This window comes from Stegodyphus dumicola, chromosome 3, assembly GCF_044657685.1.
Source record: "Stegodyphus dumicola isolate Sdum_Otavi_A_Nest chromosome 3, ASM4465768v1".
Taxonomy (NCBI): Eukaryota; Metazoa; Arthropoda; class Arachnida; order Araneae; family Eresidae; genus Stegodyphus; species Stegodyphus dumicola.
This window is the reverse complement of record NC_140770.1, coordinates 49,907,418-50,048,103: the sequence shown is the minus strand read 5'-3', so window position 1 is coordinate 50,048,103 and position 140,686 is coordinate 49,907,418. Positions and strand designations below refer to the sequence as shown.

The window sequence follows — 140,686 nt, the reverse complement described above, 5'->3', positions numbered from 1 at the left end:
AAAATGTTAAACTTCGTTTCTGTATCAATAACAGTACATCACTTTTATAGGCATCTTTTCTATACAGGTCTCAAAGCTCGTATGGAGCAACCCATTTATTATGCGTAAAACAACAGCATTTTTTTTTTTTTTAGTCCAAAGGGGCTTTGTCTCTGAAAGACTATTGTTTTCGTTCTGCGATTTTGCGTTGAATCACTATAAATGTCCGTTTCCCTTTTCAAACTGTTGCCACCAAATGTTAGAGTCCTGCATTATATTTGAAAAAATTAAATAATGAAAAATCTGCATAAATGTATGTCTATTTCTCGCATTGTGATAAAACAACGGTACATATAGCTATCGAATTTTGAATGACGTAATCCTACTGCGAATATGGGCATGTGGAAGACCAAATTTTAAATTTGGAATTTATTTTATTATCGATATTATATTTTATTAAACTTTAACGAGTTTTTGATTAACAAACTCAAGGATTTGAAGATAGCAATGGCAACGTTGTACAGAAAAAACATTTTTCTCTCCAGCGCGCGAGACTCTGTATCGGAAATTCTAAAGATATGCTGAAAACTATTTTGCGATATTGCTCTTGAACTGAATTTTATGGTTTAAGTGCGAAGAACGTAATATTTAATAAATAAAGGTAACAGACAAAAATTATAAAAAAAAAAAAAAAAAAAAAAAAAACTCTCCTTTGGACGTAATTTAAAATCTAAAATTTTTCAGATTTTTTTTTTTCTAATTTTAGTGGTTTTTTTATTTTTATTAGTCCAAAGGGATTTCAGTCCCGAAGGACTATTGCTTTCGTTTTGGCATTTTGCGTCGGACTCATAAACGTCGGTTCACTTTTCAAACTGTTGCCACAAAATGTTAGAGTCCTGCATTATATTTGAAGAAATTAAATAATGAAAAATCTGCATAAATGATTGTCTATTTCTCGCATTGTGATAAAGCAATGGTACATAGAGCCATCGAATTTTGAATGACAAAATCCTACTGCGAATATGGGCATCTGAAATCCCAAATTTGGAATTTATTTATTTATTTATTTGAATACTTCTTTAGTTAGGAAACTTACTATATCAGGCAAAGAAAGTATGTAAAAAGTTCTATAAAAACGAACTCAAATATAAAAATTAAAATTTTAATACATTTGTTGGAAAAATGCACGCACCTTAGTTAATACCTTATGGGAAAAGAAGTTTTGAGCATTAATAAAATTTGATAATTCTAATGAAAATGATGGCGTCCAGAAAATCAGATTTCAGATTGCTAGAAATTATATCGGTAAAAGAATGCTTTTTTACTTTCTTGTACAAAGTAAAGGAGGTATTGTAATCGCAAAAAACTCCGGGTATCATATTTCAACGAAAATATCCATTTTAACCGCTATCGAATGTAATTTAACGATTCTTTTGTGTGATATCTGTACGTAAGGACAGAATAAAGGACTGTTTTTTCCACAAATGGATTATCAACTTGATTAAAATAGATTCAGAAGATAGTTTTTTGTGACGTCTGTACGTATGTATCTCGCATAACCCCAAAACGAGTACCCCCCAACGTTGAAATTTTGTATATAGGACTGCTATAACATGTTTTGTATATAATACTGCTATAACCTACCTTTTTGGTTGCCAGTCGGGGCATCAAAAGTATGTATATACCCACTCTGTTACTCGGCTGGGGTGAGCTCAGTTATTTTTATTCTTGTATGTTCGTAAACTGTGCATATTTTGCATTAAAAGTTTTTGAATTATGGTGTTCTTATCTTCCGGCTAAGGTTTATATGCCTTTGGGTATTCTGCATGCAATAGTTGTAGAATTATCATAAATTTAAAAGTTGTTTAAGTGCGGCTAAGCTTAATTTCGTATACCATAGTAGCCATATTTGTTTACGTTTGAAACTTACCAGAATAGTGAATTCAGTCAGTTTTTTATGCTTTTATGTATTTTTCAATTTTTAACGAAGATAGTTTAAGGTTTTATGTATTTTTGCCATGCCGCGAAGTGAGAACTGATTTGAATGAGAAATCTGTCTCTAATGAATCTCGAGGAAACTTCCGTAGAAGAGCTCAGAAGTTTTCATTAACTCTTAGGATTTATGTCGAATGTGGCTCGACATCGTATTTCTTACACCAACTTCTTTGTCGAGCTAGACTCGACATTATACATTTTATTTTCTAAAATAATTTTAAATGTTTAAATATATTTTTTTTATTTCAGATATTTTGTAATATGTAAATAGATTAAATTTATTATGCTTGACCAGGTTAGATAATTTAAAATTCTTTTTAGTATTATTTTAACATATGTCGAGTGTCGCTCGACATCATGTTTCTTACAACAACTCCTTTGTATTCTTACAACTCCTTTGTTGAGCTAGACTCGACATTATACATGGTAATTTCTAAAATAATTGAAAATGTTTAAAACTGTTTTTTTTTTTTTCCTTTAAAATTTTTTGTACTATGTAAATAAAGACTTAATTTATCATATTTGACCAATTTATATTATTTTAAATTCCTTTTAGTATTAATTTTACATTAGAATCAAAAGAGTCATTTGTAGTGCGATGTAGTGTTCGAACATGCTATCCAAAGCATCTGCTGTATTTCAGGGTTGAAATAACTCCAAACTCAAGTTATAAAACAATAGCAATACAGTTATAAAACAATTTCAATAAAAATATAAAGATATATAAAAATATATAAGAAGATAAGATTATATCAATCTGGTATGTGAATAACGCTTAATCCAATAGTACTTCTAAACGGTTACGTATTGTCCTAAAACTACAGCATATTCGGAAAGATTAGTCCGAGCTTAATCTCCTAGCACAGCAAAATACTCCAAACAGAACAATGCTACCTCCATTATTCCCGGTGGACATACGGTAGCATTATTCTAGCTTGGAAATGTCGGCTCGTTGAACGTGCAGACGATAATTTCGAACTTCCGTACACTCTCACTGAGCTATTCGGCTACACTCTTGAAACAACCTCCCTTCACCATATCCATAGCGAGAATATCCCCTCGGGAAAGAAACAGGTACAGTTGCAGTCTCCAAACCGCATATCAAGCCCCTTGCAAGAGTCCCTTTGTCTGGGAACGAACTATATCCTTGAAGGGCAAGATAAGAAACATGACCTTGTCACAGTAGTGCTGTCTTCAGGAAAGCAAGTTCCCGACGCTTTAGAGAAAAATCGTGTTTTTTATCGTCTTTGATATTTTGTTTACATAAAAACGTATGTTTTAACTAAAATAATAATAATTGAATATTTATTTATTTTATGTGCTAATAAGTATAAAAATATAGGTCTTGAATCAAGAGGAAACAATCATTCACCAGTGAATATGAAAGAAGTGGTGACGAATGTATGACTCAAATAGATAATGAACTTGAATTATTGAAAGAGGATATAAATTTTCCAAATTGTCTGAGATATTGTTTTCGGTTCCTTTTCGAACCGAGACCGATTCTGACGAAGAAATTATTGTAAGAAGAAGAAGACTTATAAACGATAAATGAGGATAGTAATGAGCAACCATCTACTTGTACATATAATAGGCAGTTTGTTGGAAATACTGAAACACTATGGACAAATGTCACTGAAGAAGACAATTATCATCATAACATAAAATTCTGAGTTGGTGAAAATATTGTTGGACCCCAAGTTCCATCCGGCTGCACATCAGCTTGTTTCGAATTTTTTGAGTTGTTTTTGGCTCCTACTCTACTAAAAAGTAGTGAGTGAAACTAATGCATACGCTGCAAAAATAATATAAGAAAAAACTCAGAGTAAATACTCCATTTGGTAAAATTAGAAAGATGTAACTGAGAGTGAAATTGGAGACTTTTTTAGTGTCATCATAAATATGGCTCTTGTTGTTTCACCAGCTTTAGAATCATACTGGTCTCAAGCATTTCATTTGAAAATATCATTTTTAGAAACATTTTTTTCACACAAACATTTTCTCCAAATATTTTGGTCACTAAATTTGGAAATAATTTCACCAAACACTCAAAAGACGAGGGCAAGGATAGAAAGAGTGAGCAACTTTCTGGATTACCTAAACCAAAATTTTATGGAAAATTATATATCCCTTGAAAATTTGGCAGTTGACGAATCTACAATCTCGTTCAAGGGAAAAATAATCTTTCTCATGTCAAACCCTAAACAACCAACAAAATGAGGACTTCAAGTTTATGTTTCAGCAGCTTCTAAGACAAGTTATTTATATACATTTGTTCCATATTATGGTAAAATTACAACAGATGGCTTAATTAGACCAGATGTTAATCTCACTAGCAGAATTGTGATGCAACTCTATCGAAATTTACGATATTCGATTCCTGAAGCTAAAGCGTATCATATTTTTACTGATAGGTTTTATACGAACCCCACTCTAGTTGTCGAACTTTTAAAATCCAATTGCGTTCTTACTGGAACAATTATGACCAATTGAAAAGGATTGGTCATAATTGTTTCAGTATTGTTGCAGTAGAAAAAAAATACATAAAAAATTTAATTGTTGGACATAAATCGCTTATAGAAAAGGAAAAACGTTCGCAGCGTGTTGTGACAAAAGAGTGGTCACAATGTTTAGTATAAAACAATCTTCTGTTTCTCAACCTGCGGGAAAAGATGAAAGACGACTGACAATTGTAGAGAAAAAGAAATAAACAAACCGACTATCATATTAGATTATAGAGAAAATTTATTGATGTTTCTATTCAAAGACTTTCTTGTTCCTACACAAAAAACCGGGCTGATTATCCCCAGATGATACTATCTAACGTTTAGATGGAAACACTCATTTTATTTTTTCTCATAAAAAACACAAGGAGTGTATGGTGTGTTCCAACCGGAAGGTCAAAGGAGGGACAAAAGAAAACATTCTATTGTGATACTTGTGATAGGAAACTTGGTAATTATTCAGGAGAATGTTTTAAAAAATATCATACTTTGAAAAATTATAAATAATTATTATTATAAGAAAAAGGTAAATAAATTGGTAAATAAATAAAAAAAAAGGTAAATAAATTGGTTAAATATATAAATTTATATTTATTTACTATTCTGCTACTTACTATAATCGAAAAAATAAGAGTTACACACTCTGCAATACAACCTTTTATTGAGACCTTTTTTTTATCTGTTTGGTACATGAATTAAAGAGTTGTTGATTAATAAGGAAAAAAAACATTAAGGAGTGGAAAGAGTTAAAGAGTGTTCTGTCTTCTGGCCATGTTGTTGCTTTAAGCCAATGTTACTACGTTCGGCCGTATTCTTTTGTGCCTGTTAGTAATCGCCGGTGAGGTTTCATTAAAGGCTAGATCAAGATCAATTATTTGTTTCTGTGCAACTTCGGCTAAATTTTAGTTAGTTAGAATTAATCTGGTTGCGTATTTTCTATCTCAAGTGGAGGCTTTGCTGTAAGCCCGAGAAGGGCCTGACTGTGATTGTTCTTTGAGTTAAATAAAAGGGTATTATAATACTTCTTTGTACATTGTTTTTGCAGTTTTAAGAAGATCAGGGAATGGTCGCCATACTCTTCTCTAGTTCTAGTTGCCAAGAACGATCAATTTAACTAGAACACTATAATTCAAAATAATTAGTTAATTCGGAAACAGCCACCAATTTTTTCTTGAATACTTCTAGCAGTTTTTATACTACGGATTAACTAATTCAAATTAATTAAAGCAAATGTTACTCCGAGCAAGGAAAAACACTTTAAAAAATTAACTGTACAAAGGGTTTATTGCAAAATTGTAGATATTTTTATTTAATTATTCTTTAAATTTGCATTTTTATAATCAATTAGGGGAAAAATCATATAACCTTTTTAATAAAGCCTCAGTGTTCTTGGGGGTGTGCGAGGGGATTAAGAATACTGTTGCCAGTTTAGTATTAGATTAGTTTCTTACCGTGATTCAAAAACTCGAGTGGAGGCTTTCCTGTAAGTCCGAGAAGGGGCCATCTATTATTATTTGAATGAATAAAAAGATATTTTAACCCTTTTCTAGACTCTGTTGTAACTCTGGAGACTCTGTTAACTACATTTCTGTTCGCAGAATTTCATTGTGCAATATCTGACGAGAAAGCACTTCATTCTACACACTGTATTATTCATGATTCTGAAATAAATGTTTGGCTACTAACTTACAATGATTTCTGTAACTTTAGTAATTAAATTAAATCTAAACAGAATTCTTATATTTAATTCCTTATTCTACTAGATTTTGTATCTCAGCTATTTCTCTTCTAGGAGCGATTGAAGTTAAGAAACCCAAATCTTTTGTGTGGAAGAAGGATCTCGAAGAATGGGAGGAAGTGAAAGATCCTATTTATAAGCGACTGCGTCATTCGCACATTTGTTGTTTCGATAACAAACGCATCTTGAAACTTTTGAGAAATCGAACTTCATTTGAGTGGGAAAAGATCAGATGATACTTTTGAGATTAGATTTTTAAATTATCCATTTTCGTTAACTTCATTTATTTCATGTTTAAATTTGCTGATTAAAAAGCACATAAATTATTGCTGTTTATTGTAAAAATCTCGATTGTATCATTTTAAAAAATGCTACGATAAATTTTCAGTTAATTAAGAATGAAATGTTGTATTCATTAAGCTAAAATTTGCTAAAAAATGTTAAAAGATTTAATGAATGCTCGGTTTTAAAGCAAGCTTTATTAACATTCAAATAAATATGCTATAATATTTTGCTAATAATTAGTTTAAAGGGGCTTTGTCCCTGAAGGAGTATTGTTTTCATTTTGCGATTTTGATTTGAATCACTATAAATGTCCGATTCACTTTTCAAAATGTTGCCACCAAATGTTAGGGTCCTGCATTATATTTGAAGAAATTAAATAATGAAAAATCTGCATAAATGTATGCATATTTCTCACATTGTGATAAAACAACGGGACATAGAGACATCGAATTTTGAATGACGTCATCCTCCTACGAATCTGGGCATGTGGAACACCAAATTTGAAATTTGGAATTTGTTTCATTATCAATTTCATATTTTGTAAAACTTTAACGAATTTTTGATTAACAAACTCAACAATTTCAAAGCCAGCAATTGTAGCACTCTACGGGAGGGGAAACCTTTTTTCTCCAGTGCGCGGACTGTGTACCGGAAATTCTAAGGATATGCTCATTTTAAAATTATTTTGCGACATTGCTATTGAACTGAATTTAATGGTTTAAGTGCAAGGAGCATGATATTTAATAAATATAGGTAACACACAAAACGTTATAATGACGCCTCTTTGGACGTAATTTAAAATCTAAAACATTTCATTTTTTTTAAATATATATAAGAGTGTTTACTGTTGCAGTTTATTGGGAGCGAGCGTACGATGCGTAAGTCAGAGGAGTACCCTTGATAAACGCTTTTATTCAAAGCAGCTGATAAAATGTTATCGAGCATTCAAGAGATGTCTAGTAATGATGAAGAATCAGCTGCAGAAAGAACTCTATGATCAGACAAGATAGTGACAAGTGTTGCCGAATGCCTTACCTAAGGGTTCGAATTTCGAAGCCATGGATGTTAATAAGCGTATGCGATATTCAAAATACATGGTGAGCCGAAATTTTCTCTAGAAGTTGGTGGTTGGGAAAAAGGTGTTGGTGATGGACAGCCCCCGAGGGGTTCTTCCTCGGAATTTCACCCAGGAAAGAATCTTAAGAGTTAGCTAACTTCAGCAGCATATCAGTCATCTACGGTACTTCAGAGGTGCTAGCCTATCTTCAACTTTCTCCTGTAGAGAGATGGGTGCTTCCCATAAGTATTATTAAAGAGATAATTATGCTAGAACAATTAACAACAAATCATGGAAATTTCTATCTTATTTCCAGCGATTCTTAATAAGAAATGTAAACCTTAGACGAGGAACACTAGTACATTTAGAAGATAACAAGCATCATATTTGGTAATGCCCACTACTTTCAAATATTACAGTAAAGCATCTACCAATGTTTGCAACAAACATTCTAGCGAAACCTTTTTTTCTACGATACAAAGCATATGTTTAAACTTCAACAAATTATGAAATATATTACTGAAAATTACGTCTGGTAAGCATAAATAATTAATCATCATATATGAAGGAATTAACAAATATTTAAGAGCAAGTAAAAACGACATATGACAAGTCCTGTCTGCCTTTGTAAAGCAACAGCAAGAGAAGATTAAACCAAGTCTCCTTTCCATCTGGGTATCTTATGCATAGTTTTTCTTCCTTATCTTATTGCTAGGGGAAGTACCCAATGCCAGTTAAATTGAGAGTAATGCATCTAACAACAGAGAGAACGATACCGCTGTAATCCTTCTGTAATTAGCTATGAAAAAAATACGATTCATAGTCATACATTTTTCTGTCTGATGCGATTTAGGAACCCAGATAAAAAATTTCGAAAGAAAAATAAACTAATTCTCTCTCATTATAACAGCAAAAAAGGCACGCGGTTTTTAATAATTTTCGTCGTTTTAATTAAATGCTCATAAAAGCTCAAGTTCCATCCAATATTCCACCTACATTCAGTTTTAGTGGATTAAATGTGCCAAACATTTATCATAGTTGAACAGAAATCAATAAAGCGAACAAACAGACATTCTTCTTTATATGTAATGATTTTGTAACACTTACACATTTTTTATTAACAGATTCTGCGATTTGAAAGCGAGCAGTAGCAATATGTTTCGAAATAAAGCCTTTTTATCTCCAACACGCGATACTGTTGCCACTCGGAAAAATGAGTGCGAAAATTAGTGCTTTCAGCGTTTTTAATTAATATTTCGGCTGACTAAAGTCGTACAGAAACTGGAATAGTCGAAATGACTTCCCACGAATTTTTGGAATCGGGAATAATGTATTTAATGTTTGGCAACGCTATTTTCATTTCATCGTAAAACTTAGAAATTTTTTATTAACAAACTCTAGGATTTGAAAGCGAGCAGTGGCAACAACTTTCGAAATAAAGCAGCTTTTCATCTCCCAGCTTATGAGACTCTTGCCACTGGGGAAAATGAGGGAAAAATTATCGTTTTTGCGAGTTTTTTAATCAATATCTCTGATTTTAGCCATTTGTTTTGGAAAAACGTGCACGTCGACCCTTTCCAGGACTCAGAAAAGAATCGTAAAAAGTTTGGCGACGATAGCTATAGTAGTGACAGTGTTATTAGAGTACAAACGCAGACTTTCTTCTTTATATATATAGATTTTGTTACTTTACTTGCTTTAACGAAAGACTAGTGGGTCCTGTTGACGAAGTCAACAAATTTTCGTTCGAATAAGGTTGTCAGAAATGAACCAATTGAAGAAATGACCATTATTACTGAAAGATTAGTTTTCAAATAAGAATCGTTGGAAAATTGCGTCAAAAATGACACCGAGCTGCAAAGGAAATTTTAATGGCAACCTGAAGAAGAGTATTGAGACAAGAAATCTGCAAAAGCGTTCTTGCAGGTTGACTGTATGCACGCAAGCCAGTTGTTTGTGTCTCAGTGTCCTCCCAGAACGGCAGAGATCAAAGAAGCTAGGATGAAGCAAAATCGATAGAGTACCTGCTGAGAACAGGCAAGTTCTTTTCTACAATGAGTACAGATTAGCTTACAACCGAAAGCTAATGACTTCGGATCAGGAAAGAATGGGGCACTCGATGTAGATTTTTGCAGGAGACAGTGTTCTTGTTTGGGCAGAGATAAGCTTAGATGGTCGTGTTGATCTGTACATCATTCGAGATAGATCATTGGCTGCTCAGAAATAAAGGGACAAAATTCTTAGACAATAGGCTATCATTCTATTGCTGCCAATCTTATCTGTGCTTGAGAATGTTGGATTTCTTCAAGCACACCTTGTGCACCAGATGCTTGAAGAAGAAATGAATACAGCGTATGGAGTGGCCGGCATACTTCTCGGAGATGAATGAGACAAAGCACTCTTGAGAAACGTTAGGCAAACGCAGATCTGTTCGATCATAACTACTTTGCTGTACCTTCAGTTGCAAAATGCCATTCTTGAAAAGTGGGGAGGAATGTCCCCAAAACACTTCAGCAACCTCCTCATTAAATCAATACCTCGCAGGTATGAAGTTGTCTTGAAGCATGCGTGAAAGACGTTAGGCAAAGGCAGATCTGTTAGACCATATCTACTTTGATACACCTTCAGTTGCAAAATGCCCTTTTTGAAAAGTGAGGAGGAATCCCCCCCCAAAACATCTCAGCAACCACCTCATTACATCAATGCCTGGCAAGTATGAAACCGCCTTGAACTTCCAAGTTGTCATATGCTAAACAGGTTACTTGGCTAAATTCACCAATACCATTTTTTTTTTCATCTCTGAAAGACAATGATAGTTCTAATTTCTTTGATGCCAAGCGAGTTTCCTTATCTTTATGTGCATTAAAATCTGATATTCACCATCTAGATTCTTTATTTTCTTCAAAAATATATTTTTGTATTATGCTGCATATTTACCAGCTTTTGGTCGGCCCTCATTAAATCACCGGCTTCTTTAATTTTGTTCACTAGTGTACAGTGAGTTTTTACTTAAAGAGTGCTTCTGTGAGATATTTCAAGGCGGTTTAAGCCTACTACATTAAGAATTATTTAATTTTGATTAACCAGTTTTAATTTACTATCTTATTTAATTAAGGAATTATATGTAAGTTAATTCCGCTGTTACTTCTTTGTACGAAGTAAAAAGGAAGTATTGTAATCGCGAAAAATTTCGGGTATCATATTTCAACGAAATTATCCATTTTGACCGCTATCGAATGCAATTTATCGATGTTTTTTCGTGACATCTGTACGTAACGACAGAATAAACGACTCTTTTCTCCAAACGAATTATAAAACTGATTTAAAATGGATTCAGAAGAGATTTTTTTGTGGCGTCTGTACGTACGTATGTACGTAAATATACACGTACGTCTCAGAACGAACGTTGAAATTTTGTATGTGGGACTACTACAACATGTAGATGGACACCTCCCTTTTTGGTTGCAATTGGCAAAAATGCCAAAAGTATATAAATATATGTATGCATGTATTCACTCTGTTACTCAGCTCCGTGAGCTCAGTTTCTTTATTCTTATATGTTTGTAAATTGTGCATGTTTTTGCCTTAAAAATGAATGAATTATGTTGCTCTTATCTTTCTGTTAAGGTATTTATGCCTTTAGTTAACCTGCATGCTATAGTTGTACAGTTATTAATAAATTAAAGGTTGTTTAAGTGTGTCTAAGCCTAAGTTTTTTACTACAGCAGCCATATTTGTTTACATTTAAAACTTAGCAGAATAGTCGATTTGTTGCTAATTCAGAGAAACTAAGGTTCACAACAACAAAGTAACGTCATCTTGCATTATTGCGAATTAAATCATGTTTAATCCATTTTGGAATTATCATTTAAGTTATTAAATTATCTCATAGATTGATCCAGTATAGCGTTCACAATAAATTAAGTCAGTTTCTGCGCCTTCAGTGTCTTTTTGCCGAGTGTGTGAGACCGAAAGGAATCTTACAGTTCTGTGCACCGAAAAATCTGCTTTCTTGTCGGCTGGCCGAATGCTTGTTTTTGGATAGAAACTAAATTTTAATTGTAAAAAAAAATATTGTTTTAACTGTATTTGGTGTTTTATGTTTTCCTATATCTTTCACTTTTTAATATAGATATTTTGAGATTTTATCTATTTTTGCCTTGTCGCGAAATGAGAACTGAATTAATTGAATGAGAAATATATCTCTAATGAAATTCCAGGAAATAAATTTAAATGAAATGTAGGAAAAAATGCGCATAATTTAATATTCCTTACAAGGAAGTCATGGGATGTACACATCATATTTTTTTTTTTTTTTTTTTTATTGTCATCGGATTATTATTGATTTATAACTACGGGTGTTTCAAAAAATGAATGGAAATTTTCTCAGCATTTACTACATTTTTTACATCGCCATTTAGACATATGACATGCTTATTCGAAAAGAAAAATAGCGTAAAGCACAATAGGAACTTTAAATTTTGCCATTAAATTTCAGAGTGGTATGAGTTTTCTTAAATAAGGGCCATAGTTCATTTCCTTGTTTGATTTAGTTGAAAATAGTGTAGTACCTTTAGTGCTGCCATCTATTGAGTAAAAGAACATTTAAATAATATAGCAATCTGCATATGAGACGTGAATTAATTTAATGGTCTTCAAGACACTTAAAAAAACTCCTGCATTCTCAAAATACTCTGAAAATGCAATTTAAATAAAGGAAATGAAAAGTACTGAAATAATATTTAAATGAAACCTGATTAGAGTTTAATGAAACCTGATTAGAGTTTAATAATTATTATTGTTTATCAAGAGCTGTTCGATTTTTGCGCACGCGCTGAATCGAAAAAGAGATATTGAACATATTTAGGTAGAAGGGTTATTGAACATATTTATTTATACATATTATAATATTTAGGTAGTTATTAAATGAAATTAGTAACAAGGAGATTTTCGGTTAATTTTAGCTATCTGTGACGTTAAATTTTTAATTACAATTATTCATTTCCTGATGAAAAGCAAACGATTGCTAATGTTAATTACTAACAGTGCATTTAAATGTTTGTATTTGGAGTGAAAAATATTATCTTGACGGTTATATGCTTAGCGAAGATAATTCTTCAATTAAATCCTTCTTACTATTTTTTCCTGAACGTGTCTTTGAATTTCATTCATTTATACTAATCGCGTATTGTATAGAAGAGCTATTGTGAAATGCATCTTTTCCGAGATGGTACAATTCTATAGCAAAATACTTGTATTATTCGCATGATAAGATAACTTAACACACACACACAAGAAATTACAGTGAAAATACCTTTTTTTTTCTTTTATAAAATCTTTCAAAAAAAATTTTTTTTAAATCAGAAGTATTCCAACTCTTAAGGCACTTCTTCTTAATTACGTAGAAGCAAGAATATGTTTTTCAGTATTAAGAATATTGATTTTCTCTATTAATTTCTGTTTCCTCGGAAAACTCCATTGCCAAATGATGATTATTCTGTTAGTGGTTTATTATTTTTTTTCTTTAGTTCAATAGTAACTTAGCTTTTATGCTCTATTTTTTTGCTTTTCCGATTAATCATGTGTCAGATTATTATGAATATAGATTTTTCTTAATAAGAATCCTGGCATTTCTTATTAGAAATGCCAGGATCTTTGCATTTTACTCTCTACATACAGATTCCTGAAGATATTTCTTGCATTAAATTCCGAAGACTAATATTTTCAACACTTTTTAAGCCTTAAACGCCGTTATCACATTTTTTCCGTGTTTTTAAATCGATAATCCTCAAATATGTAAGATCTAGTTCGTTTAGCTATCATAAAATATGACTAGGGTGGCCCTTGTTAATTAAGTGTCGTCTATCCTAAAGCGTTGATCTTTACGAATTCTCGCACAGGCTTCGAAATAATCTAATGTCTCTACAACCCTTTCGCAGAACACAATATAAGTAACAGAAGAAACGGAATTACGTGCTTATAAACACCGAGCACTTGCGGTAAGAATAATGTAACTCTAAAAATATAACACAGGGTGATAATATTTGGTAGCAACAGTTTAAAAAGTGATTCTCCGTTTACAACGAATCAACGCAAATTTTCACCTTTAAATTTAAAGGTGAAAAAGTAGAGCGAGACTACACAATTCAGTTTAGTATAACAAGTTGACTCATAATCTACAAGTACGCGTACCCGAATGAAGGTTAACAGCTGGAAGAAAATAGCAACGTACGCTCACAATGGCGAAATCACGCTCTGGCTAAACCTTTCGCTCCAACAATTTAAATACTTTCGTTTACTCATTTACATCCTAGCGAGGAAACGCGAGGGAAGTAGGAGAAATCAGGAAAGTCTCACAAATTAAAGCAGCTATTAAACGCTACAAAGAATCTATATAAAAATTGTTAAATTGTAAATGAATAAATAAAATCTAATGGTATATGTAACTTTATAATTTATTTTATTAATGTTACCTAATTTGGTCTGGAAGTTATATTATAAATGGGGCCAAGAAAATGCTGTAATAAGTAATGAGGAATAAACACCAAATAAAAGTGTATAACTGTTAAATTAAATGGTAATATATAAAGCAAAGTTTGAAATATTCACATAATTATTAATATACAAGCAAAATTTGAAGTAAAATTACAGTTGCGTACAGATTATCAGCAGAGCAAAATATTCAGAATCATTTGATAGATTGCAAATTTAATTAGATGTTATACAGTAAGATTCTTTGTTTTTTTTTTACTTCAGAAATTCTTTAAAATGGGAGTTAAATCTCCCAGCAGCTTCATATGCTTTCTAGTTTATGTTCTTGCTTTGAATGTTCAAATTACTCGCAAGTCATAACTAACCCAAAGGTACAATTTGCTCAGAAGGGCTGTTAAATTCGTTTTGTCATTTTGCGTTGATTCGTTGTAAACGGAGAATCACTTTTTAAACTGTTGCTACCAAATATTATCACCCTGTGTTATATTAAAAAAATTAAATAATGAAGAATATGCGTAAATGTATGTATGTTTCTCGCATTGTGATAAAACAACTGTACCTAGAGCCATCAAATTTTGAATAACGTACGTCTCCACCCGAATATGGGTATCTGGAAGCCCAAATTTGGAATTTGTTTTATTATATATTTAATATTGTGTATTTTTTCATTATCTATTTACATTTATGAGTTTTTGATTAAGAAACACAACAATTTCAAAGCTAGCAATGGCAATACTGTACGGAAAAAGAAATTATCTCCAGCGTGCGAGAGTGTGTATCGGAAATTCTAATCTATTCTCTTTTAAAATATTTTGTGGTGTTGCTGTTGAATTTAATTTTACGGTTTAAGTGCGAAGAACGTGTTATTAAATAAATAAAGGTAACACACAAAACGCTTAAAAAGGGTCCTTTCTGCGTAATATAAAATCTAAAAGCTTTTTTTTTTTTTTTTTTTTTTTTTTTGAGCGGAAGTAGCGCAGTGTAGAAGGTACACATTACTGCAATTTGGAATTTTTTTCTAATTTAATTAATTAGGCATTTTAAGATATGCAAATGATCGTAAAAACGCTTTATAGTGTTTTCCATATTTAAGCAGTCATTAAACAGTAATAAAACCTGCGATTTTTAATTCCAAATCTTGCGCTGCATTATTGCATTTATAACAACAGAGGCAGATTAATTTAGACCAAGTATCACAGTTGAAAGGACATGTAACCTTCTGTATGCATTAAAACAAGCAGACACTAAAATGTAAACAATAGGTATATTTCTAAAGCAAAATAACCTATTTTATTGGCTCATTACTAGCTGAACTTTCGCTTTCAAAATGACTTCCGATTTATTAAGGTACAATATTGTATTTAATTTTTATCATCACGTTTTAGGTTGCCTCTCAATTAATTAAATTATCCGCAGAATAGTATATGGATGCTAGAGAACATATTGTCTCGTTTACATTTGTAAATATTTCATAACACGATATTATATAGGCCAAGCATTAATTCAGTTCTAAATTCTTTAGCGAAAATTTTTAAACCAATCTTACTTTCATAATATATTTAACTATAGAACTGGGGAAGTATCTGCTGTATGAGTATCATAACGTCCTCACCTAGAATCTATGAGTATCATAAAAATGTTAGCCTCCTAGTTTGTGAACAATAAACGCTTGACTACTAAGCACACTTTTCTAAGGTAATGTTTAAAATATTCTGAAAGACGGAAATGTTCTTTCTTTTTATCATCTCTCTCCTTTATTTTATTCTCTATCACTAACAGTTTTTTTTCTAACTTCACAACAGTGCCTTATAATATCAGTACATGCTTTATAGAACGTTCTTCTATTTATATTAGACATAAACTGAATTTTGATTTACTAGTAATGAAAACTGTGAGCCAACTTCGCGCTGAATTGTTCTGTGCGGCATTTGGCTACTAGCTTATTTAAATTAAAATTTTATATTTGAAGAAATGTGATTTTAAGTTATCATGCCATACATGCTGTCTGAGCGTGTAAGCACCAGATGTGTCTTCTGTTCTTCCTTATCTAAAATACAGGCGATTTAGCAATAATTCACTGCCAGTATATCTAATGATGATGCTAAAACTCGAAGCGCTAGACAATGAACTCTGCAGTGCGTAACATCTAGCCATAGGAGACCTAACTCTTACACATATATTAATATCTTTATACCAGTTAATGCAATGTCAATGCATAACTTTAATGCTCAATCTAATTGAATAGGGAAAGACACATTTTATCTTATGTATGTATTAATGTAATGTATTGTGTCAGTCCATAAATTCATGCCCATTTTTTGATAATAATTTTTAAATAACATAAAAAAAAACAATTTAACATTTTAATCAATTATATATTTTCCTCCATTATCTACAATGTCTCGCCATCTTACAGGCAGCTTTTTTATGCCATTGTTGTAGAAAGACTCTGATTTTGATGAAAAAAAAATGAAAGTTCATTGTGTAAATTTTGTTTAGAATTTAATTGTTTCTCCAGTAAAAAATTTTGTAAGACACGAAATAATTGAAAATCACTTGGGGCAATATATGGGGAGTAAGCAGGATGTAGCAAAAGCTCCCAATTAAATTCACTATTTTCTTGCAGCGTTGTTCGAGCCGTATGCGGTCTAGCGTTATCATGATGAAACAACACTTTCTTGATAGTCACCAATCGTGGGCGTTTTTTTGATCAATTCTGAGTCTAGACGGCAAAATTGTTCACTATAAACTTCTGAATTAATCTTTTGATTTGGTTCTACCAGTTCAAAACGTCCCGAACGAGGTTCATCATCAATGCTGCTTTTTCCAACTTTAAATTTTTAAACCATTTCTGGGCAGTCCTTACACTAATAGTGTGTTCACCATGTACACTATTAATTTTTATCGCTGCAAACCTGACAGATTCACCACACGAAAATAAAAAATATAGCACAGCACGTTTGCGCTGATTGTCTATATTCATCTTCTATGGGTACTAAAATGCGTTCGATATTTACGAAAGTTGGTGATGAACTGAATAATACACTCACTTCCAAAAGTTAAGCACGGAGAGAAAAATGCTATTTTCCGGAAGCCAATCAGAATTGAAGAATATGCAATTCGCTGCAGAGGTAGATGGAAGTATGCAAATATGTTAGGTAACAGCCAATCACGCTTTCATGTCAAGAACTATGCAAAAAAGGCAGTCTTATAATAAGCCAGCTTTATGAAGGGTTACAGAAGTTGATTGTAAGTGCTGATAGAAGGTGTTTAAAACTTTCGTACGATTTGTTTTCGAGACATATGTGTTTCTATGACTTCCAGAAGACGAATGGAAGATTCTGAGCGCTGGTGTGCTGTGGGGCGCATTGAAGCAGGACAGTCGATCACAGATGTTGCTCTTTTCTTCGGCGTTCATCATTCTGTAATTTCACGCTTATGGAAATAATTCTACCCGTAGCCGGTCGCCCAAGGGTTACAATCCCCGTGGAAGATCGATATATTGCTATTGCAGCCAAGCGGAATCGCAGAGCGACCTCCACACGTGTGATATCTATGGTTACAGCGTCCATTGGTAAGGCCATATATGCAGCTACTATACGCTGAAGATTACATATGAGTGGACTGTACACCCGGGTACCTCGAGTTTGTGTTCCTCTATCCGTCCAATCAAGAGGGGCACGATTACAGTGGTGCCGGGAACATGTCAATTGGAATGTGTCTGACTGGGGCAATGTCATGTTTACTGATGAGTCAAGATTTGCTCTGGAACCAGATAACAAGCGTATAAGAATATGGCGTGAACTAATGAATACGCAATCAGTCCCAAAACATCACTGAACTTCACGCATTCCGAGGCGGAAGCATAATGGTGTGGGCAGGGATTTCATTAGGATACCGCACCGACCTGCATATCTTTAAACGGGGTTCTTTGACGGCTGTACGGTATCGAGATGAAGTCCTAGAACCCATTGTGAGATTGTACGCTGCAGCAGTTGGCCCTACTTATCCTTTAATAGACGATAACGCACGTCCCCATAGTCCCATGCTCTCGGTCGTGCTGTATCTTCACATTTCCCACCTCCAGCCACTCTTATTCAGCTCGAAACTGCTGTACAAAGATGAACAGCGATTGCTTAATTCTGCGGTGGTTGATCACCTAATTGAAAGCATGGTCACAAGGTGTAAACTTTATATACAGATGAGGGGGTATCACATTCTCTATTAATGTCTTTTTTTACATTTTATGCTGTTTATTTTCATTTTATACATAATTCTGTTTAAGTCTCCAGTATGTCATTATCTGATAACTTATAAAAATTTTATATTGTTTTCATTTCTGTATATAATTACTGATTTTGTTTTATGTATAAATATATATGCTACTTTCCTGCCGAAATTTGTGTCAATCAAAGCAGTATTTCTTGATTTTTTTGCATTTTACATCATCGTGCTTAACTTTTGGAAGTGAGTGTATGTTAGTCAAACGATGACAAGTTTCAACAGGTTAAAAATTGTCTTGTTTTAGTAAATGCGTCATAGTGAATTCGACGCATACTCTTAATGCGCACGAACTTATGGACTGACCTGAGTATGCATGTACTATTGTTGCATAATGTATAAGGATGTATATAGTTATAAGTTGTACAATTTGTACTGGTATATGTCTATAGAGTTTAGAATTTTTTTATTATTGTATGTATTAATATATCAAGAGCACCTATTAATGTATCTAATGCACCTTTTATGTAACGTATGTGTAAATGTAATGTATGTATGCATGTATTATTAATGTATATAGTTATAAGCTGCATAATCTTCACTGGTACAGATTTGCAATATGTCTGAGTTTAGCGAATTTTATTATAGTAAGTATTAATATACCGAGTGCACTATTAATGTATAATGCATTGATATATCGAATGCCCCTTTCATGTTATGTATGTATCAATGTAATGGACGTGTGTATGTGTTATTAACGTATAATGCATATAGTTATAAGTTGCGTAATGCGTACTGGTATTGCTCTCCAAAATGTCTGTTGAGTTTAGGTACTTTTATTATTGTTTGATTTAATATATTGAGTGCACTATTAATATATAGCGTACTAATATATCGAATGCACCTTTTATGTTATCTATGCATTAATGTATTGTATGTATGCATGTAATATTAATGTATAATATATATAGCTATAGGTTATACAATGCGCATTGATAACGCTCTGCTATGTCCGTAGAGTTCAAAAATTTTATTATTGTACGCATTAATTTATCGTCCCTGCGACGACTAATATAATAGCGCACTATTAATGTAGAATGTAAAACGATGTATTACTACTGTGGTAATTCAACATAGTAACAGCACTTTTTGATGTAAGTATCTTTATATTGTATAATAAGCATTGGTATTGTAGGAATCCGCAATACGCCTGTCTTCCACCATCTGCCCCTGTTTGCAATATTCTTTTTCTGGACAGTTGCGGCATTCGGGTATAGTCAGTGAATCCCCCAAGGGTATCCAGACTCTGCTCCCACCAGTATGTCTAAAGTTTGGTTACAGTTTATGGTACCTGAGAAGATTACTAAAATTGTTTATTCTACTGTAACTAAAAGTTACTTTTCATAATTAATTAAAAATATTTTGAGTGCCATTGCATTATGCATTGTCTGCTACTCAAAAGGAAAAATATAAATTTTGCTAATCCAAGAAAAGATAGTAATAAAAAGCGAAGTTGAATGGAAAACATTTTCAGTTCATCAAATCTAAAAGCTTTCAGTTTTTTTCAGAAAAATTTTAGTACATAAAATCTCATATCTAAAGAGGATATGAAATTATTTTTTTATCTAAAAATAATTCCTGTCATGGAAAGAGATATCATTGTTTTTCATAGCTCTCTGTTTGATTTTCAGATCTTGATAAATATTAATCCCTTAACTCGCTTTCTTTTTCTCCCGTCCCTCTTTCATGTAAAAAGAATAAGAAACCTTACAAAAGCGTTTTCTTTTATATATGGAATATATTTTGAAACATTCTTTTTTTAAATCTGAATAGAAATATTATCTTTTAATCTGCGTAGAGATATTTTTATCTTCTTTATCCGAATAGAAATATTTTATCTTTTTTATCTGAATAGACATATTTTTATCTTTCCTGAGTGGCAGCATAAGAAAGTTTTAATGATCTTTCAGCTTAACTAAAATCCTACATTAAAAATGATATAAATACAATAATGATCTACAGATTTGTGTTTTGGAGATAAGTTCTGTTATATAGTAACACTTCGTAGATTCTTTCTGAAATTATATTGATTATTTATGCAATAAGAAACTATCATTAAATAACGGATGTATAATTAGTTAACGTAAATCTAATTTATATTCAGTTTTATTCTTGCGTTTTGAGATAGCTTCCGTTTATGTACAACTCTTTTGTACAGCATTTTGTTATTAATAGTGTAACTAATAAAGAAAACTACTTAAAACAACCGACATGGTATAGTAAAAAAAAGTCGTTGTGTACACCAAATTACTTCCTTGTAAGGAATATTAAATTACACGCATTTTTTGCTGCTTTTCATTTAAACTTACTTCCCCGAATTTCATCAGAGGTAGATTTCTCATTCAATTAACTCAGTTTTCACTTCGCGACAAGGCCAAAAGATGCATAAAACCTCAAAATACCTTTATGAAAATTTGAAAAATAAAAACATAAATACATTTAGAAAAATTTAAAGAACAATTTTTTACAATTAAAATTAGAGTTTCTACGCAAAAACAAGCAATTCGGTCAGCGGGTAAGAAGGCAGATTTTTCGGTGAACAAAACTGAAAGTTTACTTCTGGTTCCAATCGGAAAAAAAAAAAAAACACTGAAGGCTTAAACCGCCTTAATTTGTTGAGTTAATATATGGGATAATTTAATAACTTAAATGATAATTCCAAGACGGATTAAGCATGATATAATTCGCAATAATAAAAGAAGACGTTATATTTGTTGTTGCGATGTTTAGTTCTTCTAAATTGGCAACAAATCCACTATTATGATAAGTTTCAAATGCAAATAAGTATGGCTGCTATGGTAAAAATTAGGCTTAGCCGCACTAAAACAACTTTTAAATTGTTAATAATTCTAAAAGTATTGCAGATAGGTTAACTAAAGGCATAAAAATCTTAACCGGAAAATAAGAACACCATAATTCAATCATTTTTAAAGCTAAAATTGCACAGTTTATCAACATATAAGAATAAACAATACTGAGCTCACCGAGCCGAATAACAGAGTGGGCATATATACATATTTATATATTTTTGGTGAGACCTGTTGCAACCAAAATAGGAGGTGCATAACTACATGTTATAGCAATCCTATATACAAAATTTCAACGCTCTGAGTCTACTCCTTTTTGAGTTATGCGAGATACATACATATGTACAGACGCCACGAAAAAATCTTTTTTGAGTCCATTTTAAATCAGTTTTATAATTCGTTGGGGCGGGGAGGAATCCTTTATTCTGTCCTTATGTACAGATGCCATACAAAAACATCGTTAAATGCGAAAAATGCCTTTACTGCGTACAAGGAAGTAAAAACGTTAGCAAATTTCTTTCAAACACTTGAGAGTTTAAATCACATAATAGCTAACTGTACTCCCCTTTTGATACACAGAGTTGTGCGTAGGTAGTGATTTACAACAGCAGCACTTCCTGCCATATTCAAAAGCTGGAGTTATTTGTGATGGGTGACGAATGTAATGGGAATTTGAATAATCCATAAATATCATAATTTACAATAAATTGGAAATTGTCTTTCCCCTCTACATGTCATCCCATATCTGCTGCCAAAACAACCACTTCTTGGAGACTGATAGTGAAATAACTTCTTGTCCATTATGCATATAGTATGACGCATTAATTGTTGTTGTGTCTTTTGCAAGTTTGCTTATTTGTTTTCTTCGTGTTCCTTGATTCATGAGATAATTACATATTCATGCTAGCAACTTCTTAGTGCATTCTGCATTCTGTTTCACTATCGGGTTATTGCGCTGTTTATTTCGAATACCACTCAGTATGTGTCTTCAATTTGTTGACGTTAGTTCTTGCATGCTCCAGTACCTTCTTCATTCCTGTTAAACCTGCTTGGACTACTCTGTTATGATGATGATGATGACTCCAGATGCCCTTTCCATGTTTCAATAATTTTATTGTGCCTCTTGAGCATAGTGTTACGAATTTGGTATTTAAAAAGCTAATGTTAGTTCAATTATAAATTAAATGGTTTTATTTCTCGCGCAGTGCAGCGCGTGACGAATATTAAAAGAAAGCTAAGCCGGAAAATTAAAAATACAAGAGCGCGTGCGCTAAATAAATAAATATCTCTTTTTGATTTCGAGAAAGTACTGGAAAATTCTAGCGCGTGATTTTAAAATCTTATAAAAGAAGGAAAACATCTCAGTTTGTGGTAGTTGCTTAGTTTGTTGTTGTTTAGAAAACTGCCGTTGTTGATTATAGCGAATTCGAGGATTAGCGTTCTTTAGCTGTTTTGAATTACATTCTATTGTACATTTGAGTAGTTAAAAGATAACTACTGTGAGATATTGTAATACTGCATGATAATTTGAGAAAATTTAAGCATTTTTGTTGTGATAATAATAAATTTTTGTTCATTTTTCATCGGACTTGTGCATTCATTTCATAACGAACTCGTACGCATGCAACAATATATACATTTTATTATATTTTGTAACCCTCCGTGAAAGAGTTAAGTGATAAGATGAATAAGGTAGTAACGTCTTGGTAGTGATGTAATATGAGATTTTTAGCTCAAAAGGGCAATTTGCCCAGAGGGACTATTAATTTCGTTTTGACATTTTACATTGGTTCATTATAAATGTCGCTTCACTTTTCACCTTGTTGCCACCAAATACAAGAGCCTGCGTTATATTTAAAGAAATTAAATGCTGAAGAATTTGCATGAATGTGCTGTTAAGGCGCGGTGACACAGCTTCCCCGCAAAGCAGGTTTAGGGTTGCCGTAAAATGGTAAGGCAAAGCGGCCACATTTGGCGAAAAGTCGCCAATTTGGCGACAAAATTGGCGATATGCCATGTACGGATGGAGAACCTTCTGGAACGAATTCTTACCGGTTTGCTCAGAATGTTCTCGAACACAAGGCCAAAAACTATATAAACCGTGCTGGTACGCGGAGTGTGTGCGAGATAGTGTGTGTCATCTAATTAGTCCGCGCGGGGTCGATCGAGTTGACAGTCTGCCAACGAATTCCGAGTGGGTCGTCGAGTGCACCGAAAGAGTCTCTTGGTGTATCGCCGTTATTGCATCGTCGAGAGAGTGTGTTGAGCTCCGGTAACGACTGAACCGAAGAGTCGGAAGCTGTGCTCTGTGTGTCATCGAGTGCATCGCGAGTTGTAGCGTCTCGAGAGCACGTGGAACTGTACTCTGGTGATTTATAGTGAAGCTGTCTCGACCGTTATTGCCCGACAGTGTGAAGGCTGTGTCGTTGATTGTTCCAGCGTGTTTATAGTAGATCTTCGACGACTGTAAAAGTGTTTTGGAGCTGTCCTGATTAATATTGGTAAATAAAGTGTGTTTCGATATTCCATCAAGTGCTATCGTCGTTATTCACTCCAAATCCACACGAACCCCATACGTACGAAGTGAAAGAAAAAAAATAACACAACAGTATGTATGTTTCTCGCACTGTGAAAAACGGACGGTACCTAGAGACTTCAAATTTTGAATAATGTAGTGCTTCATTTGAATATGGACATCTGGAAGCCCAGATTTTGAACCTGGGATTTGTTTTATTATCTATTTCATATTTTGCCAAATATTAAAGAATTTTTGATTAAGAAACTCAACAATTTCAAAGGAAGGAATGACAACACTGTACAAAAAAAAAAAAAAAAAAAAAAAAAAAAAACATTTTTTATCTCCAGGCGAAAGACTGTGTACCGGAAATTCTAAAGATATGATGTTTTAATTATTTTTTGATATTGCTGTTGAATTGAATTTCATGGTTTAGGTGCGAAGAACATGGTATTTATTAAGTATTGGTAACACACAAAACGTTAAAAGAATACCTTTGGGCGTGGCATAAAATCTGAAAGCTTTCAGATTTTTATTTTTTACTTTTATTTTTCATTCGTTTATTTCTTTAGTACAAAGGGACAATTTGCAAAGAAGGACTATTAATTTCGTTTTGGTATTTTGCATGGAAATGCCAAAATGAAATTTTACTTTCAAATTGTTCACACCCAAAATCACTTTTCAAATTGTTGACACCAAATACTATCGCCCTGTATTATATTTAAAGAAATTAAATAATGCAGAATTTGCATAAATGTATGTATGTTTCTTGCATAGTGATAAGACAAAGGTACCTAAAGCCATTAAATTTTGAATAACGTACGTCACCAACCGAATATGGGTACCTGGAAGCAAAAATTTGGAATTTGTTTTGTTATCTATTTTATAATATTTAGATATATGAGTTTTTAATTAAGAAACTCAAGGATTTCTCAGCGAGCAATGACAACACTATATGAAAAAAAAAAAAAAAAAAAAAAAAAAAAAACATTTTGATCTCTAGGGCACGAGACTATGTATCAGAAATTCTGAAGATATGATCCTTTTAAAATTATTTTGCGACATTTCTGTTGAACTAAATTTTATGGTTTAAGTGCGAAGAGCATAATATTGAAAATTTAATTAATAAAAAATACTTTTTTAAAATCTGGAAAGTTTCGTATTTTAAATTACGTCCAAAGGGGCGTTTTTTAACGTTTTGTGTCTTACCTTTATTTATTAATTATCATGTTCTACGTACTCAAAACATAAAATTCAGCTCAACAGCAATATTGCAAAATAATTTTAAAATGAGCATATCTTTGGAATTTTAGCAGATTCTTCATTATTTAATTTCTTTAAATATAACGCAGGGCGATGATATTTGGTGGCAACAGTTTGAAAAGTGAATCGACGTAAAATGCCAAAACAATATTAATAGCCGTTCTGAGTTACCTTTTGAGGTAATAAATAAAGGCAACACACAAAAAGGTAAAAAACGTTCCTTTGGTCGTAATGTAAAATCTGGAAGCTTTCAAACTTTTATTTTTTACTTATTTATATTTTTGAGATGGGTAACAATTGAAATATGAATTCTTCGGTTCGTATCTGGCTGGGCTGAAACTGTTACCTAAAAGTATTTCCCAGAAACTTAAGTAATAGAATTTGGCTCTAGTTGCTTTAACTTACGCTGTGATATACAGTGGGATGATTCTTGCTAATATTTACAAAGCAGCGATAGTAGAAGCTCTATACGTTGTTAATATATTGAGAATGAATGGTCGTTGTGTCCTGTTATGAGCAACATTTACTTTCTTAAGACAGTTTTCCTTTCTATTTTAGGAACCGCTCAAGTTGACGCTGCATATTTGACCAGAATTAATTCTCTATATTAACTACTCGAATTTGCATAGCAACATTTTGTTTTGATTCTGTATATTGACCACTCGAATTAGCATAGCAACACTCGAAATATGAAGCACATTTCTATCAGTCAATGTATCTGTTAGGTTTGGTTTGGTTTATTTAATTACGGCAAAGCACACTAGGGCTATCTGCCTAAGGGTGGGGATGCCTTCGGGGAGGACTTTCTAAGGGAAACTGGCTCGTATACACGTTACACATGGGTAAAACCACGAAAACGCCCATGCAGCCAGCCCGTTCGCGGGATTCGAACCTGGGACCGAACTACCAGGGTTCAGCGACTTTACCGCTCGGCCGCTTGTGGGCCCCCAATGTATCTGTAAACGGATTAATAAACAGATTTTCCTTTCTTTGACAAACTGAAGCACATTGTCAATAGAAAAAGCATTTTTAAACTAAGAAAATTTTTTGAACTTGTTTTGTAAGAAATGAAATATGATATGTGTCAATAATTTAAAAGCCACTGAAATAAGACTCAGAACTATTTCTGTATTGTATGAGATATTAATTTTGTCGATAGAAAGAAAAAAAAATTCTAATAATTATAGTAATATTTCTAATGATTTGGAGATTTGCGTTACCTTCATCGGTAATTTTATTAACACATTGCTCAATGAAATCCCACAAAATTATAAATTCAATTTTTGTACTGTTTAAGAAATATTTAAAAGGGTTTTAAAAATATATGCATTATTTAAGATGGGTGTCGAGAAATCTTAATCTGAATACATTTAACATCGCTAATTGCTTATTGATAAAGATGATCAGATCTAAGGCCTCCTTTGTTGAGCTAAGCCAAAAGGCACGATGGCAGTAATAATACTAACCTAGAAGATGAATTCGGTGCATAAATTGGTAAACAAGATTGTTGTGTCCTTTGACTAGAAACGGATGACAATGGCTAATGTCTTTTTAATCGCTAGGCTCGAAATAGGTGACAAGGTTAATGTATGATCACGAGGCATACAGAAGCCTCCCAGAAACTTTGTCTTAATTAGCGCCTTAATACCTTAAATTAATCACATGCATTAGTAACTGCATCCCTGCAAGGTACGATTCAGAAATCGCAATCATTAATTTGTAGTATTCTTTGTTAAAATATGAGAACAACAAACAGTCAAACAAATGCCATTTTTTAACCATATGAAGCTTCTCAAAGCTGTTTTTCATGTTTGTTTATCTTATTTAAAGGTATTATGCCGGATGTTCGAAATATAATTTCCTTAAAGATAACACCTAAAGGCGATCAGTGTGAGTTTATTAAGAGCAAGTTTACAGTCTGTCGCTGGAAGGTTTGGTTTAACTTGGTTTAGTTCAAATCAGTTTTTATACACATGTGCTAAGAAGTATATCAGAATTCTGCTTTTGATTGAAGCTCAAAACTATTGAGAACGTCCATATTCTAACCGGATTTGAACTCAATAATGTCTTTTGAGCGGAAATTCAGAGCTGTTAATTATCATGTCTTTTAAAAACACTATAATTTTCCTCAGTATTTTGTCTATGTTAAAATGGCAGAGAAACCTAGTGAACTAAATAGCGACTTATCACTGAGTTCGAATACAGTAAGACCCCGCTTAACGCGGGGGATACGTTCCATCAAAGTTGAGCGTAATGCGAAACAGCGCTAAACGAGGCTATCTTTACATGTAAATATTGGAGTTAGGGAAAGATGGCTAGGAAATTGGTTAGGTATTAAATTTAAAAAGTATGTTTTTTTAATAAAAATAAAACCAAACATTTATTTCTTAAAGCCCAAATTAATACCACATTATTATTTCTTGCAAAAATAAAAACAAAATATAAATAACAAAACGAATATTCTTAAAAAAAAAAACAAATAAAATTCTAAGTCAGTCATATTTAGTTAGCCTTCCGCGTTTTCAGTGTTCTGCCTTTTTGTGACAAAAGCATCTAATGTTGTTTGCCTTTTTCTTTTGCGTTGTTCTCTTAAAAGTTCTTCATAAACGGATAGAGCATCTCTAACACCACACCTTACTTTTGAGCTCCTGTCAAACTTCGGATCATTTTCAATGAATTGATCCATTATTTCAGATATGGTAGACAAACTCCTTTTTACAAACGCCATCGAAAGTTCTTTTTGCTCTGCTTCTGAATCACTGCTGTCAACATTTTTGTTTTCTTCTTGTTCAGTTAATTCCTTGAGCTCATCATTAGAAAGACTAGCCGCTGCTTCTTGAATTATTTCTTCGACATCTTCCACACTTACCCCTTCAAAATATGTCTGTACAATACCGCACCAAACAAGAAATACAAGTACACTCTTTCGGATATGTATTTGAAACCTATCGCTGCATAATATTTCGGGAAATCCCCGGGTTGAAATAAAAGAGCGCTAAACCGAAACAGCGCTAAACGAAACAGCGTTAAGCGGGGTCTTACTGTATTTACAACAGAGTCTAAAAAAGGGTTAAAATATCTTTTTATTCGCTCAAAGAAATAATAACAGATGGCCCCTTCTCGGGCTTACAGGAAAGCCTCCATTCGGGTTTTTAAAGCACGACAAGAAACTAATCTAATAATAAACTGGCAGACTTAGCCGAAGTTAGACACAGAAAGTTGTTGGCCCTTAATTTAACCTAGCCGGCAATTATCAACAGGCACGTACAATACGGCGGAGCGCAGTAGATTTGTTTCTGTTACGCAGTATATTAGTTTTCTATATGGCCGAGCGCAGTAGATTAGATTTAAGAACGATGTATCCAGACGGCAAACACGCACCACAAAGGACTCCTCTCTCTCTCTCGAAGTAAGTTGAACCTTTCTTAAATACTCCTTCTAATTCATTTGCATAAGAGGCGATGCTAAAAACTCATTCTGGTAGATAATAGCAGATGGGAAACAAGAATAGGCAGTAAAGTATGTTTAAACTTAAAATAACTGTTAGAAAGTTAAAGTAACCTCTACAACACATTAAAAGGAAAATTAAGTTTTCGAATAAAATAAACAATTGTAATCAATGAATTATCATGCGTCAGAATTTCGATATAATAACTATGTGCTTATCAGTGATACTGTCAGATGTCAGATGCCTTATTATAGCATCTGATACCTTATCATGACAGTTAGAGATACTGCCATGACTTATCCAGTTATATATAGATAGATACTGTTATGATAAGGCTTGTATATAACTGTCAGAGGTAAAGGAATTTTGCAAAACCAACTTTTGTTTACAAAAGAAATTTATAAGTTTTTAAAAACTGTTCTCTTCAGAATATTTCATATGATCAACAATAATTTTTTTTTACCTTTTATGAGCTAAAGCAAAGAGTAAAGCTATGTATATATATCTATGTGAGCAAACTATTCTTTTTGAATCAATTATAAGCTTATAAACTACTTCTAATCACCCACGATTAAATACGTAGAATGTGCAAGTTTAGAATTATCATGAATTATTCTAAATTTTAATTGTAGTTAAACACCTCACTTTTCTTAACCATTCACAACAAAAATAAAGAGCTGAAACTATATACATACTGCAGTGTGCAAATTAATTGGGCCAAAGCGATTTTTTTTATAACTTATGTGCATATCTTCATATACAGTGATAATAATAAAATTAATAGAAAAATATCCTCCTTTAGAAAAAATTATCTCTCTCTAAATACGCTCTAAGATCTGTATTTTTTAGGCACACAATAATACCTTTGCTTCATTTTTGTCAAATTTCTTTTTAATTACGTTTTCTTTCTTCCCGACCAGCAGTGAGAAATCTACACTACCCGTTTTGAAGGAGGAATGTCAATACCAATAGATAATAGATCTCTTTTAACGTCTTTACTAGTTTGTATTGCATTAATAATCCCATTTAGGAGTCGGAATCGATCAGATTTTTAAAATGTTTTCCTTTTCCTTACAGTCATAAATGTGTGATTATTAAGTGCGATAATCTGTGCTTTCATTCTAGGCGTTATAACCATTTCTAGCTCACTAAAATGGACGAATGCAAAACATACTAAAATAGTATGGAAAGGTAGCTTATTTTCCTCATAGAAAGAACTTTAAAAATAGTGCAATAATCCTAATTTATTGTCTAAACCAGTTCTAAGTAATTAAAAGAAGGCATCCAGATGACATTAAGGCAGATACAACTACTTTCGGGGACCTACTGATACCAGCTAACAATCACCTTAAAATTTAGCGAAAAAATTGATTTGTTACAATTAATTTGCACACTACAGTAGTTGATCTGTCATTTGTTTAAGGGAAAGCAGGCGATGGCGATTTGCTTCAGCGGAGGACTCGCTAAAATGAAAGAAAGTGGCTACTTTCAACTCAAGCGTTATGTTTCCTTTCTCTCATATATGTCAGAATATTATTCTCTCCTCCCCGAATTATTTATACGTTTATTTATTCTTATTTATATTATTTATGTAGTGTATTTCAAATAGTAATTAAAAATTATAAATATAAGTTTTATATGCTTTAAAAATACAATAAATGTAATTTAAGATTTATTTCTTTTAATAAATGTAATTATTTATCTGTTTATTAGTATGAAAATTATTTTTATGTTTAGTAAATTGACTCTGTTAAAAAACGTTTCTATCGATTTTACTTCACTTATGTTATAAGGTATTTTCTCCCACCTTCCTAGCGTGCCTCCGTGGAGTAACGGTAGCACGCTGGGCCGGTATTCCAGAGGTCCGTGGTTCGATTCCCGGCGAAGGCGTTGCTAATTTTTCATCTTGCCTACTTCCAAAAATATACCTAGTGACTCTACAAGTGGCGCCCGAACTAAAAGGGTTGTGGATGATGATTCTCCGCACCCAGGATATGGCGACTAGGTCCCCTAAAACCCTAGTTGCCCTTTAAAAAGGGGAGTATATATGGTATTTTCTCCCACTTTCCTAGCGTCCTTCGTAGTGTAGTGGTTCTGCTCGCTGGGTCGATATTCCAGAGGTCCGTGGTTCCACTCCCGGCGAAGGCGTTTGATATTTTTCATTTTTTCTGCCTCTAAAAAAAATCCTAATGACTCTACAATGTTACTTCGTAGAGACATTAGGGTTTTTTTTTTTTTTTTTTTTTTTTTTTTTTTTTTTTTTTTTTTTTTATGCAGGAGAAGTGAAAAATGTGCAATGGCCTCGTCGGGACTCGAAATTTATCGCCCTGTAGTATAATTAAAAAAATTAAATAATGAAGAATTTGTATAAATGTATGTATGTTTCTGACATTGTGATAAAACAACGCTACCTAGAGCCATCAGATTTTTCATATTGAATGTTTCCACCAGAATATGGGCATCTGAAAGCACAAATTTGAAATTTGTTTTATTATCGATTTCATATTTTGTAAAACTTTAACAATTTTATTTTATTAACAAAGATAAGGATTTCAAAGCGAGCAATGGCAACGTTGTACAGAAAAAACATTTTTATCTCCAGCGCGAGAGATTGTTTATCGGAAATTCGAAAAATTTGCACATTGTAAAATTATTTTGCAACATTCTGTTAAACTCAATTTTGTAGTTTGAGTGCGAAGAATATGATATTTAATTGATAAAAGTAACACAAAAAATGTTAAAAAAAGCGCCCCTTTAGACTTAATTTAAAATCTGAATCCCATCAGGTTTTTTTTTTTTTTTTTTTAGTCCAAAGGGATTTCAGTCCCGAAGGACTATTGCTTTCGTTTTGGCATTTTGCGTCGGACTCATAAACGTCGGTTCACTTTTCAAACTGTTGCCACAAAATGTTAGAGTCCTGCATTATATTTGAAGAAATTAAATAATGAAAAATCTGCATAAATGATTGTCTATTTCTCGCATTGTGATAAAACAATGGTACATAGAGCCATCGAATTTTGAATGACGAAATCCTACTGCGAATATGGGCATCTGAAATTGTTTTATTATAGATTTTATATTTTGTAAAACTTTAACGAATTTTTGATTTACAAACTCAATGCTTTAAAAGCGAGAAATGGCAACGTTATATATATAAAAAAAATACTTTTATCTCCAGCTCGCGAGACTGTGTGTATCGGAAATTCTAAAGATATGCTTAATTTAACATTATTTTGCGATATTGCTCTTGAACTGAATTTTATGGTTTAAGTGCAAAGAACATGATATTTAATAAATAAAGGTAACACTCAAAACGTTAAAAAAACGCCCCTTTGGACGTAATTTAGAATCTGAAAAATTTCAGATTTTTTTTTATCAAATTTTATTTTCTTTTTTTTTTCTTTTTTGGATAAAGTTGTTCTACAGAGTAAAACTGTGCAGTTTTTAAATTTAATATTTGGTGTTCCCGTTAGGCATTTTTCCGGTACATTTAAAAACCAGACGAAGGCTGGCCGCCTAGCGGCTAGTTATTTATAAAGTAATCCTTAAATTATTTGCAAAATGCGATATTTTTTATTATTTTTACCTTTTAATTTAAACGCTCTTATAAAATAATTTCTCTTTCTAAACACAAATATAAAAGAATGAAGAAAATACTACAATCCTTTATAAGCGTACTTTTCGTTAATAGTGTTCTTTTTGTTTTAGCCTTAATTATTACAATGGTAAATACAAAATGATACAGCATGAATGGAAGTTAACTATTACAATTCCCTAGAATTCTTATAGCTGATTAAGATTATCCGACGTTCCTTTCATTCACAGAAGGGTTTTATTAAATAACCATCTAAGGCTGTCGACCCTTTGGATTTGTTGACGAAGAAGCATAGGTTACTTATCTAATCGTGTTACGTTACTTTGTTGGGGAATGATATGTAAAATGGATATCATTATTATTCATTTTTTATTCCAACAAATACTATTGTTTCAGAAATTCTTTATTTATTCAAACAATAGCGATGGCAATCTTTTAGGTGAAATAAAAGAGGTAGTTTGGCCACGTGTGTGCGATTTCGGGGCCATCATGTACGATCAAAGCTAAAAAAACAATAAATAAAGCGATGGATATGCAGATAGATTCCACAACAATAATGAGTTCCTCACGGTTTTTTCACGTGCTTGTGTCAAATGTCAACATCAGAAACTGACAGGATACCTGGCATCAGCTCAGCAAGTGTATCCACGTTTCAAGAACAATTCAGGCGACAGGAAGGGGTAAAACGTACCTCGCGTTTGTTGACAAGAAGACGGAAATGCACATGCATAAATTTGTTTGAAATGTAAGCAAAAACAAAACAATTATCGTGCCGGCTTGTTGGGTGGAAATTTTATATAGTTTCGTCTTCTTTGGTAACATAAACTAGCATCAAACTTCTAACAGACTTATAACCAATTATCGCTTAAAACAAGAACTACACAATCTTGAAAGAATTTAAAGAAACCTCTTTATTAAATCAGAACTTTAATATGAACGCGCGGCTGGTACTTAACCAAACAACTACCGCATGCTTGCGTGCTACCGCAACTTCTAGCATGCTTGCGTGGTACGGTAACACACTCAGGCCGTACTCGAGAGATCCAGGTTCGAGTTCCGGCGAGGACACTGAATATTGTTTACGTCTGCTGCTTAAAACCAACACTATTATTAATCCAGAAAAAGTTTAATATACTTTTATTTAAATCAAAGATTATGGACAAACTAAAATTAATGTAATTAACAAAATGGCAAGCAAATAGCAAGCAAATAGCCAAATGGCAAGCAAATAGCTTTGAAGAAAATTGGCGTAACCGTAACCAACTCGAATGGCAAGAATAACTCAACATCGCTGAATTCTTATCGAGAGACTCAGTTAGCAACGTGGCCTTGAAGCATGCAGAACACGCTCTGATTCCACAGTCCGAAATCTGTCATTTAAATACTTCCTTTTTCTTAATTTTAATATGGCACTGGTTGTAAATTTACATTCTGGCAGGGAAATGAAACGAGGCTTTATAGGAGAGTAACGTAACTTAGTGAAAATTAGGATATTCTTTACAAACTGAACGATTTCATAACTAGGAATGGCAACACTGTACGGAAAAACATTTCTAACTACAGCTCGCGAGAGTATGTATCAGAAATTCTAATGATATGCTCTTTTTAAATATTTTGTAATATTGCTGTTGAATTAAACTTTATGGTTTTAGTGCTAAGAACGTGATATTTAATAAATAAAGGTATCACGCGAAACGTTGAAAAACGCCCCTTTGGACGTAATATAAAATCTGAAAGCTTTCAGATTTTTTTATTTTCAATCGTTTCTCAGTTCATCATATCAGTGTTCAGTTGGCTTGTGAAAATGGACTCACAAAATCTTTTTTATTTATATGTATGTGAAAAAAAAATGTGAGATGCCTCTCTATAAAATATTGAAATAAAATAAATATATTCTATAAAATATTATATATAATTGAGAGGAAATAAATACGGGGCTGTCTACTTGAGTAATGTTGTTTCTTGTTTAGTGTTTTGTGAATGGGGATTATATTAGGTCGAATACTATAATAATTATATTGCTCACAGCCACAAATGATACGCTCGCATTTCATTGCATGTTAAGTACGAGACTTTAACCTCTGATTATATTTTTACATTTCTTCTTCTTCAAAACAGCGTATTTCAGGAATTTATTCCCTAATTTACACTCGATAGCGAAAATATTTTCTCCTTATTAGAAAACATAATCCAAGGCTACTGTACAGAAATAGAATTATGCTTAATATCTGTCTCAATACATTCTGTTCCTATGAAAAAAGTAACTAGATAGATCTCAACGTTATAAACACTAGAAATCGCTTCATAACGCAAATTTCATGTTCTGGCAAAAAAACAAAAATATCTAAAAAATTTCAGATTTTACATAACGCTCAAACTGCAGACACACACACATTTCGAAAGCATTTTGGCTAACGGCACATTGTGCTAAAAATATTTAAAAAGTGCATATCTTTAGAAATTCCGATACACAGTCTTGCGCGCTGGGGATAAACAGTTTTCTTTTTGCCTACAGCGTTGCTATTGCTCACTTTGAAATCGCTGAGTTTGTTAATCAAAAATACATAAAAGTTTCACAAAATATACAATATACAATAAAACAAATTCGAAATCCGAAATTCGGACTTCCAGGTTCCTATGTTTGAGTGGAGGTCTATGTTATTCAGAATTTGTTTACCCTAGGCACTGTTTTATTTCACTATGCGAGAAACATAAATAGAGTCATGTAGTTTCTTCATTGCTTAGTTTCTTTAAATGCAATAAAGGGCGCTAATATTTGGCGCAACAATTTGAAAAATGAAACTCACATTTAAGGTAATTCGACGCAAAATGCCATTTCGAGATTAATAGTCCTTCTAGGCTAACACCCATTAAAACAATTGTTAGCTCTGTACTTGAGTGAACTATTTGTTGCGAATTTCATGCATAACCAATGTATAGAAAAAATATTTCACAGCTATTTTTTGAATAATTAAGTCTTTCTTTATTAAAAAAGAAATGTCACCAAATGGCTTTAAATTCTTACAGAATAATATGATAGCACATTTATTTCTTTATTCTTTGGTATTTCTATTTTGAAACGCTCGTTTCAATAATGTGATTTTATGTCCTGTGCCTTGTACTGTCTACAAATTGACTCTTAAAATATCCTAACTATTTGGCTTAAAGCTGATTTAGGTGTTAAAATAGAAATCTGGATACAGAGATAAAATTTCAATTTTTTTAATATTCCTTCATTCTTTAATATTACGGCTTTAATTTCACTGAAATTTCGCTGTTAATATATAGGTTATTTCCTAGCGTTAGGAACGAATGTCTGAATAAGCAAATAAAAACGTAACCTCTCCCGACAATTTTCATGTTATGGTTCTAGTAAATAATACTTATAAAGTAAACTTTTTTCTATTATAAGTAATATATGCATGGAAGGTTTTTTTTTTTTTTTTTTTTTTTTTTTTTTTTTTAGTCCAAAGGGATTTGAATCCCGAAGGACTATTAGTTTCGTTTTGGCATTTTGCGTCGGACTCATAAATGTCGGTTCACTTTTCAAACTGTTGCCACAAAATGTTAGAGTCCTGCATTATATTTGAAGAAATTAAATAATGAAAAATCTGCATAAATGTATGTATATTTCTCGTATTGTGATAAAACAACGGTACATAGAGTCATTGAATTTTGAATAACATAATCCTCCAACGAATATGAGCATGTGGAAGACCAAATTTGAAATTTGAAATTTGTTTTTTGATCGATTTCCTATTTTTTAAAACTTTGACGAATTTTTGATTAACAAACTCAAGGATTTCAAAGCGAACAATGGCAACGTTGTGCAGAAAAAACATTTTTATCTCCAGCGCGTGAGTCTCTGTATCGGAAATTCTAAAGATATGCTCGTTTTAAAACTATTTTGCGATATTGCTGTTGCACTGGATCTTATGGTTTAAATGCGAGGAACATGATATTTAATAAAGAAAGGTAACACACAAAATGTTAAAAAACGCCCCTTTGGACGTAATTTAAAATCTGAGATTTTGTTTTTATTCTTTTTTTTTTTTTTTTTAATTTTTTTTTTTTTAATTCCTGTCCTTTGGGTGAAACTCAATTACTATGGAAAGGTTATTCCCTACCTATTCAAAGTACTTAATTGATCTGGCTTTACTACTCGTAGTATAAAAATGAAAGAAAGAAAAAGGAAAAGAAAAAAAAATCTGAAAACTTTCAGATTTTATATTACACACAAAGGAGCTTTTTTTAACGTTTTGTGTGTTAGCTTTATTTATTAAATATCATGTTCTTCCCACTTAAACCATAAAATTAAGTTCAACAGCAATATCACAAAATATTTAAAAGAGCATATCATTAGAATTTCCGATACAGACTCGCGCGCTAAATATGAAACAGTTTCTTTTTTCGTACAGTGTTGCCATTGCTCGCTTTGAAATCGTTGAGTTTGTTAATTAAAAACTCATAAATACTTTACAAAATAGAGACAAATAATAAAACTAATTCCAAATTTGGGCTTTCAGATGCCTTTATTCGGGTGAAGACGTACGTTATTCAAAATTCGATGGCTCTAGGTACCTTTGTTTTATCACAATGCAAGAAACATACATACATTTATGCAATTCTTCATTATTTAATTTCTTTAAATATAATACAGGGCTCTAATATTTGGTGGCAACAATTTAAAAAGTGATTCGCCGTTTATCGTGAATCAACGCAAAATAGCAAAACGAAATTAATATCCCTTCTGGGCAAGTTGCCCTAGTTATATCTAATCTGTATATAGAACTAAACTTTTTTGTTGAAGAATTTAAAGCACATTTATGTTGAAGAATTTTTTTTATTAAAAAAGAAATCTTTTTTGATTAATAGAGCTTTTAAATGCAAGTGTGTACAAATTGCTTACTCTAGCTTTGGAATCAAATGTATAAATTTATTCGTTTGTTTAATAATGTGAAACAAAAGTTAGGGGAATAAACTATAGGTTACTTCAGAATTAAATTACATTTTTGCGTTTAATAAATATTATTCAATTCTTCAAACTTTAAAATTTCAAATTGTTTATTCCTCAGAATTTTAAAATTTAAATCGATATACTGAATAGAATAGCTGCCAAATTAATTTTCAGAGAAAAAAAATCTATGATCGCACACGCGTAAATTTTAAACAATGGGTCACTTCCGTGCGTAAGCCAACGGAATCGTATTTTGTAAAAAAAAAAATTGGCAGTTCCTTTTTTTCAGTAATAATACGTTTGAGTTCTTAAATGTAACAAAACTTGGTTGAAAACTTGGTGTTACAGTCCGATCGGAGTTCTACAAAAGATCTGGATAGGAAAAGTCATTGTTAAGACAAAGCTGTTTGAAACGTATTGTTCTACTATAATTTCTTGAATCAAGAGGTGTCATTTGGAACTAGATTTAAAGCCTATCGGTTTACGTGACGATCAGTTAGATGATTATTGCGGAACTCAGGTATTAGGAATAGAAAACGTGATGGAATTCTCTTTTGAAGTGATACAAAAGAATTTTCAATGCAACATTCTTCCCGAAAAGAGATAATAAAAGTCTGAAGTAGTAATGATATTACACAACTAAAGATTTTGCGAACGTATTTGCTGTAGATGATAACAGTAATATTAATTTTAGGTCTGAACAATTTCATAGCCAATTAAAAATGCCCGGAAGGCTCAGTTGGATCCTTAGTAATAAATAATAACAGAAACATGATCTTAACATGACAATCTAACCTCAAAATGGGTCCTATTCCCGTAATAACGAAGTTATGACTTCTTAATTGAAGAATAAAAATATGCAGAAGTAAAAACGATAATTGAATAGCAGATACTGGTAAAACTGTAAACGGCAAACTTCAAAACTACTTAAAATTATTTTTGGTTGCTGGAAACTACATCTTTACATTTCTCCATCTAAAATGTGAGTGAGAATGTAAACATAATATCGTAATATCATATTATATTTCTCTTGCGTTTTAGTAGCAACAGGTCCATTTCTTAATATTTTTGATTAAAAAAAATAAAGATTACATTTTTTTAAGTCCAAAGGGGAAATTTGCCCAGAAGGACTATAAATTTCGTTTTAGCATTTTGCGTCGATTCACTACAAGCGTTGTTTCACTTTTCAAATTGTTGTCGCTAAATATTATCGCCCTGTATTATATTCAAAGAAATTAAACAATGAAGAATCTGCATTAATGTATGTTATTCTTTCCCCACTGTGATAAAACAACGACAGCTAAAGGCATCAAATTTTAAATAACCTAATCCTCCTACAAATATTGGCATTTGGAAACGCAAATTTGAAATTTGGAATTTGCTTTATTTTTGATTTCATATTTTGTGAATCGTTAACGAATTTTGATTAACAAACTCAAAGATTTCAAAGTAAGCAGTGGCAACATTGGGCAGAAAAAGCATTTTTATCTGGAATGGCAACACTGTATGGAAAAAAAAAAAATCTTTTTATCTCCAGCGCGAGAGAACTGTATTGGAAAATTCTAAAGATATGTCTATTTTAAAATTATTTTGCAATATTGCTCTTAAACTGAATTTTATGGTTTAAGTACTAAGAACATGAAATTTAATATCTAAAGGTAACTCACAAAACGTTAAAGAAAACGTTCCTTTGGGCGTAATCTAAAATATGAAAGCTTTCATTTTTTTTAAAAATTATTTTGGCTTATTTAAATATTTGCTTCTTTTTTGCCCAAAGAAATTTGAACTCTGAATTCTCTCATTGCTCCGTTTTTTATTTTTTGCTTTATTTAGAACTTTCTCTTTAATGCATAACATAGTATAAATATTTTTATACTGAATTAGCTGTTACCCGGCATGCATAGCAATGTTACTTGAAGGAAAGGAAGTGATTTACGTTTTATTTCTCTTTATTAATGCTTTTGGATAAACAATATTTTTTGTTTTTCCGTCTGATACATACACGAATAAATCGGAAGGTTTTCTGACGCGTGAGCAGGCCACATACAGCTTCCCAGGTGAAAAGCATTGATTTTCCAAATTTAGTCCCCAAACTTGTTTCATACGAACGGGCTTTCGCCTCTCGTTGCTCGTTTGTTTCAGAATTTGATGCCCTTTTCTTTCGTGCTTAAGGTGTAGATCGAGTGATCTATTTTCATTTTGATGGCATAATTGATTTCACAACGAAAGTAATGTTTTGTGACGACTATGATAAATTCACTTTCAGAAGCAAAGAAAATGCGCGTAATACAATAACACGCATATTAATAAGTGAAAAATTAAATATTATACACTCAGACGAACGATAGCACACATATTTTAATTCGGGTAGTGACAACACGTTTTCTTAAATAACCGAATTTGTTTATTAAATTCAAGACAAGATAACATTTTTTCTTTTTCTCGAGTGGCAACGATTTTTTTTTATATCGCCGAATTTTCTCTTTGAATTTGAAACATATATATCTTACACTTTGCGAAGCTGAATGCAAAACTTTTAAATCGCCGGTTTTTTAATCAAAAGTTCATTAAATTAGCGTAAAATATGCGTATGTAAAGAGTGCGGACACTATAGGCTGGTTTTTGAGAAGTCTTATGTAGGCATTGACCTTCGTCTTGTTTTAAAGGTCGAGTGTTGCAAGTTTCATAAAGATCGAAATTAAACTGTAGAATTATATAAAAGACAAACAAACTAATAAACAAGCATTTTTATTTATATCTATATATATTTATATAAACTTAAAACTTACAAATACACACAGTTCTTGTAATTATTATAGATTGTTTAAATTCTACATGCTAGCTTGAGAAAAAATGTTTCATGCAGTTTTTGAAGAATTTCGAAAGTTGAATACGAGCGTTATAAATTTAAACCAAAAACAATTTCGCTTAGTTAAATTTTTCAAATTATTTCAGATTAGATAAAAAGTTTAATTTCAGATCATGTATTAAAATATTTCAAAAGTAAACGTTACAGCTCACAGAATTTAAGCCTTACTAAAATACAAAATTATCTGATATGATTTTTTCATTTAGAATCTTAAGTAGCATCTAAGGACTCTTCTGAGATACGCTCTAAGGAGAAGATAATTTACGTTTGATATATCTGAAAAAGAATAAAAAATTATAAATACAATATATTACTAGCAGTGAAATGTATTTAAAATACAAGAACAATAACTAAATGATAAATTTGAGATTTCCTTAAAACGTAACAAATAAGTGATGGCTGGTCAGGGTTGCATTTGGAGAAGAATCAGAAAAAACACGCGAATAAAAAACATGAAACTCATCCAAAAATATATGATAAATTATTAATATGCACTGCTTTTAAAAAAATAAACTACTTTAAGTGAATTTTAATCTTCAATCCACAGGCAGTTTTTCAAATGTTTTGCTTTCAAATACGAGTAGTTACATTAACACCTTCTAAAATATTTTCTTCTGCTGATCTATGTAAGTAAAAATGATTTTAGTTGCACCTGTATGAATTTATTAAATTTAAACTGGTGATTCATTAAACTGGTGACTTAGGACTGAAAACTTTGAAACATCATTGCTAGCTTTGAAAAAAAAAAACTCATGTAGATTTATTCACTCATTTATATTCTATGTCTATCGTTTTAGGCTCTTAAATGTCTAAACTAAGATAAATATTTTTAAACTTGGTATAAAATTTTTGCTTAATATTAAGCCTTATAAGGAAATCAAAGTTAAAGATACAAATCATTGAAATGACGGAAAATTTCTAGTTAATGAGTAAAATGTTGAGTTCTTTTCAATGGGAAATAACCGGAGCTACTTGCTAAGATTCCGTCTGCGACGTCTTAAACTGCGATAAATGTTTTTATCTACTTGGAATGCAGATAAAAAAAAGTGAATTAAAGATGTAGTATAAATTTAAGAAAAATACATGTATTTGCCATTTAAGCAATATTTATTTTTTAGTTCCTTCTACTAGCAGCAGAAAGTAACATAAAAGCAATAGGTAGATTATCTGGGCTCAACACCTGACACGAACGTTCATGAAATTTTGCAGCCTGCTAAAGTGTACACATAATAAAGGTTAGGTTAGGTTATTTAATTACGGCAAAGCCTCGAGGGCTATCTACCTAAGGGAAGGGATACCTTCGTGGAGGACTTTCTAAGAGAAACTGGCTCGTATACACGTTACACATGGGGAAAACCACGAAAACACCCATGCAGCCAGCCCGTTCGCGGGATTCAAACCTCGGACCGAACTACCAGTGTTCAGCAACTTTACCGCTCGGCCGCTGCAAGCATAATACAGAAAATCTATTGTGGACACCACATAACATCCTTTTATAGATTATTAATTTACACAAATTTTTCCTGGACTTAAATTTATTCCCTTGAATTTCGTTAGAGATGTATTTCTCATTCAATCCATTCAGGTCCCACTTCGCGGCCAGGTAGAAATACATAAAAACTCAAAACATCCTGATTAAAACATTTAAAATACAGAAAAACGTAAAACTAATTAAAATACTGTTGAAAACAGTTAGAAAAATTTTACAATTAAAATTAAAGTTTCTACCGAAAAACAAGCAATTCGACCAGCGGGCAGGAAGACAAAATTTTAGGTGCACAATATTGAAAGTTAACTATTGGTCCCACTGGGTAAAAAGGCACTGAAATTTATTCCCCAACTTACTCAATTCACTATTCTACGATTATTGCATGAAGATTAATTGAAGTGTAAAAACCTTAATCGGAACATAAGAACAACATGATTAAAGCAAAAAATGCCAATTTACCAACCTATAAGAATAAAAACCTTCTCTAACCGAACCAGGTAACAGAGTGGGAATATACTATATATTTACATACGTTTGGTGCGGTCGACTGAAACGGAAACGGGAGGGGCACAACTAGATGTTATACCAGTTCCGTATACAAATTTTCAACGATCTACTGCCACTTGTTTGTGAGTTATGAGAGATGCATACGTACAGACGCCAGGCAAAAAATTTCTTTTGAATCCACTTTAAATCCATTTTAGAATCCGTTTTGGATAAAAGGATTCTGTCCGTACCTACAAGTGTTACTCAAATACATCGTTCAAAGGGATTCGAGAGAGGTAAAAATGAATATTTTGTTTAATAGGCTACTAGACATTTTTCGAGATTTCAACACTTCTTTTACTTCGTACAAGGAAGTAAAACCCATATCATTTAGAATAAAGTTCTAACAAAGCTCTTATGATACATTTTCTTAAGATCATGACACTTCCAAAAGATAATGCTTATAGAATACTCTGCAGGGCTAGTTAACTAGCATCAACTTAGAATTGATTACAACAGTAATTAATATAAATATTTAACAGCAGTACAACACCCCAAAAGTTGCCAAACTCATTGCCCCGTTTGAAACATAAGCAATAGTTCTAATCACTTAAATTAAAAAAACGATTGGAATAGATGATGCATTAGGAATAGAGTTAAATTTCATTCACTCATTTCTAATTGTATTTAATATAATGCTCAAAATTTTTATAATTAAATTTAATCATGGGAGTTTCAAGTAAAATTAATAATTACGACTGAGGTATTTGTAAGAAGATATTTTGAATAAATCATGAAAAATGGAAGGCAGTTCAAATGTATAATTCTTATGCAGTGCCATAATTAAAGCATAGCAGAACAGATTTGAAGATGTCTTCAAAGGTTTAAAACAAATTTCTAAGATTCTTATTAATTGCTTTAAATCAATCTATAAATTCGTAATGACACATAAATTTTGAAGTAATTTACGAGCCAGGAAACAAGATTGAGTGTGATGAAAGAGTGTTATGTGCGTTAATATTGATTTTTAATATTTAAAAGTTACCTTAGAATATCTTGTTAGCAGACAAAATGAAACTTTTAATTCTTAGGGAATTTATAGCGTATCTTGTCTGTGTGGTTTGAGATGGATTGGCCAAACTAAAACAGCGTTAAAATTTCACGTCAAGGAACAGAAATAAATAAATCTTCGACAGCTACTCATAGCTAAAAACCTAATCACAGTTTTATCAAAATGTTGACTTCAGTTCTGAGAAAATTATCTTCAAAGTTGAAATGGAATTCCCTGAAATTTTCTCATTCATAGAATTTTATCTTCGTTCATTAATGACACTATTTCCAATCCAGACATTCCTAACACGCATCGAATTCTAATACCTTAAATTGCTTTCATTTAATTACTCTTTTCTTCAATAGATAGTGCTACATTCCCTTTGCTCTCGTTTTGTTTTCAGTATAGATAAGGTTGTTGTCTTTTCAGCAGCGGTAGCGTGGCCGAGTGGTCTAAGGCGCTGGTTTTAGGCACCAGTCTCATTGAGGCGTGGGTTCGAATCCCACCGCTGCCAGGATTTAATTTTAGTAATTTAACACTCTGGTTTGTGTTAATGTAATTAAAGAGATGAGTTATCAGGCAATCTCATGTTTTTACAAATATATATTAATTTCAAACAATGATCATGGACTTTTTTGTCTTTTACCAAAGACAGCGAGATTTCATTTTCGCATTTTATATAATTTAAACTTATTACACAAGATTATTTTACTTATCTTTAACTCGGTCAAGCGACCAATCAGAACTCTAAAATTAATCACGTGCCTTCATTTCACTGCTTTGTCACTCCAAATACTGTCTTGCATTCCTCTCATAGTCTCCCGGACTGCAAATATCACCGCGCTTGCTCCTTTATACCATATAAAATTCCTAAATTTCTCACTGATTCTGAAGCTTATGATTGTTCAATTACCTTATTCTCACCTTCGGGTGATGATGTACAATGTTACATCCATGATTTTTAAACTAAGCAAATGGTCATGGTACAATTTTAAAAGTACTGGTAAAAACTCCCAGTGATTGTATATCAGAGGTAAAGAAATGATCTATGGTATACATTGTGCTGAATTCGGTTTGGCTCCTGAAGTAGAGAGATCTTTCTTAAGTTGTCCTAGTCGATAGAAATTTTCTCAAAATTTAAGCCAAAATAAGTTCTATTTTGCCTTATATTAAATAATATTAGCATTTCAATTTAAACTCATGACATATATTCATATAATTTATATATAACGAAATCATTATAAATCTAACGGTGAATTAATTAAATATTGACCATTAAATTAAAGGACAGAGAACGTAACATCAAGACGGAACAAAAATTTTATAAAATCAATTGTAATAAATTCAGAAACTAATATTCTAGCTAGAGGTAAAAAATCAAAGACATTTGGCAAGATATTCATTTGGCCAATATTATAAAGACAGTTATTAAAGAAATAGAAGTTATTTTAATATAAGAAGGGGAAACCTATCGCGAGTATTGTCTCAGTGTCGCCAGATATCGTCAAAGCAAACCTCACGCTTCGAAATGTAGATTACTATTGAGCTGACTATCATGCGGTAAAGGGACGCGAAAATTAAAGTTACTGGCAATAAATTCGGCATCTAGGTGTCACTTTTTTTGTGACAGTTAGTGCTTGGGTATTATACATAACAAAAATTAAATGCAAAGAAATGTTACTTACATCGTACTAATTTTGTTCCATGATTTCCATTCTTCCATTGAACCATTCTCCCATCAAGATTCCATTGAATTCCATTCTTCTGTTTGACTTCAGAAATTCAAGCGACTCAGGATTCATCAAGTGCTGTTTCTTAAATCTTAAAAGTTAAGGAAGTATACCCGTGTTTTCTTCACGAGCATGTGACATGTTAATGAATGAACAAATTGATATAAATAAAAAACTGTCGTGATGCCAACAATAATTTATATGACTCATTATTATTTTTAACGACAAGGAAAGTCTCATTTAATAGCATAACTCCCATTTAATACATAAAGCCTAGAAATTTTTTTAAAAAAAGCTTAGATACAAAATAATTTTGTATTTATAAAATAAATAAATATAGGAAAACATTTTTCTGACTCAAGAGAGTTCTGCTTGCCCTGGAAGTTTATTAATAGAATGAAATTTAATACTCATACCTTATTTTGAGTCACTAAAATGTGAAAGATATTGTATTACTATTCACAGCCAGTCTGTAACTCGAATAAAACAATTAGTGCATACAATATACTAATAGCTTAAACAGCAAATATACATAGTACAGAAAAATGAAAACAAGTTATTGAGCTGTTATGATGTTGTAAATAATAACATTTTATATAATAAATGTAAATTTTATTAACTTGTTGAGTTGTCAATAGTAACATTTTACATGGTAAATGCAAATGTTATTATCCTTTCACAGTAAAATAATATACTGCAATATTATATAATTTTTTACTATATTTACTAAATGTTCATTTATGGGGAAACTTAGTTATTAGTATCATTACAAAATAAATTTTCTTTATAGCTTTAAGATATACAGTTGTAATTTTAATGTTCTATAAAAAAAAAAAAAAACCTTTGTCAAAACGCAGTTATTACTGCTTTGTGAAATGTAAAGTCAGTTTCTTAAATAAATAATAATTGTTAAAATTGCTTCTTTTTCTTGTTACTAAATTTAATTCACTCTATATATTACATCATACGAAAATATCTGCAATATATATAGCAAAATATGATATCTCAAAAAATAGATACATAGTAATCTGAGTAAGCTCAATTTGTGAAAATGGAATAGTTACCAAAAATTTGATTTAGTTTTACAAATTCAACAGTGTTGCTTCAGAGCGCCATTTGTTTATAAGATAAAAGAAAATGCAATTTATTCATGTTTATATTGAACAAATGTTATAAGTTTGTAAAGACATTAGGTTAATTGGAAAAGCCGGAGAGAGGAACAATAGCAAACTCCTTCGCCGGGAATCGAACCACGGACCTCTGGAATACCGGGCAAGCGTGCAGAACCACTACACCACGAAGGCACCCTAGGAAAGTGGGAGATATACCTTATATACTTTCCTTTTTATACAGCGACTGGGGGTTTAGGGGACCCAATCGCCAAATCCTGGGTGTGGAAAATTCTCATCCAACACCCTTTTAGTTCGGGCGCCACTGTAGAGATATTAGGTAATTTTTGGAAGCCCGCAAGATGAAAAATTACCCAAACGCCTTCGCCGGGAATCGAACCACGGATCTCTGGAATACCGGCCCAGTATGTAGAACCACTACACCACGAAGGCACGCCAAGAAGGTGGGAGAAATACCTTATATACTCCCCCTTTTAAAGGGCGACTGGGTTTTTAGGGGACCCAATCGCCAAATCCTGGGTGGGGAGAAACTAGTTCGGGTGCCACTGTAGAGACATTGGGTTAATTGGAAAAGCCGGAGAGATGAAAAATAGCAAACGCCTTCGCCGAGAATCGAACCAGAGGTCCGTGGCTCGATTCCCGGCGAAGGCGATCACTCATTTTTCATCTCTTCTGCTTCGAAATAACGTAATGTCTCTACAGTGGCACCCGAACTAAAAGGGTGTTGGAGGATGATTCTCCTCACCCAGGATTTGGCGATTGGGTCCCCTAAAAACCCCAGTCGCTTTTTAAAAGGGGGTTACATAAGGTATTTCTCCTACCTTCCTAGCGTGCCTTCGAGGTGTAATGGTTCTGCACGCTCGGCCGGTATTCCAGAGGTCTGTGGTTCGATTCCCGGCGAAGGCGATTGCTCCTTTTTCATCTCTCCGGCCTCCAAAAAAAAAAAAAAAAAAAAAAAATGCTAATGTCTCTACAATGTAATTGATACATAACTTATATCATCATATGTCTATGTATCTTCTTAGATTTATTTATTTTTTAAAGTTTTTCTTCCGGCATACATAAAAATACGTTAGTTTCTACACTTTTCTCATATTTTGAATTAATAATTCTGTTGTTCTGAAATTATTTCTGGAATTTTATCCAAGTTCAGTGTAACAGAAACGTACATATCTCCTAATTATAATCATCGATATCCAAATGTATGTTAGGTTAAAAATAAAACTGAGCGCTTATTGTTAATAAAATGATCGTGTGATCAGACGACCGTGCGTTTACAATCATCTAATATCTTTTTTCCGGCAGGCCTTGCAAAAAAAAAAAAAAAAAAAAAAAGTCTGAAATGTTTCAGATTTTAAATTACGTCCAAAGGGGCGTTTTTTAACATTTTGTGTGTTACCTTTCTTTATTAAATATCATGTTCCTCGCACTTAAACCATAAGATCCAGTGCAACAGCAATATCGCAAAATAGTTTTAAAACGAGCATATCTTTAGAATTTCCGATACAGAGACTCACGCGCTGGAGATAAAAATGTTTTTTCTGCACAACGTTGCCATTGCTCGCTTTGAAATCCTTGAGTTTGTTAATCAAAAATTCGTCAAAGTTTTAAAAAATAGGAAATCGATCATAAAACAAATTTCAAATTTCAAATTTGGTCTTCCACATGCTCATATTCGTTGGAGGATTACGTTATTCAAAATTCGATGACTCTATGTACCGTTGTTTTATCACAATACGAGAAATATACATACATTTATGCAGATTTTTCATTATTTAATTTCTTCAAATATAATGCAGGACTCTAACATTTTCTGGCAACAGTTTGAAAAGTGAACCGACATTTATGAGTCCGACGCAAAATGCCAAAACGAAACTAATAGTCCTTCGGGATTCAAATCCCTTTGGACTAAAAAAAAAAAAAAAATGTAAACATTTAGAATTCAGATTGTAACGTATATATTTTGCTTACTAGGTTTAGTTTATTCTTTATTCTTTTTCTCGGATTACCTGATTAATTATAGTTGGTTTATAATTCAGTTTAATACGTTTATGTATGAAATGCGTTATGAGTTAAAATTAGAAACACTTGAAGAACATTACGATCAAGCGAAAATGTCATTTATTTCGTTATTGTAATATAATATTATTTTTTAAATTACAATACTTTCTATATAAATTGTAAAAATGAATTTCTAGTTCTGTAATATCTTTTCGTAAAATGGAGATCAACTTAACTTTTTATTTGTGGAAAATTTGTTTAAATGTTAATTACCGATTCTCCTGTTATGCAAAAAGTTTCAAACACATTTAAGAATTCAGCTGCACAATAGAGAACTATCAAGTTAACTTTTCTCTACATTTGATTGAATGATTATAGTATATATATATAATATTAATAATTTTAGTCTTCTGTTCTAAAATCCCAAAACATTAATTTGGCTAATTGAATAATTTTTTATGTGATATCTCAGAAACTATGTGATTATAAATGCTTAGTATGTAAGTCTAAAATATTATATTCACCCTCTGTAAAACAGTTTTGTAGCTTTTCTTCTTCGCCATTTCTGGTCACATAAGTACTTGGACTAGAAAAACCCAACTGATACAGGTCTTCACACGACTCCGCCGTGTCTTTGTAGTAGGCTGAAAGGGAAAAAAGTAAACATTGTTATGCATAATAAAGCACGATAATCACGCCTGTTAAAAAGGAATTGTTTATTAAAGTTAACTGAATGCAGTTTCCCACGAACACGGCTTGAATTACTGGTTATTGCTTTCTCTTTCTTTTATCATTTTCCCTTCTGAATGTCTTCTCATAACCTATCTCTGCAGGATAGAAATGTGAATAGAGCGGAAGCCGGCAATTCAGTTTATATTTAGTGAACCGAAAACAGCAATAAAATGCACATACAATACTAGTAGAAGTAGGTATTTTAAAATGAGAATGCTTTTAGTTCTGTATAAGATTTTGTTAACTTAGTACGCGTGTGCGCAGAGCAAATAAAAAATAAGGATCTGAAATGGTTTTAAAAAATCCTAAAAAAGAGGTTCTGTAGAGGTTCTTAAACTGAAAAGAAGATCTAAATGTATGCATAGATTGCAGATCTTTTACCTTTATCAAAAATACATGTCGATACTTTTCGCTCAATATGTTTAAAGCTGCCTTAAATAATAATAATATTTTAATATTTTTATACAAAAATAATTTTCTTGGAGCAATTAAAATACTTTCTTTTTTGGATATAGAATCTTTTGAATTAAGATGTTTATTGCTATTGAACTTTCTTGCTGGTAGAAAACAATTACAGAGGCCCGGTGGCGCAGTGGGTAGCGCGTCGCGCAACAGCACTAGAAGTCCGGAGTTCGATCCCTAGGCTGAGCAAAGCTGACTTAGCCTCCTATCCCCGCGGCAACCTGACCATTTGTCCAGGCAAAAATGCACAAGCACACAGGAGCCCACGGTCTAGAAAACATATATCAGGACACTGGTGGCTGGCCATGGCTCTCCAAGGGCTGTTTGTACCGCAAAGTTTAGTTAGTTTTAGAAATCAATAATAGATTTTTTTCGATGCCAGAAAGCGATGGGTTCTTATAAAGTACTTCATTGAACAAAATGGTATGAACTGAAAAATCAGTTACCATTACTTTATAGTTGAAATAGTCTGGAAGTTCTATGGTACGGAGGTACGGAAAAATAGGTTAACATCTCATGTCAGACAAAATATTGTGCGTAACAATAAGATGCAACGAAAACAGGAATGAATATGTGCTAAAAATGCAGCACATAGTAAGGCAGAAGTAAGTTGTACTTTTAGAATAAAAAGGCCAGATAGAAAATTAGAAAGCTCGAAATGGTGAAATCAATAGGCCGAGTATAGAAAGGTAGTGCAGGCAAGATAAAGATCGCAAATATATCATCCTCGAATGAATTTGCAAAATTCAGCAAAGTTCTACATCTTTTTGTCTGTTTGTTTGGATATGAAAGTAACGGTTACTGGTTGTAATTGTGTAAGATCTTGTAACATAATTAATTAATTGTGTAACAACTTGTCCGTAGAAACAAACTCCGCCACTTGCAGGTATTAAAAACAGCAAAGTTAAAATATAAAATTAGAAATATCGTAATCGCAGACTACACAGGTTACATGCTGTCTCAGAATTTTAATGGTGCATTTTAAACTCAGCTAGCAAAAGGTTGAAACCGGAACATTAACGGACAGAGTTAGAGAAGTCTACAGAGTCCTAGAGAGTTAAAGTTTCTACAGAGTCCTGTAGAAAATAATGCTGAGAGTTCCACGGCCAAAAGCTTTATACCCATAGCCTACAAAACCCTCGACTACAAAACTCTAGAACAACGATTTTCAACCGGTGGTACACAAGACAAAAATAGGTTGTACGCAAAATATTTTCAACAACTAAATTCAAAAATCTCCTGAAGAAAATGAAAAACTGATATGATCGAACTCTAACTGAAGATTTTAAAAATAACACACTTCTTAACTTTTGGCAGAACCGAAAAAAAAAAATTTAAAGGCATTTCAAATAAAGCTATTAAAGTTTTATTGCCACAACCTATTTGCATGAACAAGGATTTTTTTTCCATGTTATATTTGAAAAACACAGAACAAAATTAAAAGTGGATCCTAATTTACGGTTAAAACTAAGTGAATAAATACATTTATAATAAAGAAACACATATAAATTTAGTTTGACTTTCGCAACTTAATGTACTTTACATCTTTCACAGTCAGCAATGTTCTAAACTACTCAAAAGGGCTCTACTCTTATATGCGCCCTAATTTCACCAAATGTGTTGATATGTGTTGTGCGCTGGTTTTTGGCGCAATTGCGCGTTCGGGGCGATATTCGTTTCTATAGCAACCCTTTCTACGTGGAAACTTGGATTTGCTAGTTAGTTCGGGGGGTAATTAAGTGATTTATGACGTCTTGGCAAAGTTTTTGTCTCGTGCTTGGTACTATTTTTTCGGGTGGCGGGAAATTATTCAAGTATTTAGGAGAAGAAGGTTTTTTAACATTAATTTGTGAAACATAGAATCAACTTTGTGGATAGTGAGTCTGGCTGTCATATAAATAATAATTTAGAGTTTTATTTGGTGGTTTATATATTTTTCCATCTTTGTTCTGAAACGGGAGAAGATGCTTTAAAAAAATTTGTGGTGAAATAGTTTTGGTGATGTATGAAATTGGTATTTCTGCTGTTCGAAGAAGCATTTATTTATGGTAAGTGCACTTTGTTTTATTTTTGTTCTTATTTAGTAGAATGGTATGTTCTTTGTTTCCTTTAGTATGAATTTCTGTCGTTATTGTTGTTTTTTTAATTTACTTTAGTTAATTTAGTTTATTTTGTTGATTAGTGCGTAATGCCTAGACTGTGCAATTCGTAGATGTTTTTTAAAGTTTAAACAGAATGCTGTGTACACGGTATTCTTGAAATTTATTGTTGTTATGTTAACTTATTAAAGCGAGATGTGCGTAGTTCGTAGATTCATTCGTTGCCTAAATTTGTGCAATTCGTAGATGGTGGTTTTTTTTTTTTTTTTTTTTTTTTTTTTTTTTTTTTTTTTTTTTTTTTAAGTTTAAACAGGATGTTGTGTACATGTGTACATGGTATTCTTTGAAATTTATTGTTGCTATGTTAATTTATTAAAGCGAAGTGTGCGTAGTTCGTAGATTCGTTCGTTGCCTAGCGCAATTCGTAGATGTTTTTTAAGTTAAAACATATCGCTATGTACATGGATTCTTGTCGAATATTTTTGGTTAGAAACTTTACGTTTTTGCTATCTAAAGTTTTTATTTTTGTTTCGAATTTTTAGCTTAAATTGTGTGTTCAAAACGTATTTTTTGTATGTGCGAAAACCGCCTTTTTTGGAGACATTTTAGGTTTAACGTTCGAAATATAGACGAAAAATTTAGATAGTAATATGGCAGCGTGGAGTTTCTCGCCAAAAATGTTTGGCAAGAAAGTTGGCGACCTGAAAGCGCATATAAAAGTAGTTCCATCAAACGAATTCAGGCGCGCACAGCGCCGTCTGGTGTAATACAGTTTCTACACAGTGAACACTTTTAAGATTTTAATTGTGAAAGTTAATTGTCTTAGTTTTTTGGTATTGTACAGAATTGAATTTTAGTGTTGTAAAGTTTAACTGTGTTTAATATTTTGATGATGTCAATTTTGAAATTAATGTCTTGTTTTTTGGGGAGTGGCCTGATGTAAATGGATTGATTTCCGAATAAAGCCGTTAAGAAACACCAATATTTTAATGATAAAATCAGACTTTTAATTTAATATATTAAACTTGTATCAGAAAATACTTTTGTTCAAATTCATGTGTTTTAATACAAGTTATTAAACTTTACTAAGTTAGCTTTCATTGTATTTTACTAATCTCACCGAAAATGAAAAATTTTAAAGTTATGAACTTTGTAATCAATGCCGTCAAAAACATTTAAAAAGTTTAGTTTTAAAAACTTTGCATTATCTTTTAAAAACCCTTAGTTTTAAAAACTTTGCATTGCTTGAAATTAAATAAGCATTAAATGGTAAACATATCAGTGGTAGCTTAGCAAAATATAATAATTAAATCTTATCCCTATTTGATTTTTACAGTTTTGAAATAAAAACAAACAACTGTTTTTGGACAATGCGATGTCTCTGAATTTAAAAGTTGAAGAAAACATTTTATCACCTTTTGTCCACCTACACAGTAAGTACCTTTAGCATACAAATTTAGTTTTTTAGTAACAAGGATTTTTTTAATTAGGTTTAATCACCGTAAATTCTTTACTGAATATTTTTCTAATAATAAAAAACATTTTTATTGCGATTCATCAATTCTGTATTTTTATAGATGGTTTTTAAAATTAAAGGTTTTAAATTACATTTTAATGATAAAATGAACTCACTAAGATTATAAATGGTTATGAAATCTTTATTGCCGCAGTGTTGGTTTGCACAGTCACCGTTGCACTGCAGACGAGAAGCTACAGACAACCCTTTTACGTTGTCCGGAGAAAGGCAGTAGCACTTATTCGGAATAGTACCGGCCAGGGGAAAGCCTTGTCCGCGGCAATGTTCTAAGCATTCGGTGACGCTGATTCCACGCTTTTCCAAAATCTGGCTTGGTGGTGGATGACCTTTGAAGCAATTCATTGAGCCATCTAAAGTAAATAAATAAAACTGGAGTCATTATCTCTTCTGAGACTTTACATAGTACATTAAAGAATTTTAAGGACTATAAGAAGCTTTTATCTAAATTAGGAATTGTACAAATTCTATTGTTAATAGTCGGTTTTTAGGTAACTTAATTATATTTAACTATAAATCCGTGTTTCATCAAGGCCTTCTTTCCATCATTTAACCGCACATTTAATGATTGAAAATTGACTCCTAAAACATGTATATCATTTCTTTTTATTTTTGATAGTTATATGTGCCTATTCACGTGATATATGGTTACAGCCGAAAACATCGCGGCAAAAAAAAAAAAAAAAAAACATCGCCGAGAAAACAACGCAAGGCGAAAACGTCGTGCTACAAAACATCGTGGGAGAAAACATCGCAGTCCTAAAACATCGTCGTCGAAAATATCGTGGTAAAAAATAAAGTATCTACAAATCATCGCATGACGATAACATCGCAGACATGCTTTAATAACTGTAAGTGGATATTCCCATAATGATTTGTGAGCGCAAGATGGAAAGAAGGGCGATTTTGACTTTCCTATTTTTTATTAACTAATAAATTTTTGCTGAGAAAATAAGAAAGAAACTTAAGCGTAGAAAATTAATGCAACTTATAGCACTAAATAGAATTTTAAACCGACATAAAGGCCATTAATAAGTCATTTTTTATAAAGTTTTTACTGGTAATTTTTCATGAAAAGTATAATAGCATTTAATTTTCTATGCTTAATTTTCCATCTTACTTTTTCAGCAAAAATTTATTAGTTAATAAAAAGATGTGAGAATAAAAATTATCCTTCTTTACATCTTGAGCTCACAAATCATTATGGGAATATCCATTTACAGTTATTAAGGCATGTCTGAAAAAAGCATGTCTGCGATGTTATCGTCATGCGATGATTTGTAGATACTTTATTTTTTACTACGATATTTTCGATGACGATGTTTTTAAACTGCGAAGTTTTTGAACCGCTTTATTTTCGACGACCATGTTTTGTACCGCGATGTTTTAGAACTGCGATGTCTTCTCCCACAATGTTTTGTAGCACGACGTTTTCGCCTTGCGTTGTTTTCTCGGCGACGTTTTCGCCCGCGATGTTATCGGCGAACACCTGATATTACAACATCGCATAGATAAGTCGAAAAACTGAAGTTTCGAATTTTGAAAACGTAATTTTCCCCTAATACCCCACCTACCTTTTCTTTTTACTCTTTACGCTTAAACGTAGAAAAAAATTATTTTAATGCATATGAAATATTACATATTCGAGCTTTTATTATGCATAAAAGTTTTATTATGCATAAAGACTTATGCATAAATTTATTATGCACAAGTCTTACGAAATAAATTAAAATATGAATTTTTAAACATAATCCAAGAAATGAACATCATCCAATTCAAACACCTATAGCACTTAAACATACAGTGAAATTTGTAAAACTATCAGCTGTATGTATTCAATTTTCTAATAATAATTATATAGATATAAGTAGTGTAAATATCTTTAAAAGCCTAATAAAACTTTTAATATTAAAAATATTTATATAAGAATTAATTTAATATATTTATATTAAATGTTATACATGGTGTTTCTAAATGAATATCGAGGATTTAGCACTTTGTAGTATCTATTATACGTAAAACTTAAAATTATAATTAATACATGAAATCAAAGAATAACTCAGACAGTTATACCTACAAGTTTACAGTATTCAATGTGAGCACCTTTCGTCACACGACACACATCAAGTCGGCCCACTTCTTAACGAACGTTGATCAGTGTTTGTGATGTAATTGTTTTCTACCAATTGAGGAAATTGGTACCTATTGGGTCTTCTACCAATTGGGAAAATATCCATAGTTATCAAGATACAAGATAGGAAAAACCAGTTACAGTTGCTTCTCCAAAGAAAAAAACCCATAAACTTTTCCGCCAAGTTATAGCACAAAAATTATTCAATTTAGAGTAATCTCATTTCAATTGTTACAATCTGGTATGGATTTTCTGATCCTCAGATGAGTGTTCACATGTCCACTTAGTTGAAAGGTCGATTCATCACTGAAATAACAACATAATACAGAAAATCTTCGTGCAGCAACATTTCCTGTGCAAAATTGGCAGGTAAACCATGGTCTGTAGGCTTTAGAACCTGTACTGTACCAACAAACAGAATTGTTTGAGTTGCTCTTTCATTTAATGTATTAATTATGATTTTAAGTTTTATTCAATAAATAATACAAAGAATTTAAACTCCGATATTCATTTAGAAATACTATTTATATTAGAATTTATTCCATGTAAGAATATATTTATATTTTTAAGATGTACGAATAAAAGCTATTCATATATAAATAAGTACATATGATACTTTACGTTTGTATGAGATTTAAATATTTCTGCGGTAGTGTGAAATAATATATTGCAAATTCATCATTTATAAAAAAAGTGAAGAAATGAAGTATACATGAAACAATTATCTTGTAAGAGAAAATTAATAAAAGTCCTACTTTCATCTAGATCTTTTCTACATATGAAAAGGGCTCGATTAGTACAAACGTCGTCTCTCCATTTAAAACCGTTACTTCCATCCAACATAGCACATCGCTCGTAGATGGAGTTGGGCTGAGTGCTCATCCAATTCCGAAAATTCGATATGCTACCATCTAGCCACCGATAAGCTTTATTGTCGTTTGGATCGTACTGATACAGGCCAATGAACCAACGGACTCGCTGATAAGAAGAACCCATTCCTTGAATAGTCTGATAAAAGAAAATTTGGTATAATTTTACTTATTTATTTACTACCACATTAACATTTCAATCTATTTTTGATTTCTGATACAATTTGTGCATTTGAAATTTAATTTTGTGCAACTTCAAATATAATTTGTGCATAAAATAATCCAAAGTTATGACTTAACAATCCAATTAATATAATTTCACACTTTTCAGGATTATTTCACTGTGATAAAAAGTTTTCTAAAACACAATAGCATTTTATAAATAATATAATATAATAATGCAATGCAAATGCAAAAGATTTTACAGTAGTAGCTTACTGGAATGGAAAATGTCTAATAATTTAATAAACAGTCTTAAGAATATTTTAAAAATTATTCTTTAGAAGAAGCAACAGAAAATGTTTCCGATTTTTAACTAGTGCTTGACTTTTAGTTTTATCATCTTTGCTTTTGGACAAAGGTCGTGTTCTGGATTTTATCTTGAGAGTTTAATAAATATTAATGGCGCATATTTACAATGGTTCCCAAAAGTGTTCCCACACTTATAATATTCAATGATAATAAATAATGCTTTATTCAGTAATATAAATTAATATTTGAGAATGAGAATTTTTTATAAATTTTTCATTGCAAATATACATTAGTTATCTTATGAACATAATAGGTTTATGAACATAACCAGTTGTTATTTATCTAATTTCATATAAGTAAAATAAAGTATATAAAGGTTAAATATAAAAAAGACGCTCTGCTTAATAAAATTAACATTTATTTATCAGTTCATGTACAGGGTGTTCATAAATTAACTTTCCCGATATATGTATCCCTAACGCCCTATCCGATCAACCAATCAAAATGAAATTTCAGATAGTGTTATTTGTAGTTAGGCGCTCAAGATTGTGATAATTTAAAAAATAGAGCTCTCGTTGTTAAGGTTACAGTAACAACATTTCGAAATTTTTGAATGGCAATAGCCAGTTCTTTTTGTTTTCCAGCACATTGGAAAACCGTAACTGGCATTGGAGCGTACACGTATGACGAATATCTGAAATGTCTGAAATTCTCCAAATACAGTGTAACCTAGAGATACGAGCACCACTATATACGAGAAATTCGAGGTACGAGGAGAGTATGAGAAGAAAATTTGTCTCTAAATACGAGCATTGACTCGAGTAACGAACAACGAGCCAGGCTGTTGGTATGCGTGGCGCGTTTCCCGATCCGGCTCGACTCGAGGAGTCTCCTAGTTAGATAACTCAGTGTTCTTTGATCTAGGTATTTGTGTGCTTGTGAGTTAATTGTTTTTTACATTTAACGCGAAAATAATTATTTCACGATGCTTCCCAAGAAGATTTCTGCCTCAGATATTGCTGCAAAGAAAAAGAAAGAAGCCATGGTCGTTGAAATTAAGAAAGAAATCATAGATAAACATAAGCGTGGTATAAGTGGGATGAATTAGCAAAGATTTACAGGCGTTCGACATCGACGATCTGCACTATTCTGAAGAAGAAAGAAGAAATTAAGACACTTGATGTGGCCAAAGGAGTTACCGTTATATCCAAGGATCGTCAAACACTCGTAGAAGCTGTTGAGAAGCTGTTGTTGGCGTGTGTTAACGAGAAGCAATTAAAAGGCGATTCGGTGTCGGAAGCTATCATTTGTGCTAAGAATCTGTACTTGGACCTCCTCCGAAAAACATCAGGTACGTCATTGAATATGAGATGGCAATGATATTTTGGGAGGTGAGGAACGGATTATCTGGATTTCCATTATTTTCAATGGGAAAGTTTGTTTCTAGATACTAGAAATTCGCTATACGAGCTCAATGCTGGAACGAATTAAACTCGTAACTCGAGGTCCCACCGTATCCGAAATTTCATTTTGATTGGTTCATACGTAGAATTTTTATTTATGAATCAGGAAGTTATTATCCATAATAACTAATTATGAATAATAACAATGTTATTTTTTATCAGGGAAGTTATTATGAATAATACGATTAAAACATTTGCTTTCGAACTTATTACATCATTAACAACAAATATATGAGCAAAAGTTTCAATCCATACGTGGTTGAGATTTACACTCATGTCCATAAATTAAGGATAATGCAAAATCAGGCAAAGGAAGAGTTAAAAGCAAAACAAATTTGACTTATTTGTAAAGCTTATTTATTAAACAAAAGGTAAAGAGCAAAAAAAGATGCTATATGTTTGATACTATTAAAAAAATTAGCGATGTTTTCTCCCTGGAGCAAATTAAAAAAAAAAAAACTATTTACAAAAAACCAATATTACATGGTTGGTATGATTGTTAATACATTGTATGTCTCCCAGACGATGCAATACAGTCCGTACAACGCCTAGGCATGCTGAGTATCAAATTATCGATCTGATCTTGGGAGATATTACATCACTCAAAAAGCAATGCTCTTCGAAGTTCCGGTAGACATGTAGGAGGATGTTGACGGGCTGCAACTCGTCGGCCAAGCATGTCCCACACGTGCTCGACTGGATTCAAGTCCGGTGAGAATGCTGGCCAGTCCATACGGGTGATATCCTCTGATTGAAGGCATTTGCTTATGATGTTTGCAGGGTGAGGACGGGCGTTGTCATCCATGAACACAAATTGTGCGCCCATGGCGCCCCGAAACAAACGTACATGTTGTTCCAGAATGACGTCCCGATAGATTTGGCTTGTCATCGTTCCAATTTGAACATGCAGGTCAGTTCCGGAACCCAGAATAATTCCACCCCAAACGAGCACTCCTGCACCACCGTAACGGTGTCATTCAATGATGTTTTCTTGGTGTTAACGGGTACCTGGAGCTCTCCATATGAAAGTCCGGCGAGAATCAGACTGAAAGCTAAACCTGGACTCGTCAGAAAACATCACACAAGCCCACTGTTGCGGTGTCCACAATGCATGCTCTCTACTCCAGGCTAACCTCAGGTGACAGTGAGTTGCAGTAAGTGGAACGCATCTGACTGGTCTACGAGCATATAGACCCATCTGCTCTAAGCGTCTGTGCACGGTCTGCTATGAAATTGCCGTACCAGTGGTTGAAGAGAGCTGACGAGACAGGTCTGAAGCTGTGCTCAGCCTGTTTCTTTTGGCAGTAACTGCCAAATACCGGCCCTCATTCGGTGTTATAACTCTGGGGCGAACAGTGCTGTAACGTTTACTCACATTACCATCATCTTGGAATCGTTGCCAAAGCCTGGAGATGACACTCTGGGCAATTCCAAGTTTGTCTGATACTTCCAGTTGGGTACGCCCACATTCCAGACGGCCGATAATTCTACCACGTAAAAAATCATCCAAGTACGTCCTTTGTGTCATAACTATTCGGTTATTGCACTGAAATGCTTATAAAGCGCCTGCGAACAATTTTACTTCTTTGTCTGTATTCTTTATATACCACTCTCTTACACTCTCGTCATTGTGACGTACATCGGTGTCATATGGTTACTTCCTGAAATTTGCATATGACTCTTGAAGACGTGTGTAGTGATTTTACAGGTGATATATTTATTTTAGAGTTCGATTTCCGCGTGACTCCGAATTATCCTTAATTTATGGACATGAGTGAATTATCCTTAATTTATGGATTCCATTCTTAGAGTTCCATTCTTATAACTTTTAACAATGTTTCATTTAACATAAAGACATTTTGCGTTCGAAATTAAAAGATATAGATATGACTTTATTCAGATACATAAAAGGTAGCATAACGACAGCTCATACACAGCAGTAAAAGAGATTTTATACAATAAAAGACAATTACTTTACCTTGATAATAAAACCATGTTCTGCACTGTTTCTGATACTAGCTAAAAATCCTCCTTGTTTGTAACAAAATGCCTGAGCTTCTTTAAACTTCTGATTATTTGTATCCGAAAACAGGTAGCATACGTTTCGAAAAGTTCTCCAAGGTTTTTCACATTTCTTGTCTGCGCAACCTGTGGTAAAAATTATATATACTCGTATTAACTTCAAGTTACAATGAACAATAAAAATAAATAATCAATTCTAATGTTAAATTTAATCCATAACGTAATGTTTTCGTATTGGCAAGTTCATTTGTTAGAATCATTCAGCATTTATCAATTGTTTACAACCAGTCGAAGAAATATCATTTGCGCTGTCTTTTTATATCGCCAATATTTTTACGTTGTCTGCTAAACAAGAAGATGATGGACTACAAGGATTACATAACATTTCGTTATTAATCGCAGAAGTGGAGAAGCCACATTTGACCGGAAAGGAATTAACCTTACTCGCAGTGAAAGAAGTAAAAATAACCTAAGGTCCGTTAGATATCATCAGAAAAATTAGATGCCATCAGAAATGTTAGGTAACATCAGAAACATTAGATATCATCAGAATTAGATATCATCATCAATAATCATTAGATATCATCATCATAACATTAACATCATCAGAATTAGGTATCAACATCATAACATTAATATCATCAGAATTAGATAACGTCTTCATAACATAAAAAATCATCAGAATTAGATACCATCATCAAGAATCATTAATTATCATCATGATAACCTAACATTAAATACCATCAGAAAGCTTTCTCTGAATTTGAACTTCTGTTCAAAGAATTATAGATAAATGGCTAAAGACGTTGAAATATGATTTTGTGATTACATAAAGACTTGCAAATTTCCTATTTAGCTTGATGAATTAACTCTACCATGCATTGAACCACTACTCTCATCATACGGTCGATTCATAAAAGAAGGGAAACATTGTAAAGCGTTATTATTTGCTAAAATTTGGAAACCTACACAAAGGGAGAATTGATGGTACTATTCTCTTATTGAGACCGCATTCGGAAATGCATGTATGTATGTGCGTATATGTGCGTGTAAATACACATTACCTAAGTACGTACATATGTACATGCATACATGAACACATACATCTTTACATGTATTCGTTTCTGAAATCCGGTCCCAATTACAGAAGAGTACCTAATTGATATTTAATACCGCGAACAAGTCTCTTCTTGAGAAAAAAATTCCTATTTGCAATATCTTGTTTGATAGTGCTCCAGCAGTGACTAGCGTCATAAGGTTTTTCACAGCATATTTGAAATAAGCAGCACCCAATTGAATATTGTGGTTTTCGTCGTTACATCGCTTCATTACTTTATTAGATCAGTCAATAAGATTAGAAGTAATTTATTGCATGATAGATTATTTATCCAACTTAACATGAATGATGTTAAGTTGATTAAGTGAATGATGAACATTACAGTCGTTCGTTTCTGCACACAGAAGTTCGTTGGCTTTCAAAAATTGTAGAGACATTAGGTTATTTTCGAAGCAAAAGATGTGAAAATGTGCAGTGACATTAGGTTATTTTCGAAGCAAAAGATGTGAAAATGTGCAGTGACATTAGGTTATTTTCGAAGCAAAAGATGTGAACATGTGCAGTGGCATTAGGTTATTTTCGAAGCAAAAGATGTGAAAATGTACAGTGACATTAGGTTATTTTCGAAGCAAAAGATGTGAAAATGTGCAGTGATATTAGGTTATTTTCAAAGCAAAAGATGTGAAAATGTGCAGTGACATTAGGTTATTTTCGAAGCAAAAGATGTGAAAATGTGCAGTGACATTAGGTTATTTTCGAAGCAAAAGATGTGAAAATGTACAGTGACATTAGGTTATTTTCGAAGCAAAAGATGTGAAAATGTGCAGTGATATTAGGTTATTTTCGAAGCAAAAGATGTGAAAATGTGCAGTGACATTAGGTTATTTTCGAAGCAAAAGATGTGAAAATGTGCAGTGACATTAGGTTATTTTCGAAGCAAAAGATGTGAAAATGTGCAGTGACATTAGGTTATTTTCGAAGCAAAAGAATGTGGAAATGTGCAGGGACATTAGGTTATTTTCGAAGCAAAAGATGTGAAAATGTGCAGTGACATTAGGTTATTTTCGAAGCAAAAGATGTGAAAATGTGCAGGGACATTAGGTTATTTTCGAAGCAAAAGATGTGAAAATGTGCAGAGCCCTCACAGGTACTCGAACCTGGATCTCTCGAATACGCACCGAGTACGCTACCACGAAGGCATGCATAAAGCGACGAATACCCCCACGAAGGCATGCATAAAGCAGGGAGAAAATAAGTTATATTCTCCCCCTTTTAAAGGACGACTGGGGATTAGGAGACTCAATCGCCAAATTTTGATGTGAGGAATCATCATCTATCACCGTTGTTTAGTGTGGGCACCACTATAGAGACATTACGTTGTTTTCGAAGCAGAAAATCTGAAAAAATGTGCAGTGTTCTCGCCGGGACTCGAACATGGACCTCTCGAATACGCTTCGAGGGAGCTACCGTTACACCACGAAGGCATGCAGAAAGAGGAAAAAAATACCTTATAAGGTATTTGTTTGAATCATCTGATAAAAACGAAAGAAAAGTCACAGCTGACTTAGTGGAGAAACGTTTGTTCAAATTTAATCTAAGTTAGCGGTGAATACAGCGACTTTCTCACATTTTTAGCAGTCTCAGCAAAACAAACAGATGTGCTTACTTACTTACTGCTAATATTTGCACGTTTTACGAAGCGATTTCAAGATATTTTATACATGAATATACCGAGTTGGGCTTTAGTTCTTTTCGCAGAAATAGATACAGCAGAATCATCATCTTCAAAAAAGGAACTCTTTGAACTCACAACTAATAAAAAACCAAAAGTAAAATTCAGAAATGGATACCAAGAGTTCTGGCTTGAAAAATCAATACCAGCCTATACCTTGGATTAAAAGCAAGAGGGCAGAAATGTTTTAATTGCTTTTCCTTCATCTTATTTGCCTGAGCTTGGGTTCAATGCAGCTACTGTCTAAGAAAAGAAAGAGACTACACGTCACTGAACGGGGCAGTTTGAGACTGATATTAATGATGTCGAAGCCCTATATTAACAAACTGTTAAAAATCCACTAGCCTCAACTATATCATCATTTTTTTTACTTCTTACAAGCAGAAGTACCAAGTTAGATTGAGAGTAATGCATCTAACAACAGAGAGAGAACGATACCGCTTGTAATCCTTTTGTTAACGATGCACTAAACACGATTCATAGTCATACATTTTTCACTCTGATGCGATATGGAACCCACATACAAAATTTCAATAGAAAAATAAGCTATTTCTGTCTCATTATATCAGCAACAATGGCACGCAGTTTTTAATGATTTTCGTCTTTTTAAATCAAATGATCGTAAAAGCTCAAGTTCCATCCAATATTTCACTTACATTAAATTTTAGTCGATTAAATGTGGCAAAAAGTTTGATCATGATTAATCGGAAATCAATAACGTGAACAAACAAACAAGTACACAAACAGACATTCTTCATTATATATATAGATTTGGTAAAACTTAAACATTTTTTATTAACAAACTCTACGATTTGAAAGCGAGCAGTAGCAACACTTTTCGAAATAAAGCTTTTTAATCTGAAACGCGTGAGACTATTACCACTCGGAAAAATGAGTGAGAAAATTTGCGTTTTTGGAATTTTTAATTAATATCTCGACTGATTAAAGTCTTATGCAGTCGAAAAGGCTCCACATGAATTTTTGGAGTCGGGAGTAATGAATGTATTTAATGTTTGGCAGTGCCATTTTCACTGTAAAACGTTGAAATTTTTCTGTTAACAAACTCTACTATTTCAAAGCGAGCAGTGGCAACACTACTCGAAATAAAGCATATTTTCATCTCCAGCTTACGAGGTGGTTCCCGCTCGGAAAAATGAGGGAAAAAATTAGCCTTTTTTCCGAGTTGTTAATTAATATCTGTGAATTTTAGCTACTGTTTTTGGAAAAAAAGTGCATGTAGACCTTTTCCAGGATCCAGAAAAGAGCTGTAGAAAGTTTGTTGACGATAGCTATAGTAGTGACTGTGTTAATCCCGAACAAACACACAGACATTCTTCTTTATTTATATACAGATTGATTATGTTTCTATTTTAAAATTTTTAATAAACAATTTTTACTTCATTTAATGGTCATTTTAATGAATTTGTGCTTTGGGATTCTTAACAAATAGATAGACAGACAAAATATTTTAAGATGTTCTGCAGCAACAGTATAATATTTCACATAATTAACTATTATGGAAGACAGAGCACTGAATCTTTTTCTTGTAAAGGAGTTGGAGTTGGAGTTCCAGAAAAGTTTGAGAACCTCTGCTCTACCGCTCGGACATGACTACTTGGCTACCCACTTGAACAGGACTGGAATTTTCGACAGTCCAGGACCTTCGCTGGCTATTCCGACTTTATAGAAGGTAGTTACCTCTCTGCTATTAACACTTTCATCGTAACAGATAGTGTTTTGTTCAAATACTGTTGGGAGACTCAAGATCGTATGAGACTCTCTTCATAGTATTTTAACCTTTCGTTATAATTATCTAAATTCTGCTTCTATTACTAAATTTTGTTTCCATATTTTTAATCTGTGTTTCATCATCTAAGAAGAAATTTTTAAAGGCCTTTTTAAAATAAATTTGAGTGATGATATATTAGAAATAAATTAGTATAAATTAGGATTAGGATTAATTATTGTTATGCAAAAATTACAGGGAAAGTAAATAGAAAATACCTAACCTACCAGCTGGAGACAGAAGAACCCATGTAGCAATGAAGAACAGCAGTCTTCTTTTTGTTTGCCCGGTATCGACTGCAACCTAAAAAGGCAGAATTTTGTTCTTTGCATTATGAGATCTACAGTAAGAATTTCCACATTTTATTATATTTTAGTATATAAAAATAAATCTTATGATTCGTGTAACAGTGAAATCTCCATTTCAGCCATAATACTATTATACATGAATAAATAGTATCATGAGACATGATTATAAAACCCTTTTACTCACCAAATTTAATATATGCATCTAATTATATACATCTATCAAGTCTTAATATAACCTTCATGTTCCTAGATAACGAAGGCGAAACTTTCAAGCAGTCTCTGGCTAACGATTGTCACATCCACTTTTTTCAACCAGGATACCAATATTAAAAGTATTATTATCCTTTTAAAGTTCTTTTTTAACCTGATACTGTGGAGAGTCATGAGGTTGTTTTGAAGCAGGAGACATGAAACATGAGCAATACCCTCTCCGGGACTTGCACCTGGACCTCTCGAATACGCGCCGACCGTGCTACCGTTCCAAGCTTTCCACCACGAAGGTATGCTGGAATTAGGGAGAAAATGCCTTACATACTTTCCCTTTTAAAAGGAGAATGGGGATTAGGGGACCCAGTCGCCAAATCCTGCTAGTGACAAATTCAAGCACCTTTGGGTTCAGGCGCCATCGTAGAATCATTAGGATTTTTTTTAGGTGTGGAAAATGTGCAATGCCTTCACCGGGACTCGAACCTGGAACTCTCAAATAGGCGTTGAAAGTGCTACCTTTACACCACGAAGGCATGTTGGAAGGAGGGAGAAAGTACCTTAAAAATTTCCTGTCTTAGCTTTATTTGTTGATCTTATCGAAATAATTGCAATCTAATTTGTCCTAAGTATAGTTTATAAAATCATATTAAATCAAAATATTTCCTTTCTACCCAATCTAGTGTACTTAATATTCCGAAGTCCTTTTATACCTTATAAAATCGTATTAAATCGAATTGCTCCCTTAATGCCCAAATTAATGTTTCATTTGACTCTGACTCTCATTCATCATGAGTTGGATAATCTTGCATAATTCTCTGAGGTCTGTTAATGAGAGATTAAAAATGAGAGACAAAATGCATTTCTTCGGGAACCCAATATCAGGCTTGAGACACTGGCGTGATGGCAAAATTGCGCGATGGCTTCAGCCTTTTATAGTACTGTTCAAACAATGGATTACAGAAGCAATGTCCTTTATTAATTTGGAATTTTAATTGCTCCATTCCTAGAGAAATACTTGTAGAAGTATAATTGACAATACGACTGGAATTCGAATTTATAAACATGTGGAAATTCCTCAGGAAAAACAAAGCTTTAAGGACTTCGTTTTGCTAGACTTGCCATCAATGTCCTTTTTGTCTTTGCTGCGAGATTCCAGACCAAAGGATAAGTGGCTACAGATGATTCTTTATCTTCACATTGATAACTGAGCTGCAGTTTATTTGCTATTTATAAACTCAAGAAAGATACATGTATCTTGTATGAGTACGTGGTACATATTTGCTGAATTTCAGTTATTTATTTGACATAACACTAAAGTATTTTGCGTGATTATTGGAGACCTGCCTTGAAATAACTAATACACTGGTGGATAAAATTAAGAGATGGAAAACCTTTTCCCACATTTCTCCAAAAATACCGCACAAAACCTGGACAGTTGGTTGCTATGTAGTGCAACTATAGTGCTGGTGTCTTACAGATGATTTAAGATATCCCTGTGGATGTCGCTACGCCAGCAGTAGGTCTAAACTTCCACGTCCGGCTGCTCAGCTCATTTTGCTGTGTAATATAGAAGTGATTTTTATTGTCTTTCGTGAATAATCTCGTTAGTTTTTGCTGTTTTTATGTGAAATGAGTACATATCATGGCTTAGACGAAGGTATGAGATGGAAAATTGTAAGTAGGCTTGAGGCAGGGTAGTCCCAAGCTCATATTGCGTCAACCTAATTGATTATGTCGCCATGCAATGTCCATCTGTCGTGTAGGTAATGCAACGCTAGATATTTTATGTTGTAAACATGTTATGCTATATCTGATTAGTCTTTGAAAGCCGTCCGGGTGTCCGGCCCTGCTGTCACCTGTCACCTGCCAGAAGGCTCCATGAGACAGGACTGTATGCCAGAAATCATGCTATTTGCACCCCACTCACTCTCTCCCACAAAATAGAACGGTTATCATGGTGCATACAACACGAACACTGGACATAACTTCAATGGGTTATTGTTCTTTTCACGGATGAGTCCAGATTCAGTCTACAACCTGATTCTCGGCGATTATTGATATGGAAGGAACTTGGGACCCTATACTACCGGAGCAATATTATAGAAAGGAACCAATATTGGTGATGGAGGAATGATGGTTTGGACAGGGATCATGCAAGATACCCGCACACCGCTCCATGTGTTTGACACTAGTTTCGTGAAAGCGCAGAGTACAGACAGGAGATCCTAGAGAGCTATGCGTGACTTTCAGGGTTGTTATTGGCCCTGAGTTCATTTTTACACACGAAATGCACTACCACATAGGGCCAGTCTGGTTGATGACTCTCTGGAAAGAAGGATATTCATTGAATAGATTGGCTAGTAAATATCCTGACTTTAATCCTACTGAACATGCTTGGGATGCTCTTGGGAGGGCTATTGCAATAGCCCAACTTCACCCAAAACCATTTAAAGATTAAAAACTGTTCTGGTGTAGGAGTGGGGGCGACTTCTACAGGCACTCCTGAACTCTCTTGTTAACAGCATGGCTACTCATTGTGCATGCTGCCTCTATCTGTCAGAGGCGAACAAATACGATACTAGACATTTTCACTACCATCTTACAACCTCAAATTTGAACCGCATTGGACTCTTTTGCCATAACTCATGCTAATGAATGTCATTTTCATCATTGTTTTGTACACAATACTGTCATTCAATAAACTATACTCATACGCAATTTCTTTTATTTCTATCCAGTATTTCTAGAGTTATTTGGGAAAAGTATTCGGTCTCTTAATTTTGTTTGCCAGTGTAGTTTTATCAATGGTTGACATCATATTACTGCCATTACGCGTCGAATTTTTTGTATCACTAATTGTGGTTTTCGAAGTGTTAATTTTAATCCATTTTTAAATTGGTTACTAGTGAGCTAAACACTAATTGAAAATATGCTGCAACTCAAACTTGCTCTTTAAAATTGCGATATTAAATGCGACAATATGCGTGTCTTAGATTACGAAGCAATACTAGTATGAAGCTTTTCGGGTTAGAAAAATCTTTAACACTGAAATAAAAAATAATAATTTTATACTGAACTTGACTGTAAATTTCATTTCTTGTAGATAGTTGTGGATCTGCTTTGGAGGTATGAAGTGTATGAAAATTAACAGAAACCCGATGTATGTCAATTCATCAAAATCCTTCTGTGTATTCAAGCGATGACCGCAAACTCTTTTTATTAAAAAATTCGATTGCTGAAATTTATAAAATAGATGTATATTTTGATAATTGCTAAATAATAATTATTTGACAAAATTAAAAAATAATTACAGTATCCAGAAGTAAAATAAAAATGAAAGCTGCCTATTCATCCATATGTCGCAGTTTATCTATTTTACTCTTGAATTTATGCTTATTTGAGGTAAACGTAGACTTAGAACAGCTGGCAGAGAAATTGCTGGTATAAGAAATTGTATGTAGTTAGAGGTATGTGGATCGCATACCTCTAGTGACGCTCTTTTCTAGAGCTCGTTACCTGATTAAAACATGTACTAAAATAGAATTTTGAATTTCTTGCCTGTATAATTCTGCATTTGGTTTTAATAGCATTTTGCCTACGAAACTGAAGAAATAACTGCTACTTGAATGTTGAAATAACTGGTGTTTATTATTCAAAGACGTTTTTCTCAAGCAAGCGATAAATATAAGGTATTGTGTGGTCGGAGCAAGCAAATTAAACTGGTTGTCGACTGTTCTGGAGGTGGACAACTAAATTAAATTGGTTGTACACCGCTAATATATGGCATATGTGACTTATATTAGCGGATGAATTTTCAGTTAATATTTAATATCGGAAATATTTATATTTTGGCTTATATAATACTGATTTGAAGAGCTACATAGGAAGAATATGAACTTCTAAATGTACAAAGAAGGACTTAAGTCTCAAATTTCATTTTCATTAAAGAATGTTACAACAAAGAACTGGACACAAATATGAGTAAATATACATATAATGAATTAAAAGGATTTAAAACTCACTGGGAAAATGTATTTGCTCGTGACTACGTTCTACAAATAATGGAATATTTGAAGATATTACATTAAATTAATTTGATTATTTTCTGTAAGACTTTAAATTGAAATGATATAATGTCCCTTTTGTATTCGTTTTCATAATTATTTAAAACTTTTAAAGTAGTTATCCATTATTTATCTTTCTTTTTTCCCCAAAGACGTCCAAGCATACTGATGCGATACTTATTTAAAAGCAAACGTACGTTCACTTCAATGACTACTAGAAACAATGACTACTAATTATTTAAGTTTTGCTTTAATAAACTTTCTAAAACGGTATTTGAAGATTAAATATTTGCCATTATACAGAGCCTATTTTTAGCACTCAAAGTTTTTATGACAACTAAATCTCTGTTTCAAAGTTCATGACATTTAAAAAATATTTAAAATGATGAAATTCCTCCTAGAACATGAAAGGTTAACTTTAAAGGAATTCCTTTGCTTTTTAATTCTGCACGTACAATTTTAGAGAATTCGTGTTTTATTTTTTAATGAGAATTGTCATCCGAAAAATCGTTTTTCATTTCTTAAAAGAATTATAGAATTTACATAGCTTCAAGAAGTTTGTTTCTTATTTTGAACTAGTTCTTACCCGGCATGCTTTGCAACGCTACTTAAAGGAAAGAAAGTGTTTGTGCCTAATTATATTATGTGTTGTTATGAAAGTTTTTCTTTCTGCGTGTTTTACATGTTTCGACTGGCTTGTGTCACCTGATACCAAGCTGATAAAGTTTCGGGTGCTGAATTTAGTTCTGGCAGTTTCACATTTTCACCCGCTGAATACCTTTCTGGGGCTTTTCTTAAATTTGAGGTCTCTGCAATACATGCATAATTTATTCATCTTTCCAACGACTGCACTTGGATGAAAACTGTAATCATAATTAATTTTGTTATGGAATGCACCCAGATATAAATCAGCGTGCAGTGTTCGTCTGGATCCAGTAATGCATAACGAACATTTTCCAGTCTTTCTTTCCGTTGTTTGTCTGTTTCGGATGAACGAGCTTGAGCAGTGCGTACTCGAAGTTTTCCTAGGGCTATCTGCCTAAGGGGAGGGATGCCTTTCGTGGAGGACTTTCTAAGGGAAACTGGCTCGTATACACGTTACACATGGTGAAAACCACGAAAACACCCATGCAGCCAACCCGTTCGCGGGATTCGAACCTCGGACCGAACTACCAGTGTTCAGCGACTTTACCGCTCGGCCGCTGGTGGGCGTTTGTTTCATACGAATGGGCTTTAGCAATGCGTACTCGAACGTTTTCCACTCTTGCATCCCTTAGCTCGTTTGTTTCTGAAGTTCCTGACACCTTTTACTTCTGTGCTTGGTGCGTAGATCGAACAATGAATTTTTGTTTTGGTGGCGTAATTGATTTCATGCCGAATAGGATGGATATTATAAATTCACTTTCTGAAGCCAAACAAAAATCTGTGTGATGCAATAACGTGCATGTTAATGCGTAAAAAACTAAATATTTTACGCTTTGCTGAACGATAACGTACTTTAAAATATTGTTATGCATTTTGTATTTAGTTGGTATTTTTAGTAGAAAATATTTTTAAAATAATTTTAGTAGAAAATATTTTTAGTAGAATTATAATTTAAATTGTTTTATATCCCCGTGCAATGCAGCAAGAGATCTATTTTAAGAGAAAACTACGCCGGAAATGTAAAAATACAGCAGCACGCGTATTTAATAAACAGATATCTCGTAATTTAAATTTAAACTGAATAAATGTAATTGACTACTGTGTCAGCTGTGATCGTAATTCTACTCTTTTGTTTTCCAGAAATCTCGAGAAAACGGAAATTACCAGAACCGATTAAAAAGCTTTAAAAAGCTCGTGTCCGATTAAAAAGATTTAAAATGCCGGAGAGAAACATCTCACTTCAGTTGCTTACTAAGTTGTTGTTTACTTAGCTGCTATAATTTTGAGATCGGATTGGCTTTCTCTGCGCTTTGGATTCAATTTAACGTTTTAGTAGTTTAAAATATAACTACTGAGTGATACTGTGTTATATGTGATATTGTACGAATATCTCTGATGAAAAAATTCCAGCATTTTGCTTTATTTCTTGTGATAAGAAGAAATTTTATTAACTTTTTATCGGACTTGTGTATTCAATCTATTACGAACCAGTTCGAACACAACAATATTTTAATTTGGCAGTGGAAACACATTTTTTTTTTTTTACTAACAACGAGTTTGTTTATTAAATGCGAGCCAAATAAATATAATTGCGTCGTCCCGAGTGACAACACCTTCTTTTTATAGCGCCGAGTTTTCTGATAAAATTTGATAAAATTTCTGATAAAACCCTTTGCATGGTGGCATCGCAAAACTTTTAAATCGGTGAGTTTTTGATCAAAAGTTCGTAAAATTAGAGTAAAATATAGGTATCTAAAGAGTGCGGACTCCACGGCTGATTTTAAGAAATCTTATGTAGACAGTGCTCTTCCTCTTGTTTTGAAGGTCAAGGGTGGCAAGAATTATAAAGATTAAAATTAAACTGTAGAAAAGACTATACATTAAAATGTAGAAAATTTGTATGAAAGCTAAACAAACAAACATTTTTATATATACTATATACATGAGGTTGAAACTTTCACCTAACTTATTCATATAATCACAGTCAAATGTTCGTATGAATATCATAGTACATATGTTTATTTCCTTTTGGAGATTTTTTAACTGAGGTTAATTTAACGAAATATTTTGTTGCCTAAGGATTTGAATTACAATTATCCTGAACACAATACCCCCGAAATTAGATATTTCTTAAAACCAGTTTCCTTATTTGAATTTTATTAGATAACGTTATTTCATCAACAGTGATGTGTCCCTGTGAAAAGTGTTTAGCAGGTGTATTTTGAGCTTAAATCACTGAGACTCACATGACCTCTGACGTCATCACAAATTTACCTTCTATTGGTTTTGTAAGTTACAGACTGTATTCAATTCTTGGTCTTATTAATTACATACTTAGCTTTAACGAAAATTTGAAAACTATATTGCTCATTTTCAATTGTTTAACCCTTTCACCGTCCTCTCCTGTCCGCGAAAATTTCTCCCCAGCGGCTCTCTGTTTTTCGCAACGTGTAATGCTGTTTTCTTCGTACACGATAACGTTCCATACATGAATTTCGTAGTAGATGAATGTAAATGAATATCAAGTAAAATTATGAGGAAATAAAGCATAATGAAAAAGTAATAATATCTCTTCTTATTTCTAACAGCAGGATAATTTGATAGCATCTGATCCAGGCGGTCCACTCCTCTCATTTTGTTGTTGTAATCTTTTACAATTATTGTTTTTTTTACAGTTCTTTTCCGTGTTCCAACATCAATCCTCAAGTTATTGTGGACTGTACTCATCAAACGTATATCCTTCTTGTCTTTCCAATTCACAACCTTATTTTTTCTCTTTTTCTGCTGAATAGACGTTGAAGCCATCTCTCACTGTCTTGTATCTTATGTAAAATGGCGCAAATATTCATATAACGCAGGGGGGAATATTAGAAATTATTAGATTATTTATTTAATTAGACATAGAATGCTTGATTAGCGCAGCCCTTTAAGGAGGTATTAGAACAAACAAAAATAAAAATTCAAACAAGTAAACACTTAGAAAACGTTTTAAACGTTTAAAATTTTTAAATGTAGAAGAACGCTTGAAGCGCGTTACGGCCGCCCTGCAGAAGTTTCACTTGAACGCGCTAGGCGCGTTACGGACGACGAGCAGGTTAAATATCCATTTCCTTTTTAATTAATTCTAATTTAATTTAGGTTTCAATTTTTAAATTAATTTGCAGATATCCATTCTTAAGAGATGCCTCGCGTTTAGATTGTTAGCTCTTTTTTATTATATTTTTTGAGTTGACAGTTAACTTTTTTAATTCATTGCTTTCTGCTTAATTGTGAAAATTTAATTGAGGAATGCTTTTCAGTAAGTTTTCCGTTCTGTGTGGTGGATTTGTTTCAGATTCTGATTACTTAAGAAAGCCTTGTTCTTTCTCTATTAAATAAATTTTTGTTGTTATTTAGAAAAAATGCCGTTGCTTTGATTTTCAAGCTTTGATTTCTTTTGCTTAATTCTTAGCAATATTATAATCAGGAGTATGAGTTTAGTTTATTTCTCTGTTTGGGTACCCAATATGGCACGCAAGCTGCAAGTGTGTTGGTTCGATTCATTATCACCATAGAACTGGAAGGAGGGAGGACGGAAAAACAAAATGCATGAAGGACGAGGGAGGGTGGTGAGAGGTCCCGAAGAATTTTTGTTTTCTTTTTTTTTTTTTTTTTTTTTAATTTTTTCACTTCCATTACCCCTTTCTCGTTGCACCGGCATCAGGCTGTGCAGCCTTGAAAAGGAAAGCCCAATTTAAATAAGATTGCCAGATGTTAACTTCTATTTAAGCCTAAATAAACTATATTTAATATAAATTATATTTAATTGATACATTATTTTAAAATAAAAGCATTTTACGATATATTAAAAAAATCTTTGAAGTCGCAAAAAATAGCATAAGAAAATGATGGATGTCGCAAAAATTTCGCAGAATCGCAATTACTTAAATTTTAGTAGCACAAGTTTGTCAAAAGTCGCAAATTTGTGCAAAATTGCGTGATCTGGCAACACTGAACAGGTGCCCTTTAGTATCATATATTTCTATGATTCAGTAGAGAGCTGTAATAAGAGTAGAATTTTGAAAGTTTGCAAGAAAATAATTATCAGTTGACACTGGAGTGAATTGTCCTAAACCTTCTAAAAGACTGTTTAAAAATGCAATTGTATTGTTAATTAAGTTAGAGTCATTGCTGTAACAATTCTTGCAGTGTTGAGAGACGAAAATCGCTTGGTCATGGACTTCATATTTAGATACCGACGAATAACAGAGTGCCTAATAAACGAAGGAACAATAAAATTGTTTCACTTTTTCTGTAATCTTTAATGCAGAAGGTAGCTGGATCTGCCTTTGTAGATTAAGTGTACAGTAAAATTGATCGAACCGTTTAAAAGCTAAGAAATAAATGATTCTTTTAGTTTCAATGCTTCATTTCAGTTTAGTTATACTTGTGAGAGCCATATTAGTTTATCTTCTTATCTAAGCTATTATCTTTATTCTCCAAACTTAAATTTTCATTAAGAATTATATCTAGGTATCTCACCTACCTCTCGTTTGGTACTATCGTGCTATTTGAAATATTAATATTAACTCCAGCCCACGAGATATTTTTTGAAGACAATAACTGTGTTAAAGTGTTAATTTTGATTTTCTTGATTTTGATCAAATTATGGGGAATTTTAAGCATGTAATTTGAAACCAGTGTGAACCGCAGCTTGAATTTTTCTAAAAAAAGCAGTATCATGAGCATATTACGCAAGTCAATCATAATTCACTCAAAGTGTTTTTGTTTTAAGGGGGCGCATACACCCTAAACCCCTTATCATCTTCGAATATGTGACTGTTGCAAGAATTGGGATATTTTATTTATTTTAAAAGCAATTACTTCCAACTTTTTACAGCTGACTACATAACATAGCTGCTTTGGGAACGAGTAACCAGAAAGTTTGTGTTGCCACAAATATTTTTGTAATTTAATCCGCTTTGTGACAAAGCGTTTCATCTTGTTTCCACCTTGCCCGCATGATATTTTAAAAATGGCTAATGGTACATACTTGAAATGTGATGAAATTCTTTATATGGGCACTCTTTTCTAACTGAACTAAAATTCTGATGAATATTTTAATATTGAAAAAGATTTATGCATGAAAACATTATAGACTTTTTTTAATAAAATATATTTTATGAACTCAACTCCAAATAAAATAAAAATGTAACATCAAATTCATATAATGTTTGGTTCACAGTGTTTTCCAAATGTTATAAAAGTTATATATTAAATGTGGAATTAAATTATGCTACAGAATGTTTTAAACTGTGCGCAGAAGGTGGAAACATGACGAAAACTTTTGTCACAAAGCGAATTAAATTATAAAAATATTTGTGGCAACACAAACTTTCTGATTTGTAGCAACACAAACGTTTCTTTTCTTTCTTTTTAAAACTTCAATCTTTTATTTCAAAAAGTAGCCATATTATATAGTCAGCTGTGAAAGGTTGGAAGTAATTGCTTTTAAAATAAATAAGTTATCCCAAAACTTGCAATAGTCACATATTCGAAAATTTTATGGGTTTTAAGGTGTATGAGTCCCTTTAAGTTCAAATGAAGTAGATATACACAAATAACACTTTTGGTATTTGAATTTTTGATAGAGCAGATAATTTCAGTTAAAGAAGTTTTGAATTCAAAGCGAAAGTCTGTAGCCATAAATACATATTTTATTATTCGTTCAATAACTAACTGCTTTTGTTTAAGTTAAAAAATAAAGTAGACATAAAATGTTACTTATCAAATAACATTTTTGATGTTTATTATTAATAACCCTTTTGATGTTTATTATACTTTTTTCCTTATGTAAAACATGAACATATTGCTAATCCAAGATAGTTTTTATTTAAAGTTCACATGAAATGTATCTACCTAAAAGATTTAAATAGAATCTGATATTACTTACCATTGGTTCTGTTATTGAACTACCTTACACATCGCAATTCAATACAAAGTATTTTCACATTTCTCAATACTCGTACTTAAATCCCTTGCGTTAGGGACACAGGGACTTTCACATAACTCATAAAATGAAATCATTGCAGACACTTCGGCAAGTGGCAGGAGTCTCTTGTCTCCTTTTATACAAGAGATTCAGCGAAAGATTTATTTTCCATCAGCACTTTTCAGATTGGAAACATCGATTCGAGTCCCAGTTACGAGAATTTGTTAGCGTTTAAGAACAAAACAGAGCTTTGTATCTAAGCAACGAAAGAAACGCCGTTTGCACAGAACGTCGGATGCGAAATACTCATGAATCTTTGATTTTGTTCTAATAAATCATTTCAGAAAATTTCCTAAATTAGAAACAGAATTCAATGGTTGAAAGCATTCGAGTGTTTTCTCGAAGATTAGAATGTAATAATAAAAATCTAGAATAAGTTAATAACAGAAAATTTATTAAAAACGTATTTATGTCTCAATCGAATTTTAAATAGCTAAACAATACTGAGAATAAAATGTTCTTAAGTAATTTATATTTCTTGGCTCAATAATCTACATCAGTCGCTAAAGAATTTTCTGAAAGAAAATTGCAAGACATTTCTGACATGTGAATGATGGAGTTTGTGTTTTGGGCTGATAACGTATATTTGGATAATAAGGCACAATATTTCAAGGATTCAAATGAGATATGACATTTATATGTGTATTATTTGTCTTAGAAAACTGTTAAACACAGATTAGAATCGATAAAAATTTACACATTGGTTTTAAATTGTGTTAAAATAGCAAAGAACAGTTAAACAACTAAAGGTTTGACTTCAAGGAATATATTATTACATAGCTATGAACTTATAAATATGCTAAATAAAATGTAGTTACTAAATTCCCTGTTGCATATCTACAAAGATCTTTATACTTCCAAAAAAAATTAAAACTGTGCTTCCATTATAGATACTTGAGTTTAAAATAAACGTAGATAAGAAAAATGTTCCTATACTAACAAGAGATACTTAAGAGCCTAAATGAAGAACGTTATGGCTCAAATCTTGATTTCACGCAATTAAAATTTATCTTATGCAAATATATTCGTCCTGTAATTAACTGAAATCTTGATTTTACCTAAGTAAAATTTATCTTATGCGAATATATTTGCCTAATTAGCTGAAATTCTGATTTTACTTAAGTAAAATTTATGCAAATATATTCGTCATGTAATTAGCTAAAATGTTAAAAAATAAAAATGGGTATCATATTTACAGGGGTTGGACAAAAATATGGAAACACCTTTAAAAAACATGTTTCTTTGCTTAATATGGTGTAGGAAACCCATTGGCATCCAAAACAGATTGCAGTCTTCTCGGAATGAATAAATACAGTTCCTGTATGTTTGCCAAGGAAATATTATACCATTCTTCCTGAAAAACGGTGGCAAGTTCAGATAACGATGTTGGCGGTGGATAACGAGAACGCATTTTCCGTTCCAATGTAGACCACAAAGGTTCGATAATATTCAGGTCTGGTGACTGTGGTGGCCAGGGGAGATGGGACAACTCATCCTCATGCTCAGAAAACCAGTCCTGGACAATGTGAACTGTGGGAACAGGGGCTTTGTCGTCTTGGAAGACACCATCACCATCGGGGAACAAAGTTTGTACCATGGGATGAACTTGATCGGCCAAAATGTTCACATAAGTCTTGGCAGTCATGTGCCCTGACACAGTTATCATGGGGCTAGCAGAGAACCACGATATGGCTGCCCAAACCATAACAGAACCCCCGCCATGTTTCACTCTTGGCAACAAGCAGTCTGTATTATAGGCTTGAGATGGCGTTCTCCAGCCGCAAACTCGGCCAGAAGTGGGAAACAATGTGAAAGAAGACTCGTCAGACCACATTACTCGCTTCCACTGCTCTATAGTCCAGGCTTTATGACTTAAACACCACCTTTTCCTGTTTCGGGCATTAGCATAGCTGATGAGTGGCTTCTCAATTGCAGCACGGCCAGCAATTCCCTGTTTATGAAGCTCCCTTCTAATTGTTTTGGTACTCACAGGGTTCGGTAACACAACATTCATTTCAGCAGTAACTTTTGCAGCTGTGGTCTTCTTATTTTTCGTCACAATTGCCCATAATGATCGTCTGTCACGATCACTCAGGACACACTATCGTCCGCGCTGTGATTTAGCAGATGATGTTTTTCCGCTTTTCAAATATGCGGAATAAATCTTCGATACAGTACCTCTTGAAACACCAAACACCTCGGCTACCTTGCTTACGGAAGCACCTACCATATGTGCTCCAACAATTTGCCCACGTTCGAAGTCTGTTAACTCTGACATAATGCAATGACAACCTCACATAACAGTACTCCGACAACAACTGAACTGTTTAGCACATTTACGAAGTTGTATAGGTGGCATCAGTAGTCAAAAATGCCAGTGCCACCTACATATTTCATTAAAATCAATCTTTCTTTTCAAACATGCATTTCACAAGGTGTTTCCATATTTTTGTCCATCCACTGTATCTGATATTAGAATAAAAAAAAGTGAAAGCTGAACTGTTAACGGAAATGTGGAATTAATTTCGGAACTTTCGTTAAGAGAAATGTGGAATAATAAAATTAATTAACATTAATTTTAATTAATAGGACAGATATCATTTAATTTTCATTCTAAAATTTTTCCAACATAAAACACAGTTTAAAATCGAAATTGATGGAAAGCTGAGAGAAAAAGCAAAAGATTTTGTCTAAATAATTTTGTCTAATAATGGACACATAAATGTAATAATAATTGAATTAAAAGGTAGGAAAAAAATTATAACTGTTTTTAAAATCTACGTTCAGTATGATAGAATAATTTAAAACTGAATATAGTTGAACAAAAGGATAAAGCAAAACGTTTTGTAGCTGGACAAATAAGTAAGTAATAAAAATAAAAATATCAAAGTCAAATACCAAGAAAATGAAAGTAGAAATTGAGTTGTATACAGTATTACTATCGTTTTACTCTTAGATATCCTAATTAAATTATTAGGCGATGGATAGAAAGAAAAAGGTAGAAGAAAAGTTCGTTATCATCTTTCGTATTTTCATATTTATCTTTTATTTTATATTAGCAGTTTTTGCGCTTTCCACATCTTTCGCATTCTAAAGATAATATTAAAACATGTTATTGTTATTCTGATAAAATTATCATTTTCTGGTTCTTCATAAGCAACAGCTTCTAACATTCATAAAAAATTCTCTATTAATATTCTAAGGTATTTCTCCCACTTTCCTAGCGTGCCTTCGTGGTGTAGTGGTTCTGCACGCTGGGCCGGTATTCCAGAGGTCCGTGGTTCGATTCCAGGCGAAGGCATTTGCTATTTTTCATCTTTCCTGCTGTCTCTGCAATAGCAGCGACAATGATGTTTAGAATTCCAAAAGTATCCTGGTCGTTTATTTCAATATGGAATGTTTGAGTTGAGAATCAATACAGCTGCTTAGAAGAAAACTGTAAAATTTTCTCTTAATTTAAGTGACAGAGAAAACCAAAACGTTTTAATTTATTTATAATTTTAATAAAATTTAATAAATTACAAATATTTAAATGATAATGTTTCATCATTATCAATAAACTTCGTAGAGAGGAAGTACCTAGAAAGAAAAGAATAACAAGATATTAAACAATGACAGTTCATAAAAGAAAAATAAATCTTTTTGAAATTTTTCCAAAGCTAGGTACATTAATAAAAAACTTACCTTCTTCAAAAAGCTTGTTTTCTCAATTATACTTCAAGATATTGAGTTCCAGAAGCTTGTTACTTTCATCTAGGATAGATAAACGTAACATAAACAAATTTTTCTAATTTAAAACTATAATTATAACACACATTTTTTAAATCTAATTAAAGAAAACGTTTAGTTCTCGTTTAACCTTTACTTCAACATGAAAAAATTTAGTGCATTCTGGTAGATAGCTATCTCAGAATTTTCCTTTGCTTACATTTGTTTGAAATTTTGAAACCCAAAGTCCTTTGAATATGCATTTTTATTTTATGGTCGTAAAAGATCTCTCTGATTTTATTTTACATGGACCTGAGTACATTTTACGTTAATAATCCTAGAATAAAGAAAGTGGAGATTATATAATTATGCACTAATTAAAATTTGATTTAAGGATGAAGTCCTTAAATCTTGAAAATTTGATTTAAGGAAGAATCGGGAGTTGCTTGTTCAAGGAGAAGATTTTAAAATTTTGTAAGCATAGTAAAAGTAGTTTAAAATTATTTCATAAAACGCAGGATTTAAATCAAATTTAAAAAGATTTTTCTTTCAAAATATTCTTTTAACTCTCTTTGCCAAATCTTACTTCAAGTAAAATCTTTTGTGTTCGTAGTTATCAATTTTCTTGAAACAATCAAAAACGAAACGAGCAAACGATACGAGCCTGACTGCGATACCGAAGGGCCTGTGTTGGAATCCCGAAGAAGGCAGGGTTGTAACTATCTGTCCCTTCATATGATGGCCCACCTTTTAGGTGCCTCCATAATAACCACCAAATCTGGCCTGGCCGTTTCGCCGGCGCAAATCTCGCCAAGCAGACTTTGTTGGCGACAGCATACACTATACACATAAAAAGTGTTAACAAATGTTAGTTCTAAGAAATTTTTATTTTGATATGGTTTGATTTTAATATGGTTTAAAATTTTGTAAAAAGCCAATAAATAAAGGAAATAAATTTGTAAAAAGACATTAATTTAAGAATTTGCTATGCTTTCATGGTTCAACATCCTGATTCGCCGGTTTCCTGTCACGTGACCCCAAGTAATCTCATCTCACGTAAACTACGCTACAAAAATCTAATTCTCTCAGTAATTATCTGCATTAATTTCAAGTTAAATCTTAAATTGGAATAATAGTTTAAATGCAAGAATTATTTCAATTCGTACGAATAGCTTACTCAGAAATTATGTAAAACCGCAGTGCTTTACTTCGCTAGTGCATTCTCATTAAAATTGATCACTCTAACCCTTGATTTTGCATTTCTGTATTTTCGCCTTCCGGTGCATCCTAATTGATTTAATGACCGCGAATGGTCTTAGGGCATCAAATTTAACTATCTTGTAAAACTTCTATGTAATTGTATGCCAGTATTGAAAGAAACAGTCAATCTGACAAGAAATGGCTGCGACTTGTTTAGAAAATGAAGCCTAAAAGGTTACCAGCGAAGATATTCTGTTTGGCATCAGTTGTACAATTATTGGCGACTTTATCGTTTGCGCCGGCAAAACGGAAAAGTACCTCTGGCCTTAGTATAGATTATTGGACTCTGTTACAACACTGTAACTGTTCACAATCTGCCATTGAAAAAAAATGCTGAAGGAATGCAAATTCTACCTTTTGGAGAAAAGGTTTAAATACAGAGTTCTAGAAGGGAAAGTTAGAGAGTGTGTGCAAGCGCTATACCTTGGTAGCGTGAGCTTTTTGGTTCTTCATTTATTGCTGGTTAAAGTAGTTAATAGCTACTACGTTGCTGCCATTAACAAAAAACATAGCCATTAAACAAAATTTTAAAGTTTTATGGTGCTCTGATTACAACCACGCTATTCTTCTAAACAGTATATGTTCATAAAATGACTATCCTGCTCATATATTCGGCTAATTACCGTATTTATTATATCATATTTTATGATGTAATAAATACGGTAAAGTAATCTGACTTCGACGTGGTTTTAGCTAACAGGAGCATCTGAGCTTTGTTGAATAATTCTATTATTTGTTAATATCTTTGAATTTTTTGTTTAGTTCTTGTTAGTTGCGTTACCACCTGAGCGAGGCGTAGTTTGTTGGCGTCAAGTCGACGCATTGTGAATTTTAAAGAGTTTTAATAAAGGGTTCGTTTAACCCTTTTCCTGTCTGGTTTCTGCACTTACTTCAGCTGACACACCAAAGACTTAACAAGTAGATATAACATCCTCTCTAAAACTTCTGACACCGTTGTTACACTTCAGATTAATTTACCGCATTCATTACATCATAAAAGGTGATATAATAAATACGGTAATTAGCCGAATATATGATCAGGATAGTCATTTTATGAATATATACTGTTTAGAAGAATAGCGTGGTTGTAAACACAGCAGCATAAAACTAAAACATATGTTTCATTATGCATATGTTCATTAAACATATGCCTGGACATATGTTTCATTACAGTTTCTTAACGAAACTTCAGCGGGAAATTACTAAAGATTAAGTGTTTAAAAACTAACTTTAGGTAAGATGAAAAATATAAAAAAGCAAATAGGTTATTTTCTATAAATTGTTTCATCTTTACATATGTATATATTGCATAATGCTTATTTACGCTTCTGATTGCCCTGAATATTCCTTGAATATTTTATAACGTATTTCTCCTATTTATAAGGTATCTTTTAGCATGCCTTCGTAGTGTAGTGGTCAGCACTCTGGGCGCGTATTCCAGAGGTCCATGGTTCGATTCCCGGAGAAGGCGTTGCTCATTTTTCATCTTTCCTGCTTCCAATTAACCTAATGTCTCTACAGTGGTGCCGGAACTAAAAAGGGTGGTGGATGATGATTCTCTACATCCAGGGTTTGAGATTGGGTCCCCTAAACCCCAGCCGCCCTTTCAAAGGGGGTATATACGGTATGTCTTCCTCCTTCTTATCATGCCTTCATAGTGTAGTGGTCAGCACGCTCGGCGAGTATTCCAGAGGTCCGTGGTTTGGATTCCCGGCGAAGGCGTTGCTCATTGCTCATCTTTCCTGCTTCGAATTAACCTATTGTCTCTACAAGTGAAGTGAAGGAATATAATTTCGCTTAAGATTTTGCTGTGGATTTAACAAAGCATCTTTCTGAAAAATGAGTAACTAATGTGAAATCCCAGTATCATCAGATGAATATTATTTAAAACTCAACGATTTTAATTTTTTTTGTCATTTTTCATAATTGCCAATGTTTCACAGTTTTAATTTGTAAAATAAAAATATAATGCATAAATCTTAAAATAAATTGCACACTTTTAGAGAACTCAGCATATTTGCCAAATGTGAGAAACTCTTAAATTTACTGAGATTTAAAGATTAAATTGTAAGAAATTATCTATACTGTCTTGAAGTATAACTATCACCTCATCAAGGTTCAAAATGCGGATTGCTAGAATATACTTCTAATTGCTAGAAAGATGTTTTAACTATTATTTACACCACGGAAGCAGGCACGGAAAATGCAGTAATTCCTTATATAAATACTGGTAAATAATATCCTTTATAGACTTTTATGTTTCTAAGATAAAGGCTTAGGATATATGGCTGTAACTGAAAAAAAAGTAATGCAATTTCAGTATACATTGTGATTTAGTAATCTACCTTAATTTTAGATAAGCTACAGAATTTGTAAACAAAAAGAAATGAATGTGACTAGTTTTAAGACGTTAGAAAAATTATAAAGCTGCATAAATGTCATAACCGAAAAGTCCTCATAATGGAAGAAAATAGTTAGATGTTAGCCTGTTACTTCAATCTCATTAGTCCATTACTGAATCTTAGTGAATTCCAAGTTCTCCTGACGATTATTTTACTCTGAATTCCGGAGAAAAATATAATTCATAAATAACGGAACATTCCAGTTACATACTCATAGCTGAATAAATTTACTCAGTATTCTCTGTTGTTATAAGAGAAATCGTTAGTAAGAAATTTTCAGATCATGGAAGAGAAATTGAAATTTATACAAAAGTCGAAAGCTGCAGAATAGTTGCAGTATACGATGTCAGAAATTTCCTTGTTCTGTTTTTATAATAAATACTGTTTAAAAGTGTTGCTATTGTAAAATAGCTACGTGTGTTATTCATTTCTGCTGTTTTTGAATTAAGAAAGGCTTAAAACGATACATAGTAAAATGGATGCAGTTATCGAACATGGCTAGCTCTTGATTTCAGGTGGCTAAGACAAATTGTTAATATGACTAGCTTCGAAATAAATTACTGAATTATGACAGAAGAAAGAGTTTGGATAGATACAAGAAAATAGTCTGCTACTAACATATTTCTTAGTACTTTTCTGGAGTCAGCATACTATTTTATCCAATAGTTGCTTGAAATTGAGAATTTTAAATCAATCACGCTAAATAATACATTATCAGAAAGTGATTTATGATAGATTATATCGTTTTTGAAATATAAAAATCACGGTTTAAGAAAAGATCTGGTGGCTGAAGAGAACTGAATGTATACGCAGGTTTAAAAATATGCAAATAAAATTAACAAAGAGAAGGGTTAATAAGTTAGAGTCTGCAATTTTTGGTAATAGAATATAAATATTATAAATACTGCATACATATTTTATATACGCAAACAACTTACTTAATCATTTCTACGTTAAACATTCTACCAGGCTTGCTGTTCCAATATTCTTATTATTTTGTTCTCACACAACCCTAAGAGAAAGTAATATACTGCACTAACAGTTAATAAAAACATCTGTCTTTCAGTTATAATAGTTATTGCTCATTTATAGAGCAAAAAATGTGAATATGTTAATCTATTTGCATTATTCAAAGTCTTATTATCTATAATAACAATATATTTCTTTGTAAAATAATTTAAAAATTAACAAAATACGATACATTTTATTTTTTTAACTGGAATGTAGTTGCATTGCCTTAGCTCCCAATTTGTTCATTGGTGATTGAGTTGATTTATTTAGTTTAAACTGGCATCCAGTAGAAGTGCCAAGTCTATTTTATTCGACTGCATTTAAATGTTGATGGCTTTCGAATGGACGTGTTTCATAATTTAAAGTAGTGCATTTTCTTCGCTTTTTATGTCGCTTAAATCGTGATGGCCATCCGGTGACCATAATTTGCCGTGAAATTGTTTCCTACCAGCCGAAGTGAAGTTAATTAAATTTGTTGTTATGAATCGAATTTCTATATTTGTATATTGTAAATTTCTATAAATATTTATGTGCTTTTAACTACAATAATATTTTGTGAATTGTTATAATGTTTTTGTATTTTTTGTTTAGTTCATATTTTATTTGTTACTTTTTTAGTTTGCTATTTCAGGATGTGTTTTTACTTCCTTGTACGAAGTAAAAAGGAAGCATTGTAATTCCGAAAAATTTCGGGTATCATATTTCAACCAAAATATCCATTTCGACGGCTATCGAATGCAATTTAACGATGTTTTTGCGTGACATCTGAATGTATAGACAGATTAAAGGACCCTTTTCCATTAAAAAAATTATAAAATGAGATTTAAAATGAATTCTGAAGAGAATTTTTCGTGGCGTCTGTGAGTACGTACGTACGTACGTATCTCGTGTACGTATACGTATCTCGCATAACTCAAAAACGAGTAGCATCAGAACGCTGAAATTTTTTATATAGGATTGATATAACATGTAACACCTCCTATTTTGGTTGAAATCGGCCGCACCAAAAGTATATATATATATATATATCTACTCTGCTACTCGGCTCGGTGATCTCAGTTTCTTTATTCTTATATGTTTATAAATTGTAAATTTTTTACTTTAAAAATGATTGAGTTATGTTGTTCATATCTTCCGGTTAAGGTTTTTATGCCTTTAGTAAATCTGCATGAAATATTTGTAGAATTATCAGGTGAAATTTAAATCAAGTTGTTTAAATGCGGCTAAGCCTTAAGTATTTTATCATGGCGGCTTACTGCGAATTAACTCATGCTTAATCCATTCTGGAATTTATTCGAGGAAATAAGTGTTTAAGATTTACTTCGTAATTTTTAATATAGATATTTTGAGTTTTTATGTATTATGCCTTGTGCCTTGTTGTGTACTTAAATTTGTAGTAATCATTTTTATATAAATGCTTATTTCTCGCGTTCAATTGCAGATATTTTTAAATTCTGAATTCATTAACTTTAAAGCTATGAAAACAGATCATCTAAAATGCAAGTATAGTCAAAAACGTTGATAGTGGGCCTTGGCGGCAACTTTCGTTCTGCCAAATTTTTAAGGTTGACAACGTTTTGCCAATGTAGAGATTTTTTTGCAGGTTCCGGGAAAGCTCGTTTTTTAAAGCTCTAGCAGAGATTTTTCCTGAAGCTTCCGAAAGCTTGTGCAACGCCATATAATATATTTCTTCGAGCATTTTTCCTTCTAGCATTTTGGTGGGTGCCAAGTTCTGAAACTTAAAAAAATATTTGCATATTGCATTATTATTTATCAATCTTCCCTAAATTTTAAAATGGATCCGTCATATGTTGATGGCTTTGTTCTGACTAGGAAAGAATAACCCTCCCAAATAACCTGAAGATCACGCCGAAATTTTCCCTTCTAAATATTAAAGTTTATGCCTATCTAATAGAAGACCAACACATCACAGCGAAGCAAACACGAACTGACATTCAGTTTACGATTTCGCTGAGTTTGCTTCACACCCACCTTCTTTAATTATGTATAGAAGGCTTGAGGCCTAAGGAGTAGAAAAAAAATAAAAATAAATAAAACTATAAGAAAGGGCGGAGGTCAAGTGTCAAGGAAGTAGAAAGGAAGATCTCTTATTAGATATTGTAATGCTAATATTACATTATCTAATAAAATATCTTCATTTCTACTGTAAGGACATTAAGTTTTACTAACGTTTATTTTATTTTAAATCTTTACTATCACTTCTTATTTTCTACTTCCGGCCAGAATTATAAGCGTTAATGTTTTTATGCAAAGTTTGTCTGGCGAACGCCAAGTACTTAAGTTGTGGCTTTTTGCCAAGCGAGAGAGAGGAAGCAGTGAGTCGAAGCAGGCCGCTTACCTTAGAAGTTTTAAGCAGTTGCTGGTTGCCTTCCAGGCCAGAGGTTTTAATCCTCTTGATAAATTTTAAACGTATTGTAGTGTTCACAGTTCTCTGTACTACATACGGCTTCCTGTTAATATAAGGCCAATCTTCCACGTTTATTATTTTAAAGTTAAATTAGAGTTTAGTTCTATTTTTATATTTTTACGTTAGACCCCAAGTAGCGGGTCTGTGTATTCCGAAGTACGGAAGTTATTGTAAATAGAGAAAAATAAAGGGTTTTGTATACCCTTCTTGTGTATCCTGTTTACTTCCCACAGTTTTGAACATAGCTTTAGTAAGCTCTCTGTTCCGAGTCAGGTTCTTGCATGTTCCCGAAGAAGGTTAGACGGAACATTGAACCTGATACTACTACTATGCTGTCTTATTGGAATTTATGTTCCTTTTAAAGAAATAGTTACCAGAATTTATGTTCCTTTTAAAGAAATAGTTACCAGAATTTATGTTCCTTTTAAAGAAATAGTTTGTGATAGTTACTAGAAGGTTGTTTATTACTACTTTTCATCTGCTACGTTCTTACTTCAACCGCGTGTCCTTCGGAAATTAAATTTTTCACATAATTTACTCCTCTCAATTTTCAGCTAGTAAAATTAGTAAATAAATTAGGAAATATACTGGAAATACGGTCTTCGTGGTTTAGATGGGATAATTGCTCCTTCACGTAATTTCACGGTAAATAAGATTTACAGTCAACAGTAATTATTTTTACAAGCTTTTGTGTAGTTCACTTGTGATGTTTCACAATTTTTGTGTAGTTCACTTGTGATTCACTTGTTCACTTGTGATGTGGAGCTATCAATTTCTCACGTAATTCCTGATAAGCTATCGAATTCAAATTTTGTAAACACACACTGTTTACACATTGTTGGTGGACAATTGCAATGTAGTAAAGTGATTTTTTCAAAATTCTATTGAGAGTTTTAGTCCAAAGGGGCAATTTGCTCTGAAGGACTATTAATTTCGGTTTGGCATTTTGCGTCGAAAACTTTAAAAAGCTGTCTTTAAAAAGCTGTATACCTTTTTGCAATATTGCTGTTGAATTGAATTTTATAGTTTAAGTACTTAGAACATGATATTTAATAATAAGAAATCTATTAACTGAAATTTGTTCAAAAATTGTAGCTTAATTTTTGAATTGTGAACGAATTTTCAAAACTCGCTAGTTTTTTTTAACATCTTTGATTCACCATCCAAAAATATATCGGATATAAGTTCTGAAATTTTCACAGATTTTGAAACATTTAGACTTTTTCTAAATCAAGAACGATAAAAAAATATTAAATGGGTGGTTTTCTTTATTATTTAAAATGCGTGTTGCAAGCTGAAATAGATGGGAGAAGAAAAACATTTCTTGCGGAAAAATTGCTTTCGAGTTTGCCATTCTTGGTGCACTTAATGATAAACGACTATATTGTTTTTTTTTTTTTTTTTTTTTTTCATTTTAAATTCAAGTAAAATGCTTTTTTATGTTGCTAGTACATCCAATTTCCGAAACTGAATATTCAAAACGATTTCGTCCTCCTTTGAATGAAGTGCAGCTATTTTCCTTTATTTCATAATTTTCTTCTAATTTATCACTTGTGTTTCAACAATGACTACAACTTTCATCATTGATAACGTGTAATTGACTCTAAAACACAGAAAATAAAATAGAATTTAAAAAATTGGTTTTTCGCCAAAAAGCTTTTATTTAAAATGAATCTGATAATTAATGTACTTAAAAGGAGAAAAATCTTTTATCATATAGTTTATTGGGAGTAATAGATAAAATAATTCTATGTAAAAAATTGCTCTACAATTTTATTTACGAATTATAAAAGCGTGGGGAACCTATGGTAAATTTAAAGAGATAATGGCTTATACATTTAACAGTGCAATTAAATTAATAGACTTCGACATTTAGGTGCCTTCCGCTTTATTTATTCAAGATATAAAATTGTAGATGAATTCTATAAATGTTCTATAAATGAATTATTTAATCTATTATTCCCATTGACCATTATTTTAGCACATTAGTTATCATATCCATTTTAATTAAAAGCTTTCTGTAAAAAATCATTTCTTATTCTACTTTATTTTTTATTCAGCTCTGACAACCTGCGGTTTAGAAAGAATTAGCAAAATTACGTTTCAGAGTCCACTCTGAGTTATATCGGTAATTATCTCGTGGGTTATTTGGTACTATTTCTCGTGGGTTAGGATTTGCCTATTATCTGTATCTTGAGTTACTTACAGCTACTTAACTTGCTGTGTATAACTACCAATTACAATAAATTGTGAGTTTCTTTCCTCTTCTCTAGAATGATCGTTTAGGGAGATATCCACGAACCCATAGCTCTGAAAAATGTATAAGGTATTTATCTTAATTAACCCATTATTTTATTTTGAGAATCTTTACTGTCACTTCCCCTTTTCCGTTTTTCTGTCGAATGCAAATTTTAGCTCGCAGATTTTTAAGTGAGGGTTTGGGATTATTTTAATTAGAGCGTATTACGCCTGCTGAAAGCCACGTTAATGGTTGATTTCCTAGATGGCATTCCTGTTTACGGCGTTGCTATATTCTTGAATATAGTGCTATCACGTTGGTGTAAGTTAGAGCCAACTTGCAAGTTTAAATATCTCTGAGTAGCCTTACGTTAAATAAGGTACAGAATTCCTTTTAATTTAAAACTCTACTGTCGATTTTACGCCGTAATTACTGGCTAGTTTTGTAAGCACCAGGAACACCTTGTATTCTGCTTATTTGAGTTCTTAATAAAGGGGTTTTTACACCCTAGGTAAGTTATTCTAGATACAGCGATAAGTAGCTTATACATCTATTAAAGGATGTGCCACAAGTTACATTTATTTACCGACACAGTTTCTACAAATGCATATACACCTACTCATTTTAGGACAACATTCATATAAACACTATTTTAAATGAATACCACAATTATTTAAGTAATAATTTTCAGTATTTTAAGACTTATTTATAACTATTTGCTAACTACGTGGCGTGTTTCCTTAACATCTGGCTTAAATTAGCTCTCGAGTATAAATAATTTAACATCACTGATTTAAAAGAAGTACAGTAAGACCCCGCTTAACGCTGTTCGTTTAGCGCTGTTTCGGTTTAGCGCTCTTTTATTTCAACCCGGGGATTCCACGAAATCGTTCGCAGCATACGGGGATTCCCCGAAATATTATGCAGCGATAGGTTTCAAATACATATCCGAAAGAGTGTACTTGTATTTCTTGTTTGGTGCGGTATTGTACAGACATATTTTGAAGGGGTAAATGTGGAAGATGTCGAAGAAATAATTCAAGAATCAGCGGCTAGTCTTTCTAATGATGAGCTCAAGGAATTAACTGAACAAGAAGAAAACAAAAATGTTGACAGCAGTGATTCAGAAGAAGAGCAAAAAGAACTTTCGATGGCGTTTGTAAAAAGGAGTTTGTCTACCATAACTGAAATAATGGATCAATTCATTGAAAATGATCCGAACTTTGACAGGAGCTCAAAAGTAAGGCGTGGTGTTAGAGATGCTCTATCCGTTTATGAAGAACTTTTAAGAGAACAACGCAAAAGAAAAAGGCAAACAACATTAGATGCTTTTGTCACAAAAAGGTAGAACACTGAAAACGCGGAAGGCTAACTAAATATAACTGACTTAGAATTTTATTTGTTTTTTTTTTTAAGAATATTCGTTTTGTTATTTATATTTTGTTTTTATTTTTGCAAGAAATAATAATGTGGTGTTAATTTGGGCTTTAAGAAATAAATGTTTGGTTTTATTTTTATTAAAAAAAACATACTTTTTAAATTTAATACCTAACCAATTTCCTAGCCATCTTCCCCTAACCCCAATATTTACATGTAAAGATAGCCTCGTTTAGCTCTGTTTCGCATTACGCTCTACTTTGATGGAACGTATCGCCCGCGTTAAGCGGGGTCTTACTGTATTTAATTTAAATGTTTGCCAAACTGATTTCTCTACTATATGGATGAAGACAATAAGAAAACTGAGCATTATTGTAACATTTGTGATTCTGATGTTTTCTAATTCATCAACTTTGGAACATAGAGTAATTTTGTATATTTTTAAGACACAGTATTTTTATTAGTGTTTGAATTTCAGGCTAGTTTTATTACACTACGCTTTCCAAAACTTCTTGTACTCTAGATTTATATTGGCATTCTTATAATATACTTTTAGCAACAGGAATTCTTTCATCACTATGTAGCACTCGTTATATTTGTGAATACTAGACGGGAGTTATGGTGGTGGCATTTGCATTAGCTTTTGACGCGATCGAATGTATGCAGCACAGACTTCGACAAATAAGATCAGCAGAAGAAAGACTCAGGGTTGCTTTAAGACTGTTTTCTAAATTATTCTGCATTGTTTAGTATCTTTTATGTTCGTTTTAGAGTATATGCCAAAATTCCAACCTTTTATTTTCGTAGTTTATGGATGCTTGAAATATTGAAACACTGTTTATTAATAATTGCTCTGTTTTTTGACTGCAATGATCAAATTAAACAATTTACCTTATAATTTCCGATTAATGTTCAATCTATCTAGTGATTACAATACTTTAATATTCAATATTTATTCTCATAAAATAGCATTCTAGAATATAGCTGAAAAGTAATCAGTATGCACTGTAAAACGAAAAATAAACCTGCAAAATAGGGATCAAAAATGCTTGAATTTCTACAGACAAAATTTACTACTGTGCATAGATGAAATTACTTGTACGTACGTACGGGTTCTCTATCAACTACATAATTTTGAAAACTTCAAGAATATAACTTTGCAAGGATTACTGTAATTTCCTAATAGTTATTTTTAATTTTGAAAACCTTTCCTAACTCCTATTTTCCACCTACAGCTCCCTGGCAGAAGGAGATTTCAATATCCCGTTTTACGTAAGTGAAGTAGAACAGGTACTTTTAATGGGAAGTTCCAAGTCACTTTAATAGAAGAGATCAGAAGTCCTCATTAGAGCATGTTTTGCCTTCACATCATTGTTTTAAGTCTATCTTACTACGTACTGTCGTAGTCTTACGTGCCTGTTAGTATTTAGCCGTTGAGGTTTAATTATGAGCCAATTCGGTTAGTTACCCTTGTACAGCTTCGGCTAAAGTTTAGCTAGCTAGAATTAGTTTAGTTCCTTATTTTTTATCTAAAGTTAAAGCCCAACTGTAGGTTTTCCTGAAAGCCAGAGAGGGGCTGTCTGTTAGCTTTTCTTTGAGTGAATGAAGAGTATTTTAACCCTTCCTTAGACTTATATTTTATAGTTGTAATAAGAGCAGCAAATAGTCGCTAGACACTTTGCTAAAGTTACAGTAGCCAAGGACACCTAAATTAACTAAGACTTTCTAACTTTATTCTACAGACTCCCGCTTTCTCATATAATTACCTCTAAGAATCTACTCGCAAATTCTCATATAATTACTTCTAAGAATCTACTCGCAAATTCTCATATAATTACCAAATTTTCATATAATTACCTCCAAGAATCTACTCGCAAATTCTCATATAATTACCTCTCATATAATTACCAAATTCTTATATAATGACCTCTAAGATCTCTTACTAGCAAAATCGTGTCCATAAACATCTTTCCTTTAAGAGCTATCGGCAACCCCTATACCGACAGTGTTAAATTGGTCATTTTCGATGTACCTTTTCTCAAAATTTGCTGTAGATACACGCTTGAAATTTTTGTGTAATTAAAGTATACATATGAAATGAGCTTTTGAAACATTTTGAATTTTAGAGTAATTTACAGAATATTTCGTTAGACATAGTAAAATTTAGCACTTTTCTCTCACACACACAAAAAAAAATTTTAAAGTTTATCACAAAAGGATCATTTCCGTAAATATTAGGAAACTTAATAAATAAGCTATAAAAATGCTAGGTACCTGGGAGGAGTAGTTCCTAAGAAAAGGTATATCGAGTATAAAAAAATCACGTTTGGAGAAAAACGCGTTTTTATGTAAAAATCCTCATTGTTCAAATCGGTCGATGACAATTAAAACTAGATTTTTTACAGTTATAATTTTCATAGAGATTAAAGAATGGTATTTTTAGAAAGATAAAAGTGTAGAGAATTTGAAAATGCAAAAGTCCGAAATCACATTTTTTATAAGATTTTGCGGTTCCAACACTATTTAAATTTCTACATTTAATTTGAACTGCAAAATTCTACTTACATCTGCTAAATGCATAAAAAATTATATAACAATAATTTAGTATGATACAAAACGTACAATAATTAATAAAATATTGCTTACAATATATTCAAATAAGTATTTATGTAATTGATAGTGAGTTTCATGATATTATTGCGAAAATGCTCACCTGCCTGACCAGATGACTGCAATTCAACTGTCATTTGGAGCACAAGACTCTTTTCATAACTGGGGTATACTAATGCAGCTAAATTATCTGATTGTTAAGGAAGGTAATTGCCGTGATATTTCACGCAATTGGAAAACGTACTCAAATTTTTAAAATATAATATAACAGTCATTACAACAAAATAACACTGTTACATATTAATACAAAGTTATTAACAAGATTATTTATTTTCAACTGTCATGATGCCACTTTTTAAGAATATATTTATCTAAATTACTGTTTTCGTACAGTAAATTATGATAAAATTTTCAGAAACATGTGATTGCTATTCATTTTATTATTTAAAACATAATAGAAATATATGTATTAATATATTGGTTGGTGATTAATATATTGGTTGATAGATTGGTGATTACGATCTGTATTGGCATTATAATGCCTATGCATTTATAGAAAACATTTTATTTCATCTTTAAATACGCTGGCTCGGTAATCTACTTTCGTGTATTTTAATTTTTGCATAGTAAAAAATTAATTAAAATATAAATACATCACTATATTATTCAGAGTATAAAACTGTGTTTGTAAACGCGAGGTATTTACATAATTTGTATTTTTTTTGTATCAGTTTTATTATATTTTTCAATGAAAGTGTATAAAGTTACTGCAATAATAATCGAAGTTATTTATTTCATGCGCATGCATTCTAAGAGGTGAGGTTAAAACTGCTAATTTTATATTCACCGTCGCTGAAACAGTTCTGAACTTTTTCCTCTTCTCCGGATTTGGTGACATATGTACTCGGATTGGAAAGACCAAGCAGCGATAAGTCATCGCAGGACTCAGCAGTATCCGTATAAAAGGCTGAAGGAAAGAAAAGTATATATTTTACGAATATTTTGCGCATATGAGAAAAATAGAATTGCATTTACATTTTGGCGTATCTTCATAATGCAAAATGTTAAAAATAAAAGTATGTTTAGAAGACAAATAATGAGATTTAGATTTTTCCCAATAATTGGTTACTTTTTATAATGCTACACATATTTTTCAGAAGTACACATAGATTTCTGAATAGAAGTATATAAATTTCAGTATATTCAGTTGTAGAGTTCCTCATTTTGTAGATGCTAAGACACAGTTAAACGTGAAAAATCTTAAGAACTGATAAGCGAATAATCGCTTGAGCTCGTGTGACAAGAAACAACTAGATGGAAGGGTAAATAACCCTTTATTATGCAAATAAGATATAACAGAACTCCGTCTTGGAGTGTACAATAAAAGCCGACATTTGGGCTTGAACATAAGAGGCTAAGAAATAAACTATAACTAATCTAAACTAAAAGAGATAAGCCGAAGCTATCAAAGTTTTAATGGAGTTGGCCCTTTAAACACGAGATGATCGCGAAGCTATCAAGGGCCTGAGTACGACCGAGCGTAATAGCAGCTTTGAGAGAGAGTAGCCAAAAAAGCGGTCGCGCCGCTAATCAGAAACTCAGATTCTCTCTAACTCAGCAAGTAGAACTTCGTGGTTAAAAACCGCTCTTCCTCATTATGTATTCAGATGTGATTCTAAAACTACGTTCTGGCCGGAAGTAGTAAGTTGAAGTTAAGAATTCAACAGGAAAGAAGTTTAACTCAAAATGTAACTGTTAATAAAATTAACATAATTCTTACAGTGTATTAGTTAAATAGAAATATAGTTACATTTCAGACATTAAGAAATCTTCTATTAATTATTGCTGGCGCTTAATTTCACTTTTAAATTTAATTTGACTAAACCTATCCTGAAAGCCATCTTCAATCGATGAATTTGATTTCCTTGAAGACTTTCACATTTCTAAACACTAACAAATTTAAGTGATGACTTATGAGCAATCCACTCTTTTCTAAAGCTCTAAAAGGCCTTATCTCATTCCTATTTTATCTTTACAGTTTTATTTTGTTCAGTAGATGGCATTGCAGTTATTACTTATCCTCTGTCGTTTTATTTAACGGGCTTAAGTGAAAGAGGCTTAATTTCTTCATCGTTATTACTGGGCCAAACTTTACTACATTAAAATTGATGCCCTACATAAAGATCTGAAAATTTCCTACTATTCATTTATTAACGCGAAAACTATAAAAATTCTTCAGTGAAACCCTTTTAAGTAATTTGCTTAACAGACAATTTGAGTGCCCGCCATTAGAAAATCAAGATTGTGGAAAAAGACTCATACAGCAGGAGAACCCTATGCAACTCATAACGTATTTAAATCTATTACGAGATCAGAATCATTTTTTCTCCTTTGTTTTCTGCCGTGATGCTAAGTTTACTGTAACTTTTCTCTCAAAGTCCCGTGTTTCATTAACCACAAGTTCTTACATAAATATTCTAATCACGTTTTTTTGCAATTACACCACAATATTGTATTTCGTGAACTTCATTTATTTAGCAGCATGGTAGTAGTTATGCTAATATGTTTCATTGAACAAAAAATAATTTAACTATAAAGGCATGGCAAACGAAATATAAATCCCACTCTATTAATTTTATTCGTTTCGTATATTTAATTACGGCAAAGCACACTAGGGCTACCTGCCTAAGAGAAGAGATGCCTTCGTTAATGACTTTCTAAGGCAAACTGACTCGTATACACGTTATAGATGGGGAAAACCACGAAAACGCCCATGCAGCCAGCCCGTTCGCGGGATTCGAACCTCGGACCTAACTACCAGTGTTCAGCGACTTTTACCGCTCCTTCGCTGGTGGGCTTAATTTTATTTCAGAAAAAGTTGTTTCTTTGCATTCCGAACTCTACTAAAACGAAAATTAGGATTGTATTTTTTAGTTATTACCTTTTCATATAAGCAGAAATAAGTTAATTTTTTAGTCATTACCTTTTCGTATAAGCAGAAATAAGTTAATTTTTTAGTTATTACCTTTTCGTATAAGCAGAAATAAGTTAATTTTTTTAGTTATTACCTTTTCGTATAAGCAGAAATAAGTTAATTTTTTAGTTATTACCTTTTCGTATAAGCAGAAATAAGTTAATTTTTTAGTTATTACCTTTTCGTATAAGCAGAAATAAGTTAATTTTTTAGTTATTTACCTTTTCGTATAAGCAGAAATAAGTTAAAAAACTTACTTAGATTGTAAATTGTGACAAAGTTTTTATTTCCACAATGCTGATTCTGGCAGTTTCCATTACATTCAAGACGAGCTGCTATCTCGAGCTTGTTCATGTTGTCTGGCTGTAAACAGAAGCATTTGTCAGGAACTGATCCAGCCAGTGGGAAACCAAGTCCTCTGCAATGCTCTAAGCACTCTGTAACACTGATGCCTTTCTTTTCAAAAATTTGGTGGGTAGGAGGTTGACCTTTGAAGCAGTTCATGGAACCATCTGAAATTGTAATAAGTACTGATATCTAATTCAAAAATATATAGAATACTCCGACCACTTTTTGAATAAACAGCTTGAAAACTACAGTTTTTGAATCTTTATATACTGAGATTGATTTGCATTAAAACTATGCATTGCAGTTAAAGGATAACGATATGTATTTCCTGTCAATTCTAAGAACTTACTGTCCTTTTAAACCTGAAATGAAAATTAGAAATCTTATTATATTATATTAACCTCTGATGCAAATATGAGGTCTGAGGCTTTACTTTTATTTATAATTTTATTTGTATATCGCTTTAGAATTTGATACATAATTATTGTTAAATTAAAAAGAACTTTCTAGATTCCAGAATTGTAAATAAAAATCTGTGAAAGGAAAGCGATTTCAGCTGTGTTAGAAATTTTTGAGATTTAAACGATTTCACCAGTGTTAGAAATCTATGAGGTTTAATAAATATCTTAATCATAAATCACAAGGTAGTGCTAAAAATAAGATTGAAGAGGTATAGCTTCTACAAGCCGGCAAACATCAGCCCATCTTCTACTTTAGTTATTTGCAAAAAGGAATCATATTACCAAGTTGACATGTCAACACGGAATCATTCTTGTAGTTACAGTTTTCCAGGTCATAATTCTAATACAGCTTTAAGTTTCAATATATCAGTTGTAGATAAATGGTCAAAGTACTTAACAGTAAGATTATAAATCACATTATAGAAATATATGGGAAGCTGTTGTTTTTGTTGATTGTTGACAGAAGACAAGGGCATCATGTAGAACAAACCTTAAAAACACCTTCCCAAAGTTGAAAATGAGCGGCATTTTTCACCAGCTTAGAATAGATGTTATTGGATTCTAGTTAAATTTAAAATTACTTGAAGCTAGAACTTACTAGCACTGTGAAGCTACTATTCGCTAAGTTCTATTGCATCGGTAACAACTCAAGAATAAGGGTTACAGAACCTTTTATTCACTTAAGAACAGTTAATAATAGGCACTTCTCATGCTTAAAAATAACTCGCCAATACTTTTGACGGTAACTCAGAAATAGAAAGTAAAATTCGGGGATAGTCCATAAGTTCGTGCGCATTAAGAGTATGCGTGAAATTCACTATGACGCATTTACTAAAACAATACAATTTTGAACCTGTTGAAACTTGCCATCGTTTGACTAACATATTATTCAGTTCATCACCAACTTTCGTAAATATGGAACGCATTGTAGATATAGATAGAAGATGGATATAGATAATCTGCACAAACGTGCTGTGCTACACTTTTTATTTTCGTGTGGTCAATCTGCCAGGTTTGCAGCGATAAAAATTATAGTGTACATGGTGAACACACTATTAGTGTAAGGACTGTTCAAAAATTGCTTAAAAATTTTTAAGTTGGAAAAAGCAGCATTGATGATGAACGCCGTTCAGTTCGTTTTGAATTGTTAGAACCAAATCAAACGATTCATTAAGAAGTTTATAGTTAACAATTTTGCCGTCTAAACTCAGAATTGATCAATAAACGCCCACGATTGGTGAATATCAAGAAAATGTTGTTTCATCGTGATAACGCTAGACCACATACGGCTCGAACAACACTACAAAAAATTAGTGAATTTAATTGGAAGCTTTTGCCACATCCTGCGTACTTCCCAGATATTGCCCCAAGTGATTTTCACTTATTTCGTGCCTTAACTGTTTTACTGGGAAAAAATTAAATTCTAAACAGGATCTACACAATGAACTTTCAAGTTTTTTTTTTGCATCAAAACTATAGTCTTTCTACAGCAATGGCATAAAAAAGCTACCTGTAAGATTGCGAGTCATTGTAGATATTGGAGGAAAAGATATAATTGATTAAAATGTTAAATTGTGTTTTTTTATATTACTTAAAAATTTACCAAAAAATGCGCACGAATTTATGGACTGACTCAATAGATCTAAATTGAATAAATTGAGCCTAAAATGCACAGAGCTATTTAATAAGCAGCTGGCTCTTAGCTAATAGAACTGACGTAGATTAACCGACAATTAATATGCACGGCCGTAAAATATCAAGCTTAAATAACAGCGAAACAACGTGGCTTAAAGGCAGGAACATGCTCTGCCTGAAGTAAGTCTGACGTCAACTTAAATAGTAGCTTGCTGCTCTACTTTGCTTAACCCGCGAGACTGAAATCTCATTCTGACATGGGTTGGAAAACGAGAATTTAAAGGAAAGGCTGTTTCCAAAATAAAATAAAGTCCCACAACGTAAAGATGCCAAAATAATATTTCGCTAGCTTATTCAATTTTAAGTCTAAAATTTTTAGTTCTAAGTCTAGTTCAATTCTTTTAAGTTTTAATACTTTTAAGTCTTGTTCAATTTTAAGTCTTTTAAGTGTCATTTACTTTCTGTCAACTATTTGACCGTAGTAAGCCGACAAAACTCCTTTTTCGAAAGTTGTGGTTAATAAATGGAATCACAATTGACCCAATCATGCATTTCTTTCTTCATGTCATTCATGTCTGTGACATTAGGTTGAAGTCTGTACTTCAAGAAATTCCATCTATCTTTTACTTGCTGGCATCGTCGTTTCAGCTACACATCTTTAAATGTATGTTGCTCAAGCAGAAAAGGGTATACTGGAGATCTGCTATCACAAATGGCATAACAAGATGCAATTAACTGTTGGGTTGGCAAGAAAGTAATTTCGGTTTGCACAATGGAATAACGTTATGTCCGTTTTGTTATTCTTCTTTGAGTCTTATAATTTTTTTCTTTTGAGATTTGGCAGCTGAAACTTTTAGGTTGCTGTAGAAATAAATTCCCTGCATTTTTATTTACAACTGTTAGTTTACGGCTAATTTTATCAGGAGCTGCAAAAATAAACATTTCCGACATATTTTACTTTTTTATTATCTTAAAGTCAAAATAAGGTGAAGCTCACAAACAGATATATGAAGTTTATGGTGTTGGTTGTTTAATAGAACATATGTGTCAGAATAGGTTTAAAACATTTCATTTTGGAGATTTTTCATTTGAAGATCACCAGAATTCTTGTCGACCTTTTGAAGCTGATGATGACAAAATTAAAGCCATAATTGAATTGAATCGTCAATTAACTGTGCGAGATATAGTAAAGAGGTTAATGCATCACACATACAATTGAAAATTACTTAATATGTCTCGGATTGTCAAGAAGCTCCATATCTGAGTTCCGTGTGCATTGATAGAAATTCCCTTAACACAATAAAACAATATTTGCAGTACGCATTTCAAAAATAACAACATAGACCATTTTTTTCTTTGAAACAAATTATTTCTGGTGATGAAAAATAGATCTTCTATAATAACATTAATCGAAAATGATCATGATCAACGCAGGATCAATCAGCTGAAATCATATCGAAAGCTAAATTGCATTAGAAAAAGATCATGCTGTCGATTTGGTGGGATTACAAAGGTGTTATATATTTTAAGCCGCTTCCAAGCAACCAAATGGTAAATTTAGTTACTGCCAATAACTTATAAAATTTCAGGCATTCAAAGAGAAAAGGCCGGAATCCGCTAATCGAAAACTAATCGTGTCCCACCGCAACAAAGCCAGGCCTCACGCATCTTTAGCAACACGTACAGAACTACATGTACAAAATTATCCATATAGCCCGGATATTGTACCATCGGATTATCATTTATTTCTAAGTTTATTAAACTTTTTAAATGGCAAAAATTTCAGTAATAACGATGACCTCAAATCCCACTTGATTGAGGTTTTTGTTGATAAAGACTAGACGTTCTATGAGCGCGGGGTTATGAAGTTACCAGAAAGAAGGCAAAAAGTCATCGAACAGAATGGAAGATATTTGACCGATTAAAATTTGATTTTGTTTAGAAAAAAACGTGTTTAGTTTCACAGTAAAAAACCGAAATTATTTTCTTGTCAATCCGATATTACATGTATTAAATTTGCTTTATATATTGACTTGTTTCACATATATTTTATTTTCCAAGTTCTTCCAATCTTTTGTTAGATATAATGACATTTTTAATGCATTTAAAAACCTGTCTAAACTAAATTTACAGAAAGTATTAAATTAAAGTTTCGTAACAGAAAACTTACTAATTATACTGATTTTTGGATATGAATTTAAGGAAAGATAACCACTCACTTTCCTCCAGATCTTTCCTGCATATAAAAAGAGCCCTGTTGCTGCATATTTCATCTCTCCACTTGTAACCGTTGCTGCCATCAAGTAGTGTGCACCTTTCATAGACAGAGTTGGGCTGAGTAGGCATCCAATTACGGAAACTAGATACACTTCCATCAATCCATCTGTAGGCTTTGTTGTCAGTCGGATCATACTGGTACAAGCCAATCAGCCATCGAACACGGGAAAAGGAGGAGCCCATACCTTGAATGGTCTGCCAAAGGAATTTTGTCGTTTAAATATTATTAACAGTAACAAGGAAAACTGAGAAGTACCTACGGGTTCCCAGTTTTAGGAAATGACATATACTGTGGTACCTCACCCCCCCCCCCGCGGTCGACGTAGAGAACTCTGCGAAGCTACTAGCTAGGTCTGTACCTAGGCAGTCTCAGCCACGAGGGTATAAAATCACGAACCTGGCGCTTTCAGAACCCGGAGTTGGTTCGTTTATACGGCTTGACCTCGGTGGTTACCTGAAGGTTCTGTAGCTTGGTGTGGGACGGCACCAAGTTTGCTAGGTAATGTCCTGACGGGACGCGCTGCCCGTGCAGTACTGGCGGGAGCATTTAAACGACCAGTCAGTCCATGAAGTTTTTCAAGCCTCGCCTCCGCCGAAAAGCCGAGAACAGGGAGTGGTGACCCCTCGGGCCCGGCCTAATAAGCGGAGGGTATCCATCCGCTATGAATCGGTAATCCATCCGCTATGAAATATATCAAACTTGGTTTACGTCCTGTTTGGACGTGAAGATGTTTGTTTGCTTCAGGACCTTTCTTTGGAATACGACTCGAGTTCGATGAATGACGCAGGCCGCACTGATCTAGTTTATCTCTTTTGAAACAATGCCTACGACTGGCCACGAGCTTCGCAGCATTGTCTTGAACGGCTACTACTAGAATTGTCCTATTGCTGCTTCAGTAAACAATCTGCATTATAATTTGCGTCCAGAATTTTTACATGATTTTCTGTTTTTTAGTATATATCTTTTTAAATACACTTATAATGCATTCTAAAAAAGTTCATGGTAAGTGCCAAAGAAGGAAAAAATTGGTTAGGATCACCATGAAGATAAGTACGAAGAGGGCATGCGTATCCGAGATTTGGCTATTGCATACCATACGGCGAGAACGACGATATCTATGGTTGCCAAAAAACAAAGAAATTATTAAATAGGCCAATATTTTGCAAAGGAGTAAAATCGATCGTCACAGACATTGGGGCATGTTGAGAAATTACTTTTAATCCTCATAACAGAAAAACATTTATGAGCAGTATTTCATTTATGTATGGTATATTTTTCATCCATTGTACTTGTATTTTAATGTTAAACAGTGCTATAACAATAGGATCTGTTTTATAAGAACGGATTAATTATTTTTCCTTAATTTCTTATTGGGAAAGTTTCTTTGATATACGTCCTGGGATCTGAAACAGATTAGTGAAGTATTCACTCTGTATTCAGAGTATTTTAGCAGTTTGAACTCGTGCATCTAAAATATTGCTGCCTTCAGAATTAAATCAATGCATTAGGCACCGTTTGATTCTTTAACTAACTGTGATGGCATTCATTACTCGTATAAGAATAAAATTAGAAAAAAAAAAGAAATATTATACAGTATTTATACGTTTGCATTCTGATAATGCTACTAATAATATAGCAGCCCGTCATAATCTCTGAGTTGCTTTAAAAGATTTAATCCGTAACAGAGGACGTGCGGTCTGACGGACCGCTCCACATGTTCCTCCCATCACCCCTATTGCATGCTTTGTCCAAGTGAATGGATTCTTTCCCTAGCTTCACGTTTCGTGACCTTCTTTCTGACCCCTTCTTATCGGAATGCTTTGGCAAGTGTATCTGTTGAAATTCTTCTAGAGCGGTCTGTGAGACCTCACCTCCCTCTCAGTGTTACAATTTTGGCAGTAGTGAACACATGGCTCTGAAGTTAGGTCCTAGGAGATTCATTTATCCTTCTGATTCACGTTATGCAGAAGAACTGAAAAAAATTCTAGACGAAGTTGGAAGTGATTTTAGTGAAGAAGGTGACTGTGAAGAAAATTTCTGCGAAAAAGGCGAGCAGGGGTTTTGATGTCATCATTGCATCATTCGATAGAAACAGACTCGGAAACACAGAAATCTGAAATAATTGGTTTTTATAACAGAACCAAAGGTGGTGTTAATGCTTTAGATGAAAAATGTTCTGTCCATTCCTGTAGTAGGAGAACAACGCGTTGGCCTATGGCTCTTTTCTACCGGTTAGTAGATATGAGTACAGTAAACGCATACATTTTGCACCAAGGTTATAACCAAAACCCTGTTATGACCAGAATGGTGTTTTCGAAAGAATTAGCGAGAGAATTAGTCCAACCACTTCTACACACGAGAGGGAAAAATACAAGAAAAAATCGAGAATTGCCTGACGATAAAGCGGATTTTAGGAAAAGAAGCTGAATCTAAGGATGTGGAGCAGTGTACAAAAGAAGCAAAATTAAAATCAAGGAAAACATGTCGTCTGTGCCTCCCAAGCAAAAAAAGAAAGACAACATATTTATGTTTATGTTGCTAAGACCCTGTTTGTTTGGAATGCACGCAAAAGTTATACAATGAATGTGCTAAAGAAGACGAGAACTAAATTGTTTACTATCAGAAAATCAGTGAGATACTGATATTTTAGGTACTGTCAAAATTTTTCTGTATTGTGCTACATACAATTTTCTGCGGTTAAAATTTGCTTTGAATATTAACTAATATAGATAAAATAGTTAATTCAAAATAGATGCATTCTTATTTTTAGTTTTATAGAATTTAGTGCAGCATATGATTTTCATCGAAAAATTTGAGGCTATGGGGAAATTTTCTGGGAAAACTTTCATTTCACTTTAAAGTGTAAAAACATATTTTCTTTTCAGAGTAAAATGTTCAAAGAACATCTAAGTGAAATATCATGATGATATTTTAATTAGACGATTTTTAAAAATTTATTATAATGCGCGGTCTCTGAGACCGCACGTCCCCTGTTATGTTCAACTTTTTCACCTCCCCTGTTACGGGTTAAATTTGTACATTGTCGGGGAGTTAAGGGTCTGTCCGTCTGGCATGTTCTGTCAGTGAAAATATGACTTAACAACAAATATCTGTCTAGATTGCAACAACAGCAAATATCTGCCTTTCTGTGAATAAACTGTATTCTAATACTCCAATCGTTGATTTTGTATCATTTTTAAAATGTCCAAATTTATGGAACATCACATAAATATGTGAAAACAAAGTAGACGCGCAGACTAAATAAAGTTATCGCAAATATTTGCCAAGCCATTGCATAACTTTATGTTCGTAAGCTGAATAACATGAATAAGGAAAGAATAGTATCCATGTTATTAATAAATGCCACTATTACATACAGTCCCTTTAAAAAAAACTATGTACAGTCACTTTAGTACGATGACAGCAATAAGAAATCGAAATAGTATTTTAATAATTGTAAATATGATTCAAATTTTCCAATGCCTTGGTTTAACGAAGTATAGAACGAACTAAGACTATTCTGAGAAAATTAAGCAGCGTCAAACAATTTTTTGTTATCATAAGGCAATGATAAGGGTAAGGCATAATGAGATAGGCTCATTATTTAGTATAATAGTAGTACGATAATGTGCTATTAAATAATGACATTCAGTAAAGTAATTATGTACCCCGTTATACAAGATTCCTGTCAAAATATGAGCTTGTATGCAAGCAAATGAATTAAGGTATATTTGGTCGCAATTATTACACTAATTGTAATACTACATTATTATGAAAGAATTAAAGATAAATTGAAAGAATTAAAGATAAATTGAAAGAATTAAAGATAAAATAAATAAAGCTAAATTAAATTAAAGAATAAAATTAAAGATAAAAATAAATAAGGATAAATTAAATTAAAGAATAAAATTAAAAATAAATTGAAAGAATTAAAGATAAATTTAAGTATAATCATTTCAACGGTTGGTACCTTCACAATGTATGGATCATGGCTTCTCTTAGGAGACAATAATTGTAATAACTACTCATTCAGAAAACGGAAGATTCTTGATAATTAATGAATGCCATTTAACATGATTTAAATGAAAGTTATAGAGATTGTAAAATAAGCGTTAGAATAGTGCCCAGCTGAGACAATCTAGTGCTTCATGCACAGCATTCTTTCCTGGTTCAACTTTCCTTCCCCGGAAGAATTTTTTTTAAATTTTTATGATGAGGATCGGAAATAACCACAGGATAACTTCGGGCTTCCTAGACTTTAAGACCCCATACCTTACGGGTCTGCTGTTTTATTCGAAACGCAGAGCTCGTTAATTATAAGAATTAAAAAGGTTAATTGTTAATTATAAGAATTAAGATAGTTGCTTGCTTAATTATAAGAATTATCAGGAATAATTAAGCAGGAATTAAAAAGGAAATAATTTTTACATAAATGATTTTTAATAAAAAAGAGCAACTTATTGAAAAAATGGCAGTTAATTCGAGAGATTTATGTATTTTATATTACTTGAAAATGATCAAAGGATAAAGTCTATCTGAATGGGAATATATGCAGGACTAATAGATATTCAAAACATAACATTAAAAATATTTATGTGATCTACCGCCCTCTTCCGAAAAAAAAAAAAGAAAAAAACGAAAAAAACGAAAAACGCTAAATCTTTCTTTCGCATTTAATTATTAAAATATAAAAAAAAACTTTCTGCCTATGCCCTTTTCTTATCACAAAAAATCATCCACATTTCTTTGAGTAACTTTTAAAACAAAGTACATCTCCTATATGGTGTTCTTTTCCGGTATTAATTTGTAATACAAACAGTATAATTCTAGCTATATTATACTACAAAATTAGTACGGTATAATTATACTACACTATAAAATTAGCAGCATGTAACATTAAAATATATAGCTAACTACTAAAAATTATCTATATATTGCTTTAATAGGTGCTGCTATTTATGTAGGGTAATTACACTACAAAATTAGCAGGATATAATAAAATGTAAATTATTATTATTACTACTGTATAATTAATTATATTCCACTACAAAATTAGTAGCGTATTATAGTGCAATATATAGCTAACCACCATATACATATCAATATGCACAATAATAATTAAATATGCTAAATATAATATCTCATCACTCTCAGGGCAAGAGTAATACACATTTTGGGATAGCAGTTCTCAACCTGTGGTACGGGTATCCCTGGGGGTACGTGATCGCATCGCAAAAAAATTATTAGTAATGGCGGGAAATGGGAAGGTGTTGCAATGAATGCTGAATAAAATCAAAATATTAAGAAAAATAATTTGACATTAATTAGGGAAAAAATTAATCGGAAATGTGTTTAAGAGCTATGTATTTAATTCAGTTTATGGTATTAAAATAAAAGCGTTATGAGGTACATTGCGAGAACACTAAATGATTATTAGTGGATTTTTACGTTCTTATGGAAGGCTGTCTCATTAGGGGTACACTAAATAATTAAGGAGAACGAGAAATAATTAAGTCTCATTAAGAGTACGCGAAAGCAAAAAGGTTGTGAACCACTGATTTAGGATATGTTTTATATAAGTTGATGCTTCTTTTATACTGCAGTAATCTGAAACTATCAACATAAAAACACATATGGAAGGAATGCATTTTATATATTTCCATTTGAATTTTGTCATATTTTTAATATTAATAGACGTGATGGAATTTTTTATTACTATGGGTGTTCAATGAAACAGCACAAAATCAAGAAAGGAATATGCAGCGTTTTTTTTAAAGGACAAAGTTAAATTTAACAGATATACAAAAGTAAGACTTATGTCTAAATGTATGTACACTAAACAGAACTTTCTAAATTCAGATTCTGTTGAGGAAATTCTTACCTTGATAATGAAACCTTGTTCTTGGCTGTTTCTGATGCTTGCTAGGAAGCCTCCCATCTTGTAGCAGATTTCTTGTGCGTCTTCGAATTTTTGCTGATTGTTGTCTGCGAACATGAAACATACATTTCGAAATGTTCGCCAAGGCCTCTCGCATTTTTTAACCTTTGCGCTTTCTGTTGGAAAAATGGAAAATATTTTTGATTATCAACTTGAAAATGAAATATGTTTTTTATTTATCTCAGCCAAATTTTTAAATCATATCCATGAATTATGTGTAAGATTTTGTTTTAATTAACCAGTTGTTTTATTATTTTGGCTATTATATACTTCTATTTTTAATAATGTATAACACAGTACAAATTAATTCGAAGGACCAATAAAATTACTTTTTAAGTTTATCAAATAGGATTTAGCGCCTTAGGTTGGCTGTTACTCTACTCAGACTATTTTTTTGCATTAGCTTCACGTGGCTCTTGGCGAATGATTCGTCGGAGGTGGGGACGAACAAAGTTAAATTAGGTTTAACTTATATTGTGAATAATATTCGATTTAACTAAAATGTTTGTTGAGTATATGTTTTATTTATTCGCAAGCTAGCAGACATTTATTTACGTAAATATATGTTTGTGTAACAGCGAAGTCAACGTATTAATCAATATTTAATATTTTGGATTTTTCTTTTCTTCTGACACGCGTAGCTAAGAAGTCAGACAGAAAAAGTCGTCCCGCAGTATCTTACGGTTATTTTAGTGACCTGATATTTTTCATTTAATAACGTAATCATACAAATTCTTCAGAATTTCTCTGATGCAAGCACATTCATTTTTTCCTCTGAGTAATAAAACTATCCATGATATTGCTTAAATAAAGTTGTTTTGTGAGATTTTGATTTCTGAATAAATATTCTTTTTCTTCTTATTAATATCAAAAAACAAAGAATAACATTTATTTAAGTACGTGTTTTCCCATATATATGAAACAGACTGAAAATTTTCTCGAGTCTTCTGTTCCTGATTCAGGATATTATTAGTAGATTAAGGCGTCTGTAATAAACCGGCCTGTTTTGCCTCTCAAATTTGCCAAGCGCAGAGCATCATTTCCTAACCTCCTCTTCCCTCCGATCTAAGGGCTTGCTAATTCATTTGGCCCTTTTCCTTCAAGTAAAAAGGATAACACTTAACAGTAATGTCAATCCAATTAATGCGACAAAATAAAATACATAAAAAAATCTGAAAGGTTTCAGATTTTAAATTACGTCCAAAGGGGCGTTTTATTAACATTTCGTCTGTTACCTTTATTTATTAAATATCATGTTCTTTGCACGTGAACCATAAAATTCAGTTCAACAGCAATATCGCAAAATAATTTTAAAATGAGCCTATCTTTAGAATTTCCGAAACACAGTTCCGCGTGCTGGAGATAAAAAGGTATTTTTTTTTCCCTCTTAGAGTGTTGCCATTGTTCGCTTTGAAATCCTCGAGTTTGTTACTCAAAAATTCGTTAAAGTTTTACAAAATATGAAATCGATCATAAAGCAAATTTCAAATTTCAAATTTGGTCTTCCACATGCCCATATTCGAAGTAGGATTACGTCATTCAAAATGCAATGGCTCTATGTACCGTTGTTTTATCACAATGAGAGAAATATAGATACATTTATGCAGATTTTTCATTATTTAATTTCTTCAAATATAATGCAGGACTCTAACATTGGGTGGCAACAGTTTGAAAAGTGAAACGGACATTTATAGTGATTCAACGCAAAATCTCAAAACGAAAACAATAGTCCTTCAGGGACAAAGCCCCTTTGGACTAACAAGACAAAATAAACAGAGAGGTTTGAGTCCCCTTGGCCACGGAAATGTGACGAAGGGAAATAAATGTATGGGAAATGCCTAGTTTCACATTGCTTGCGTCATAAATGGTGGTATGATGATCTTGGTATATAATTAATTTCCTTGGAATAATTTCCTTTGATATGTAATGAATAGCCACACATGATACGAGATGGTTTACCTTACTGTTAAAGGAGATTTCCTGCGATTTCTGATTCGAAATTTAGCATTGTCTATAAGCATTCTTCAGTGGCCCGTGTGAGAAGATGCGTTATGTTCGTTACATGAAAACCAGGACTGGATGCATCCATTGCAAACCTGTAATTCTCAATTCTTAACGTATAACTGTCAAATGAATCCTATGTGTATAAATTTCCAAACCAGTCTCTTTCAGCTTTATGGACTGGATTACAATGTATCCCGCGACTTCGCCAAATGTATTCGTTTATAATACTCTCTAGAATGAAACGGGACTCTATTTTACTGGATTAGGGGATAAGAGAAGAACTTAAATTCAATATCTAGAAATCTTATGAATATTTTTTCCGATTGGGTGTTCGAAATATAAGACTACCGAACGTTAAATGCAAGAAGCAAAATATTCAGTCCAGGAAAGAGATAAAATCCGTTGATGTAATAACTGATTCTCTTTTGAACTTTATAATGTACTTTAAGGCCCCTATTTTTAAATTGGGAATTGCAAATTTGAAACTGCTAGCAAATTTAAATATTTAGGATCAGAAGTTAATATTCTCAATGATTTAATGCCCGAGATCCGTAGTAGAGTCACAGATGCTAACCGATGTTTTTTTAGGTTTCAAAAAATACTTGAAGTCTAACTTCACTAGCAGAAAAAAAAAGATTTTAATTTACAAAAGCTTAACCAGACCCATTCTTACATACTCTGCTGAGACCTGGGCAATGACAAAAAAAGTAAAAGTATCATTTCTGTCTCTGAAAGAAAAATTTTGAGAAGTATTTTTGGTGGCATAAAATGTAACAATAGCTGAAGAAGAACTAACTGTAAACTCTATAAATCCTTTAAAGAAATATATATAGTAAAATATATAAGGATTCAGAGAATTAAATGGTCAGGACACTTGTGCAGAGTGGATGAAAATCGAGTAACTGAAAAGATGTTCTCGGCCGGACCATTCAGCACCCGAAAACAAGGGAGACCTAAACTTAGGTGGCTCGACTGTTTGGAAACAATCTTAAATGTTTAAAAATAACCAAGTTAATGTCCCTGGCCAGGGATAGAAAAGCTTGGAATTCCATTCTGAGGAAGGCAAGGGTCCATCCTGGGCTGTCTGGCCATTGAAGGAGAAGAATGTACTTAAGTCTGTAAATATAAAGACTGAAGATATCTTAAATTGTTATAGAAGGACTTTGCCGTAGAGGCATTACTATTAAATAATATGTCATCCGGCGGACAATATATGAAAACATCATTTTACCGTTTGTTATCAACGAATGGTATAATTCAGAGGGCTTGGAAATTGCTTCTGAAAAGATATATTAGAATTGTCCCTACAGAAGTGGCTGACATATTCCCTGGTATGCCTTTTTTCTCAGAATATTTTACCTTTTACTATGAAAAAGGTTTTTTAAGATCAGGAATTGCCAATGTAACACATATGAAGATAATACTGTGACCCCTGTGCCTTCCAAAACTTTTATTTAAGTAAAATCCACCGAGTTATGATTGCTCTCCCATTTCAGTAAAATCTTCCCCAAATGGGTGAAATCGACATATACGAGTAATATATAGCAGACGAGGCCAGATTGGGAGAGAAAATTGCACTTGCATCTGCCGTTTATTACTACGGAGTGGAAATTGCTAGTGAAAAATATGCATTAAACTCATACTATTCAGTTTTTCACTCAGAAGATACTGCTGTGATAAAATCATTGAAATGGGTTAAAAAGGACAGTTAATGGTGAACATATAATTGTTCTATACTCTGACTGTCTTTCTTCTTTAAAAGCTCTCTTCCACCTGGCCCAATCAAACAAACTAATAATATAGATTAAGGATCTTTATCAGGAACGGATTAAGGATCATGAAATTATATTTAACAGGATGAGGGTACAGATGGGTCATGTCGGCAATGAAAGGACGGATACGCTAGCAAAAGAAGTTGCAGAACAGTCAGATATTGATATTATTGATCTGCAGGGATCAACAAAAAAGCAGTGATTGCTAAAAACAAATATATAACTGAAAAATGGATCCCCAAGTGGGAAGGCCAAAAAGAATAAAAGGATATAACAAGCAGATAAAACTGAAAAATTATTAATGTGTCATGATTTTGATTGCAATTAGATTTTAAGTGCCAAGGCAGATTGACTTTATATTTAAATAAATATAAGCTCCAAGACTCTGATCTCCGCAGCAAATGTAAAGTAATCAGAAACGGACAGCACTACATAAAGATCTATACATAAAAGGTGCAGGTTTTAAGCAAAATGGAATTTTTAATGCTAAATATGTTTTTAAGGATTATCAGATAGTGAGAAAGTTTTACAAGCGACTGATGGAACTGATAAACTAACGTGAACTACTACTACTAACTGATAAACTACTAACTGGTAAATTAATAACTGATAAACTATTACTCTGGAAGTTTCACTAACTACAAGTAATAATTATTTAGTATTTAAATGAAAGCTTTTTAGGGAAATTTATATTTTTAATTTGATTTCCTTGAAATATTAAATGAAATTTTTCTTAGAAAGTAAAATTCTTTGAAGTATATATCATTGTATTTGTTTTACGAATTTCGTGAGTGTTGCATTTATTCATGATTTACTCAATTTATATTTTAGAAGGAAGAATATGCTTTTATAAATAATATGTTCTTTTATAAATTTATAATGAAATTTAATTATGGTAAATATATGTGGTAAAAAAGTCAAATTCCTTTCTTTTAAACTGCTTTTATTTATCATAACAAAAAGATTATTTGTTATGATAACGTAAACAACAATGCATGTAAAGAAATTCTCTATGATTTTTGCAAACGCTACCATTATTTTCAATTTATTCTGTAACTCAGAAATGTTTCTTATAGCATAATCGTTTTTGTTAATACAACAGAATGAACTCACCAACTAAAGCTATGTATGTTAATATTGCAAAAACCCAAAGGATTTTCTTCTTATGATGATCAAATTCTACTCTAATCTGTAAAAGAGAAAAATGTTTAGAACAAAATCTTGGCAAAACTAATAAAAAAGTCTTGATTCAAAGAAATACTAATAAATTCCAAAAATATTAGAAAAAAGAATGCATTGTTAGCTGTAAAATATAAAAGGATCTTCAACTGAATCACGAGTTTATATCTAAAAAAATCTGATGTGTGCACCACATGACTTCCTTGTACGGAATATTAAATTATACCCATTTTTTCTTGCATTTCATTTAAACTTATTGGATTGGAGTAAATCTACTTCGTCGTTAGCGCATAAACCACAATAGTATAACTGCACTTTTTAAAATTCACTATATTTGTTTACCATAGCGACACTCTGGCCCTAGGTTCACTTAACAGCGCTACTTTCAAACATTTTTTAACTATACCTATGTCTTATCACTTAGTAAGATGCAATCGACCATTAACGGCCTTTACCAATATATTATACTTTTAAATGCGTGAAAAATCGAGTAAGTTGTATCCAATAATATGGAAGTTACTTGTGCACATGTTGTGCTAGAACTCAGAGATTACTAGCGACGGAGGCTTCTGTGGCGCCGTCCGTAGAATAAGTAACCTTTGAACAAATAAGGCGCTCGTGTGGCGCCATCTATTAGTAGGTATGAAAAGCATATTATTTGACTGGAGCTCTGGTGGCGAAATCTCTTGCAGGATGTATTGTAAGGCATTTTTAAAATTTCATAAAAATTATTCTTCTGATAAACAATAATTGGTAAGTAAAATGATGAAAAACACAATTTGCGATACATTGAAACGTTTCACAAGAGTAAAAGCTACCTGCTTTGGCAGGAACAAAGTCCATAGCGTTTTGTAATTTGATAAGTAAAACTATAAGTAAAGAAAATGAAGTAAAATCTTGACTAAATCGTTTTTTAACTCAGAATGCACAAAATTTATATCATCTTAAGAATTAGCTAATCGTTGCCACATGTTCTGTTCAAATACTATAATAAATCTAAAACGATGTATAAAAGAAATTAAGCAAAGAACAACAACAACAAAAAAGAAACAGTCTTTCACAAAAGATTCAGTATTTCTCATTCAATTAACTCAGTTCCCACTTCGCGACAAGGCAAAAATACATTAAAACTCATGATATCTGTATTGAAAATTGTGAAATAAATCTTAAACACTTATTTCCTCGAAAAAATTCCAGAATGGATTAAGCATGATTTAATTCGCAATAATAAAAAAGGCGTTATTGGGAAGCTTACTTTCTCTAGATTGGCAACAAATCTACTATTCTGCTGTTTCAAATGTAAACAATCAATAGCCGCCATGGAAAAAATTACTAGGCTTAGCGGCACTTAAACAACTTTTAAATTGGTGATAATTCTAAAAATATTGCATACAGATTTACTGAAGGCATAAAAATCTTAACCGGAAGATAATAACAATATAATTCAATCATTTTTAAAGAAAAAATACGCAATTTACAAACATATAAGAATAAAGAAACTGAGATCACTGAGCCGAGTAACAGAACGGATATATATATGTTACCGTGAAAGACAGAAATTGAAGAATGTCGACTTTCACCAGAGAATATCAACATTCACCAAATACGTCGGTGAAAGACCGAATATTTCACTACATTTTTGTATATTCGGACCCTCACCGGTGTATGTCGACAATCACAGATATGCTCTGGTGAAAGTCGAAATGAGAGATCAAAGTGCCATAATAGTTTAAGTTGTTGCAATAAATAAGATTTGAATCACATAATTTAGTAAGTTTTTTTTATTACTGTTATTTTATTTTCTCATTTAGAACGTACTGTATAATTAAGTAAGTTTTTAACTTCTATTATTTTCCTTTCTCATTTTGAATGTATTGTGTGTTTTAGTTTCTCATGTTCTCAAGTTCTTATTTTAAGTCTCAAGTGCGTTTATTCGAGACTGAATTACGGAGAAGAAAATATAATATTGTTATATGTTCAACATTCACCATTAGTACATGGTGAATGTCGACATTGACCAGTGTAAGTCAGAAATAAAAGTATTTGGAAAATATTTCGGACATACACCCAGAGACTATGTGAATGTTGACATTCACCGGTGAAAGTCGACATTCTCCAGATTTCGGTGTTTCACCATAACATATACATATATTTATATACTTTTGGTGCGGCCGATTGCAACCAAAATACGAAGTGTACATCTACATGTTATAGCAGTCCTATATACAAAATTTCAACGTTCTGAGGCTACTCGTTTATGAGTTATGCGAGATAAGTAGGTACGTACGTACGTACGCACAGATGCCACGAAAATTCTCTTCAGAATTCATTTTAAATAAGTTTTACAATTTTTTTGGGGGGAAAAGAGTCCTTTATCCTGTTCTTACGTACAGACAGTCACGCAAAACCATCGTTAAATTGCATTCGATAGCGGTTAAAATGGATATTTGCGTTGAAATATGATGCCTGAAACTTTTCGCGATTACAATACTTCCTTTTTACTTCGTACAAGGAAGTAATTAATTAAAATGTACAACAAATTTGCACAAGTTTAATAAGCTGCTTCTATTACTATAGCATACAATTCCATTCAAAAAGCTTCTGTCTTGTAAGCTCATACATTGGTATGAGCTTACACCTAATGGTATGATTTAATTATTTTTCTTTGAAAATTTTTTTATTATTATTGATGTGCTTTTAAAACTGCTTCCCTTAAAATCATACATTTTATAAAATTAATGGCTAAAGAATTATGTTTTGTTTGTCTCTAGTAGTGAAAAGCTTATAGGAATAAAATCAATATATTGCAAAACATAAAGTAAAAATAACAGCTTTAAGGTTTTAATATCGTTAAGCTTCTTCGAAGGAAAAAAAAATATGAAAGTTTTCAGATTTTATATAACGAATAAAGGGGTGTTTTTTTAGCGTTTTGTGTGTTACCGTTATTTATTAAATATCATGTTCTTCACACTTAAACCATAGAATTCGATTCAACAACAATATCAGAAAATAATTTAAAAAGAGGGTATCTTAAGAATTTCCGATAAACAATCTCGCGCTCTGGAGATAAAAATGCTTTTTCGAGATGCTCATATTCGAGTGGAGGACGATATTATTCAAAATTTGATGTTTTTAGGTACCGTTGTTTTTTCGCAGTGCAAGAAATATACATACATTCATGCATATTCTTCATTATTTAATTTCTTTAAATATATTTATATTGAGTCTGTCATTTGGGAGCAACAATTTGATAATGAAACACGGTTTATAGTGAACCAACGCTAAATTCCAAAAAGAAGTTAATAGTCTTTCTAGGCAAATTGTCCCTTTGGGCTAAAAAAATCTACTTTTCTTAAGATTTTAAACCTGATTTACAGTAGGCGACTATTTTCTACAATATTTAACTTTTAATTTTATGTAAAATATACTTTCATTAGTAAATTATGTTAAAAATCCTTAATTTAAAGTCATTCCTTAGATTTAATTTCATTTTATCAGATTAAAAAAAAAATTCGAGTAAATTACAATTAGCGCAGTTGAACTGGTACTCAACTGGTCAAACTGGTATTTTGTCTTCGTATGATGCTTTCGTATGCCATTACGAATGAAGGATTTGAAAGAGTTTGTTTTTAATTCAAAAACCACTAAATTCTATACACTGAAGATTTATGCAATTTGTCATTTAAAATTAGGCAACAATTTTTTTTTCGAACTGACGTTGGTTTTATAGAAAATCTCTGCATACTTCAAAGCAGCCAAGCACTGATCACAAAACAAGGAAATAGTCTTCTTCCAAAATACAGATATTTTTTTTACGAAACCAAGGTAAATATAAATTTAAAATTTTCAATTTCGAACTTAAACGTTTGCTTTATGGGCAAGAGAAATTTACCGTAATCAGAATCACAATAAGATTATAAATGAATATATATGTCAATGTTTATATTCTAATATAAAATTCATTTGATTACCATTGGTTCCAGCAAATATTACTAAAAACCTCATGCAAAATAAGATGGAATTCTGCTTCTCTTCATTTTGGAGTTTGCCACTGCAATGCGTCTGGTAACAGAATCTGCTAAATGCTGGCAGTTGTTCACATTGAAGTTCTTGCTGTGGAATTCAGCCTTGAGTCACCCACAGCTTATATAGTACAATTACACATTCTATTTTACGCGTAGGTTACGATTACTTACCTCTCAGCAGATTAAACTAAATGGATTTCGTCACGGAATCGACTGATTTAATTGGTGGTGAAAAGGGAAAACAGACGATCGTTTCCATGCGACGCATCTATCACCAGCAGTTAACGTACAAATTTTAACGAAATTTTTCGTTGTTTTCAGTCCTAGCACGATCAACGCAATCATCCAAACGTGAAAGAAGCAAAATGTGATTTTATTTTCACTGAAATTAGAAAGGCACTGTCCATCTACCTTACCACAAGGGACTCCAAAAAACTGATTAAATATACATAACCTGTTTAAAGTCAAACATTTTATTATCTTCACGGTTTCAAATCACGGATCCAGGAATAGAAGTTAATTATAGAAACGCATGACCTTAACCGAATTTTATTAATATAATGACTTTTACTTCACATCCCGGACTTAAATTGATCTCTGCTAGGATTATATTAATGAACTGACGCTGAGTTTAACAAGAAAAAAAATAAAAATGTTATTACTAATGTGATTTCTTGATGAATAACAGTTATTTTGCTTGCCATTGAAAGATCTGTGAACCAGCTTTTGTTTCAAAGGGTCAAAAACTTTTTTCCGAAGGAAAGGCAAAGTTTTCTTTTCGTGTTTCCTATATGCAACACAAGAGTTTAAATAACAAGAAAAAAATTGTACTTCCTTTCAGAACTGCTACTTCTAACAGCACAAAAAATGTATCGCATATCAGATGAGGAGATAAAGGGTAAAGCTTTCATGCTAAGTTAAAAATTCAGTATTCATTTCAATATTATTGTTCTTCATAATTTAGGTTGGATCATAAGAAATATTTATGAAAAGAAAGGGAAGATTATAATAAAAAAACTTCTCAGTTTCTTTATTTAAAGCTATATCAAACAAAGTGCCTATTAAAAGTGCACGATTCGCTCTGAAACTGATTCAAAGACCGCTTGACCGAATAAGCAATGATTTCACAAAGCGGAGTGTAACTCTTTTACAGCTCAGGGAGAACTGTTTTTGGAAGCGTCTCAGAAAATTTTGATTCCTCGTATGGTAACACTAGTATTTTCTTTATCATTTACTGGAAACGTCTTCGGCATTTGTACGCGTATATTTGTATGTATTAATGCATCACAGATGTGTTATTCATTCACGAAATGTGTAGAATCATTAGGGTATTTTGATGCTGGAGACGCGAAAAATAAGCAATGCCGTCTCCAGGACTCCAACCTGGACTTCTCGAGTACGCACCGAGTGTGCTACCATTACACCACGAAGGCATGCAGAAAGAAGAGAGAAAATACTCCCCCTTTTAAAGGGTGACTGAGGATTAGGGGATCCAATAGCCAAATCCTGGTGGTGAAGAAGCATCATCCACCATCTATTTTTAGTTCGGACGCCACTAAGAGTCTTTTCAAGATGTAGTAGGTTAATAGTAGTTTAATATAGTAGTAGGTAGTAGTTGTAGTAGCAGTAGATCACTGTAGGTTCTTTTGATACTGCACACTTGAAACATAAGTAATCCCCTCAGCGGGATTGGAACCTAGACCTCTCGAATACACGCCGAGTGTGTTGCCACGAAGGTATGTAGAAAGGAGGGAGAAAATACCTTATAACTGATTCAAAGAATAGATTCACGTTTCTGTGCAAGCGAGTGTCTGATTCGAGGAGAAAGACTGTAGCTCATTATGATTTCATCCACCCAAAGCTGTTGTTGGAAGTTTGCCATGAAAGTTCAATTTCCATTTTAGGATAGAAAAGAATGTTTATCCTTCCACGTCAAAAATGCGCTTAATTTTATATCATATCTCAACGTTTTAAAATTTTCTATTCTAGAATTTTATTGTTAGGTCCATGAAGGGAAAAACTTTTATGAAATCGCAAAACTACAGTCGAAAGAAATCTGTTCAAAGAGTTAGCATATGAGTGCCGTTTCTTGCGATCCCACCACTCGTTCGATTCTTTTCGTTCTTTGTTCTATTCTCATCAACTGATCTCGATTCACTTCTCCTCATTAAACTGCGTCATTCGTTAAGCTTCATTAAAAAAGATCAAGTATTTTTTGGTGTGTTACACAGCAACCAAAGTTTGGTAGTCTTAATCTTCGCTTTACACTTCAGGAACAAGTGACAAGTGACGGGGAATGTGGGCACTGTTACTCTACCATAGAGGTTATTCAGTATAGTACCACGTCCACCATGATCTAGAGCACCCTTGGGTGGTAAAAGGGAGGCCTCGTGCCGGACGCCCAAATCAAGAGCCTAAGGCATCCCAAGGGCAGTCCGCAACACCAAAATGCCGCCTGGGAATTTAATAATAATAAAATAAGAGAAAGGCTGAGATATGTGGCAAGATTATACATTGTCATGAAAAAGCTGAAATATATGACAAAATTACGCAGTGCCACAGAAGGGCTGAAATATGTGACTTGTGCATCACTGAGACATAAATGGTGAATATATGCAAACTGTTGACAGTATACCATTCTGGAATTCCTAGCTAATATAGACAACGTATGTACAAGTAATCACTGCTCATTACATATTACACGGAATTCTTCAACATGACTGAGTTACGTTAAATAATACTACATATGGACATATAAATGCTGCAAATTGATAAAAACTGAATTATATTTGTGTGACCAATAATGTAAATTATATTTTCAGCAAAATTACTAAATGCATCACATCTAGTACATATGTTACGGTGAAATACCAAAATCTGGAGAATGTCGACTTTCACCAGTGAAAGTCAACATTCACATAGTCGCTTGGTGTATCCGAAATATTTTCCAAATACTCTTATTTCTGACTTACACTGGTAAATGTCAACATTCACCATGTACTAATGGTGAATGTTGAACATATAAGAATATTATATTTTCTTCTCCGTAATTCAGTCGTGAAAAAACGCACTTGAGACTTAAAATAAGAACTTAAGAACTTAAAACACACAGTACATTCAAAATGAGAAAGGAAAATAATAGAAGTTAAAAACTTACTAAATTATGTGACTCAACTGTATTACAACAACTTAAACTATTACGACACTTTGAACTGCACAAGAGGCCCTTGCTTTTACAACTGCATTTATTTGTGGAACACTTCCTTTTGCAATGACAGCGTGTACATATACTCCTCTCATTTCGACTTACACCAGAGCATATCTGTGATTGTCGGTATACACCGGTGAGGGTCCGAATGTACAAGAATGTAATGCAATACTCGATCTTTCACCGACGTATTTGGTGAATGTCGACATTGTCCGGTGAAAGTCAATATTCTCCAATTTCCGTCTTTCACGGTAACATATGTAATAAATACAAATTACAAAGCTACTAATAGTACATGCAATATATGCAGAAGACGACAATTTAATTACTATATATGATGCAAAAGGCTGATCACTACATAAGATACAAAAAAAGAGGACAGTTATCATGTAAGCATTTATAGTAATTACACAGATTATTAACTGATTAATAGAATTCTTGCAAATATAATATAATAAGTTATGTTACTATAACGTAACTAAGTAACATTAGGCAGTACTGCATGTGAACATATAAATGCTACAAATTAACAAAAGATGAATTAAAATTTGCGTGACTGTGAGTGTTATTAGTATATTCAACGAAATTACTAATTGCAGTACATCTAGCTTACACTACATATGAGATTATACACAATAAACAATATTATAACACAATAAACAATATATGCAAATATGATGATAAGTGATCGCTATGTATAATGCAAACATATATTAAAAGATATAATATCTTTGCCGTTGTTTAGTTGAATACATACTTTAATGATGTAAATCTGACTACAGTCGAAACATATCTCGTTTAACGTTTCAGAATACTAATAAGTATGCATAGTAATCGCACTGATTGGCAACCAATTTATATAAATCAAAATAAATTGATGCATACAATAATAAAATAACAATGAACTAGTGAATTTATATACTTATGTCTATAGATCTCTTACAGACACATAAAATTAAAAATAATAATAATAAAAATCTGCCGATAATCACATAAATTGGCATGTAAATTTGTTTTCAAAATGTTAATATACACCCTATAGTTCATTATGCCATTGATAAAAGTAGTTTCCTTACATCTGCCTAAGACATGTAACCCCAAATCATAACGGATTGTCGGCGATGCTTTACTGTTCGTCCGAGATTTCTCAAATCAAATACTTTATTTGGGTTGTCTCCATATCTAGCAGAGACATTGGGTTATTTCTAAAAGCAGGAGTGATGGAAAATGAGCAAAGCCTTCGCCGGAAATCGAATCACGGACCTCTGGAATACACGCCCAGCATGCAGACCACTACACCACGAAGGCACGCTAAGAAGACGGGAGAAATACCTTATAACCTTACGATTGCCATCTACTCCAAGTACGTTCTGCTTACGTTCATCATTAAATACAACAGTTTTCCAAAAGTCTGGATGGTCGTTTACATTTTTTTTTTTTTTTTTTTTTTTTCAAATGACAGCATTTCCTTTCTATTGACTTCAGACTCGTAATATTTGTTTTCGAGCTAATCGTACTTTAGAAAGAAACTCTTTAAGGGTATTTCTTACAATTTGGGTACAAACTTTTTTCTTAATCCGGTAGTTTCAATTCTGTACCACTTAATGTTTTGGATCTTTTTTAACTTGTTGTAAAAGATATCGTTTATTATACCTGGTCAGCTTCTCAAAGTCGCCTGCTTCTTGTCCTGTTTACAAAATATGTTGATTCCAGATGCATTTTTAGTATGTATTATATAGCTGAAAGTGATCTGTTAATAACTTGAGCAATTCCTCATATATTTCTCCAGATTTTCTCTGCAGTTCCAAGCTGTAGTTTGGCCCATCAGCGGCCGAAAGGTACAATCATTAAGCACTGGTAGTACCGACCTGAGTTCGATTCCAGACGAACGAGTTGACTGCATGGGCGTTTTCGTGGTTTCTCCCATGTGTAACGTGCATACGAAGGCAGTTCCGCTTAGGACGTCCTCCAGGAAGGCATCTTTCCAGGAAAGTTTCAGAAAATCTTAAGGTAAACTCTTGTAACACACAAGGATGTCTTCGAGTGTTAATTTAAACTTTGTAACTCTTTAAATAGCCTATGAATGGGCAGAGTCGATATCTCTTTGACGATAAAAAGGGTCGTTTACAAGAAAGTAGCTTTATACAATCAATTTTGCTTTGTTTTGTTTTGTTTTGTTTTTTCAAATATGATTTTGTATTTAATGACTAGTACAAACCTTGATAAACTAAACAGTAAATGAAGGTCAACAATACATAATCAGAACTATGCTTTTATGTCGTTTTAAATGCATTTATTAGTAATGTCGAGTACTTTTTCTGACAAAGTGTATAATATACCAGGTTTCAACAAAATACGCCAATCAAAATGACTCTGTGTGGGTTCTGAGTCTGACAAGGTACACTTTAATTTTAATAAACCGTTTAACAAGGTCTGGCAATGATTTTGTCTTTTATATACTAATAAATAATGTTAATACATTCGGAAATCAAATCCATACATCAATCTAACGTAGAAAACATCCATACATGAATACTTCTATATATCAATCTAAACATAAAAGTTTCTTTACGTAAGGTTTTTTTTTATTTTTTACGAGGAATCAAAAGTATGATAGAAAGTTTTTACTTCCGCCAAATCAGCATCCGCGTTTTGATAAGATAATTCCATCAGCCACGTAGATACAATGGCGTCGGTCTGTTAAGATCACTGCTGCTGAAGTGCATTGGCACGATTTTGGAATCAATTAATTCGTTTGTTATGCTTCTTCTGCGGTCAAACTTCTTAATTTTTCTTTTCATCTTCTCACAATGTGTGCTAATTAGCAGGTAAATAGTCTGTATTTTAACTATTTTCTTGCCAATTTAAAAGAAAGTGTTTAAGTGGCTTCAAAGCACTCCTCTTTTTTAAAATCTGTTGTTTAATTTGAAATGTAAATGCTATCAATTTCAACACGAAAGTTTTTTATAATTTAAGTACGATTGTTAAACATCTGATCTGGTTCTCTTTGTGATATATAAATAAGCAAGATTGCTAAAAAATGCATGCTTAGATGTGTATATTATTATTACTATTATTATTGTTATTATTATTATTAGAAAAGGTTTTTATATATTATCTTCAAGGAAACGGAATTTAATTAAAGCTACGAATTATTAGAAAAAATCTTTGAAAAATAGTATTTTAAGTCAGTAGATTTCTATTGCAGTAAGAATTATTTAAAATCTGTATAGAAAGATTTTTAACGGTAAAAATTCTAAATATTAAAATTAAAATTTAAAGTACTGAAAAAGTAGTTATTGTAATTGATTGCAGGTTAATTGACTTGTCAAGGGGAACAAACAAATCTACTATCAATTAACAATAATCAAATTAAATGAGAGTGTTTTGTCTTTTTTTTAATGAGGATCAAATTATTTATTTTTCTAAAAATATATCATAAGCTTCGAAAAACACCAATTATTAAAAACATATTAAATTACTTAAGACAAAATATTTTTGTCATAAACAAATTCTAAATTAAAAATGAGTAAGATATCCGTCTTAATTTAAGATATTTATTAAGACCTGAATTATATGAGATCCTTGTTTTAGAAAAATATTCCCAGTAACTCTCAACACTTATACAAATTAATATATACAAAAGAAGACATAAATATAAAAGTGTATAAATGAATATATTATTTTAGATTAAAATATTCTTGTATAATTAAAACTCAAAATCAAAAGTATATTTATATATATATTCGTCAACACTATATATATATTGCAATTTTCAGTGTCCATATGTAGGATATTTTGTTTGCATTATTATATTATAATGCTATCATAAAATTCTCTTTCTAGTACATTCAACGAAAAGATAACAACAACAAACTGTAAGGAAACTTTTTTTCATGTCATTTGTTAATACTCTAAATGAAATGAAATTTACATTTTACAATTTAAATATATGTAATAAATTTGACAGTTTCTTTTAATGTAACATTGAAAGCTGCAGTTTTATTGCACATTTTTCTAACTCATATTCATTATTGATCAAAAATAGAATTGCTTTCTTATTGCTTCATACTTGAAAAGGTTCATTGAAAATTTAGAATAATTTGCCAAAAAATGATTTACAGAGTCCCTGCCAAGTGAAAAATGTAAAAAATTTGTACTTAGAAGGTAATAATTCTATACTGAAATGCCTGATGCATCCATTAGAAGCATCTTCTATTAATAATGATATTGATGCAAAATGTTTACAAAACATCATCATTTTTCTGAAATATCATACCGATGTTTCTCCATTTTTTAATTCTTCTATTCAAATTACGTCAAAGCGCCAAGTAAAAATTTCCTGGGTGTTTTTAAACTAATAAATCTCAAAGTTTTAGCTCCTCACTGTTAGTTGAATTTTGTAAATATTTAATAATATCTCTTTTCATATTAAACTTACTTGATTCCTTCTCTCAAAACTCAAAATTTAGGTTCAATCCAAATAAAATTCGCACATTTTTAAAATTTGTATTTTTAAAAAATTATATATTTTTCGAAAAACATTTTTAATAATAACCGATAGAATTTTCGCCGTCATCTTAAATTAGATGTATTTCTAGGCATAGCTGCAACAAATTAGAGTTTTTTTATTCGAAATTTCCCAAGATATACGTGAATTTATATATTGAGGCGTTTTGAAATTTGGTATATTTTTTCTAAGCGATTTCACTTTGTTAATTTACTAATGAATTGCAACAGTTATTCTGAACCTGAAATTTCCAAATAAACTTTTACTGAGGATCATCCTGGGTAATTTCATTTTTCCGTTTTCATTAGTAATGGGGCTCACCAGCGGCCGAGCGGTAAAGTCGCTGAACACTGGTAGTTCGGTCCGAGGTTCGAATCCCGCGAACGGGCTGGCTGCATGGGTGTTTTCGTGGTTTTCCCCATGTGTAACGTATATACGAGCCAGTTTCCCTTAGAAAGTCCTCCACGAAGGCATCCCTCCCCTTAGGCAGATAGCCCTAGTGTGCTTTGCCATAATTAAATACACCACCACACCATTAATAATGCCTATCAAATGTTTATTTATAATACATGGAAAACTTTTTTATAAATACTATTGATGAAAAGTTCAAATATTTTTTTCCTTTCATGAAAGTAAATTTTTACCCTTTTATCACCTGATACTTTACTTAACTTCCCATTATATGCAATAAGATTTATTTTATGATTTCAAAATTGTGCTTCATTTACGCATTCAATAACTCTGAGTATGTCTACGTCAAAAATATAAATAAAACATACTGTCTTCTATTACAGAAATGTTTATAAGCGGCAAAATTTACTAGAATATATTATCTTTTTTCTGTCTGTAGTAAATGCAACATATAAAAATGATCTTGAAAATGTGTTATGTCCAAAGATATTTCGTGGTCTTTACTTCATAGTAAATTTTTTAAACAAATTGTTTGTTAGGTAGGAAAGGGACCCTAGTTATATCCAAAGACTCTTTTTTTTTTTTTTTTTTTTTCCAAAGCAAAATGTATTGTTATGTAAACACAGGATTCAAAATAAACACCTTTTTAGAAATTAAATTTGCCAAAACCTGAATTCTTATCATTACACTGGACTTCTGTAAATTTCTGGTTTTCTTAATTTAGAAATCTGATTTTAAAAATCGCGCATAAATTAGGTTAGTTAGTTATTTAAATACGGCAAAGCACATGGAGAGTGTCTGCCTAAGGAGAGTTTTTTATTGTTGTTTTTGTTTCTAATACACACTTGCCTGATTACAGTCAGCCCAAGCACCTAAAATACAATCGTGGTTAGGAGGGCAAATTTACGCCTGCCTTTGGCAACAGCCTTGAGCACCTTACGGGTGACAGAGCTCAGTTCCGCCCCCCAATTTTGATGGAGAGCACCCTGAGGGGATGAGTCCGAAGGTCTCCCTTACCTCTTACCTTACCAACAACCTCTCGTGAGGACTTTCGGCTTCCCTCCATGCTGCACGGACACTATACATTTACAAACACCCATGCCTTCTCTGGGATTCAAACCAAGGCCTTTCGGCACGGCAGTCAGCAAAGTTAACCTCTGTACCGGTTGTTCAGCCGGAATGCCTTTTTGAAAGACTTTATTAAGAAACGTGGCTGGTATTCACGTTGGATATAAGGAAAATCGCGAAAACAATTCAGCCTGGGTTGGTTTCCGAGACAGCAGTCTTTAACGCATGGCCGGAAGTGCGTCCGCTTAAGTTAAGAGTCACGTTATTAGATTTGTGAAACCTCTTATGTTATTTAACCAGCTATTACGATTAAAGCCTTTAATATAACTTTTCATTTCCGTAACCTTACGGGAATACAAATTAGTAGCTTTGTGTGTATTTAAGTTGAGGGTTTTGAATCTTTAGCTGAGAGAGCTTCTGACAACCATGTCTCGCTCTTAGGTTTTATTGTCTGATCAAATCTGTAGCACAAGTTGAGACTTTATGTTCATACTGAGAATAAAATAAAAATGTTATTTATAACTTCTGTGTTTTTGAGTTGTTCAAGAGGTAGCGATAATTTGCTATCTGTCTAGTAGGGTCTGTAGTATTTTAACTCTAGTTTCTAGTTATAATAGCAATCATACGGATTCTAATTTACTAATTGATTTGCAAATATTTAAACTGTTATCATACTATCAGTCATAAATAGCAGAGTTTTGTTGATTTGTTAGTTTTTAAACTAGGAAGCTGTAGGGCAATATTCACTTGGTGTTTTTGGAATCTAAGCTAAAGACGTGAGAAAAGTTAAAAGAATAATTACGCATTAAATAGAATAAGCTGACTCGTATATATTACTGGCGTGTATTTAAAGCATCGGTTAGCAAGAATGCTAAAGCTATAATATAGTTTTTAAAAAGAACTGGCTAAAAATACTAACAGCAAGACGCGCTTATCAGAAGCTCTCTCAAATGAAGATTCAAAACCCTCAGCTTAAATGCATATAAAGCTAAGAATATCGAACAAGACAAACTGTAAAAGTGAGCATTTTACATAGCGAATGAAAAGGTGAGGATGATCTCGGATATACCTGCAAAATACCACAAGAAAATCATCAAGGCATTGATATTTTCTTAAAGCAGTAAGCCAAAGAAGTAAAATTAAAAGCACTTAGAAAATATTTATTTATTTATTTTTATTTACTTATTTGCATAAAATTTAGTCTCTTTTATGTTACGCTATTTGATTTATGCGACTTGAAAAAGAAAGAATTTGAACAAATTCGAGTAATGCAATGGCACTGTGATAAAACCATTAAAATTGTTCGTATGTATATCATTCTAAACTAAAATATAAATAATACAACTTTCTCAGGTATATTTCCTTTCTGAAAGGTCCGTTGAAAGACATATAAATCGTGCTTTATGGCATATTTTCTCTTTTATTGCATAATGGGTATTCAGAGGCATCATGATGAATACTGGGCGGCAAAGTATTCTTTCGAAAGAAATGCAATTCAAATAAATAGAACCAAATTAAAAATGCTTATATGAATAAGCATATTTAAAGTACGCAATGCGAATGAATAAACAGAAATTTTTAAAACAATTATTTAAAGAGGTATAATTAATCCACTTAAATCAACGGTCGCCAACCGGTGGTCGAAACCGTTTTGATGGTCCGCAGAAAAATTGGGACATAATTTATATTTTTATGAAAATTCAGTTTAAAAAATGACGAGTAATAAAACCTATTATGGAATATGAATTATACTTTTTTTAAATTTTAGCTATTACTTTATGTCAAAATACGTGTGTTAAAACAACACTATATATAACTCTAATATTTCTCCCGCCTTCTTAGCGTGCCTTCGTGGTGCAGTGGTCTGCATGCTGGGCGCGTTTCCAGAGGTCCGTGGTTACATTTCCGGCAAAGGCGTTGTTCATTTTTCATCTTTACTGCCTCCAAAAATTCCTAAACGACAAAACAATTACAAAACAATTTCATTAATAACGCTTTATCCACTAATGTCAGCATCACAATTAAAACGTTATGTACGACGAAGTAGGAAGAAAAATCAGTACTGAGCCGTTAATCGTAAAACCTGCATTTTATACGACTCTGATTTACATGTTTCGTGTTACTTTATTTATGCGAAGCCCTTCATCGGCAAAAATCATAACCTCGCATCACGAGAATAACGTTTTCACAAATCACGTTCAGTTCTACCAATTCATTCAATTTTTATGAATTTTTAAAATATTTACAAACTTATGGAGCTTCCCATATGTATTACGTTGCTTCGAATGACAATGGATGGTAGCGAATGATAATTTTAGTGCAATATATTTAATATCCATCAGGAAGCCTTTTTACACTGTCGTTCATTCTTTCAAGTATTCGGCAGGAACAATGCGTTTTCATTGTTTGAAGTTTTATCAGACTAGATAAACAGGAAATTTACAAATTTACCAAGTAATAATAAATGTAGCAAGGACATATAAAAAATTACACTGAAAGTGAAATGCAAGCAGAATTTTGGAAGTATTAAAAAACTCTTCTTTAACTTATTATTACGTAAGAAATCTGCATTTCCTTATTTTAGAAAACAAAAAAATATTGAGAGAACTTCTCCATTTATTCTGCCACAAATAACAATGCAGGCTGTTTTTACAGCAGAGTTAAAAAATCGCAACAGTTAAATGCCTTCTAAAATGGTTATAGGACGGACATAAGATGAAAAATATTTTACAACATTACTATTTCACGAAATATTAAATAGGAAAGTGAGCAAATTTTTTTAACTCATCTGAAAATTTACATTTCTTGGCAAAACGTAAAATCTAATTTGAAGTTTATCAAAACAATATATTTTGCATAACCTTTAGAAAATTAAAAATGGCTACTAGAATATTTTTTTACCCCCAGTTATGCCCCTTAAATAGAATAATTTGATTCTCAAGAGATATCTTTCAGGGGTATAAAGTTGCTTCAAATGTTGCTCATTTTTAGGATGTATCGGAAGATATCTTATGTGAAACACAGATGTCACATTTGGATTCAGTATAGTTCTAGAAGAAATATTATATAATGTTCCACATAGGAAGAAAACTGCTCTTCATTTTAAATGAAATATTTATCTTTATTTTACATATAAATGAATAATTTAAATAAATTTACTTCTCTTCATTTAAATACATATTGTTCTTCGATTTAAATAAAGAGAAGTATTTTTAAAGACGACTTCTTTAAAGAATTTCCGATGAAAATTTTAACAGTTATTTCTCAATTTGCTCACGAATCAAAGTGAGCAAATTTCATGCATTTGAATGAATCAAAGTGAGCAAATTGCATGCCTTTGAGATTAAGCTGAAACATTGATCAGAAAAATCACAATTTACAAACCTACCGTCATTAAACTCATCTTTGTTAGATTCTAAATGCAACATGTAGCCCTTAATTGAGCGGTTTCAAAACCTATTGAGTATATGTATGAAAATGTGTTCTACTTTAAATGTTTCCCAGAAAGAATTTAATCAGTAGTAAGTTATTACTGTCCAATTGCTTATTATCCACCACAATCGAATTGACCGCGAAATGCATATGTGGCGCATTGCAGTGGACTACACCCAGAATGGTTAATACCTTCCAATGTCGAAATGCAGTTGTTCGTTATGGTAACCCAAATTTGTTCCTACCCATTATCAAATGACTATTCATTCTTTCTCCGCACCACTAAGGCTTTTAGAATAATGACTTAGAACCAGCTAGCATATAATCGCCGAATGCGATCAGTAAAATCGAAGCAAAACGGTTGGAATATTAACAGCGACGGTGCACTACCGTGATGCATGACGAGAATCGTTAATGTAATGAAATTGCTGAAGTTTAAGAAGAAATCGTAAGCAAATATTTAGTTTAGAAGACCTACTTGGGAGAAATTCTTGAAATCCCAAAGCATTCTCGAATAGAATTTTTAAATTCTCAAATATATATATATATATAGTTTTATTCTTTCCTTCATGCACTTTTGAAGAAGAACAAAATTACAGTAATTTGGACATCTTAAATTTCCTTTGGATAAAAGTTGAATGATATTTTCAAGGTTTCTGTGTTATTTGAGAAATCTTGTTATGAGATCAAATTACTTTACCTTGACGACTAACAAAATTTACTGTAATCTTAGACTTAACAATTAGTTTAAACAATTAACAGTCATATCATGGTATTCTTGATGGTTAGACAGAAAGAATTATTGACAATCAGCCATGATATTCTTGATAGTGGACAGAAAGAATGATATGTAACGAATGATTAGGTTTTAAGGGGACCCATACACCTTAAACCCCTTATGGTCTTCGAATATGTGAAAGAATTGGAATATTTTATTTATTTTAAAAGAAATTGCTTCCAACATTTTACAGCTGACTGCATAATGTAGCTGCTTTGGAAACTAGTAACCAGAAAGTTTGTGTTGCCACAAATATTTTTGTAATTTAATTTGCCTTGTAAAAAAATTGTTCGTTCTGTTTCCACCTTGCGCGCATGATATTTTAAAAATGGCTAATGGTACATACTTGAAATGTGATGGAATATGGGCACTATTTTCTAACTGAACCCAAATTTGATGAATATTTTAATATTAAAAATTTTATGGACGAAAACATTACAGATTTTTTAATAAAATACATTTTATAAATGCAATTCCAAATAAAAACATATTTAACATGAAATTCTTAGATTTTTTGGTTTACAGTAGTTTCCAAATGTTATAAAAGCTACATATTAAATATGGAATTAAATTATGCAACAGAATGTTTTAAACTGTACGCGCAAGGTGCAAACATGACGAAAACTTTTGTCACAAAGCAAATTAAATTTTAAAAATATTTGTGGCAACACAAACTTTCTGATTACTATTTCAGAAAGTAGCTATATTATGGAGTCAGCTGTAAAACGTTGGAAGTAATTGCTTTTAAAATAAATATGTTATCCCAATTCTTACAACAATCACATATTCGAAGATCTTATGGGTTTTAAGATGTATGAGTCCCCTTAATAAAACCTCAGCAAAAACAGGTACAGATCATCAAAGAAAGCATATATAAAGAGAATTTCATAGGGCAAAAAGATGGTTTAAGTAAGATTATAAATTTTAATACCTTCTTTAAAGAAAATTTTGACTGATAACAAACATGTTTACTTCTTTCATGGACAGAGTACCTGTAAATTATTCACCGGATAAAAGATTAAAATATTTTCACCGCAAAAGGTGTTTGCAAGAAGGAGTTATCTTGCCATTACCTTGTAGAATCTCACTCTTTTAGGAAGCATTCACTAAGTCAAAACTTTGAATGGAGCTGAGCGACTCATTTCTGTGTCCACAGGAAAACGGGGAATGTAAGCAGGGTGTAAAAGAGCCTTTGATTAGAAACTAAAATAACTTAAAACGCCTCCTTGGGCTTACAAAACCAGCCAGAATTTATGGCGTAACTCACAAGATAGAATTTCAAAAGTAAGCTAAGTCGTAAATTTAGCAAAAAGTAATAATTTCGGTAATGGTAAACCCGCAAGTTAGCTGAAATCTACGCTATCGTGACAAGTACTGTGGGCAAGAACAAAGTAACGCCGAGGATAAAATACTAGCGTTAGAATTTAAACTAGTAACGTATCCTTCAGTTTGGTGGAACACGCTCTGGCTTCTTTTCCTGGTTCACACGAATATAAGCAACTAAAATTAGCATTCTGGAAGGAAAACAGAAAGGGAGAAATGACAGATTCTAAACAAAAACCAACAGGTTAGATAAAATAAAAAAAAAATCCTTAGAGCCTTCATTGACACCCAAACCCCTTTTATTAATTAGCGCAAAGAACGTTAACCCAGAAGGGCTATTAATTTCGTTTTGGAATTTTGCGTTGAAAATTTTAAATGGCTGTTCACTTATTAAACTGTTGCCACCAAATATTACAGCCCTGTATTATGTTTAAAGAAATTAAATAAAGAAGATTCTGCATAAATGTATGTATATTTGTCGCATTGTGAAAACGTCTGTACCTAGAGCCATCCAATTTTGAATAACGTACGTTTGCATCTGAAAATGGGCATCTGGAAGCCCAAATTTGGAATTTGTTTTATTATATGTTGCATATTTTGTAAAACTTTAACGAATTTTTGATTTGCAAACTCAACGATTTCAAAGCGAGCAATGGTAACACTGTACGAAAAAAAAGCATTTTTACCTTCGCGCGCGAGACTGTATATCAGAAATTCTAAAGATATGCTCATTTAAAAATTATTTTGTTATATTGCTTTTAAAATGAAGTTTATGTTTTAAGTGCGATAAACATGATATTCAATAAATAAAAGTAATCCATAAAACGTTAAAAAGCCCCTTTGTGCGTAATGTGAAACCTGAAAGCTTTCATTTGGGAGGGAGGGGTGGATATTACTTTCCTTTAAATTCTATGAATTAAAATGTGTTGATAAATTCATTACACATATGACAGATTATGTTTATTTCATTGATGTCATAATCTTTTCATCCAATACTTCAATTCCTAAAAGTCGATAAGTTTCTCACTATTCTCTTCTTTTGTGTGGCGACGCTTCATCTAAATGGAAAACACATTGGGCTATATAGTTCCAGTTATCAGAAAACACGTATTTTCAGTCATTATTATGTGGTTTGAAGTTCGTATTTTACAGGTATTCAAGGACGTGCAGTTAACTGATATCCTCAAACAAACCAAACCATTAATCTACCTATATTTTGCAAGTAATAATAATAATAATAATGATAATAATAATAAATCTGAATGATTTCTGATTTTACATTACGCCCAAAGAGAACTTTTTTTAATCTTTTCTGTGTTACCTTTATTTATTACATGTTCTTTGCATTTAAACCATAAAATTAAATTCAACAACAACATAGCAAAAAATTTTAAAATGAGTATATCTTTAGAATTTTCGATGCACAGTCTCACGCTTTGGAGATAAAATTTTTTTTTTCGTACAGTGTTGTCATTGTTCGCTTTGAAATCGTTAAGATTTTTAATAAAAAAATTCGTTAAAGTTTCACGAAATATAAAATAGACAATGAAACAATTTCCAAATTCCAAATTAGGGCTTCCAGATGCCCCTATTCGGTGGAAGATTACGTTATTCAAAGCTGGATGGCTCTAAGTGGCGTTGTTTTATCACAATGCGAGAAACATACATCATTTATGCAGATTCTTCATTATTTAATATCTTTAAATATAACACAGGGCAATAAGTTTTGGTGGCAACAGTTTGAAATGTGAATTGACGCAAAAAGTGAATCAAGGCGAAATGCCAACACGATATTAATAACCATTTTGTGCTAACGCCCTTTGGGCTTAAAAATATATATATACATATATAGAACAAAATCTGAAATGTTTCAGATTTTAAATTACGTCCAAAGGGGCGTTTTTTAAAATTTTTTGTGTTACCTTTCTTTATTAAATATCATGTTCCTCGCACTTAAACCATAAGATCCAGTGCAACAGCAATATCGCAAAATAGTTTTAAAACGAGCATATCTTTAGAATTTCCGATACAGAGACTCACGCGCTGGAGATAAAAATGTTTTTTCTGCACAACGTTGCCATTGCTCGCTTTGAAATCCTTGAGTTTGTTAATCAAAAATTCGTCAAAGTTTTAAAAAATAGGAAATCGATCATAAAACAAATTTCAAATTTCAAATTTGGTCTTCCACATGCTCATATTCGTTGGAGGATTACGTTATTCAAAATTCGATGACTCTATGTACCGTTGTTTTATCACAATACGAGAAATATACATACATTTATGCAGATTTTTCATTATTTAATTTCTTCAAATATAATGCAGGACTCTAACATTTTGTGGCAACAGTTTGAAAAGTGAACCGACATTTATGAGTCCGACGCAAAATGCCAAAACGAAACTAATAGTCCTTCGGGATTCAAATCCCTTTCGACTAAAAAAAACTTTAAAAAGTTAAAAAACGGACTTAGGATAGTCGAAAAACTCAAAAACTTTTATAATCCAAAATTTTAATTTTGGTGTTTGCATTCTGGAAAAGCAACACTCATGAATTAGTATAATATTATAATAGGTGTTAGTTGCCATTTCAGCGATGTTATTTCATTTGATACTTTACCTACTGGATTAGACTTTCTGCTATATATTCTCGGATCTGTCAGAGACGGCTGACGGAGCATGGCACCGAAGAGGGGGTACGGATCGCCCGGGCCTTTCATCGGAGGATGTTAAGTTTTTAAGTTTGATGATGTTTAAGGTTTTAAGTATATGCAGAAATATAAAAACGGGCGAAGCTAAAAAAGTGGTCTGCATTGAAAATATTAAAGTTTACTGTAGAAATGGAAATTCTGTGCTGTTGTTCATTTCTTACAGCCACCTAAATCAAAGCAGTTTCTCTTAGATTAAAAAGCTGATATTATAAAAAAATTGTGATAAAGGAGGAAACAATAGTTGCGAAATGTAAGATTTTTGTAAGTAAAAAAAGAACCTGATTAAAAGGAAATATTTGAATGTAAGTCATTTAAAAAAAACTAGAGAAAAACAACAGCTCTATATAATAAGATAAGGAGCGCAGCTGGCTTAAACTGGTTAACTGGTTAACTATTAGCTTAACGGGCATCGTGTTTATTTCGCATGATCCTGCATTCATTTAATAAACTCTAATTAATTATACGAAACACGTATCGAGAAAAGAATAGAGGAATAAATAAGAAGTTTGTATAATTATCTGAGTCTGGTATCGCTTTATCTCTATTTAATTCCATTTATCGTAATCTGCGTTTCTATGTAAAAAAGGCGGCATTTCCTATGAGAGAATAACATACACATCGCGTAATCCTTCGTCGGTGGCCTGCTTTAAACTGCCTGCCGTTTTTGTCAAACTCAGAATAAGTTGATTAGATAATTATTGTTTCTGCTGCATATCTTACCCTTCCTTCCGCAATAGATACACGTCAAATGATTTTATTCCGTCGTTATATTTCACCTACTGATTAGAAATTAACAGAATGTAATCGTTAGAAATTAAGTTGATTGAGAAAATATGATATTTTCTTCAGTTATGATGTCTCAGCTCAAAGTAACAAAGAAAGATTCGTGGCATTTAGCTATTTTGATTCCTATTTTTGTAGAAAATATCTTGAATTTTAGAAGAATTTTCTATTCAAAGATATTGGTGTTTAATAAGTTTTATTAAATGACAAAGTTTTACTTTAAATAAGATTTAAATTTGGCATGATATGTAATTTTGATAGTTTAATCATTTATATTCAATATTTTTAATAATGTTTCATACTCTGTAGTTAAACATGGCAGTAAAATTCTAGTGTCCGAACTAACTGTGACCACAACTAATCTAAATAATAAAAAAAATTCTATTATTGGACTGGAATTATATAGAGAACTGCGCAGCAAGCGAGAGCTATCTGAAACATTTTAAAGGTAACTGGCTCGTATTCACGTTACATATGCGAAAAATAAAGACCGCTCACACGTAGCCAGCCCATTTATGGGGTGTGAACCTGGGGTGAATTTCCAGAGTTGAGTTCATCAGTCTTACCGCTGAGATCCCCCCCGGGGGTCGACGTAAGTAATACACAGTCATAAGTAATCAAAACAAACGACACGACCAAACGTGGGCATGTGCACGCAGTGAATTAAAAAGTAAACTTATAAATACTCTTAAGAAAACAAGCAAATATAAATGGAATGTTAAGCTAAACAGTACATTTGTACTAAGACATATGCTCGCAAAATATCCAGAGTGATTTATAATTCTGCTATTTGGACGACCATCAGATGGATTGCACCCAGATGTTCCTTATTACCAATATAAATGTTCGAACTACGTAAAAATCAAGTTATCAGTTCAATATGTCATTTGTGCTTATGTTCCATCCCTTCAAAGTCTAGGTATACTTGTCGAGGTAAACCTCAAGTTGTTGAAACATTAGTTTAAAACTCCAGATTTAAGTATTTTTATATCGGCAGATTTTATGCTGGATAATCACGTATAAAATTCGATAACATACAATATTTTTAATCTTTCATTCGAATGAACATTTTGACAGTTAAGTATGGCAGCAAATTATTAACGCAGGTTCGATGAGATAAAACAATTTAAAATTCTTTACTGTCTGTACACTAATAAACACATAATCACAGCTAAAAAAATATTAATCTTTCATGTGTCTCTACGAGTACCACATTAACACATAAGTACCATATTAACATATTAAATTCACAATAAACTCATGAATAATGATTTATACCCTAATCTTGGGACAGAACTCTTTAATATTTATTGAGATTCAAAAATTCATATTTACATAAAATCTCTACAAAGAAAGGAAGTAAAAATGAAACAGAAAGCCCACACAAAAATATCGCAGACTTCGGGAATATGTAATCTAAAATAGACTTATACGATGCTGAAAATTAACACTAATAAAAAGAGTGACTGAAAGTAATTTAATGTAACCTTTCCTAGTCAATTACAGATTTTTTAATACTGTTTGTTGTTTTTCTTAAGAGAGAAACCGTTCTCTCCACTACGCTAAATATCAATTGGGATGAAAATTAACCTCTTTATAATACTTCGTAAGAATCGTACTTTTCTGAAGCATCTGTAAAACTGGAACGCTTCATCACATCGGACTAGATCCTTTACCGTCCAGTTCATTTCTTAAAACTCTATAAAACTGGAGCACTTCATCAATGCAGAGAAGAAAGGTCTATACCACTAATTTCTTAAACTTTACGTTTCTGAAACTGGAATGCTTCATCAGAGTAGGCAGGAACATTTATCGTTCTTTTTTACCAAGTCATCTTCAATAAAATATCCTTTCTCCATCTAAAGTACTTCTTAGTAGATCTTTTTTTGCTTACGTCCGAAATTAACATACGAATTGTGGTTAATAACTAGCTTTTTATTACTTATTAACCACAATTTTTCTCCTTCTTTTCTTCATATTGTTAAACTCTAAGTCAAAGCAAAAGCTAAAGGTTCAAAAGCCTTTTCTCAGATAAAATCTTACCCATTTAACTGCATTAATTAAAAGATATCTGTTGATGCAACCACTCCTCACTTGAAATTATTAGTCAATCACGGTCTGCCACAACCTTTTCCAAACCAACTATAACCGCTTAGAAATTAAAAACAGGCCCTGCAAATATTTCACTACATGAGACTAGGGTATTTTTCCCAACTCATTCACCAGAGTAGGTGTCCGACTATTTTCACGTGCCCATACAATGTCTTTCAAGAAAAATAATAACTCTAGTGGAAGTTTGTCTCCGCTATTTTTCTTATACTGTCTACGGACCATTTTAATATTAAATAGTGCCATGCTGCAGCTCTAGATTTTTTTACAAAGCTAAAGAATTCGTTTGCATCCTACAAAGAAATACATTTTAAGCTTCCCTTGGAGGATTTCAGACAATTCACTCATAACAAGTCTTGTTTTAAGCACATGTTCGTTATTTGGTGGGGTACACCGTCTCTTGCTATCTCATCAAGAGACTAACAAGCATTCTCTCTCTGTGCCATATACATAGAAGAGAAAAGAGCCTTTACTCACAAAATGTTTACGTGGCGCTTGCATTCTATCGCTCAAACATTCTATCGCTGCCTGTATTCTATCGCTGCCTGTATTCTATCTCTGCCTGCATTCTACCGCTCAAACATTCTATCGCTGCTTGCTTTCTTTCGCTCACACATTCTATCGCTGCCTGTATTCTATCGCTCAAACATTCATTCGCTGCCTGCATTCTATCGCTCTCGTATGTTTCCGAAACTTTCTGTTAAAGAATTCAGAACATTTAGAAATAAACCTGATGCCAGAATCTCTACGTATACTCTCTCGACAGATATTTGAAATTTTGTTTTATAAGTTTTCCTCACATGAGTACATTGGTCTATGAGTTACGGAAGCAATTATCACTTTCTATTAATTTCAATACTTCAGATGAGTTTCTTATTACAAATGATTTCGTAAATTTTACATGAAATGTGCACATGTGTGAAATGTGTGTCTGTGAGTGCAGAACGTGCGCGAACAGTAATAATACATCCACTAGTTTAGAAAGGAGAAAAATCACGTAGTTAAATCCCACAAGATTCCCATACTTCGGACGTAAGCAAAAAAAGATCTACTAAGAAGTACTTGCGCGTAAATACTTTGGATAAGTATTTTATTTATACTTATTAAAAACGCTAACCTAATCATTCATATAAATGAACACTAAAATCTGCCACTTAAGAACGTTTCCAGAAAATCCTTTTATAAGACAAATAAGAAAGTACTTTTGTACTTTTGACATATCCCTCTTTTGCAAAACGTTGTGGAAGTCTATTAAATTCTTTCATCCAGTCTTCTGAGAGTATATTTTCAAGAAATAATTTTGAAATTTTTATTGTGTTACAGTTTTATTTAAAGTGTCCCAATTTATTCAATAAATATATTTTCCTTTTATTTAGCAATGAAATCATTTGCGAATTAGCAGCCTTCTTAGAAGATACGAATGAAAGCAATCCCCATAAAATAGACTCAGGGCAGATAAAAGGAAAGATCGAGAGCTGTGATGATGAGAATGAACAGAAGTGCAAGCAGATGGTAGAACTGGAGGTAACGATTGCATTGCGTTTTTTTATCAAAGAGTACTAATCATATTAGTTTAGATTCCAGAGTCATTGACTATTAAAGAAGCGAAGAAGTAGGAAGGATATTATATTGAAATATTAAACGATAAAAATAGCAATATGGGAAGACCTGCATGCGAATTAATGCCAAAGTTTTAAACATAAATTAAATATAATTAATCAATATTAGATGAAATAAACGCATTAAAATTTTACTTAAGATATTTAATAATTCAAATTTACTACAGGAACAGAAAAAATGCTAAATAAAACGAATAAAATAAAATTTTAAAAAAATCCGAAAGGCTTCAGATTTTAAATTATGTTCAAAGGAGCAATTCGTTAACGTTTTGTGTGTTACAAATATTTTTATGGCAGGCACTAGCCATTTTTAGGCTTTCGCCATTACTGAGGCCAGATGGGGTGATCATTTTATTTATGGAGGCAGCTAACAAGCGTCCACCTTTAGATGACAGACAGTTTAGGTCCCTGCTTTCTCCGGAAGTCATAACCAGACCCTCTGGTATCGCAAATTCGGTAAAAAGGAAATTAAATTTTCGTTCACTTTATCTAGTTAGTACTTACTAAATTTATCCTTTATTTCTTATACTGAATTATTACTATTAATTTTATATTGTAAAGTTGCACAGCTGCACAGACTGCATAATGGTTAGAGGATCCTGACTGCGATACCGAAGGGCCTGTGTTCGAATTCGGAGAAGGCATGGATGTAATATTGTCTATCCCTTCTTAGGAGGTAACAATGGCCGAATATTAGTTACCTCCACAATAAAATGGAACCAATTTTAAACTTAGAATGCCGTTATAGGCAAATGCCCGCTATTGGGAAAAAAATAAAGTTGCACAAATTATTGTTGTTTGAATATTCAAACATTTTGCGTCCAAAAACGTGGTACGCGGGTTTGGGTACTAATATTTATAGCACGAACATCCAATTTATAATAATTTTACTTTGCTTTAATACTTATGGAAGAGAAATTCCAATTTATTATGAACGTTTCAGTAGAAGAACATCCTTCAATAATGTTGCGTTCGTGAAACAATGCTTCATTCCATCCAAAAAAACAAGACTTGAAGCATGAAAATAGCCATGTATGGTTTGGAAATGCCCCTCTATAGAGTTCTTAAGTTTATTGCGAAGCAGAAAGCGTGAAAAATAAACGATGCTTTCGCTGAGATTTGAACTCTGGACCTCCCGATTTCTACCCGGATGTGCTTCCTATTACATTACGATGGTTCGCATTCAGGAAGAAAGAAATTTCCTATAATTGTATCCACAAAAAGTAGGTTTTGGAGCAATCAGCAATAACATGATACAGATATTTTAATCCATTTTTTAAAGTAAATCATAAATTCAGAACATTTTGAGAAATTTCATTATAATTTACTTAATTCTTTAAAGAGGATGTATAAGCGAAAGTTTACGCCTGTCGTTGGCAACAGCCTTGAGCACCTTACAGGTGAGTGGGGTTTAGCTCATTTCGAGCCCCGTCCCCCCAGGGTGGTGGGCAGGGGAAGAGGAGTAGAAACCTCATCCTCTACCACTAACCTCTCGTGAGAATTTTCGGCTCGCCGCATGTTTAGAGTGCCCCCATGCCTCACGGACTCTATACATTTACAAACAACCACGCCTTCTTCGGGGTTCGAACCCGGACCCTTCGGCACGGCAGTCAGCTACGCCAACCACTATACCGGTTGGGCAGCAGTTACGAAAGTGATAGAGCAGTATAGCAACAAAGTAAACATAACCACCGCTTCTTCACGCGAATTTTCTGGTGACTAAGGAATCAGCTTTAATGAGATCTCAAGACTAGGCTGTTCTACAATAGCAGTTTCCTTACGTGTTTAATTATAAGAAAAAGGGTTAAGCAACAAACTTTATATAAAGTTTAATTAAAAGTTGGATATAAGAAGCAAACTATTAACTTTAAAAAAGAAGTAAGAAACACAGCTAAGGGGAAAAAGTGGTACTTTTATTAGTTATTCCGTAGCCATACTTTGCTTATTTTTACATAGATGCTTACTTATACATGCTTCTTCATATTTTTTTTCTTTTCGCTTATGCATAATTTTAAAGAATGTCGATCCTTAATCACTATTCTGTAGGTGGAATAAAAAATAATCTTCATGACATTTTGTACATATAATTTTCTTCTAGAAAATGACATAATTTCTTATCTTTTCCTAGAAAATCATCTAAATAGCAGGCATGTATGACAAAAATTAAGAATAAAATATAAAAATAAATCTGAAAGGTTTCAGATTTTAAATTGCGTCCAAAGGGGCGGTTTTTTTAACGTTTTGTGCGTTACCTTTATTAAATATCATGTTCTTTGCACTTAAACCATAAAATTCAGTTCAATAACCATGTCGCAAAATAATTTTAAAATGAGCCTATCTTTAGAATTTCTGATACACAGTTCCGCGCGCTGGAGATAAAAAGATTTTTACTCCCGTAGAGTGTTGCCATCGATTGCTTTTAAATCGTTGAGTTTGTTACTCAAAAATTTGTTAAAGTTTTACAAAATATCAAATTGATAATAAAACAAATTCCAAATTTCAAATTTGGCCTTCCACATTCCCATATTCGCACTAGGATTACGTCATTCAAAATTTGATGGCTTTATGTACCGTTGTTTTATCACAATGCGAGAAATATACAAACATTTATGCAGATTTTTCATTATTTAATTTCTTTAAATATAACACAGGGCGATAATACTTTGTGAAAAGTGATTCGCTGTTTTTAGTGAATCGACGCAAAATCGCAAAACGAAAAGTATAATAATAATAATAATAATAATTACATTAATGTTAAATTTATAAGTTTATTCTATTATCTGTAAATTGTAATCATTTTAACTATTTACAAATGTTTCTATCACATCAAATTTCCGTTTGAATAAATAATAATTTCTCATAACTTTAAATATGCATCACAATTTTTTAAGCTGTATTATAATTTCTTTTACAATTTTTTCAGGCATCTGTAGGAACAAGTGGTGGAAATTTCACTCTCTCTATAGATGACAGAGAAGGTTATACTGTAGGAGATATTTTGTGCGATAAAGCGGATCATATAGAAGAAAATGTACGCAATAAAATAGTTCGGATTTATTACAAATTTTGTGCTTCTGAGTGGAAAAAATCGGACTTCAAAATGCCTGAGCCATTATGTTGCGAAGACGGTCTTTATGTTCCTTGTAAAAATTTCTATCATGATCATTCTCTATAAATACTAAGTTTGTAAATAAAACAATTTTTAAGTAAAATATTCTTTCGAGTATTTTCTTCTATATACTATACCAGTATAAATATAATGTTTAATCTATAATGAACCATTGCTAAAGAAAACACTAGCATGGATGAAAGCTATAATCGAATTAAAACTACAATCTAAAGAAGAGAGAACATTATTTAATCCATTTACTAGAAAATAGAAATTGCATTGTTCTATTTTCTAGTCAATGCATTAAATAATTAAACGCAAAATGCTGCAAATTCAAGAGCAAAATTTAAAATTTAAGAAAATTGTTTCATATTCAAATATTAATTATTTTGTAGTCAAAATTAGCCCTTTATTCTATACGTATACTTTCAATTGCTACAGTGTCAATTAAATGCAGGCGATTTACTCTAGTTTAAATTTTGATTAATTGGAAAGTAAAAATTTCTGCGGGTGAATTTTAGATTTTGTCTTTCAAAAGCAATTCCTGAGCCGAAGTTATTCTAAACGATTTTTGCATCTTTCTAACTTTTGTCTAATGCGTGATATGGTAATATAAATGATCTGATTTTACCTGCTTCTTGTATATGGAATGTTACTATGTTGAATCCTTCTCTCTAAATTTTGAAAACCGGGCTTG

At 32.4% G+C, this 140,686-nt stretch overlaps 3 protein-coding genes and 1 non-coding gene across 6 annotated transcripts; 2 read left to right on the top strand and 2 right to left on the bottom strand.

Moving 5' to 3' along the window:
* Positions 1–39,648: 39,648 nt before the first annotated feature.
* Positions 39,649–75,402, bottom strand: LOC118180880 (lithostathine-like). The gene is made up of 8 exons (XM_035349941.2): positions 75,187–75,402; positions 64,258–64,333; positions 59,412–59,581; positions 55,386–55,638; positions 52,598–52,852; positions 48,197–48,316; positions 44,497–44,632; positions 39,649–40,061 (listed from the first exon to the last, which is right to left on the bottom strand). Exons 1-7 carry the CDS (start codon positions 75,187–75,189, stop codon positions 44,613–44,615), a joined length of 897 nt encoding a protein of 298 aa, XP_035205832.1. The 5' UTR covers positions 75,190–75,402; the 3' UTR covers positions 39,649–40,061; positions 44,497–44,612.
* TRNAL-UAG (transfer RNA leucine (anticodon UAG)) lies at positions 43,245–43,325 on the top strand. The gene has a single exon. It is a non-coding gene; the product is annotated as a tRNA-Leu (tRNA).
* Positions 75,403–78,766: 3,364 nt separating the features above from the next.
* Positions 78,767–115,042, bottom strand: LOC118180886 (layilin-like). 3 transcript variants are annotated; one of them, XR_015040197.1, is made up of 9 exons: positions 114,881–115,042; positions 110,844–110,919; positions 105,898–106,070; positions 99,958–100,210; positions 95,552–95,806; positions 93,168–93,287; positions 83,594–83,667; positions 78,970–79,038; positions 78,767–78,864 (listed from the first exon to the last, which is right to left on the bottom strand). XR_015040197.1 is itself a non-coding variant. In XM_085812876.1 (8 exons), exons 1-7 carry the CDS (start codon positions 114,881–114,883, stop codon positions 78,992–78,994), a joined length of 927 nt encoding a protein of 308 aa, XP_085669002.1. In that variant the 5' UTR covers positions 114,884–115,042; the 3' UTR covers positions 78,767–78,864; positions 78,970–78,991. The 3 variants fall into 3 exon arrangements, 1 of the variants encoding a protein (XP_085669002.1); XM_085812876.1 differs by lacking the exon at positions 83,594–83,667; XR_015040198.1 differs by lacking the exon at positions 78,767–78,864 and having other exon boundaries at positions 78,974–79,038; positions 92,424–93,287; positions 114,881–115,039.
* A 5,770-nt stretch (positions 115,043–120,812) lies between these two features.
* Positions 120,813–140,092, top strand: LOC118180885 (uncharacterized). The gene is made up of 3 exons (XM_035349946.2): positions 120,813–120,970; positions 136,638–136,785; positions 139,804–140,092. The coding sequence occupies exons 1-3, from the start codon at positions 120,903–120,905 to the stop codon at positions 140,053–140,055; spliced, it is 468 nt and encodes a 155-aa protein (XP_035205837.1). The 5' UTR covers positions 120,813–120,902; the 3' UTR covers positions 140,056–140,092.
* Positions 140,093–140,686: the final 594 nt, after the last annotated feature.

Excerpts from the sequence above, each read along its gene's own strand:
- LOC118180885 (XM_035349946.2), top strand. The coding sequence starts at position 120,903 with ATGCTTCTTCTGCGGTCAAACTTCTTAATTTTTCTTTTCATCTTCTCA. Across the intron at positions 120,971-136,637 it reads CAATGTGTGCTAATTAGCAG|CAATGAAATCATTTGCGAAT; the intron begins GTAAATAGTCTG and ends CCTTTTATTTAG. Across the intron at positions 136,786-139,803 it reads AGCAGATGGTAGAACTGGAG|GCATCTGTAGGAACAAGTGG; the intron begins GTAACGATTGCA and ends CAATTTTTTCAG.
- LOC118180880 (XM_035349941.2), bottom strand. Across the intron at positions 52,853-55,385 it reads TAGAAAAGATCTAGATGAAA|ATGGCTCAATGAATTGCTTC; the intron begins GTAGGACTTTTA and ends TATTTACTTTAG. Across the intron at positions 48,317-52,597 it reads CATAACCATTTATAATCTTA|CCTACTACAAAGACACGGCG; the intron begins GTGAGTTCATTT and ends TTTCCCTTTCAG.
- LOC118180886 (XM_085812876.1), bottom strand. Across the intron at positions 100,211-105,897 it reads AACAAGGTTTCATTATCAAG|ACCATTCAAGGTATGGGCTC; the intron begins GTAAGAATTTCC and ends TTCCTTTGGCAG. Across the intron at positions 79,039-93,167 it reads TCAGAACTGTTTCAGCGACG|ATGAAAGTAACAAGCTTCTG; the intron begins GTGAATATAAAA and ends TATCTATCCTAG.